Source organism: Phascolarctos cinereus, unplaced genomic scaffold (assembly GCF_003287225.1).
Source record: "Phascolarctos cinereus isolate Bilbo 61053 unplaced genomic scaffold, phaCin_HiC Scaffold_7;HRSCAF=346, whole genome shotgun sequence".
Classification (NCBI taxonomy): Eukaryota; Metazoa; Chordata; class Mammalia; order Diprotodontia; family Phascolarctidae; genus Phascolarctos; species Phascolarctos cinereus.
The window spans coordinates 92,521,996-92,636,948 of record NW_027556180.1 but is presented as its reverse complement, the minus strand read 5'-3'; the positions used below and the strand labels follow the sequence as shown (position 1 = coordinate 92,636,948).

The 114,953-nt window shown below is 35.6% G+C and overlaps 1 protein-coding gene across 1 annotated transcript; it reads left to right on the top strand.

Annotated features, from left to right (window-relative positions):
• Nucleotides 1-3,252: 3,252 nt before the first annotated feature.
• On the top strand, nucleotides 3,253-86,339 carry NAA16 (N-alpha-acetyltransferase 16, NatA auxiliary subunit). The gene is given in 21 exon segments (XM_020977026.2): nucleotides 3,253-3,546; nucleotides 13,310-13,394; nucleotides 15,445-15,549; nucleotides 19,325-19,482; nucleotides 23,141-23,257; nucleotides 23,259-23,276; nucleotides 25,628-25,781; nucleotides 28,255-28,374; nucleotides 31,234-31,329; nucleotides 37,752-37,858; nucleotides 57,382-57,454; nucleotides 57,596-57,765; nucleotides 58,118-58,270; nucleotides 62,473-62,601; nucleotides 67,124-67,337; nucleotides 67,954-68,147; nucleotides 72,360-72,468; nucleotides 77,420-77,518; nucleotides 78,181-78,324; nucleotides 78,757-78,854; nucleotides 84,663-86,339. Coding segments are annotated over 21 exon segments (2,598 nt in total). The 5' UTR covers nucleotides 3,253-3,492; the 3' UTR covers nucleotides 84,864-86,339.
• The last annotated feature ends 28,614 nt before the right edge of the window (nucleotides 86,340-114,953 follow it).

The following is a 114,953-nucleotide window of genomic DNA, read 5'->3' as shown; positions in this document are numbered from 1 at the left end:
TGTCAGGCTTCAACATCACCCTTCTCTTTTTACTCTCTCTCTTTTTTTTTTTGCAAGGCAATTGGGGTTAAGTGACTTGCCCAAAGTCATACAGCTAGTTAAGTATTATGTGTCTGAGACTGGATTTGAACTCAGGTTCTCCTGACTCCAGGGCCAGCGCTCTATGCACTTCACCACCTAGCTGCCCCATACTCCTCTCTTTTTACTATTAGGAAGAACCTTGTTTTCCAGAGCTAAGGCCCAGAAAGCAAGCTGTGCCCTGAGCTTGACTTAACAATAATCCTTTGCGCTCACCTTCCAGATGAATTCTTTTGTAACTAAATCACAGAACTGATGGTCCCTGAGCTCCGGCAAGCACCAACAGGCCCAGACATGAAGCCCTGCTATGGATGGACTTTTTGTCACTGGACAACCTTGCCTCACTGCTGCTGCTGTGTCTCACTACTGTTGCTACACTACACTGTTTGAGTCTTTGTCTAGGCACAAATATGTAATTCAAGGTTTAGCCCCACTGCCTTTGGTCTCCTACTAGAGAAGGCCCTAACACGTATCTAATTTCCCTCCCCCACTGGAATAAAGAAAGCTTTTTGTTTTAACCTGTGTGAGCTCTTTGGTATTATTGGAGTTAACAGTGGTTGCAAAACATCTGTGACTTTTTGGTCATTTGTTGCCAGAGCTGACACCACTATACCCACACATAGCCATTAAGGTATGACCTCTACTCTTTAATTGTAGGCTTTGTTTGGGTGTAGAAATGGCAATATAAGGCCCCAATTTCTTCCCTCCATGTAGTTCCTCACAAATGACACTGCCACTACCACAAGTGTGTGTTCATGTGTACTTAATTTGGGGGAAGGGAGCTCTCTCTGCTGTTAACAACCAGCAAGAAAGCACAGGAATACTGCTGCTAGGATTTGGTACCGAAAGGTGGCTAGGAGAGCTTTGCATGCACCCAGGTCAGGGAAGAGAATATACATATTTAATTTAGGTCAGTGCTGTAATAAAAAATTTTCGTACAGATGTCATCCTTGTCCATCTATTGTATGATTCACATACAGTCTGTAAGACACTGTTGAGGTGACAGATGTATAAAGAATAGATGGAAGGTAATATTTGAATGAAGGAAGATAGGGGGAAGGGGGTGGCTAGCCTCCCCTGAATAGGATTTGAACTGAATCTTGAAGGAAGACAGAAGAAGCCAGTAAGAGGAGGTGAGGAGGCATTCTAGGCATGGAGGACAACTACTGAAAAGCCAGAGAGTAGGGAGCTGGAGCTCAAAGTCTGCAAGAAGCCAATGATGCTAGATTGTAAAGTTAGCATATAATTAAATGATAATTTGTTTTTTATTATAAGTACTATAGAAACCCCAAAGCAGCAACAATCTTCCTCCTCCTGGAGAAGGCAAACATATTCTTTTGCCACATGGGACAATAAAAATAATTGTCTCATAGGACAAAACCACATTTACATGGTGGTTTAAGGTTTGCAAAGTACTTTACAAATATTATCTCATTTGATCCTTACAACAATGCTGGGAACTCAGTGCTATTATCCCCATTCTACAGATAAGGAAATTGAGTAAGACTGAGGTTAAGTTACTTGCCCAGAGTCACACAGCTAGTAAGTATCTAAAGACAAATGTGAACTCAGGCTTTCTGACTCCAGGCCCTGAACTCTCTATATAGTCACAGGCCACTTGGCTACTTAGACTGAACCTTAGATTATAAGAATCAAGGAATTTTAATAGCTAGTGGATAGGATGCTGGACATTGAGTCAAGAAGACCTCTGTTCAAATCCCCTTGTGACCTTTATGAAGTGTGACTATGAATAAGTCAACCATCCTTAGTAAGTCACAATTTCCCCATCTGTGAAATGGGGATAATAAGCATACTTCACAGAGTTGTGAGAGTGAAACGAGCTAATGTACTTGCATACTCTAACGTGCTATATATAAATTTCAGTTATTCTCATACATAGCATGGTGTAGTAGTTAGACCGTAGAGAAAATAGGACTTCCCCTCCCACCTCTGACATTATCTGTATGTATCAAGGCAAGTCACTTAACTTATCAGTACTGTAGGCTAGTGGTATCAAACTCAAATAGACATGTGGGCTATTAATCCATATAGAAGGATCTGGGCAGCATACTGACTTATGTTTTAAGCTATAGTGTCATCTGCGTTCTAATACATTTTTATTTTTTAATATTTCCCACTTACATTTGGTTCCAACAGGGCAGCAATCAGCAGGATGTTGCATGTTTGATACCTCTGCTCTAGTCAGCTCTGTAATTGCAGAGAAAGTGCTGATTTGCCTTGGTAGAAGGACTTTCCTCAGTAGGGAGTCCCCTAGTCTGATAGGTCTCAAACTTTGGTCTTAGGACCCCTTTACACACTTAAAAGTTATTGAAATTCCCTCCCTTTCGTCAAAGAGCTTTTGTTTATTTGGGTTATCAATGTTATATATCATCAGTATTATTATAACTGATACTTTTTATATACTTTACATACTTTTAATATACTTTTATAACCGATAAATTAAAAAAGCCAATTCATTAAAATAAATTAATGTGTTATTTGTAAAAATGAAAAAAAAATCACTATTTTCCAAAAAGAAAAATTAATGAAAAGAGTAGCATCATTTTACATATTTTTGCAACTCTCTTTAATATCTGATTTAACTTTGGCAGCTAGATCTGCCTCTCTACTTGGGCATTCAATCTGTCACAATATTTGTATACTTATATCTGTGTGCCTGTCCCATAGTAAGCGCTTATTATATGCTTGTTGACTGACTGAATGACTGACTGATATGTTGCTTTGGTTGGGAAGACGATCCAGCCTCACGGAGACACGTACCTGGAAAAGAGAGGAGGATGTTAATGGACTTTACAATCCATGTATTGTTGGACCATATTATCTATATATTCAACAATATTGTCTCAGTATTGTTATGAAACTAGTTTGGATCCCTGTCTGCACTTTTGAGAACCAATGAAATCCCCCGGGCAGTCGGGATCCCTATTCTTATTTAAGAAGCCCAAGCCTGGAGGGAGTAAATGGGGATCCTGCTCCAGAGCGCCCTCTTCCGGTCTTCTCTAGATCACCCGGCCCCTAGCCCAAGCCTCCGCGCGCAGGCGCACTCCGGAGAGTTTAGGAAGGGGGCGGGCAGCACCGGCTGCTTTCGTTGCCTCGCGAGGAGCATCCGCCCCGCCCCCAGCCCCGCCCGCGCCCCGCCCTCGTCTCCAGCTCCGCCCGCGCTAAGGGGAGCAGGTCCTGGAGAGTTCTTCGACCCCGACCGTCCTTCCTTTCCTCTTCTCCCGCCCCCGCGGCCTTGACCTTGTAGCCGCGTACACAGCCGGGGCTGATGAGCTGAGCCGGCGGGTGGGCGTCAGAGGAGAGCCCCCTTAGCCGCGGCGGCCGTTGAGGGCGTGAGCCCCCGAAGTCGGAGCCCGGGGGCTGCGCGGCCGCCTCCCTCTCTCAGGCCCCGCCATGCCGCCCGTGCAGCTGCCGCCCAAGGAGAGTAACCTCTTCAAACGCATCCTGGTGAGTGGCCGGGAGCCGCCCCGGAGAGCCGGGCACGGTCCGCGGCCACCCCGGCCTCGCCTCCGCTTCTCTGTGCCCGGAGCGCCGTGGGGGCGGGGGCGCTGCCCCTCGAGCCCAGGCCGGGCCGGGCCTCCCCTCCTCCCCGGGATCGGCCCGACCGGGGGCCCCCGGGCGCCCCGGGAGCATCCTCCACCCTGGCCGTCGCACGTCCTCGTCCGATCTCGCCCGGATCCTCAGGCTTCGGGGCTCTCGGGTCCGACTCCGCGTCTGCACGCTTTGGGACGGATGGTGGAGCCCACCCAGCAGAAGTGGCTCACCCAGTGGCCCCCTGCCCCCTAGAAAATACGTACCGAGGAGCACTTAAAGAAAAGTAGTCATAGTTGAGGCTTGCTGCTGCCCCCCTTTGGAAGACAACTCACCTTTTACCAACTCGCTCGGAAAAGGGATTTACTAGGTCCTCACTTTTCTGGAGACGTGGAGAGCCGCACAGATGCGCTCATGCTGCGGGGGTGCTGGTTTGGGGCAGAGGCTGGGGGAACCATCCTGTCAGGGATCAATAACACCTATTGTCGTGACAGGAAGGGAGTGAACATCGCATGTGTGCTAGCCTTCCTCAGCTTTCAAGTTTTATTACTGATACGGAAGGCAAGTGTAACAGTCTTAAATCTAGTTTTTTCACTGTTAAGACTCTCTTTAAGTCTCACATTTAGGACTACCAGCCGTCAGATTTTATCGAATGTTGAGAGCCAGTTGATAGGTCTAGCTCCTTTTTAAAAAAAATTCTTCCTTAAACTAGCCTTTCTGTTTTCAAGCTATTCACGGGCCGTCTAGGTTCCACCACCACCTCTCTCCTATAAAGTACTAATTTTAGAACTGTTAAAAGAATGACTCACAGGCAGTGAAAAATTCAGAGTTGTTGCTCCAGGTTTAAAACTAAGCTAGCCTTCACACTTTGTTTCCTGAATACTAAAAAATATACATAATATGATTTTTAAAGTGTCACCCATTATGCCACATTTTTCAGAATTAACAAATAAGGACAGATGTTTACTCTGTAAGGTAAAAGACATTTTAAAATCTTCAATACAAACATTGTGGCTCTCTTTCAGAAACAATAGTTTCATTAATGAAATGAGACAATATGTTCATTGTAGCATCATCCCATTTCAGGGGATGGAGTTGGGCAAACTTTTTTTTGGTTTTTTTCATTTTTGGCGAGAAAACATTAAAGCTGTTTTGTGAAATACTGTTTAAGTTGTTTAATTTAAGAGCGTTTGGCAATATGCCTTAAAAATGACTAAAAGCTTTTTTCTCATTATATTGCCTTTTTCTGGACAGAAAAAATTGGTATGATCAGCGTAAAGCCGGACATTACATGCATTCTTATTTTATGCAAGAAAGTGATACTTTTTGTTGAGGAGGTGTCACTGGATTCTCAAAAACTCATGCTAGAGAATTTAGAGCACTACAGGTCCTACCAATCTAAAAAAGGCTTTAGTGAGAGGGGTTTTTTTTGTTTGTTTGTTTTTGGTAGAAGACAATCCTAGCAAAGTTCATAGGGGGTTGGCTTGACAATTAGCTCATTTTTAGGTGGTTTCTGTGGTCCCTTCCAGTTCTAAGTCTGTGATTCTGTGACCATAGGAAACTCAGGGAGACTACACGGAGGTGTAAAGGACTTTCCCTCTGAGATTAGCTCCTGTTTATCTTGTATATTTTTTTTTGTACATAGTTCTTAGCATGTCCATGTGAACTCCTTGAGGGTTAGGACTGTTTTTGCCTTTCTTTGTATTTTCAGCACTTAGCACAGTGCTTGACACATAGTAGATGCTTAATAAAATATCTGTCATTTCTCTTTGCACCTGTGTTTGTGGAAGAAGTACCTACCCTGAAGTCACTGATCTTTGAAGTTTTGAAATTAGAGGTGATTAAATTTTATGATGTTTCCTTTATCTCCAAATTGATTTTGGGAAATGTTGATTGTTCCCTTCTCAGAGTACCTGTCATTGAGAATACAGAATACAGAAGAGATAATCAAGTTATCAGTCAGTAAACATTTATTAATTAGTTACCTTCTACATATATCCCCACAATAAGAGGATACAAAGACAAAAGTGAAACAGTTTGTGACCTGAAGGAGCTTATATTTTTAATGTAACAACATGTACATAAATAGGTGCACACAAAATAGATACAAGATGATTTGAGGAGGGGAGGGAAGGAGCAGCTGAGGGAATGAAAATCTAGGCTTGGTGAGAGGGTGAAGACTGAGCTGATTCTTGAAGGAAACTAGGGATTCCAAGAGGAGGTGAGCAGAAAGTGCATTCTAGGCATTGGAGACAACCAATGTAAAGCATGGAGATAGTGGATAGAAGGTGGAATAGCAGAAATAGCTGGAAACATAAAGAGAAGCAGTTGTGATAAAGTTGGACAGGTTGGGTGGGGCCAGAATGTATAGGACTTAAAATGCAAGACAGTTGTTGAGTTTAATATTTGATTATAGAGGCAGTAGGATGCCACTAGGGTTTGAGTAGGGGACTTGACATGATCAGAACTCTCATTTAGGAAATCACCCTAGTTCTATGGAAGATAGATGGGAATGGAGAGAGACTGGAGGCAGAGAGGCCTGCAAGGAGGCTGTTATAATGTTTCAGCCAAGAGGTGTGAGGCCCTCAGCTAGAGTTTTGGCTATATAAGTGGAGAAAAGAGAACTGATATAGGAAGAGATGTGGAAGTGAAAAGGACAAGATTTTGCAACGAAGAGTGTAGAGTGATCAGATTAACCTTATTTTCAACAAGAATTTACTGTTTACTATGTGTAGGTTATGGTACTAGGTACATGGCCTACAAAGAAAATTTTGGAAAGACCCTGTCTCAAGTAACTTAAATTTAGTTAGTAGTCTGTTGAATGCATTACGTCTTGTGTTTTAAAAAGGGTTTGATGATAGCATTGTGGACAGGGTGGAGATAGATGGAGGACAGGATGGTGGTTTAGTTAGGTGTATTTGAAATCAAAGGACTAGACCCAGACAGGAATGAGTAATTGATTCATATTAGCCAGGAAGGAAGAATCTAGTAGAGTACCTTGGGCATCTGATCTTGGCCCTGTTCTGGCTACTCTTTTTATTAGTGTTTTGGGTGAAGGTATAAAAGTCAAGCTTATTAAATTTGTGGGTGACACAAGTCAACAAGTATTCATTGAGTGTATATCACATGCCCACATGCCAAGCTTAGTGCCAAGCAAAAAACAAAACCAAAAAAGCCCTTGCTTTCAAAGGAGCTCCCAGACAACGTGCAAACAAAGCTGGAAGGGCTCTCATTAGATAACAGAATTGGGATGAATTGAAGCTAATTCTAAACCAAGGCCTAACTTGGGTTAAAAAAAAAGCAATGCTAGGAGTTTTGGATGGGGATGTCAGTAATTTATGTGGAAAAAAAAATTGACCATTTTAGAGGGCTGTAAATTCAATGAGTCAGTAGTATGTTGTGCTAGCCAAAAAACCTCATGTGGGCATAAACTGAGTAAATAGAAGTATGGTATACAGAACAAGAATGGTGCTGGTTTCACTCACTCTACCTTGGTCAAACTACACAAGAGTATGTTCTGTGCTTAATTCTGGGTACAAGATGGTAGAGCAATCAGTTACAGAGCAGTACAACTAGAATTCAAAAGGAGGATCTATTGAAGAAACTAGGGATATTTATTTAGCCTGAGGAAGAGATTTAGTGAAGGGAAAAGCAGTATGATAGCTGTTTCCAAGTGTATAGTTGAAGGACTGTCATGTGGCAGAGAAGTTAGCTTGGATGGACTTGAAAGATTGAACTTTGAACAGTGGGTAGAAGTTGGAGAGTCATAGTGAGAGCTCAGTGTAAGAAAAAACAGCCTAACAATTAGAGCTGTCCAAGAATGGAGTGGGCTTCTTAGCTGAGGAAGTAATGATTTTTCTCATTACTAGTAGTCTTTAATCAAAGGCTGAATGACCACTTGTAGAGGATGTTGCAGAATAGATTTTTGTCCAGTTACAGGTTGAACTAGGTAATCTCTTAGGTTCTATGATGCTGTCACAATAAAATAAAAGTGTGTGTTGTGAAAATGGAAAAAAAATTCATTGAAGGTCAAATTTTATTGGAGCAAATACCCCTGCAAATGAAAATCACTCCAATAAATTTTTTTTAAAAATCTGGCCAGTTGCCTAAGGTGTTTTGTTAATGGTTTTACAATAATGTTATCTATTAAATGTCAAGATGATGGGAAAAGAAAGACTTTACAATGATTTGCTCCAGCATATGACACTGTTTATTTATCCTTTTCCCTACTTAGCAAATCTTCCCTGTAACAAAGATTTGATTTTATTATTTTCTTTTTTTTAAATTTTATTATTTATTTTGATTTATCATCACTTCCATATGCTTTTGAGTTGAAAATTTTTCTCCCCCTTCCTCCCCCCCACCCTCCCCAAGATGGTACGCAATCTGATATAGGCTTTACATTTACGTGCCCATTAAACATATTTTCACATTAGTGAAGTTGTAAGTAAAAATTAAAACCAATAGGAGGAACCATCAGAAAGATGAAACAAAACTCAACAGAAGGTAAAGATAAGTGATAACGATTTGACTTCCATAGTTCTTTCTTTGGATGTGGACAGCATTTTCCATCCTGAGGCCTCTGGAGATGTCTTAGATCCTCGTAATGCTGAGAAGGGTTCAGTTTAACAATCTTAGTCATTGCGTAACGTGGCTGTTATTGTGTACAAAGTCCTCTTGGTTCTGCTCACTTCACTCAGCATCAGAACATATAAGTCTTTCCAGGTTTTGTAACAAAGATTTTAAAAGAAAAAGACTAGCAACAGCAAACAATATCATCGGCATTTGACATTTATTCCTTTTTCCATGAAGGGAACAAAGTACTTCTTCTTAACTTCTCTCAGAGGCCAAACTCCGTCATCATAATTACATATTGTTCAGTTCTATTTTATGGTTTCTGTTCACTCTGTTAAAGCCATAGTATAAAATATTTTCCTGGTTCCACTTCATGCTACATTACTTCATATAATACTTTCCCATGTTTCTCTGACTTCTTCATATTAACCATTTCTTATGGCATAGTTACAGTGTCATAATTGTGTAGCTAGTCCCCAGTTGCTTGGCACTTAGCAATCAACAAGTATTTTTTAAGTGCTGGGCACTGTGCTATGGATACATATATAAAGAATAAAGCAAAACCTACTTGCAATGAGCTTTTGTTTGAATGAGGGAGAAAATTAGCAGGTATAAAAGTGTATACAACAGAAATCTAAAGTTAATAAATAGAAATATATACAAAATAGTTAAACGCAAGGTAGTTTGGAAGGGAGGATGGACGCTAGAAGTAGGGATAAGGAAAGGCTTTATGCAGAAAATGATGTCTAAGCTGTATCTTAGAGGATGAAAGGATCTCTGTGAGGCAGAAATAGGGAGGGAAATTCATCCCATTTGGGATGGCCAGTGGAAGGGCCCATAGATGGGAGTTGGAGTGTTATGTGTAAGAAACAGAGAAAGCCAGCTTAGCATCATTCCAGAGTGTGAGATAGGGAATATTGTCTGATGAAGCTGGAAGGATAGGTTGGACACAAATTGTGAAGGGCTTTAAACTAAACAGAGGAGTTTATATTTTATTTTAGCAGCAATAGAAAGCCTTTGGAATTGGTTGAGTAGAGGAGTCACATGGTCCGATCTGTGTCTAAGGAAAATGACACTGGCAGCAGTGCAAATGATTGCCTGGAGTGGTGAGAGACCAGGTAGGAGGTTGTTGAAATAATTTAGGTGAGAGCTGAGGGCTGTTTTAACATGATAGCTGTGTGAATGTAGAGAAGGGGCAGATGCCAGAGATATTGTGAAGGTGGAAATGAGAGTATTTGGAATTGATTGGATATGTGGGGTGAAGGGAGTGTGAGAAGTCCAGGATAATATCATGATTACAAACTTAAGATGATGGAAAGATGGTGTTTTTGTCAGGAATCAGGAAGTTTACAAGTAGGGAGGTTTTAGGGAGAAAGATAATGGTTCAGTTTAGACATAGTGAATTTTGAGATGTCTTGGGGACATCCAGTCGAAATGCCAATAGGAAGATGGTGGTGATGGACTGAAACAGAAGTGAGAAACTGAGGCTGGATATATAGATCTTTGAGTGGTTTTTATAGAGATAGTAATTAAACCATGCGAACCAATGAGCTCTGTCAAGTGTACAGAGAAGAAAAGGGGACCCTGGATAGAGCCTAGGCTAATCCCACAGTTAGAGGGCATACACACACAGTTAGAGAAAGAGAACTAGAAAACAAGACTGAGGAGTGCCAGGTAGGAAGAAAACCAGCATATAACCATTCTGGAAATTAATTAAGTTATACAGAAAAAGTTGCTAAACAGTATATGTACTTTGACTCAGCTATACTACTGCTTGATCTATATCTAAAAGATATTGCAGAAAGAAGAAAAGGTCTTTTATGTACAAAAACATTTATAAGAGCTCTTTTTATGGTGATAAAAAACTTTAAACTAAGAGAATGTCTAACGATTGAGGAATGGCTGAATAATTATGGTATATGATATAATTATGAATGTGATGGAGTACTGTTGTGCTGTAAGAAATGAAGAAATAGAGAACTTCATCTTAAGAACTGAAGCAGAGTGAAGTGAGCAGAACCAAAAAACGTAATTTTTACTATAATATCAATGTTATAAAAATGAACAATTTTGAAGACTTTTGTAAGCTAATGGAGGATGAAATGAGCAGAACCAGAACAATTTATACAGTGACAACACTGTAAAAACGAACAACTTTGACAACCATAATAACTGTGATCAAAAGATTGGCTGCTCACGATTCCAGAAGACTGATGACGAAACATGCTTATCCATTATAGAGGTGATGAGTTTAGGATACAGAATGAGACGTAGATTTTTGTGTACAGGCATTGAGGGAATTTGTTTTGTTTGCCTATGCATATTTGTTGGAATAATTTTTTTTCTCTCTCTCCTTTTACCTTGTCCTCCTCAAGTGTTTTGTTTTTGACTGTTCCCTTCTCCAATCTGCCCTCCCTTCTATCACCCATCCTCTTCTTTTAGCAAACCCTTCCCTTCCTACTTTCTTGTAGGATAAGATAGATTTCTATACCCAATTGAATGTGTATGTTATTCCCTCTTTGAGCCAGTTCTCATGAAAGCAAGGTTCACTCACTCCTTCATACCTCTTCCCTCTTCCACTCCACTGTAAAAGCTTTTTCATGCCTCTTTTATGTGAGATAATTTACTCTATCCTACTTCTCCATTTCTCTCTCTCTCTGTACATTCCTCTCTCACCCCTTAATTTTATTTTTTTAGTTATCATCTCTTCATATTCAACTCACATCTGTGTCCACTATCCATATATATACTCCTTCTAACTGCCCTAATAATGAGAAAGTTCTTATGAGTTAATGGTATTATCTTTACATGTGGGAATGTAACAGTTTAACCTTATTAAGTCCCTTATGATTTCCCTTTCCTGTTTACCTTTTTATGCGTCTCTTGAATTTTATATTTGAAAGTCAAATTGCCGTTCAGCTCTGGTCTTTTCATCAGGAATGCTTGCACGTACTCTATTTCATTGAATATCCATATTTTCTCCTTAAGGATTATACTCAGTTTTGCTGAGTAGGTGATTCTTGGTTATAATCCTAGGTCCTTTGTAGCTCTTTGAGTATAAGGGTGGGGGGAGGGAGTGAAATTAGAAAAGACCTCATGTAGACTGTGGAGTTTGATCTGATTTGTGAAAGAAACAAAAGATCAATAATTTTGTTTAATAATATTTAATAATTATTTATAAATAATATTTAAATATTTAATAATAATAATTAATACAAATTAATAATTGGAGGTGAGGAGGTAGGGTATTCCAGGCATGGATAAGACAGACATTGCAAAGGCATGGAGACAGGAGATGGTGTGTCAACAAGTATGAGCAACAAGTAAGAAAGCCAGAAGGATTATAAAGTACATGAGGGGAATAATGTTTAAAAAAGCCAGAATGGTAGGTTGGGGGTTGGTTGTGAAGAGTTTTGAAGGCCAAACAGGTGATAAGGAGCTACTGGAGTTTCAGTAGGAGAGTGACATGGTTAGACCTATGAGAAGGTGGATATTGGAATAATCTAGGTTGGAGGAGATGAGGCCTTGACATAGGATGGGGACTAGGTGAGTGGAGAGAAGGGGATGGAAAAGAGATGTTACGGAGGTTGAAACAATAATTTAGCATCTGTTTGGACATATGAGGTCAGAGCCAATGAGAAGCAAAAAGAATGATACTAAGGTTATCCATATGACCGGAATGATACTAAGGTTATCCGTATGACCAGAATGATAGTGCTTTTGATAGTAATAGGGAAGGTTGGAGAACAGGTGAGTTTTTGGAGAAAGATGGTGAGGTGAGTTTGAGATGTTGAGTTTGAGATGTCTATTAGACAAGGGTGGTGTGGGACTGGAGATATACTAGGGCAGGTTATGTAGATATGGGAATCATCTGCATGGAGATAATTGAATCCTTGGCAGCTGATGATGTCACCAAGTGAAGGTGTAGAGTGAGAAAAAGAGATCTTAGGATAGAACCTTGGAGTATACCCACCATTAGGGGGCATCATATTAACAATAATCTAACAAAGATGATTGAAGAGATATTTGATAGGAGAGGCAGGAGGGTGGTCAACAGTGTCAAATACTGTAGGGGGATTATGAAGACTGTTAAGAAGCTATTATATTTGGTATTTAAGAAGTGGAAGAATTATGGGGTAATCTGCTGGAGAACATTGGATCATAAGGGATTGATATATATATATATATATATATATATATATATATATATATATATATATATATATATATATATATATATATATATATATATATATATATATACATTTGCCTTTGCAATCATTCTCCTTGGTTAAGGATATAGGCTAATTAATTTCATTAGAGAGCAGAGAAAGGGGGAGAAAATGGGAAGAATGATGTCAAGGAGTTGTGAGATACAGATAAGGTGGGGTGAATAGCCTGAAAATTTTTTCCTGTGTTATGTGTCATAATACTCTTTCAGTTCCAGTTCCTGTTAGGATTCTTTGTCTATTCTCATTTATTTTTTCCTCATATGATTGTAGTTTTTTTGCACTGCTCTTCTGGTTCTGCTCATTTTCTTCCACTTTGCATTTTTAATGGAGGTCTTTATGAATTTCTTTGTATTCTTCAAAATTGTCCATCTTAATTGTTTTGTAGTATTTCTTTGTATTAATGTACCCAAACTAACCATTCCTGTATTGTTGGTTAGATTATGTACTTTTTCTTCTTTTCTTTTTCTTTCTCTTGTTATTACATATAATGCTACTATGAGATCTTTTTTCATTTTAGAGAACATTGTGAGGGGCCCTAAAATTTGTTATTGCATATAATGCTATTATGAAATCTTTTTTCATTTTAGATTACATTGTTAAGGGTCCTAAAATGTAATCTAAAATGAAAAAAAGATCTCATAGTAGCATATATGTAATAACAAAAGAAAGCAAAAGAGAAAGAAAAGACGACTTTTTTCCATTCCATTTCTGTGATAACGCCTACTTCATAATGAGTAAATGGTCAAAAAATATGGATAGTATTGGAAAAAAAAGGAAATGCAAATTGCTAATTATTTGAAAAAAGCTTGACCTTGCTAATAATCATATTTATTTTGTAAAATAATCTTTTATGTGTTATTTTTTCTTGCCAGAAATGTTATGAACAGAAGCAGTACAAAAATGGTCTCAAATTCTGCAAGGTGATTCTGTCAAACCCAAAGTTTGCTGAACATGGAGGTATTGTATCATTTAAAAGATTAATTTGTTGTGGGAAAATAAAACTAATTTGAGAAGCACTGAAGCTGGGATATATTGCTGAATTTCAAGGAAGAACGCTTCCTAATATTCAGTGCCTTGGTTTCATTTTAAAAGCAAGACTGAAGCTCTTTAATATGAAAATTATTTAAGCTTATTCTAGATAATTTTTCTAATGTTAAGCTCGGGTTATGTTAGATTGATCTTGATTCACTTATAGTAGTGGGTTGGCTTATTGGAAAAGGCAGTAGGCTAGGAGCCATGATATGTGTCCAAATGTTGTCTTTCATACTCTTATGATGGTAGTTTTGACCAAGTTGTGCTCTGAGTTATTTTTTAAAGTAATATGATGTTTTTTGCTATTCATCTACAACCCATTATAACCAGTGACACTTATTTTTGAAATGGTGGGGATGAGGGTTGGGTTAAAGATAGTGGTTGGAGATGTACACCATAACAAATGTTCATGGACCTGCATAAGGATCAGAACTGTCTAGCTCTAGGGATACAATGGTCTATCTATAAAAGTGGAGATGCCATTTCAAGGAATTTTAGAGATAAAAAAGGATCTTAATCATATATCATACCTCATCCATACAATATGTGTAATGTTTTACAGAGCTGTTTTCAGGAGTGTTTTCTCATTTGATTTTCATAACACCTCTTTCTATGAAGAAAGTAGGGCATTTTATAATTAAAGAAACTGAAGTTTTATGGAACCGTTAAAAGATGGAAGAGACTGAAGACATAGTTGAATCCCTATATCTCACAGATAAGAGCCTAAATGACTTCAGCAAGCCTGGCAGAACTTAGATCTCTTGTTTCTTTATGTTGTCATTCTACTCCATCAAGAAGAGGTTTATAATCAGTTTATTTGCTTTTTGGATTTAGTAGATGAAAGATTTGAATCCTAAGCTTTCTTCCCCTTCATTTTTCAGCGTGCTGCCAGGTTACTTCTCTTCTTTTTCAGTGTCTGCCTTGGAATTATATCAACTTTTTGTTCATTTCCTAAATAGAAAATACCTGTTAGGGTGGACTTATGGAGGACAAAGCGGTCCATTCTAGTTCCAAATAAGTAATTTTGAAATATCGATATCTTTTTATACCAGTGGGTAATTGAGTTGACAATTTTATCTTATTTTAAAAATTGGAACCTACTTTCAGATGTCAGTATTTCTTGAGCTAATTTGCCTCAAGATCACTTTTGTGTTTGAAATATGCTCCTCTGTTAGCATGGAGTTACTTGCAGGATAAGGGAATGGTAGATACAGAAAGTTTGAAACAAATTAGAAAAAATTAACTCCTTTAACATTGAATTGTTTTATGTAATTTTTAATTTCATATTAACTAAGAAGAGAAAAATATCATTAGAATCAAAATATTCTTGCTAAACTCTTATTTACCTCATGTGGGACATAGGTTTAGGAAATGATAGGATTTTAGTTCATTACAGCTTAAGGTTTTAGGTGAAAAAATTTGGAAGCTCCTCAGTTAAATTCAATTCACAATAAGTATTTAATTTCTATTTTGAACTTGACCCAAAACATGAGGGTATGAAGTCTCTTAAAGGGATGAGGACATATTGGTGAGGAAGCCAATTACAGAAAAGAATCTAGACTGTTTTGATGTTTAGGAAACCCCCTGCATTAACAGTGCGGGGTAGAATTAGTCTACTGACTGTTTTGGAAAAGAAGTCCTTTTTGAACACTGGGCAAATCAAGGTCAGTAAAAGAAGGCTTTGGAATGTAAGCAAACTCCTTTGGTTATATCTGTTAGTTCTTAAGATACACTTTGTTACATACACTTTGCCCAGTATTGTATTATTAGTGTTTTGTTTAGCTAAAAAGTAAAAGATACTTGTCAGTTGTAAGAACTGATTTTTAGGCATTGCTGCAAGGTGCAGTTTCACCTGGAAGTGATTCCATGAAGATTGATTTGTAATCTTAAAAGATCCCAGGGTTGAATTGCAACTTAGGGAGGGATTTTTGGAACTCTTATGTATAAGTATATAGGTTTACCATTTTTTTTACAGAGACCTTGGCTATGAAAGGGTTGACATTGAACTGTTTAGGAAAGAAAGAAGAAGCATATGAATTTGTTCGTAAAGGACTTCGAAATGATGTCAAGAGCCATGTCTGTATCCTTTTGAAGTAGTTCAGTAGTTAAATTTTTTATTTCTTTTGTTGCATTTTATCATCATGTCAGAATAATGAAGTTAAGAACTGTTAGAGTATGGAAAAACAGATACTTCAATGAAATTGGTGCCCTTCCCACACTGGGGTGAATATTATAATTCAAACACTTATTAAGCATTTATGGGCAAAAAGTATCATGGTAGGTATTAATAGAATTATCACTATAAACAAGACAGGGTCATAGGCAGACAACGTAATAGATTTTGAATTGGAAGGGAACTGAGAAGTCTTATGGTACTATCTCTTATTTTACAAATGAAGACACTGGGTTTCATAGAGATTAAATGAACTGTCCAAGATCACACAGGTTATAAGTGGCAGAGGGAGAATTGAAGTCTGAGGCTTCTGGCTATAAATCCAGAACTATTTCCACTCTGACATGCGGGCACATCTGTGGCTTTCGTCTCATATTCTAAAGCCATCGTATAGCCTTGGAATAATTCACAGATGGGAATAGTTAGTGGTTGCACTGTATTTTCCCTTCTTCCTCCCTGTCTTCTGTTGTATTGATACCTTTTGTTTCTTATATGAGATGTTTGTTTATATCTATTTTTTACTTCTGTTTGGAGCCCTTCCTTATCTCAAAGAAAAACAGTTAAACAAAACCAGTCCATACACTACCTGCATCTCGTAACATAAATATTTGGAAACTATAGCCTCCTATTTTCCTTTGAAGACAAGGGAGATGTGTTTCTTCCACTTTCATTTGGAACCAGTATTGATCATTGCCTTTAATCTTAGTGCTCTTGCTTTTTTGGTTGCTTTTTGATTACATTCCAGTAGTTATTGCTTATATTGTTTTCCTGGTTCAGCTTTTTTCTCTTTGCATAATTTTATGCAGTCTTTCCATGTTTTTCTTGAGTTGCTAATTTGGTACAGTTTATTATATCCCACTCTATTCAAATACACCTATTTATTCATCTATTTCCCTATTGATAGGCCTTTATTCTCCAGTTTTTGACTATTTTTTACTGTGTTGAAATCCTTTTCCTTCAGGGCTCAACTTAGGTGTCCTTGGCCTAAAGGATCTTGTAGTATAGAGTGGAAAGGTACAATATACATAATATGTAACTACGATACAAGATGCACTATATTAAGTGCACATGTTGATCTTTGATTATTTAAGTGTATACTTAAATAGAATCTCCTGTACATTATAAGGCTAAAAAGTTTAGAGGAAAGCTTAATTAAATCAGATTTTAATTAATTAAACATTATTGATATAGATATTTCAACTTAATTTCTTTTTGGGTGGGGATGTGCTTTTAATAACCTGACTGGGGCCTTCTTTACAATTATATTTTTCTTTTGTAAATAATCTTTATTAAAATTAATTTGTATAACTTGATCAAGTCATCTCTCTGAGGACATCCTTCCCCCATGTCTTCCATTTATGCCTGGGCTGCCTAGAATGCACCTGGGCTACTTGACTGTTCATGTAGCTTAGATGAGATGAGAGTTTCCAACTCTTTTTCATCTGGTGAGATGGAGGAACAGTAGACCTTACCATCTGTCCTACCTCTCCCTCTTTCAGCTTTCTAGGATTGTCATTGGATGTCAGGGTCTTGCTACTTGCCCTGTTGTGGAATATTTAGGAATAATGGGCCTCTCTGTTTGCCTGTTACTAAACTTTCTTTGACGTATTGTCTTTCGTGATTGATAGTGGGGATGTCTTGATTTTTCTGTTATATCCCAGTACTTAGCACACTATTTGGCACATAGTAATCACTTAATAAATACTTTTTTTTGTTCATTCATTCATTCTGGGCCTCAGCTTTTCTCATCTATAAAGTTGAGGAGGAGTTATACCAGTTTAACTTTAAGGTCTAGCTCTATAAAATATTTTTCAGACTGGATAATATAATGTCAGCTTTCTCATACATGGACATTTATGAAATCTTTTTAAAAATTTCCCTTGTCTGAACTTTTTATATGGGCTTTGTATTCTTAAGAAAAAGCTTGTCTAAAAATCAAAAAAAAAACTCATCTGACCCTAATTTAATATGGTTAGGTTTAGCAGTATCTTTTAAAAAAAATTTTACTTCTTTTGTTTTCATGTCACCTTTATTTCCCAACGTATGTAACATTTCATATTCGTAGAATCACTATCTCCTCAAATAAGATAGGAAAATGCATTCTTATATCTCTTCTGAAGGACAAACTTGATCATTGTAATTACAAATTTGTTTTGAATGGGGTAGGGAAGGAATTGTTCTTTCCATTATATTGTCATCATCACATATAATGTTTTCTTAGTTCTGGTGACTTTAGTCTGTATCAGTTAATATGTCTTCTCAATAGGCATATTTTCAAATATTATCAAATGGGGCTCTCTGGTAACCATATATTTAAATTCTTCTTTAGTTAAGTGCTCTCTGCAGAATGAAGAGGGCATGTAAGTATTATGAATTTTTTGCTTGAAGATATGCTAAAATTTTAATTGGTCATAAATAAAAGAGACTTGGGGTCCTTACCCTAATATTGTGTACATGTTACCAGTCAGAGTAATTTAGTGAATGGAATATGCAAAGAGTTTTCTTGGTCAGATGAATTAATATAAAATTATTTTAAAAATTATTTAATATTATGAAAAAAATCTCTCAATCACTATTGATTAGAGAAATGCAAATTAAAACAGCTCTGAGGTGTCACTTCATACCCATCAGATTGACTAATATGACAAAAAAGGAAAATGATAGATGTTGGAGGTGATGTGGGAAAACTGGGACATTAATGAATTGTTGGTAGAATTGTGAACTGATCCAGCCATTCTAGAGAGCAATTTGGAACTATGCTGAAAGGGCATACCCTTTGATCCAGCAGTACCGGTACTAGGTCTGTGTCCCAAAGAAATTTAAAAAAAAAAGGAAAAGAACCTATTTGCACAAGAATATTTATAGCAGCTCTTTTTGTGGTGGCAAAAAATTGGAAATTGAGGGGATGTCCATCAATTGGGGAATGGCTGGACAAGTGTGGTATATGATTGTGATGGAATACTATTGTGTTATAAGAAATGGTGAGCAGAATGATTTCAGAAAATCCTGGAATGACTTACAAGAACTGTTATAGAATGAAGTGAGCAGAACCAGGAGAACATTGTACACAGCAACAGAAGTATTATATGATGAACAACTGTGTGACTTAGCTTTTCTCAGCAATACGGTGATTCAAGACACTCCCCAAGGACTCATGATGAAAAATGCTATCCATCTCCAGAGAAGAATTGATGTCTGAACATAGACTGAAGCATACTCCTTCCTTCCTTTTTTCCTTCCTTCCTTCCTTCTTTCTTTCTTTTCCTTCCTCTCTGTTTCTTTCTCTCTCTTTCTCTCATTCTTTCTTTTCTTTCTCAAGTTTTCTTCCATAAAATGACTAATAAAGAAATGTTTTACATGATTGCACATGTATAACCTATATCAGATTATGTCCTGGAGAGAGAGGAAGGATAGAAATTAGAACTTAAAACTTAAAAAAAGAATGTTAAAAATTGTTTTTACATGTAATTGGAGAAAAATAAAATATTAAAAAATAAAAAATCACTTAATATTATTGTCACTTTGAGACTTAGTTTTATACTTATGATGAAGAATAGATGCCTAGCACACTTTGATTTAAAAAGCCTTCTTTTTAAATAAAAAGCTTTCTGAAATATGTTAGAAGGAAAAGTACAGTATTGTGTCCTAGTGTCTGTGAATGCTGGTTTCTTTAACTTGTTAGGTTGGCATGTATATGGACTTTTGCAGCGTTCTGATAAGAAATATGATGAAGCTATAAAGTGTTATCGAAATGCCCTCAAATTAGATAAAGACAATCTACAAATCCTGAGAGACCTCTCTTTGTTACAAATCCAAATGAGGGACCTTGAAGGCTATCGTGTAAGTACTCTAGTGTTAAATATGTGTTTTAAAACAGATATAATATAAAAGATGAATTAATGCCCTAGGTAGTTTTATTTGAATATAAATTACAGAGAAATGCTAACTTGCATTGGTTGAAAGAGTTTTCTCACTTGAGAGTTCCCTAGTGGCAATTAAATCATGGCAATAGTCCATATTTCCAAATTATGAGTAAGGCTAGAGTGTTCATTCATTCCACAAATACTTATTCAGTATCTATTATATGATGGATAATATACCTCAAAGGTGAATAAAATAATTTCAAGAAGGTTTAAACAAGGAATGAATTAGTAGACAATACATCTTTAGCTTTTTTTTTTACCTTATCATTAGTTATCTTTGAAATTTAATCATTAGTTTTTTTTTTATTGGTGATTGGGGTTAAGTGACTTGCCCAGGGTCACATGGCTAGTAAGTGTCAAGTGTTTGGTCTGAGGCCAGATTTGAACTCAGGTCCTCCTGACTTCAGGACTGACTATCCACTGCACCACCTAGCAGCCCCCCAATCGTTAGTTTTTGAAACTGAAACTGGGGGAATAAAAAAAATCTATCGTTTGTTTGTACTTTGAGTTAATGACATAATATCCTTTAACCTAGGCTCAGTTTTGTATTTTACAAGTATATATGAATTAAATTTTGGGGGGAGTGGGCTGTGATTTCATTGGTACTCTTTACTAATAATACAAATTGACACCTATTCTTCAACTTTTGTATTTAGAGAGCTGCCTCAGATGTTGACTCTGAGTGACCTGTGTTAAAATTAATTATTTGAAATAAAAAGGAAAGTGAGGACAAAGTTACTGAGCCATCTATGGTTTAATTTACAAAGCTACCATTTGTATATCAGATTAGGTCACCTGACTCCTCAGAAATCAGACACCAGGAATGATTTATAGAAGTGATTTTCATAACAAAAAAGAGGAATTAAAAAAATGATTGAAACTTGTTTTGAACATAATTCAATTGGACAAGGCAAGTCACCTGACTAGTTAGCTTTTGTCAGGCTTTTTTAATCCTACCTAGAAGTCCTTTCCCTACAGGTGTTGTCTTTCGTAACTAGAAAGTATACTGGGAAAGAGGAACTTCTGGTCATAGTTAGCAGTCATTCTCCCTCCCCACCACCTCCATTTATCTTAGAAGATTTCATTTCTCAACTTAGACTCTAGATCAAGAAAAAAAAAGAGGGTTATTTACTAGGACTGGAAAAAGAAATTTAACCTTTACCTAACCTTTCTCCAGCTTCCAGAAAGGGGAAACTCACCTTTGTTCAACCTTCCTTTCTGCTAAAAACTAGAAAGGGGAATTTAGCCTTTAAGAAGAGTAATCCTATGGTTATTTTATTATGTCTTACTCTAAATTATCAACTACTAAATGATAGGTCTTCTCAATCTATTCGCTAAATCCATGGGTAACCTAGACTTAAGAGGGGACTATCTTTGTTAGTCTAATTTAGCTGTTAGGGCTAGCTTTTCCTAAAGAAAAGAGTTTAATCCTATAATCAAACTAGAAATAAATCAAAGTAATCAGTACTTTCCTTTTCCTTTTCTCTTGCCAGGGGGCACATACCCAGTATGTATGTGTCAGAGGCAAGTCTTGAACTCAGGTCATCCTTATTCTGAAATTGGATTTCTCTCTACTGTGCCATGCTGTCTCTCTAATTTAACATTTACAATTAAAGTATAAGAAGAAGAAAAATAATTTGATAATTTTTTTTTGGTGGTAGGTTGATGACTAAGATAATGCCATTGATTGTATTTTATCCTAACAGCAGTGAGTACTTGAAGCTTCTTGAGCAAATGGCAGGCAAGTGACATGGTCATGCTTGACCTTTTAGATAATTGAAGGGACTAGGAATGTTTACAGAAGAGAAGACTCTATTCTTAATTATTTGATGGACTTTCATGTGGAAGAAGAGTTAGGCTGGTTCTGTTTGCACCCAGAGGGCAGAACCAGGAACATTACGTGGAAGGTGTAAAGAGACAGATTTTCATATGGTATAAAGGAGGGAACTTCCTAACAGTTGAGGTTGTCCAGCAATTTAATGGGTTGCCTTGTGTGAGAAAGAGTACTCCTTTACTGAAGATCTTTAAGCAAAGTCTGGATGACTTCTTACTTGTTGGAGAAGGTATTCTTGTTCAGGTATCACTTAGATTAAATGGCTTCTGAGGTCTATTCCAACCTTGAGGTTCTTTGAGCTTACTTTCTGTGGATTTATGTATTCATAATACGGACAAGCATCTTTTGGTAGGCTGCTCTTGGAGTCAGGAAGATCTGGGGTGAAGTCTTGCCTTTGTCACATGCTAACTGGTGACCATGGACCAGTCAATTCTCTGAGACTGTAAATAAGGAATAAGCTATTTATGCACACACATAAAATTCATGTAATCACAGGTCCAGATCTCCAAAATTCTCATCTCCATACACTAGCTTATAGTGTTTTAGGGGAAGGCAGGAGGGTCACGACTGAATTTGTGATTTCATTAGAGGAGGGAATGTTTTGTAAAGAAACTCCCATAACAGATGTATATGGGCATTTGTTCAGCAGAATGGAAACTTAAGAGATTTATATTACTTGATTAAACTACTTAGCTAAGGTCGCATAGTCAGTGTACCAGATGTGAGATCCGAACTGAGTTCTTCATGGCTCAAAGGGTAGCTTTCCAGTGCATCTTTGCTAATGTTAGCTTCAAAAAATGAAAATCTGGGGGCAGCCAGGTGGCACAGTAGATAGAGCACTGGCCCTGGATTCATGGCTCAAAGGGTAGCTTTCCAGTGCATCTTTGCTAATGTTAGCTTCAAAAAATGAAAATCTGGGGGCAGTCAGGTGTCACAGTAGATAGAGTACTGGCCCTGGATTCAGAAGGACCTGAATTCAAATATAGCCTCAGACACATAACACTTACCACCTGTATGACCCTGGACAAGTCACTTAACCCCATTGCTTAGCCAACAAGAAACCCAACAACTTCAGGCCCATAGAAATTTGTCAGATTTTGATATTTTTGTAGTTTCCTGTGCCAGTAGTGGTGTATCTTACTAGTGTATTTTTAGTTTTTTTCTCTCATTTTTAACCATACCTCAATTTCTTTCAAGTCTAGAAATTATATTTATAGTTACATACATTTATGTGATCATGTTAACGTGGTTGAAAACTATTATTAAGCTGTGGAGTACTAGACTAACTAGCAACCAGAATTGTAGTATAATAGTGCGTGAAGAGAATTCAGTATAAGAAATCAGTATCAACACTAACAGTGAAAAGTGAGGGGAAAAATCTGAAAGTCTACTGAAAGTTTTGTGGGCCTAAGAACTTTATTTTAACATATAGGACAAATACCAGTGTTTTAGTTGAAGTATTAAAATGTCCTTATTAGAAAATAATTTTACTTAAAAAGGCATGGACTCCTAAGGTTTAGTAGAAATATAGGCTAAATGTAAAATTTAGTAATTTAAGAAATTATTATAATCATGAGGTCAGCTGTTTTATACTGAATTAAAAAAAGGTAGCGCAAATCATGTAACCCTATTTGTTCTCAGATTCCTTTTCTGTAAATTGAAGCCTCTCATGTCAAATATGACGGTTAAGGTTCCTTCCAGTTCTAAAATTCTGTCATTTCTCCCCCGCTCTGTATTAAAGGAGACAAGGTATCAACTTCTTCAGCTGCGCCCAACACAACGTGCTTCATGGATTGGATATGCAATAGCGTATCATTTGCTGAAAGATTACGATACGGCACTAAAACTATTGGAAGACGTTTAGAAAGACTCAGCAAGTAAGACTTATTTCAAGATTGCCCTTATAATGGTTTGAAAACAGTTGGGAGGAGGGGGGAAAATTAGATAGCTTTACTAAATAATAGGGCATGTTTTATCATAAGTCTGATAGTCTGTCAGTGTTTTTTATACTTTAATATCTTTGCTTAAAGATAGCCTTTCTTAATAATGGTTAATCCTATTCAGCAAATGATTAACTTTTTTGATTGAAATATTCCTATATAGGAGACATAGGGATAGCTTAAATATAATTTTGCTTTTTATGTGCAAAAGGTCTAGTTCTGTGATTTCCAGCTATTTCCAAGTGTATGCTCTATTTTTTAACTTGAAAAAAATTTTCAGACACATGGGAACATGAAGGCAATTCTGTACTATTGGTATCTGTCAGTCGAGGAAAATATGAGAACTAAAAGCTACTATGAATTTGTTTTTTATTCATCACGATAACATCTACATTCATTTGAAAAATATTATATGTGAGAGACACGTACAGTCTGCAGAGGGTATGTTCACTTATACTGAATACAGTGCAGTTGTTTTTGGAGTTAAATGAATGACAAAAGTTTGGTTATTCTTAGTGATACTTCTATAAAAGCTTTGTGGTCCTTCAGAGGTCCTTACCCACATGTAAACTTTCTTTTTGCCTCAAACTAAAGGAGGATTTTTCTTAGCTTTTTAATTCTTTTATTGGTAGAAGTAAATCAAATCAAATTTAACCATATTAACACTGTAGTCAGTGGACTGGCACATAACAGATACTTCATAAATGCTGGCTAACTCATTCAATTGCTGCTATTTGGCATTTAAGTTTAGCTTTCAGAAATTTTTTGGAGGAAGAGGCCTGTTTTTGAAGAATGAATTCTTATCCCTATTCTTAATTATATTTGTATTTGTACGTGACAGTGGATGTGATTAATTTTACAGTGTTTATGAAATGCCTACTGTCAGTATGCTTATTAACACAGAGGCTGCAAAGACAATTAAAACAGTCTTAGCCTACCCTCACAGAGCTGATTTTCTGTTTAACCATTGGCAGGTGTATTAGAGATTTGGGAAAAAAGAGTGTATTGTTACTAAAACTTCTTTGTAAAAGAACTATTCTAATGCGAAACCTACCAAAAACTGCATTGTATTGGCAGGTCTGACCCAACTGAGAAGGCTTTGAGTATGGACCAGTAGGGAACGGATTGGGTCTGGCTGAGGACTAGTTTAGTATGAAAAAGGTAGACATCAGGAGGTTGGTTACCAGGTGATTTTTTTTAAACTTTGGTAACCAATTAAATAGATGAAAAAAATCATAAATTCCCCTTAGTACTATACTATGCTTTTTCAGTTACCATAGCAGAAAAGGAGGCAGAAGGTGGTAAAACTCAATTTGTAGACTGTTTACAAACATTAATTTAACTATATTATTGAAAATGTGTGACTTTGGGTTAATCACAAACAAGTTGACTATTATTGAGGAACTCAAGCAATTTAATATTCTTGCTATAAATGAAATTAAGAGACCTAAAGAAATCTCAGACAAATTTAGGGATAGTTTTTAGTTTCACAGGGAGGTAAACAAAGGGGGGTTGTGTTGTTTTATTGTGTGCCTGAAGGCAGCAAAGGAAATATAGTTTGATGGGCTACGAAGAGCAGCTTGTAAATAAAATTCTTTGCAGAGAATAATGGAGTAGAGAAGTTGTAGGGAGAACTTAAGAAGATGCTCCAAATTAAGTCAATGTATATTTAGATTCTTAGAAATTTTCTTGTGAAAGAGGGCCCTGTGGAAATTTACATAAAATAAGGTTTTGGATCAAGCAAGGACTTCTGAGTAGTTTGTGAAGAAGCCCTATGCTTTTTAATTCATGAATATTCTCTTGAGAAAGACAAAAAGAGTCTTTAAGTGTTGGAAGTGTGGGAATAACTGAGTAACATAAAAAAAATCAATGATCATTTTTGGGGAATTTTTTAATTATAAGCATTTATTATATAACATTGCCAAAAAAAGGTAATCTACAATATAGATTTTGTAACATGTAAATTAGTAAAAGTATATAAAATAAGTTACAGAACATTAGGGAAATGCTTAATATTTAAAAAGTGAAACTAAACAAATGAACAAATGATAAGCATAAAATATGTTTGCTCTGTGCCCTTTCTTAAATCTTCAAACTCTGCTACCTTGGCTTCTTCACTTGGGAGGGTCTTGATGTGTGTTGGTGGTGAGAGTACTCACACTGATAAGAATCACAGTTCCATCATAAAACTGCTCCAATTAAATAAGGAAGGCAGAATTTTAGCTATTGGTAGGGTAACTTTTATTTTGTGTATTTGATTATTTTGTCCCTCTTCCCCTTTTTTCTAGATTCCACCTAATAAAATAGACTATGAATATAGTGAATTGATACTGTACCAGAACCAAGTGATGAGGGAAGCGGATCTATTTCAAGAATCTTTAGAACATATAGAAACATATGAAAATCAAATCTGTGATAAACATGTAGTAGAAGAAATTAAGGGTAAGTTACTCTGCTTTTTCTTTCTTTGAGAATCACCCATCAAAAGAATGGGTATGCCTCTAGAATTTATCCTGTGCCTTAGTAGTTGTTGCCAGATTATTTGAAGTAGTATACAATTATGAGAGTAAAGACACCAATTAACCAATTGTCTTTTGTCCTAATAATTAGTATCTTTGTTAGTTACGAACAGTTAGTTAGAAGGACAGTGATATGGTTTAAGTGACCAAAAAGAAGCTGATAATACTAATGTACTTTGAAAATAAGAAAGAATTGTCTCTGGCACAGTACTAATTATTCCTCCATATGTCATCCCTTGAAGTAAGATGGTTATCATGTCTTCAGAATCTTCTTTTCTCTAGGCTAAACATGTCTCATTCCTTTAACCAATCCTTATATGTCATGGACTGAAGATCTCTCGTTCTCCTGGTTGCTGTCCTCTTGACACACTTAAGCGGATCAAAATTCTTCTTAAACTATGGTGTGAAGAATTGAACACAACACCCCATATGAGTTCTGAAGAAAGAGTAGAGTTGTTAGTTCCTGGAAATTATGCAGCCCAGTATGGTATTAGCTTTTTTTGGCTTTCATATCATATTACTGCCTGATACTGAGCCTACAGTACACCATAAATCCTCAAGATCTTTTTCAGGTCAACTCCACTGGTGACCTGCCATGTTGATGTTAATGACCACTCTCTGAGTCCAGCCATTCAATATATACCAAATCCATTTTGTAGAATGATTGTCTAATTTGCTGATGTCAAACTCAAATAGAAGCCAGGGCCTCTAGTGCATAAGGATTGTTGTAGGCAGTATATTGACTCAGAAAATTAAGTATTACCATTATCTATATTCTATTGTATTTTTATTTATTTTGTTAAATATTTCCCAATTATGAGCCTATTGTTAGTACATATTTGACATCTCTGATCTAATCTATACCTTTTCATATTCTCCAAGAATAGTATGAGATAATTTATCAAAAGCTTTGCTAAAATCTCAGTAAGCTGTATTCATAGCATTTATCTTGTCTACTAGTTAAGTAGTTCTTTCAGAAAGAGTTTAACATTAACATCATGAGCTTCTAAAAATCTGTTAGCCCAACTGAAGTTATCCTCTTGCTGAATTAGTATGTTTCTATAATTGTATATGCTATTTTATCTCCCCAAGATATCTTCGGTCTTTTTGTAAGGAAGTAGCATATATCTCTCCTTTAGTGTAATAAACCAAAGTCTTCCTCAACAAAATAAGTAATTTGATCACAGATCTTCAAAACCCCACACATGCCATGCTGTCTAAGCTTTTCATGACTAGAGATTACAGTAACAAGACTCAGTGGTTGGTCATAATGTATGTTACTGTACTTGATAAGTTTTTGCAGTGAGATACTAGTTACTTGTTGTGGGATGTTGAATATGGTCCTTAGGAATATGGTTCCTATATCCAGGGAAAGAACTGATGGAGAGTCTGAATGCAGATCAGAGCATACTATTTTTACTTTTTTTGTTTTTTTTTCATGGTATTTTTCCTTTTGTCCTGTTTCTTCTTTCACAACATTACTAATGCGGAAATATGTTTTTAATGATTGCCCATGTATAATCTATATCAGATTGCTTGCTGTCTTGGGAAAGGGGAAGAGGAAAGAGGGAGGGTGAAAAATTTGGAACCCAAAATCTTTCAAAAAATGAATGTTGGAAATTGTCTTTACATGTAATTGGAAAAAAAAAAATACTAACTAAATAAAAATTGTGGCTCCTGTCAGCTCAAATTGAGGTAAAAATTCTCAGCATTTTGTTTTTGCCCTGGGCCAAAAATCTGCCTTACGTGAAACTTTCAATTTTTTTTTCGTGATTCTTTATGACTGCTTTTCTGGTATGTCACAAGAGAATTGAGTTTAAGATGTAGTTTGACCCCTAAAATCGTATCTCAAATCATAGAAAAAATATTTGTCTAGATTCCCAACCTTGGTTTTTCTTTTTTTTTAAGGAGTAACATTAAATTAAGTAATTTAATTTTAGTTTTAGTTTTAAAATAAATTTACTACAGGTTTTTTTAAAGTGAGGGGGCTCCCTCAGGAGGTATTAGGTTCTCCCCCACAACTCTGCTAGATGTCTTTAAGAACACTTTATGACCATTTGTTACGTACAGTAAGTATGTTGTAGAGGGAATTATTGTTCAGGTACATGTTGGCCTTTGAGGTTTCTTTTCCAACTCAGTTTTCTGTGAAATTATACAAAATGGTTATAGAAATTCTGGAACCTAAGCAATCATTTGATGAGCTATGTAAAAATGGAGTTTGATTTTTGGAAGCCAAACTGTGAATTGTTATGTCCTTTATAATAGAAACTGTTGTCTTCTATAAAATTCCCAGAAAGAAAACATACATGAATATCCTGCTCCCCTCCCCCATATATTGTCGTTGATAAGTAGTACAAATTGACTAGTTCACATAAAAATATCAAACTTAATTTTAGGAGAAATGCTGTTGAAATTGGGAAGATTGAAAGAAGCTGGTGAAATATTCAAAGACTTGATTGATCGAAATGCTGAAAACTGGAATTACTATGAAGGCTTAGAGAAAGCTCTGCAACCTTGTATGTAATAAATTTATTTTAACTGCTTTTAAAATGTTACTGTTTTGAAGAATCATCTGTAAAACTCCACTATTTGACCCTAGAGAACAACACATTTTAATGGTATTTTTAATATTGAGGCTTTTTTTCTATTTTGTAAATTCATGTTAATAAACATTTAAATATTCTTGAATTTTAAGGAAATATTTTAAATGTTAAATGCTTTAGAGAGAATTAACATTATATACATTAAAATGTTACTAATTGATGGTAAGGATATAACTTTTTCATGAAAAATCAGTGCAGGATGGTTATAAAGTATTGTAGTCACATGTGTTTCCGGTTCATAGAATAATAGCAAGAGCTGTCATTATTTATAGCACTTTCAATTTTACAAAGATCTGTTGATATAATAACCCTGGAATGGTTCTGTAAATATTATCCTTGTTTTAAAGCCAGAGAAGTTAGGATTTGCTCAAGGTTATACTCTGCTTATAATTAGTTGCCATAGAAATGGTCAGAGGTTATTAGGCTAAGTTCATTGCTTTAATGAATTTATACATTAAGCATACTGTTCAAATGTCAATGAATGTGACTTCTTAAGTTTGGTTCTTGAGGTAGTTTTATCTTATCCCTTCCCATCTTGTTTCTCTATTAACTTTCTCATCAAAGGCAGTTTTCTCAGCTTTGGTAGAGATAATTTGTTATCAGAATTTCTAAATTAGTAGCTAAAAACTAATGAGGTTTATTGTCTTTAGTCTTGTAGTTAATTTACTTAATTTTACTTATATTAAATTTACCACTAAAACAGAGTTAAGGACCTAGCAAACTTGGAGTATATTGTATTTTATAATAACAGTAATGATAAAATACCCTAACACTTATCTCTTTGAACCCTGTCAAATTGGACATTTTTTCCTCTATTTGTAGAGTGCAGAAGAAAAACATTTAGTGTAATTTATCATATAAACTTGATAAGCCTTATAGAGTTTCATGATTATCCTTCTTTAATTTCTTCAGTTAATACTTCTCAAATTAAATGCTTGCTGGAGTAAAGATATAAATTTCTAAAACAAAACTTATCACAGGTAAATGTGTAGGTATTGTGACAAAAATTGGTCCTGTCTATATAGTTCTCATATTTTGGAAATACAGCATGGGAAATAAGTCACAATTTTTGTAATATGAAAGATCTTACTGAAAAGTTATTTGCCCTAGTTAGTATGCTCTAAATTTAATATTTTTTTTTCAGTTAGCAGAGTTGGGTGTGTTCTTTTGACTACAGATTAGTGGTTTAACCATTTCTATTCCACTTCCAAAGTTATGCAATTCTCTTGAACAAAGTATTTACTGTGAGCAGAGACATCTGTCTGTAATATATCCTTTAACTCTTGTCCTTAATCAGATTATTGATGAATTTAGAACATTGATTTGATCTTGTCTTTTTTTTAACTTCAACAAATATGAACATTTGAATATACTGAGAACAAAAAAGAGGGATGTATATGAAAGTGAATTTCTTATGTAGTTTTTTTAAAAAAATGTCAAACTTAACAAATGATAACAAAACTGCTTGGTTGTGTCCCTGTTTTACCTCAGTGTTCTTCAGGATTCTAGATGTAGAATGGAAACAATCAAAGTGAGATAAAATATATGTCTGTAGCTATTTTAGGTTAGTTATTTTTACCTTTATTCCCTTGAATGTTTTTTAAACTGCTGAAATGTTAACATAAAGTCTTAGTTACTAATACAGTAATTAATAGTGAAGATAGTATTTTTTGTGGCTAATTAGAAAATGAAATGAATTAACTTATATATTAGGATCCTATATTACTTTAAATTCCATTAATTTACAAAAAATAACCATAGTACTTTATTTTTTGAGTGTCCTTAGGACTTTTTCTCTCTTGTGGTAAGTTCTGGAGCTCCAACTTGTGATATCAAATAGAGCACTGAAATGGTTTATTCCTGACAATATTCTAATTCTAAGTAAGTGACAAGACTTTTACTCTGGAACCAGTGGGTAAGCTTTTTTAGAATATAATCATAGCTGGGTGACATCAGAGAGATTTTTGCTATTTTATAAGACAAAGCATAGCTATATGAAGCACATTTTGTGCAATAACAATAACCTTCATGTAATTTTTAGAATTAGAGTACTTAATGTTTCAAAGTATCTCCAGATCTTTAATAATCTGAAAGTAATTATACTCATTTGAATAACTCAGTTTTAAAATCCAACCGCATTGGAGCTCCAGAACATATTCTTGGGGGAAGAAAGATGTCCTTCCATAGTTAGGATGTCAGAGGTAGGATAAACCCAGGGCTTTGTGGCACCCAGTGCAACTCTATGTCTAGTCTGTCACTTGTGCATCTTAGTATTTATGTTAGATGTACAAAAGTTCCAGTGGTCCACCTTTGAAATGAAATGTAAATACATTCATGACATTTAGGAATTTTGATGCTATAAAGCCATCCCATTAGCTTTCATTTATTTCCATTTAATTTTGTGGAAGTATGTATTATCCCTGTTACTTAATTATTATTTATATGTTATAATGGATCATTACTTTGCTGATAACGGAGGACCTATTAAAGAGCGAGGTAAAAACAGAATATATTATCTGTGTTTCAGATAAAATTGGCCTTGCTTTGTGCAGAGGCTGTTCTTCCTGGGCATAATGCTATAGGTTTTTAAAGTATTGTTTATTAAGCTATTTTGGTAGTATTCGAAATATCTTGGCACTACAAAATTTAAAAAGTCAGTCTTGCCATAATTTTAGAAGTTTTTTGTAATTAAGAAATATAAAACTGCTATTTATGTTTTATATGTGTATTTTTTTTTACCATACCTTTATGTGTTGTTTATTATAATAATAGGCACCTTAGAAGAGAGGCTTCATATTTATGAAGAAATAAGTAAGCGGCACCCCAGAGCACTTTTGCCCAGAAGATTACCTTTAAACTTTGTCCCAGGTAATATCTGAATATCTTTTAGATCACTATTGTCAATTTTCCAAATTGGCATAATTTAAAGGATTTAAGATTTTTTTTTCCAGCTGGGCAGAGCCAGGATGGAAGCATTTTTATACCCTATGTAAAGTTTGGAAATTGTATTTTCCCTGCCCCTATCAAGGAAAACATTAATTTTGTATCTTAAAATAGTTTTATTTTAATTTAGAGGTATAACAATAAAATTTCATGCCAGAGAGGTGGAATGTTACTCTCTAGGTGCTTGCCTACTGTGTATTGCGTTAAGATTTTTTTAAGATTGCGTTTAAGATTTTTTCCAGACTTAGATAGCTCCATAATTTTTTGGTCAGTCAATAAGCGTTTATTTGAGTACTTACTATGTGCCAGGCACTATGCAAGATTTGAGGTTACAAAGAAAGACAAAAACATGTTTTCTGTCCTCAAGGAGCTGACTCACATTGTAATGGGGTAAATACAAATTCTCTTGGGAAATTTCATTATTATATTTTTATAGCAAGTGTTATACATTCCACTTTAGAACTTCAGAAATATGCAGAAATTTGGTTCTTTGAGATTGGGATTCCAAGGTTGAAATTCTTTTAAAAAACTCTTCTTTATTTGTTTCTTTATTTACATCTCTCTCTGTCTCTCTGTAATTGAATTAAAAAAAACCAACTTCCTATTTAAGAGTGAAACAAGATATGCCTTATTTTATTCTTGGATTTGAGATTTTTAGATCATTTCATTTTCTCTGGAGGTTATAAAGATACCATAATTGCATATTATGTTCCCGGTTTTATGAGCTCCCAAGAACCTGTGTTCCTTTTTAAAATTGTGTATCCATACAGCCTAGAAATAGGAGGTGTAAGGGCAGCTAGGTGGTACAGTGGATAGAGCTCCAGCCTTGGAGTCAGGAGTACCTGAGGTCAATCCGTCCTCAGATACTTGGGCAAGTCACTTCACCCCGCTTGCCTCAGAAAAAAAAAAGTAGGTATTCATTATGATATGAAGAATGTTAATTGGCAGGAACTTCTTTTGTCAGCCATTTTTATTATCAATAAAGTCTGGTGACGTTGTGAGCTGTTGGCTCCAGTTTATACATTATTGAATGGTTGCCATTTCCTTTGATAACAATTTGGCAACAAATATAAAATTAACCACTTAGATCTTTCCATAGGGGTATGTTTCTGAATGAATCTATGTTGGCTTGACAGTTCTTTCCTTCATTTTAAAAATGTGAGCTTATAGTTTTTAGTTTTTCTATTAGGTAAGAAAAATAAAAACTCATTGCCCAACTGGGCTAATTTTTAACACAATGTAACTAAGATTTTCTTGGCTTGTCTACTGGATATAAATTTCTTTTTGGAAGCATCTGAGTTTTAGGGTTTTTTTTTTTTGTGAGGCAATTGGGGTTAAGTGACTTGCCCAGGGTCACACAGCTAGTAAGTGTCAAGTGTCTGGTCTGAGCCCAGATTTGAACTCAGGATACCCCTGACTCCAGCCTCAGTGCTGTATCCACTGTGCCAAGTTTTATTGTCAAATGTTTTTGTATCTTTACGGCTGGCAAGTATTTGGCCTTTTTTTTTTTTTAAACAAGAGCCATTCTCCCTCTCCCCACTACTTCCTCCCCCCACTTTTTTTCCTTTTGAGTATTTCTAGGACACCCAGATTTGTCCTATACTAAAATCTGGATACATTTGATATGGAGTTCTGAGGTTAGAACTTTAAAATACGTTGAAGTACCTTTTCTTTTGGCAAAGAAACATATTCTAATTAATTTTAGACCATTTTTAATCATCTGGATACCTCAGTGAAATTTGAAGTTCCAAATTGGTATAATCTAGGATTGGATCATTCTTCTATTTGGCATAACTATCTAACAAACCTGCTTTAAGAGGAACACTTGAGGCAGCCTTCCTGTGAAATGTAGTACGCACTGAAACTTCAGCATAATTACAACTGACATTTACATAAACACTTTAAAGTTTGCAGAACACTTTTTTTAAAAAAGCAATTGTGGTTAAGTGACTTGCACAGGGTAACCTAGCTAGTAAGTGTCAAGTGTTTGATCTGAGGTCAGATTTGAACTCAGGTCTTCCTGACTCCAGGGCCAGTGCTCTATCCACTGTGCCACCTAGCTGCCCCTCAGAACACTTTTCATGTATGTCTTAAATGTCAGAATGTATTACAGCTTTGTGAGATAAGTACTACAGTTACTAACTCCATTTTACAAATGAGGAAACGGAGTATCAGAGTGGCTGTGTCTTGCCCATGGTCTTCTGGACTCCTGGTCCAGCACTTTATCTGCTATGCCATGTGCCTCTTGCTATAACACTGTCTGCTGAGGCTGAAGTCAGTGTCAGGTGGGTCAGTTTTGGACCTTATTTGTAAGGTTTTCTCACTGAAGGAACATTTAAAGAAAAGTAGCTCTTAAAAAAAAAAAGAAAAATGTCAGATGTGAGAGGTGAAAAAGTCCAGTGGCTTGCATCTTAAAGTCAGCTTGGTGGTGGGGCTCTGGTGTATTTACAGATGTTCTAGAGAACATACCAGAATCTTTTTGGTAAAGTGGTGCTGTAGATAGGGCACTGAATCTGGAGGAAGGAAGAACTGAGTTCAAATCTGGTCTCAGACACATATCAGTTCTGAAATCCTGGGCAAGTCACTTCACCTCTCTTTGCCTCAGTTTCCTCATGTTTAAAGTGGGGATAATAATAGCACCTACCTGGTAGGTGGTTGTGAGGATCACATGAGATAATAATTATAGAGTGCTTAGCATAGTATGTGGCATGTAGTAAGTGCTATATGAATGTTAGCTATTATCTTCATTATTATTACATCTCTTAGATTTATCATATGTTATACCTGTGTGTAAAGCAATGAACTTTCCATATGCTTTTATCATTTTGCCATCATAGAACCACCAACGGTTCATTTAAAAACATTTATTACACATCCACTGCGTTCAAGGAAGGCACTATGAGGCATTGGGTATTTCAGAGACAAAAACGTGTACTCAGTCTTACATTCTGCTGCAGTATTAAAATATGTACGTAAACAAGTACAGAGTATTTTTAGAGTAATACAAAGTGGTTTCAAGAGAGCTAATTACCAGGAAGTTGAGGGAGAGATCAGGAAAAGACTTGTATAGGAAGTGGTAGTTGGACTGGACTTGGAAGGAAGCTGCATCTTCAGCTAAGCAGAGGTCAGAAGGAAATGCTTTCCGGAGGTGAGGACCACTTGTACAAGGGCATAGAAGTGGGAGAGGGAAGATTGTGTACAGGTAGTGGCCTGATAGTGGACCAATTTATGGGAGCTGAAGAAAGAAATACTCCCCTGTTCTTAAAACCTCAAAAAGGGAAAATGAATGAAAATTGTAGTAGAAATGTCTTATTTCATTTAACAAGATGGGGGAGGGTGTGTGAAGAAAGTTTTGAAGAAGGTCTTTCTCTAAGAATAAAGAGATTGCAGGTAGGATGTATTCAAGAAATTTGCACAGCAAAAGTCCTAGGAATCTTTTCCTTCCACATTTACATTATGTAGTATGAATAATCCTGAGCAAAAGAGTTTCAAAATGGAATCCTAATATGACTGTTAACTTTATGGGACAGAATTTTATGTGGATAAAAATCGTCTGATTTTTAAAAAAATTATTTGTCATCTTTTGGTATTTCTTTTAGAGAATAATTTCCTCAGTGAAATTTCCCAGTCTCTTGAGCAAAGTCCTGACGCTTTGAGTATACAATATTAAAGTGAACCATTGGTACAAAATACTATGTTTTGTGATACAAGGATTCCAAAGAAGCATGTAATGAATTCAGTGGACTTTATTACCTAAACAAAATAATATAAAAAACTCCAAAGTATTAGATGAAAAAAGACTGAAGGACATAGTTTGTCTTTCTAAAAAGTTTTTCTTTGTGGCATGCTTATAAGTATTAATTCAGTAACAAGTAAAACCCTGTTAATAGCTGTGAAATGAAATGCTTGACTACCGAGGTGAGGTTTATTTTCTGTCATTCTCATAGAAAGGCATTATTTAATAAGTTTATGCCTTGAGTAAATATAGATACCTTCTAATGTACTGATATGTGCAAATACACTTGAAACAATTGGGAGTATGACTGGTAATGAGGTTTAGATTAAATGGCAAAACAAGAATGTTTTTAGGGGATGGATTGGGTGGTGGTGAGTATATCCTCTTTGATTATAATTTTATAATGTAAAGAGGAGAGGTTATTTGGTTTCTTTCTCCAGTTTTACTATAGCTTATATCTTCATGCTCCATTTCATAATGTAGTGACCTATGTTTTCATCAAGGACATGTGAATCATTTTTATGGAAAAAAAGAAACTGACCTTAACCGATTAGTGGACTCTGACTGACTACAAATTTATGGCAGCAAACTCATAGTGTCTTTCATTTTAATTTATCAAATGTCATTACAAGTCTCTTTGTCATTATAATGTTGAGAATTAGTTTTATTTATTTAAGGTGAGAGAATACTTGCTTTTATTAGATATGCCATTTATATAAAAATAGAGATTAGACAATTAAACAAAGAATCTTTAAAGTGTCCAAACCAATGTTGGGGAAAGTATTTAGTCATCTTTTGATACAAAGTTTGATCAGCCAGGATCTTTGCCATTGCAGTTCCTCTCTTAACTGCATTTGGGCATTTAACCTCTTAGTGGTAAAAAGTGGTCAAGTAAATAAAAAGAGATATAGGGAGAAAAATATTATTTTAAGTTGTTAGTAAATATGATAAAATTTAGTTGCAGATGTTAAAATAACATTTTTATTTTTGTTCCTTGTTATTGTGAATAATTGAGAGTTGATTTAGGAATTCTAAGTAATATCTCATCAACCAAGCTTTATGATTTGAGTGAAGAGTCATGAAAAAACAACAAAGGAGGACTGGTCCAGTAAAAGGGTGAATGGTATATTAATTAATGGAGGAAAGCATTTATGGAAAGCAGAACCTTTAAGAAACTTAATAACTAGTCTTTTCCATTTTGACTGGAGAAATATAGATTCTTGATTTGGCTACTACACAATATTGTTGACTTTTGCTTTTGCACCTTATTATCATTTAGTTTAAGGAGGCATTTGTACATGGAGGTATTTGAGCATGGTAGCATTTGAGCTTTCAAGGAGGCAAGGTGAAAATTGAAATTCAGAGTGAAATTTTGGATAGTTAAAGTAAGTGCTTTTTGCATTCTGTTTAACAGACATTTTGGTTGTGAAAATTTATTCCAATCCCTACAATATTTAAGGTACTGTGCTAGGCCTTAGGATGCAATAACAAAAATAAAACTCTCACTGCCCTCTAGGAGCTTACATTCTACTGACAATGAGGAAGCATGACACAAGTACATGAATACATATAATTTGGGTTAATTTGAGAGGTGGAAGAGCACTAAGTATTGGGGAAATTGGGGAAGGCTTTGTGTTAACTAAAATTAGCATTGTTGGTTATATATGGGAGATTAACATTAAATGAATTTTAAAAAATATTTTATCTTCTGATATAGATGTAGATATGTTTATTTCATCAACTCTCCAAACTAGCTACTTTTTCCGTTCAGTTATTTGTGAAATTTAATGCATCTTCATTTTGAAGCTCTTCTTTCATAGGTAATGTTGCCAAAGGATTACCTCATTTCATAGATGTGGATAATAAGCCCTAGAAAATCAAAGGGATTTTGATAAGAATGTACAGGAACTACTAAGTAGCAGAGACAGAATTTGCATCTTTGCCCTTTGATGCCAAAACCAATGTCATTTCCACTAGACCATATTTTTTTTCTTAGAATTTCTTCATGTAGTCTTTAGGGTTCTATGTTTAGTAGATTTTTACAGTTACTGTTTAAAGTGAATCATACATTTTAATTTTGGATAGTGGTAATAAATACTGTTTAGTATAAAGGAGATTTTTTTTGATAATTACAGCTTTTCCTTATGCTTATGGAATATAGTTTTGATTATAGTTAACATTGAGTTATATGCTTTTTGGATTCTCTTCAATGACATAATACTATTTTCCCCCTTGTTTATAGGGTTCCTGAATTACAAATTGTAGGACATAGTTTATACTTAGTATTGTATTTATAGTCAGAAAGGGTTGTAGCTGAATTATGAGCCTTTCTTAAGTGAAAAAAAAATTTTTGAAGTACTGCTTGAAGATAAGTTGTTGATGTTTTGATGCAGGAAAAAAAATTAAAGATAGCTGATACTGATGATAAGTGAAAGAAACTGCCATTCTTTTTAATAGTAACAGATATGATCCTAAAATTCTTTTTTTCCCCCTTTTTCTTTTTTGTTGCAATTTTTGAGAATTTTATTTGCATTATTAAAACCTAAACACTGATCATTTTAAGAATTGTTCACAACAATCAAAGTTTAATGAAATACACTTTTGTTTCTAGGTGAAAAATTTAGAGAGTTAATGGATAAGTACCTGAGGGTTAACTTCAGTAAAGGCTGCCCACCCTTGTTTACCACTTTGAAATCTTTGTATTACAATACAGAAAAGGTAAAATTTGATATTTATTCGCTTTTTATACTAACTTAATTAAAATTATTATGGAAACTATTTCCTGGTAACTTATACAAATTTGTAGTGTAACAGTTTCCTCTTGTAATGTGTTGGTTCATCTAATTTTTATTCTTATGTATATATATATGTGTGTGTGTGTGTATATATAACATATATTATATATAATATAAATATTAGTATATTTAAAAAGGAAAGTAATTGTCAATCTCCTGTAAAATAAAGGGGCTTCTGAGGGTATGTAAGATTTAAAAAGCTATATCCTCTCTTGTATGTGCACACTAATTCTAGTGAGTTTATAGTTTGAGACATTATTAATATGATTTTGATTAAAATCTTTCAGCATTAATTTTTCCACTATTTTATTGTATTTTTAGTTCCAGCTTATGCCTCATTTATATTTGTTGTACATGCTGCTGGAATTATAATAGGGACATGTGGGTGAGTGAGAGAGAGAGGGGTTTAGTGAGAGAGAGAGAGAGAATGTGTGTTTGTGTGTGGTCACTTTGCCAACCAAGTATTACACTTGAATAGTGGATAGGTTTTATCAGTGCTAACATACATTGGCAGAAGAACTTTTCCTACATCAATTAAATGACAGGTTTAGATGAAAAAAATCCTAGAGGATTATTAAAAATTAAGTTAGATTTTTAGCTTGACCTTAATATCAAAGGTATATCATAGAATGATTTGCTTTTCTTTTTATGTGTGTGTGAAAAGGTAAATTGAATCTAAATTTTGTATTGGTAGAAAATTTATGTTCGCATTCTATTATTCTGTCTTCTATTTATTACCTTCCTCAAACTTGAATTCTTTCTGAAATGACAGCCTTTTAAAAAATATGTTAGTTGATGAGGCAGGTGTTATAATAGAACTGTCAAGGAAAAGTTAACTAACTTTTTCATCTTTTAATCTAGCATCTTTCCATCATAAGTATTTATAAGTTTGTATTTATTAGTATTTTGGAATTAGGCTTGCTTTTAGATTTGATTGATAAGTATAGGTTATTGTTTCTCCTTTGAACCTTAAAGAATTTATCCTACCACAGAAGTTATACAGGCAAAGTAAATGAAAAAATTTTTGTCTTTAAAAATGAAGCCTCTTAATTGTGGCGGTTTTTGTTTGAGTTCTTCAAATAAGATGATGAAATTCAATTTACCATGAAATTGACTAGTGAAAGTGGGTTATACGTATGTAGTTTATATTCCCTCTATTAAAACCATCATAGTACATATTTGGTTTGATCCTAATGTTTCAGCTACCATTTTATTGAGTTCAGTGAATAATGGTTCTACATATGTTGCTAAATTTCTACCAACGGTTTTTTTTCTCCAGGCAATTATATATTTGATTAAAATAATCCCCCCCCCTTTTTGTAAAACCAGGAGAAATTTTTAGAAATAATGGAGAATTACGTGTGTGTGTGTGTGTGTGTGTGTGTGTGTGTATACATGTATAGCTATTTTTTACATTAATACAATAATATATATTATCAGCAGAGAGTAAAATGGTAATTCTAGACTTTACTTATTTCAGATCTTTAAATGGGAGCAATTTATAACTTTTTGGTATAGTAGTTAAGAATCCTGGGCTTAAAGTCAGGAGAATTGGACCTAAAACCTACTTTAGAAGTTTCTTAGCTATGTGGTTGTAGGCAAGTCACAATTTTCTTCAGCTGTAAAATAGAGATAATAATTCTTGGATTGACTGGCTTCAGAAGTGGTATGAGAAAAGAGCTTTGCAAACACTGAAGATATTATATAAATGTGAGTTGTTAATAATAATTCCCTCTCCGTAAACATATACACATAATTTTACATTTGGCTGAAGATACATAGATCAGTAGTGTGTAAGTGCATGACCTGCCAGAGAATTTTTTTTTAATAAAAAGTAGGGCTTTTTATCATTCATGAAAAATTAGTGTGAATTGCAAAAAAATGAAGTATAACCTGTAGAAACTCAGTGCATTAGCAGATCAGAGATTTATTTCTGTGAAAAGGGGTAAAAATTGTTGAGAAACAAATTTGAAATAAAGTAAATGAAAGATTTAACAATTTCTTTTGCCTTTTAAAAAGAAAGAATATTACTATTGATCATATATATTTATATTATAATGAATAAGTGACTTTTAGCTCGTTATGGGATAGTTAAAAGAGGGATTGATCCTAAAACCAGGATTTGAAGACAGAAATGGGAAGGATAATTCAGCATTTCATCAAAGTCTGATAGTATAAAGATGGAAATAAGTAATTGAGGTGATGATAAAATGAGGTTATTAATGATACTAGGTTTGAAATGAGTTATAAATCTGTTTGAAAAATGTTCAGAATTTAAGTCATTTTGGTACATAAGGTGTGGATAGAGAAGTCAGTTGATTTTGAAGCTCATATCATTCTTCTCATACAGAATGAATCCAGTAGTGTTTTTGAGTAATGAGAAAGATTTAGATGTTTGTCAGATTTCAGTGTAAAATGATAGCAAAATTATATACATGTAGCTAGGTATAATTGTGATGTGATAGAAATTAATTTTTCTGTCATTATATAAGGATCTTCAGATAGATATTCATCAGTGAGTTCTTAGGAAATCTAAACTTTAAAAAAATAAAGCCCTGAGATTTAGGTATCTTTTGATCTGATTCCAGAATAAAGTAGTAATTGATCTGTAGTAATAGGACTAAGTAATAGTGAAGAAAATTGAAAAAGCATCATTTTGATTTAAAAGACAATCAGTTCAACAAATAATTATTAAATGCCCACTATGTGCCAAGATGCTATAAAGACAAAAACAATATTCCTTGCCCTCAAGGAGCTTACATAGCTGGCGGGGTAAATGTAAAGCTAAGTAATTTTTGGATCAAGAGATCTACTGGGGACATCAGTGAAGGCTTCACCTAGGAGGTGGCACCTGAATTAATCATTTTTTTAATCCAATTTTATTTTATTTTCAGTTTTGAATTCTCTTCTTCCCACTTTGCCCTCCTCCCATAGAGAAAGCAAGAAAAACAGAAGCTGTTAAAAATATGTACAAATTTGCATCAAAACAAATTCTTGCATTATCCATGTCCAAAAAAAGTGCCATAAGCATCACTTTGAGTCTATCATCTTTCTTATCTGGAAGTGGATAGAATGTTTGATCATGAGTCTTCAGGAATGGTGATTTTTCATTGTATTGATCAGATTTCCTTAATCTTTTAAAAGGTGTTTGTCTTTACAACATTGTTATTGTAGTATTTTTCCCTGGATTCTGCTCACTTCACTTTGCATCTGTTCATACAAGTCTTCCCAGATTTTTCATGACCTTCATCATTTCTCAATATAGTCTTCCGTCACATTCATATACCATAATTTGTTTATCCATTCCCAACTGATGAGTATCCCCTCAGTTTCTAATTCTTTGCCTCCATGAAATGTGCTGTTATAAATGTAGGTCCTTTTCCTCTTTCTTTCATCTCTTTGGGGTATAACTTAGGTATTAATGAGCATTCACAATTTAATAGCTCTTTGGGCGTAGCTCCAAATTGCTTTCCAGAACGGCTAGACTAGTTTATAATTCAATCAGTAACACATTAATGTGCTTGTTTTCCCACAGCCCCATCATTATTTGCCATTCCTTTTTTGTTAACTTTGATAGTCTGATGGATGTGAGGTGGTACTTCAGAGTACTTTAAAATTGTATTGCGCTATTAGTGAATTATGCGCTATTAGTGAATTAGATAATTTTTCATATGCTACTTTGAAATTTCTTCCTTTGAAACTGTTTCTTCCTTTGAAACTGTTTCTTCATATTCTTTGTCCATTTATCAATTGGGGAGTGACTGTTATTCTTATAAATATCAGACTGAGTTGAGTCTTGAAAGAGGTTGGAGGATTCTAAGAAGCAGAGATGAAGAAAGAATACATTGTAGGAATGTACTAGAACTTGCACAAAGGCATATGATGAGAGATGGCATGTCAAGTTTAGGGAACAATGAATAGGAAAGTTTGTGTTATTGTAATACTTCTACCAAAAATTTGTTTTCAGTAAAAAATTTGATCACTATTTTGTTATTTTGTTTAATATTTGCATTCTCTGACTATGCAATTTGGCTTTTTATGGTAAAGCAGTCTGAGAGTATGTTAGAATGCTATCTATGGATGTACCTGCCAACTTCTTTGGAAAAATATTTGTTTTTATTTATTGAGCTTCTTGTATGATTTTTAGAATTTTGAACATATTAATGGTATATATTAAACTATTAATATGTGATCTCAAAGAATAAAAGAGGGAAAAAATTTGATCCCATGTGTTGTTGCCACATAAATTTAGAAACTGCCATCCTGTAATATTTAGTTTAATAATTATATAAAGGTAAATAAAATACCATAGTTTATTAAATTTGTGATATTTTTGTAGCTGTTATTTGATTTTAAAATGTATAGCATATTTATAAAATAGCATAATTGAGAATTATGTATGAGTAACTAGATACAATTGTATCTAGCCACCTAAAATATAGTTAATGGATAATCCTCTTGATATATTAAAATAATGATGAACTATACATAGTCCATTTGGAAAAATGCAGGTGTACTTGTGACCAATAATCGTATTCAGGACTTAGTTATTCTTAGCAATGCAGTGATCTAAGACAATTCCAAAGGACTCATGCTGTCTAAGGAAAGGAAAGGAAAATGCTGTCTACCTCTAGAGAAAGAACTGGTAGAGTAAATGCAGATTGAAGCATACTATTTTTCACTTTTATTTATTTATTTTTTTTCTTTGGGTCTGTGCTTTCTTTTATGGAAGTATGTTTTGCTTGATTGCATGTGTATAACCTATATCAAATTGCTTATCATCTTAGGAAGAGGGGAGGGAGGGAGAAAATTAGGAACTCAAAAAATTTTTAAAATGTATATTAAAAATTATCTTTATGTGTAATTGGGGAAAAAATAAAATATTATTGTAAAAAAATGTCATTCAGATTTAGAACTCTTAATTTTCTAGGCCTAAATCTGTGTCTTAGTGTTTTTTTCCCCACTCCTTTGTTTCCTTTTGCCTTAAACTTTTTAGCCCTTTTAATGAGCTCTTAATTTTTAATTTTTTATAGTATTCTGTTCCCAATTTTGTCATAATAATATGTGGAAATTTATTGTCACAGTTTATAAATATTGGTAAAAATTTTTGGATACTTTGATACACACCTCTGCATGTTATAAATGGTAGAATTTTTAAGTATTAAAAATATATAACCTGTTTTGCTCACTGATTCTTTTCTAGTGAGTATTGTACTGTTTGTAACTTTGAGAATCATGTGATGAGTAATCCTCAGAATTTGAAGGCTTTGAGATTTATGCCTTCTTGTAATCATTTGTTCTAGAAGTCTGGATGCTTGCAGCCTTTCTTTTGATTTTAATTTGTTTTTCCATTTGTTATTTTTAATGTAAGTTTAAGGAATAATCCATTTTTTTGGGGGGGGAAGAAGCATTTTAAAAATGTAGATAGTGAGAGAAACAATTTTGGGCAATGCAAGTATGTTAGTTTTATGAAAATTGCCACTTATGAAATTAAGATCAGGTCATCCAATAGGTCTTTTCTAAATTTTGTGAAATAATTTTATGTAATTGACCATAATCATTTTAAGACATCAAAGAGGATTATATTTCAATCCTCTTAGTCTTTAACATACAATCCTCTGTCTTACTTTTAACTTATTAGAGGTTGAATTGTCTTTTTTTTCTGGAAAGGACCACACTTAAGTCATCAAAAACAGATTCTATCATACCATTCCTAGCATTATGTAACTTTCTTTTTGAGGTCTTAATAAAGCTTATCCCATGTTTAACCCTTTGGGAATAATTTAATAACTTTTCATTGTTTGTTGTAGTAAAATAAAATAGTCTTGTTAGAGTATTCTGCCCATGAAGCCAAATTTGTAGGCTTAACTTCTATATGGATTTTGCATGGGATCATAGTAAAAACCCATTATAACAATTCAAAGTATTGTATGTATATAGGGATAAGACCTGAAGTATTAGGAAAGCTTTGGGCTGTTGACTCTTCCTAACCCTCCAGAGCCGTATTTATTTATTATTTATTTTTGCTAGGCAGTGGGGTTAAGTGATTTGCCTAGGGTTGCACAGCTAGTCAAGTGTCTGAGGCTGTATTTGAACTCAGGTCCTCCTGACTCCAGGGCCAGTGCTCTATCTACTGCGCCACTTAGCTGCCCAACCCCTCCTCCCCCCCAGCCATCTTGAAAGTCTTAAGTTAGCTGGGTGATGAATGAGGAAGTAGATACATCAGTGTAATTCTGTTATCACTCATACTAAAAAAAGAAAGATCTCAAAAGGCAGGTTTTGCTGATGAGTGAGTTGCTGTCACCATTTTTGTGTGAGTGTGTAAAGTACAGAACATGAAACCATTTTCGTCATTTATATTCTATTTTTGTGTAACTGCAAGGATTAGTTTAAAGGGCTGCAAGTTTAAGTCTAAAAATAAGTTTGGCAGTAGGCAAGGAAAATTTGCATTGAAAATCAGTGATAGCCATTATTATAAGAGAGGCAGCAAGATACAGTGGAGAGAGAAGGGCTTGCTTTGGAGGCAGGATGATTTAGGAGTACATCTGATACATATTAGCTATGTGAATGATCCTGAGCAAAATACTTAATCTTTTAGTGCCCCAGCAACTCTCTGAGACCTTAAGTTATTGAATTGTTTATGGATCTTCTTTAATAGTAGTTACCTCACTGGGAACTCTCTGAACACTGATGAAACTACAGGTCCAGACAAATTATTACTAGTTGCAAGCACAGATGTTTTTTCCATTTTTTAAAAATTCTGAACTTAAACACAATAAAATGATCATTTCCATGTACATTGTAGAACAGGAGAGAATTGTACATGAAACTGTGGATCTCCCATCTAGAGCTTGCTTTCTTTTTAAGTATATAATACATTCATTGTGTAACTTTCAAAACTCCTTGATTATGATTCTTTTGTGTGTGATTGTGCCCCCTTCCCTTTCTCCAACCTGTGTCTTAATTTGAAAAGAAAGAAAGAAAAACAAAACACCCTTAACAAATGAGTATAGTCAAGCAAAACCAATTTTTCATTGGCTGTACTGAAAAAAAATGTATGTTTTATTCTGCATCTTTCGTCCATTACTTTTCTGTCAGGAGACAGATATCATGCTTCATCTGCGTTGATCAGTGTTCTTAAGTCTTTTCTAAGTTATTTGTCTTTATGATGTTGTTATTGTATGAATTTGTTTTCCTGGTTCTGCTCACTTTGCATCCTTTCATGCAAGCCTTTTCAGGTTTTCCTGACACTGTCCTTTTCCTCATTTCTTATGACTTAATACATTATTTTCCATTATATTAATAAGCCATAATTTGTTTAGCAATTCCTGTGTTGCTGAACATCCCCTTAGTTTCTAGTTCTTCACTACTGAAAAATGAGCTGCTATGTAAATATTTTTGTACATATGGGACCTTTTCTTATTTCTTTGATCTCTTTGGGGCATAGGTATAGGAATGGTACTAGCTGGGTTAAAGGGTATGCACATTGTATTGACTTTTATACGTGGATCCAAATTGCTTTTCTAAATGAAAAGACCAATTCACACCACCAGCAGTTCATTAATGTACTTTTTTTGTTGCAACCCTTTCAAAATTTATCCTTTTCCTTTTTTGTCATCTTTGCCAGTATAAAGGGTATGAGATGAAACCTCAGTGTTACTTTATTTGTGTTTTTAAATTACTAATGATTTGAAGCAATATTTTCACATGGCAAGTACAAATATTCCATAGATTATAGAATTAATTTATTTCTTAAAAATTGACTTCAATGTCCATTTCCCTAGATGATAAATCTTCTTGTTGATTTTTATTGTATAGTTAGATATGTAACTCAAAGATTTAGCATAAAGTCATGCTTAAAATACTGGAAATAGTTTTGAATCATGCATTAAAGGAAGAGTGATTTTCTAACAAACTTAAATGCTTTGTATTAATATAAATACTAAAACCTAAAATGTTTTTAATGTAAATTGTTCATGTATGGCAAAATGCATGATGGGTTCTTTAAATTTAATCTTTAGTTCTATATTGGCTGGAAAGGATTCTCTTTTAATATTTAACTTTTACCTATTTTAAATAAATTTACTTATAATTTACCTTAATTTTAAATTTAACCTTCTTGGTTAAGGTTTGCTTAGTGGCTTTGATTTTATCCTTTGTGAGTTTCTTATTTCTTCTAAATAGCAATATCAAATATAAAAGTAATTTCCATAATTTATAATTTATGCTAACTAGAATTTCTGCATAATATATTTTAATTGAATATTTTAAAAATCCTTTTTTTAAAATAAAAATTCCAAATTAAAGGTAATTCTTAATGCTTTCATGTATTTATTAAAGTCTAATTGAAAATAAGATGTTAAAAGTAGACTTTAATCTTGATTGTCTTTACAATGCTTCTGTAATACTATTGTACTTCTTTTGGGATATCAATTTTGTACAAGAGTAAAATCAGTTAGACTCCATACATAGCACCTGCTCTGTGCATTTCTCCCTTGCCTTTCTTGCACATTCCTAAATTCTTTCTATCTCCATGTTTAATGTCTGCTGACTTGATTGAGAAAGAGATTAGTGGATGATTGTTAAGGATAATGGCTTTGGGTTCTTTTGTAAGGCCAAAGTGTTAGTATTTACAGTGCATGATATCTAGTGAACTTATTCATTATTTTTGATTTCTTAAAGCTAGAAAATGTAATTTTTTCTTTAGTGTTAATACAGTAAGTTGAATTTTTTATAATTCTAAGAAAATATACAGTTAGTTTTAAATTTCAGTTTTTCACTTGTCATTGAAAGTACTCATTAGTTTTCCTGTTTTCTCTCACTTACGAGTGTGAGACTTGAGAGAAGTCAACATCAAGGTTTGCGTCGGTTGTGTTGCAGGTGCGTTGATTCCACTGAAGCTCGACATCAGCGCACATGTTCTTTGTATATAACTTAAAACAACATGGAAGCTCTGAGAATACATTGTCTGACTGGATGAAGTGTCAGATGTCTCGAAAGAAATGTGTAAGGCTGTCTACGCAGGAAGGTAGGCTGTTTCCTCTGAAGACCTTTGTTTATCATATTTTAGGAAGGATGAATTTCATTCTGTCCTTGACTGAAATATTTCAAGATTATTAGTCAGTTGGTATTGAACATTTATATCGAATACCCTTTAGACACTATGAACTAATCATAGAAAGCATTGAAAAAGTTACAGAAGTTTAACATCTTTCTACTCTTGTGTTTTTTTCTTTTCGCTGCAGAAATATGCAAACAGTGTGAATCATGTCAGAATATTTTAATGGAAAGAATTGAACTGCTTGACCATTGTAACAGAGGAAGTAGTTATAGGCTAGAGCATGAGAAGGAGGGGGCCTGTTTCTAATCTTGTATCCCCATTGTGTTGTATTTTGTGTAACTTGGAAACAGTTCCAATACTTTGGGGTATTTGTTTGTCTGCCGGAAATTCCTAGTAGATAGAGTGTTGGATCTAGAGACAGGAAGACCTGGGCTCATATCCTGTCACTGATACTTATTTGTCGGATGTTCTTGGGCAGATCACTTAATCTTTTTACCTCGTCTGTAAGATGAGAGGGCTGGACTAGGTCCCTCTCAGCTCTAGATCTGTGACCCAGTGAACTTCACGAGGAAAATTATGAGACTGGAACTTGGAAGAATGACAAAGGTTAAATAAATAGAGTATCATTACAATAGCTGCATGCTTTAATAGAATGGAAGTTTATGCTTCTCATTAAAAATACTTAAATTTCATATTCTTAAAAAAAACAGGGAAGTCCTAGAAGGTAATAGAAGGGAAATATTTCTCTAGAAAAAACAAAATTTTATTTAATTCATTACAATGAAAGAAGCATTTTCTCCTAGATAACCTGAGATAAAAAGAAAGGTAATCTTATAAATATTATTCAGATTAGTTTTATATATATATATATATACATATATATGTGTGTATATATATATATATATATATATATATATATATATATATATAATTACATATAAGAAGAAAGTGGTCTGAGGGTATTGGGTCTCTAGTCAGTATAAGAATGGCTCAGGAGTCTTGTATGTATCAGAAAAATATTTAAAAATTTTAAATACAGTGACCCATTGCAGTGCACAAAGGCTCTGGCAGATCTAAATGAAAACAGCCCTGCCTTTGTAGCTTATTGAATGAACTAAGTGCCCTTGCACAGTACTGCTGTAAGACTTATGAGAGCGTTTTTAAGGCTGTTGTATATTTTCTTGAAGCTTATATATTTATGATCCTCTTCTTTACAAAATAGCATTTTGTGTATTGGAAGATGATATTTAATTGAACTTTGGTATTGCTCATGCTGTTTCCAGCAGTATTTTTTCCCCATTGTGCTTGTTAGATTTATAAAATAATACCACTGTTTCATATAGTCACATGAAGAAATAATCGCTAGTTTTTGGTAGAATTGTTAATCTTTTCCTGAGGAATTATTAAGGATTGTTTCTATTGCCAAGAACCTTTGTAAAAAGAAAAAACCTTTTGATGAGACTAGATGCTTTGAGAAACAATGTATAAGTGCTTGTTTTGATTAGCAAAAATAGCCTTTCTTCAATTGTAAAATTAAAAAACCAAAATACAAGTATGTTAGAAGTACAGTTTTAATTGAGGAAAGTCTAATGGGACTTTCAAATATTTTGAAATGCTAAGAAAATGTGGTTTTATGATTTAAAGAACGAGCCATTAGTTCAGAGGCTTTAATCCAGACTCTCTCTTTTGTCCCTGTGATGTTAAGTAACTAACTTAAGTGAGTCATTTTTCTTGCTTTATTATAAATGTTCAGTAAATGGTTGCTGAATGCAGTGAATAGCCTACACTAACCTACTTGATGGGATTTTAAAGAATTAATAACATTTGTATTTTAGAAAACATACATAGTAGTTTATATGTTGTTAGAAATACTAAACAAACTATTGAATATACATGCTTAAGTTGATATAAATATTGGAATATCTTTCTTATATGTAGAAGAAGAATAATTTATTCACATTTGAGTTAGGAAAGATCCAGTAAGCAATTCAAATAATTCCTCAAATCTACCCCCTTCCCCCAATACAGCTGCCACTAAGACTAGAGGTTTGCTTTGTTTTATACTTGTATTTTTTACACTTAATTGGTTAGCAGATTTAGCATATTTAATTATTTCATTTCGAATAAATTTTCATTAATACCTTTTGTTTTTATTTTAAATATTTTATTAAATAATTCTTTATCAAATCTTTCATTTTGTCATGAAATTAGGAATTTTTTTTAAGTTGATCTTTTTTATTTCAATTTAATACATTTTTATTAAATAAAACAAAAGTAAAATTTAAAAAAGGGATTTCAGAAATTTAATTTGTAGTTAACATATAATGCTGACCTCAGTGAACATGAAATTTTTTAAAAACTAATTTTGAAAACAATTTATGGAATAAAACAAGCATTTCTGTAATATAGTACAACAAAAAAGATGATTACACATGAAACCGCAAATCCGGATGTATCTATAACACTTTTATATGTACTGCTATTCTATATTTTTGTGTGAGGAAAACATTAAAATCGCGCCCCTAAAAGTACTTTAAGCTTGAAACAACTCTGTCATCAACCTTTTGGAATTGCCCAGTAGATGGCAATATTGTTTCATGAAGGAAGACAGTGAAAATAATTTAATGTTAGTAGAGACATTAGCCCCACCTTATTTTATAGATGTGGAAACCAAAGCAAAATGCAATACAACACCCTCAAATTTCTATACTGATAAATAAAGATTTTATGAGTTTAAAATAATAATTAGGAATCATATGGAAGGAAATTTTTTTAAAAAAGCATTAGACTTTTCTTTTATCCTTACTCCTCAGATTTCCTTTTGAAAAACCAAAAAAAGCCCATTTATTTCAAGCTAACCATCTTACTCAGTTAGTTGGTTAGAACTATACCCCTGTTCGTTTTCACATTTTGCCTTTAAAGGTTATGTTTTCATAAAAGTTGTACTTTTCTCCTTTTCTGCAGATCTTTGAGTTGAAATTGAAGCCAAAGCCTTGAGAGCAGGGTCCTTTTATACCTTGTCTTTGCCTGTTTACACCACGTCAAATGACAAAAATATTTTAAGCATCAATTGCAGAGTAAAATCTAGATTTGTTAGTTATGCCAGGAATTCAGGGTAACAAAAATATCTGTGAGGTTGATAAAAATGGGTGGTGGTTGGAGAGTTATTGCTCTTCTGTTTTGGTGTCAGTCTGAAGGTTCTCAGATTGTCTTTTGAAGCATGTCTTGTGCATTTTTTAGGAGGGAAGAAGAGGGTCAGAGCTCTAACAAAGTACTTCATACTACTGCCATCTTTTGAAATGATTTGACCAACTTTGGGTGTAAAATTGCAACCCTCTAGTTGAGTCCAAACTCATTAAATCAATATTCAGAATTGCTTGGAATGAAATGAAGTGTATGTTGGTGGAGGTTCCCAAGACAGCCTGGGGAATTTTAGACTGCACTTCAATTAAGGGGTGCAGAAATCACCTTTTTTGTAATGAAAGATCTCTATTTAGTACTAGAACAATAATGAATTTATTTGTATTAGAATGTGAGAAAAGTCTTCATGTGGGACAGATAGAAGAGCTTTATTTTTCCTGAAAAGCAGCATATTTGAGTAGAAAGAACATTGAGCCTTGTTTCCATCTGGCACATAGTTGAGGAGAAATCACTGAACCTACTTGAGCCTAAGTTTCATTGTCTATATAGTAAGAATACTTAAGTGATCTGTCAGTGTTTTAGGTATTTTGGAGAGCTCCTTCCAAAAATAGTATAAAAAGCCATGTAACCATGAACTAATATGCAGTTATTTCAGGGTTGTTGTGAGGAGAACAAATAAACATGAATCAGCAACCTTTAAGAAGCTACATAAAGGTGAGTTGGAATTACTATAGAGTTGTTATAGAAAAGATGAAATAACACGTCTTAAACTGCTACATAAAAGTGAGATGATAAGGAATTATATCAATGCCTAAAAGATTTATGATTTCTTTAGTATAGGTTTCCCCTCGTTAATTTAAATTGCAACTCTTCTATAACTATTTAGAGAGAGTTTTTCAGACTTGACTATGAGGGAAAATATATAATACTAGTAATGAACCTTTTTTGTTTACACACACACACACACACACACACACACACCCTGCCAAAGCTCATACTTTGCTCATATAGATTTTTAGAACCCAGTATTACCTTCTTGCCATATTAAGCCATTAATTGGAGTTGTATTTAGTGGAGGAACAGGGAATTAGTATTTAAATTAATTAATGAATAATAAGCGTTTTCATTATGTTTTTCCTGATTTTCTACCACTACCTGGTCTTTTTTTTTCTTTTCTTGGCTAAGCATTTCTAGTTTCTTCAAATGATCCTTATATATTATGGCTTCAAGTCATCTTCATCATCCTGATTACCCTTTTCTGGAGACCCTTTAGTTCCAATGTCCTCTCTAAAATGTGGCACCCAAAAATGAACATAAAACTATGGAAGACTATAATGACACTATACATTTTTTAGTTCTGAGTACTGTGCATCTATTAATGTAGCTACATATTACATTAGTTTTTTTTGACTATTTCACAGTGTTGAATCAAATTGAGCCTTGTGTGCTCCCTTCCCCGCCCCCAACTCCTGTGGTCTTGTTTACCTGAATTTACATACATCCCTTGTGGTAAAGGACTTTAATATCTACTTGGATGTTCCCTTAAATTCTCTAACTTTCCTTTCCCTTTGCCCTCCTCCTTTACTCTACCCTAGGCAGGTGGGTGTGTTCACATGAATATTATATTTCCCTAATTAGAAACTGACATTCCCCTATCTGATCATAGCTCATCATTCCACCTCTTTCTGTGATTCACCCCTCTTAAACTTGGTTGTTGTCCTTTCCAACAGATTATTCCTTGGACATTCCTTCTCTCTTGAATCTTCAGTCCCTCCCTATAAACTGGTGCCTTCCCTGCTTCCTTCAAACAAGTTTAAGTCTTCCTTATTCTTTAAAAATCTTTGTCTAAGCCTCACCATCCTTTCAGGCTTTTGTCTTAGAACTTTCCTGCCTTTCTCACCCCAATTCCTTGTCTTTATGCACTGTCTGTACTTTATCTCACTCCTCAACTCCTTGTAATCTGGCTTCTGACATCACTACTCAGCTGAAATTGTTGTCTCCTAATAGCCAAATCTCATGAAATCTTTTCTCAGTCTTAATCCTTCTAGAAATGTTTGCTGCATTGGACAATATGGATAACCCTTTTCTGCTGGATACTCTCTCATACCTGAGTTTTTGTGACACCACAACTCCTTGTCCTTACCCCTGCAACTGTGGGTGTTCCCCGAGGATATGTCCTGGGCCTTCTTATCTTCTCTCTTTATATTATCTTGGTGACTTATCAGCTCCCATAGGCACAACTATGATCTCTATGCAGATAATTTTTAGATCTACATATCTAGCCCCAGCCTCTCCTGTAAGTTTCAGTCTTATACCACTAGTTGCTTTCTTCAACTTAACATGTCCAAACTTGAACTCATTATATTTCCCTTAAACTCTCTCTTCTACATTTGTATTTCTGTCAACAATACCACCATTCTTCCAGTCTTCCAGGTTTGTAACTTTGGAATTATCTTAAGAATTATCCTTTGTGCCACTTAACTAGTCAGTTGTCAAATCTTGCTTTTACCTTCACAGCCTGTTCTCCTTCACTGCCTTCCAGTAGCATCCTAATTAGTCTCCCTGCCTCAAGAGTTTCCAATCCATTCTCCACACTGCTGCCTGAATAATTTTCTTAGATGCAGATACGACTGTATGACTCCTCTACTCTAGCCCTACCAGCTTCTTATTACCTCTAGGTTAAATCCTAAATGCCTCTATTTAGCTTTTAAAGGCAATATAATCTGGCCCTAAATTATTTCATTGGACATTACTTCCCCTCTCACGCTCTGTGATTCAGCCAAACTGACCTTCTTCATGGTTCTACACACATGACACTCCATTTCCCATCTCCTTGCCTTTATTTTGGCTGTCCCACATGCCTGGAATAGATTTATTATCCACTTCATAGAATCCTTTTTTTCCTTTATTATTTAGCCCTGGCTCAATCTTTTGCTTGAAGACTTTCCTTACCCTTGGTTGCTAGTGTTATCCCTTCCAAACTACCTTGTATTTAGCTACTTTATATTAGTATTTATTAACTTTATATTCATGATGCTATATGTATTTTTACATACTTCTTTTCTCCCCATTAGAACATAAGTTTATTGTAGTAAGGTAAAGCCTTGTTTTATTTTTTGTACTTGTATCCCTAATACCTAGCACAGTGCCTGGCGGTATTAAGTTCTTAAGGAATACTTGTTTGATTGATTGATGCACTTGTTAATGAGACATTTCTTCCTTCAGCCTGTACTTGCGCAGTTGGTTTTTTGAATCTAAACATAAAGAATTTCACATCCATCTCTTTTTCAGATTTGTTTCTCTAGCAAACTGAGGATCAGATGGACTCTGGATAACCAGTGACAATAAGAAACAAGGATAGCAAAAATTATGAAATCTGAAGATAATCAGTCATCATTGTAATTGATGATGCCAACTTTTTAACAAATTAGCACTGCAAACAGCAACAAACAAAATTTTATTTTTTTTTCTCTTCCATTCTTTGGAAGTATTAGTATAATGACCCTCAAACTGAATTACCAGCCAGTGGAATAGAACTCGGTGTATTTTCTTTGGTTTATTGTTACACCCTGGAAATAAATGTTTAGAATACTAGCAATGACAGTGATTAACTTAATGATACTGCTTCATTTATAGCATATGATAAAAAAAATTGGAAGTTCTAATACCTAATGACATTTTTAGGGCTTTGTGAGGAAGTCCTGTTTGTTTCCTTGAAAATGCCTCCCTCCATAGTCTTGAATACCTCTGTAGACTAAAGGAGCTCCTTTTTGAAAAACATATTTAGAAAAACGTTGGTGTAGATGAAGGACATATTAAAAATCACTGAAAATACTTTGATCATTTCTTCCTTTCAGTGTCTCTTTCAGTGCATCTGTTTTCTCCTTTGGATGCTATTTCATTGTTTTTTTACTTGATGCATCCCCTGAAAGTGGTCGAAGTGTGGTGTCCTGATCTCATTCCCTTTGCCCAGACTGCACCCTCTAATGTCATGGAGAAGTTTACCTTATGGAATAATGGGAATTTTTATTATCATTTCCCTTTTCTTTGTTGTCTGACTCTTATCCTTCTCCTGTACTTCTCTTAAAATTTTCCCTTCTTTTAGAATCAATTTCTCTGAGTACATTCTGGGGCATGTTCTATAGTGTGTCCACTATAGGGACACACAGCCCTTCAGTGTTAGATTGTTAGAATGCTAGACTTTCAGTGAGCAGAAACAGAGGTTCAACTTCTGCCTCTGATAGTACTCATTTTTTGACTAGGGGCAAATCAATTAACCTCTTTGGACCTCAGTTTCTTATCTGTAAAATGGAGATAATAATACTTGTAGTACCTGCTTTACAAGGTTGTTGTGAAGTCCAAATTAGTTAATGTATATAAATTCCTTGTAAACCTTAAGTGCCATATGCATGTCAGCTATTTATTGTTGTTGGTTGTTTGTTTTGTGGTGTCTCTCAAAAGAGCACCATAGCAAGAAGGCTGGAGACTATAGCTGTGAAATGTTTGTTGATCGACTAATCAATGAGGTTACCCTTAGACAGATTTAAATAAGGAGGACTTTGCATGTGTAGAAAAGGTATAAATTGTTCAGCTTTAATTGTCTAATGATAATATATGGTAAGTACATAGGGTCACTTGTGCAGAACCAGTAAACAAAGTATGGAGCAAGGGTGCTAGCTGAAGAGTGACATAGCATTTGATAATACGTAGTTAGATCATGTGATCTTAATTTTCCTCATTTTTATAGACGATGAAACTGGGGGCTTAGAAGAGTTGTGAATTGCCTTTGGCCTTAGAGGTAATAAGTTTCAGTGGTAGAATCTGAAACTGAAACTCTCTTGACTCCACGTCCAATAGTCTCTTTACCATGTCGTGCTGACTTTCTTGAAGTTGTGTGAGAAATACAAGAGAGCTGGGGAACTTTACCTCATTTTAGAGTACCGGTATTATGGGGCCAAACAATGAGCAAAGTGAGATTGGCTTAGGTAGACTTTGTGTATGTGTCTAAATCATGCAATTTGACCATTAGAAATAGAAAGTTCCTCTATTTTTGAAAATAAGGTAATTTATTCTGAGGTTTTATTTAAAAAAAACTTATTGATACATTTGATTTTGTTACATTCTACTTAATATATCTCCCTTATACCTTATACCTAGTTAACCTTCCCTTAAAAAAAATTCGTTGTCAGCCAGTATGTTGACATCTGACAGTATATGCAATATACCATAGTCATAGTGCCCCACCTCTACAATGAAGGGAGTTTGTAGCATTTCTCAGCTCTGCTCAGTGGCAAAGCTGGGTTATTATAGTTATAGAATGTTCAGGTTTTTAAAAAAAAATTCTTTCCGTTTACATTGCTATAGTCATTGTGTATATTATTTTCCTGTTGCTGCTTACTTTGTTCTGTATCATTTCAAATAAGTCTTCCCATGTTTCCCTGAATTGTTACTGTTTTTTATGGCAAAGTGATGTTAAGATGTAGCTACATGGCATGGATGATAAGAGTGCTGATCTTCGAGTCAGGAAGGCCTGCATTTAAATTCTATTCTCAAATAATTAATAATTGTGTGACCCTGAGCAAGTCACTTCAAAGCTCTGAACTTCAGTTTCTTCATCTGTAAAAAGGGGATGTTAATACTAACAGCATGAACCTCCCAGGATTGTTGTAGGATCTAATGATAATATATGTAAAGAGTTTTGCAAATCTTGAAGTATTTGCAATTATTTTTCCATTATATTCTTTTTCCATAGCTTTGCCATTCCATAAGCAATAGGTACCTGCCTAATTTTTCTGTTCTTTGCCACTATAAAAAGTGCTGCAGTGAATATTTTGATAGCTATAGAATCTTACTTTTTTTTTTACCTTTGACATGCTTAATATGTATGAAATAGGATTTCTTGATCAAAGGACATGGGCATTTTAGTCCTGAAGTTAATTAAAGTGTAGACTAGCTTTGCAATAAGAATTGTCAATAAAGGTGATTTTTAAGAATTTAGATTACTAGGACTTAAAATGTCATATGACTTGAATTGTATATTCAGAGTCTAATGTTTCGTATCTTTTGCAGCCATAATTGATCTAATTACTTTGTTGTGTATGTCAACAATGACAACACCATTCTTGTCTTCTCAACATTAGCACTTTGAAATGATCTTTTGGTTTGGTTTTCTGTTTTAATTATGCTCTAGTATTGCAGTTCTTGGAATGTAAATTCATTGAGAATAGGCTTTGTTTTAAGTTTTGTCTTTGTATCTCCAGCACCTAGCATAGCACCTGGTAAATACTAGTTGCTTAATAAATGCTTTTTGATTGATTAGTTAAGTACTTGTTTTGTGTGTTTGTTAAAAAGGAATAAGACATTAAGTAGGCCATCTAATTCATTATTAACTACCTGGTTTAAAGTGGCTTTTATTGATGAACTTGGAGATGTTAACCCATAAAATTAGATCTATAAAAGTAAGCAGCAGAGAATCTCCTTGTCATAACTTGTCATTTTCATTGCCTCTTACCTTGTACTTTCAAAGACATTTTGTTGTAATTTAAAGACAGGCACTTTTCTTTGTTTCCTTGACCTGCAAAAGTCATTTGCAATGTTTAGATTTATCCTTGAATCTGATGTTATGTAGCTATGGTGATACTGGTGGTCCCCTAAAAGTACCATATTCTAATTAACTAGCTATTACCTCATTTTATCCTCCTAGTATGATTTATAACTTGCATTATTTCACTTAATCTGTTTGTCTGGTATTGGTTTTTTAATCTGAATATAGGTAGCCATATATGTCTGCCTCATGAATTCATTTACATATAATGGATTTTACAACCTAAAAAAATGGCAAATCTCCATAGTATGTGTATTGAAATAGTGCAGAATAATGTATACTTCAGTAGTGATTAGTGATAGTTTCTTTTATAAACTTTATAAAAAAAGATGTACTCCTTTTATGTTGAAATTTGTGAAATAAAAACTAGTTGAGGTTTTGTTTTTAAATATCCACAAAATCTTTTCTTTCCTCAATCTTCCCATTGAGATTTTTCTTCATGTATCAAGGATCAGGGAAAAGCCTAATATTCTTTTAATTTCTGCATGATTCTGAAAGGACATATGCAATGTTTTTCAAATTTAAAGTTTTTTTACATTGATCTTTAAAAAGTATATCCATTTTGAATATACATATTAGAAATATTATTAAGGACTTATTTTCAAGGGTTGAATTTTTTTTTTTACTGCTTCTTTAACAGGTTTCTATGATACAGGAACTTGTTACTAGTTATGAAGCTTCTCTAAAAACTTGTGACTTCTTTAGTCCATATGGTAAGTTTAAATTAGCTTGAATTTAATTTCTAAGTAGTTTGTAATCAATTCGATTTACTTCATCCTTTTATGAATGCTATAGTGTTAGTTGTTTTCAACCATGTTGGTTTTTGACTTTTTTGTATATCTTTTTTGTTGCAGAAAATGGAGAGAAGGAACCCCCAACAACACTACTCTGGGTTCGATATTTCCTGGCACAGCACTTTGACAGACTTGGCCAATGCTCGTTGGCTTTAGATTATATTAATGCTGCAATTGCAAGCACTCCAACTTTAATAGAACTGTTCTGTATAAAGGCAAAAATTTATAAGGTAAGTTTACTTGTGGCTGTATATATATATATATATATATGTATATATATATATATATACATATATATATATATACACACACACATAAATACGTATACACAGAAAGAGAAAAAGGTACATTATAGATAGGGATGTTAGAAATGTATTTTTTCAGTGCAAAATAATGTTATATTTTATAGCCAATAAATGTGGATTTTTATTGAAATGTTTAGGCAATACCAAAAACATTATTCTGTATAAATAAACTTTTATTTGGAAAGCACAGATGGAAGATTTAAAATTAAACTTCTCATATCCTGTGTTTTATGATATAATATTTGTCCTTTAGTGATGATCCCTTGGTCTCTTTTAGCACATAGGTAATTTAAAGGAAGCTGCTAAGTGGATGGATGAAGCACAGTCTTTGGACACAGCTGATAGATTCATAAACTCGAAATGTGCAAAATACATGCTACAAGCAAATATGGTGAAAGAGGCAGAGGATATGTGTTCCAAGTTCACAAGGGTAGGAAATATTAATATCCATTGGAACATTTGTGTTTTGGGTATGTGAAGTATAGTGAAACCTCACTAATTAGAACTAATCAAAAGAATGATCATTCTGAGTAAAAAATTTGAATTATGGAATTCAGTTGAATTCCATTAAAACATAACTTGTTATTATATGTGTTCAGATATGCCATAAATTGAATAGTATCCTACAAGTTAATACTTGTAGGACTCCTATACTTGTATACCTTTACATATAGTGAAAGTATGATAGAATGCAGTTGCCCTTTAAGAATGAGTGTTAAGCTAGGTTCTTGATATAAATTAACTTGCTTTATCTGTACAGTTTTAGTTTTCAGGCACATATTAAACAGTGAAGCTAAAGAACATTTCAGTGTGTTGAGTTATAGGCAGGAAGAAGTATGAAAAGGAAACTTTATTCAGACTATGTAAAAGATTAGACCTGGAAAAGTAGATATAAGGAAGGAGAAGCTGTTATTGAAAAAGCTGCTGTTCTGGAGAAGTTGAAGAGGAGGAGTGGGGAGAATATCAGATGAGTTTCTGCAAAGTTTAACAAGGTTTTTTTTTTTTACAAGTTTGGAGGTTGGGCTAAATAACTTCCACCTCTCCACCTCTGAAATTCTATAAAACTGAGACAAGTTTCTGAGCAAAGTACAGCAGCAGCAGTGGAATAATGAAATGACCAGGGTTTTAGTTTATGACCAGTGGGAGGTACTCTGAATAAAGTAGCAACAATAAGACTAAAAGCATATTTGTTATAATTAAAACAAATACTGTGAATGAGGTGCTCTTTAATGAGTAGACTGCTAATTCATGAGGTTTTATTAGATTACTAGATAAAATTTATATTGTGGGGATAAATTTTTCCATGGGAAAATTAAATTTATTCATAGCATTGAAGGTTTATTTTGTATTCTAATAATGTATTTTTTTTAGAACAAGAATAGTATCTAGAGATAATGGTTATTTTCAATAACAAAATACCCTTTTATGAATCTCTGCTATTTAGATATTAGATATTTAGACAACTGCTAACTTGTCATTATTTTTGGAAGAGCTTTTAATAAAAATTTGCATCTTTATTTTCATGTAGAATTCGGGGGAATAATGGCTCTGAGATATTAATGTGAAGTCTTTGAGGTACTGACTTGAGCTTGCCAAGTAGTATTACTTGGGGCCGTTGGGAAAGTTAAAGGTTTGAGCTTCTTCGGAGCAGGGACTACAGCTTATTTCTCTCCCTCAGAACTTTGTACATTCCATTATCCATTATAGGCTTTTAATAAGTGTTGAATGAATAAAGGAATTAGGGTGATGAATTTTGAAAGAAAAATGTAATCAAAGAAAAGTTGAGTATTTGTAAAGATTGTAAGAGAAAAGAGTATGTATGAAAAGTGCTCTAAATATTTGAAAACTCATAAAACGTGAAAGAAGATTTTAGGAGATTAGTGTGGTACAAGCCTCAGAGGGTCCTAGGCTAGCAGTTTAGAGCCTAAGTTCCAGACCTTGGGCAAGTCACAACCTCTTTGGGCCTCAGCTTTCCATCTGTAAAACGAGGGAATTGGTCTAGATCAGTGGTATCAAAACCCAAATACACGTGAGGCTACTAAACTATGCATAACGATCCCTGTGGGCATATTTACTTAGAAAACTTCATATTAACATTATCTGTGTTTTATTGTCTTTTTATTTATTTTGTTAAATGTTTCCCAAATACATTTTAATTCATTTCAGGCCACACGAAGGAGTATGGGCTGTCTGTTTGACACCTACCCTAGAGGTTCTTTAGAGTTTCTTCTACTCTAGTGTAAGGTCCTGTGATCCTTTTTATTCCCTGTTGCCTTGTTGTACAACCTTGGGAAAATCATGTAACTTCTCCTGGCTTTTTGATTTTGTTTCTCTCAACCCACATCACCCTAATAACTTTATTCAAACATTTATTAAGTGCATACTATGTACAATGTAACGTGCTAGATTCTGAGGAAAAGAAGACACAGCCCTTACCTTCAAGAAGCTAATTCTTCCCAATATTCCTAACCCAAAATAATTTCCTCATTAGAAGCTATACATTTTTTCAGCATTCTTTCAGCAAAGCACATTACTAGCAACCAGTTTTTAATACATACTTTATTGTGAACTTTTAATGAGTAAGAATTGTGAACATTGAAGTGAAAATTCAAAAGGAAAGGGAGGAAAGAGTTTTTTCAAAATGTGCTTTTGCCACTGTGCCTTTATAGCATGGAAAAATGCCAGACTTCAGACACCCAGAAGCCCTTTGTACATTTTCCCAACCACAAGGCAAACAAAAAAGACCTACTGAAATCCTATGCTGAAGTCCTCTGCCTTATACAATCCTGAATTACCTGTTTTTTAACCCATAGTAGTTTAGAAGCAGCAAAGTAGAAGAGAATTAGCTAACTACCATGCCAGAAAATAAAAGCTGACATGACGTCCAGGGAAAAAACAAGGGAAAAAAGGGCAGATACCAGAACTGTATGTCTATTCTCATAAAAAGGTGTTGTGCCAGGAAGTTGTGTGCTTCATTAGCAATCTTCCTAGATTTCCCTTAGAAATGTTAAAATGGAAGCTTTGGTACTTCGAAGTACAAACTGTATTTATTTGAAAAATATATACTGGTGAAACACTTAATTCCCCCCAGCTGCTGGATAATATTAGGACAGTGAATGAGAGTCTAAATTGTATGAGAAATTTTGAACTGGTTAGCTGCTACCTTTTGAAAAGATGTGAAGATCATTATTTATAGTAGGTTATATTATTTCTACTTATTTGAAATCTTGAACAGTTCAGAGTAGAATGAGTTACAGCTATGATTTTTATATTGAGAAATAGAAGAAAACAAATTCATTTTTTATAGTTTTTTAAATTTTATTAATTTATTTTGATTTATCAACAATCACTTCCATATGCTTTTGAGTTGAAAATTTTTCACCACTTCCCCCCCCAAGATGGCGCACAATCTGATATAGTCTTTACATTTACGTTCCTATTAAACATATTTTCACATTAGTGAAGTTGTCAGAAAAATTAAAACCAATAGGAGAAACCATCAGAAAGATGAAACAAAACTCAGCAGAAAGTAAAAATAAGTGATAGCGATTCGACTTCCATAGTTCTTTCTTTGGATGTGGACAGCATTTTCCATCCTGAGGCCTCTGGAGATGTGTTAGATCCTTGTAATGCTGAGAAGGGTTCAGTTTAACAATATTAGTCATCGCATAACGTGACTGTCATTGTGTACAAAGTCCTCTTGGTTCTGCTCATATCACTCAGCATCAGACCATATAAGTCTTTCCAGGTTTTTCTGAAGTCAGCCTGTTCATCATTTCTTATAGCACAGTAGTATTCCATTACATTCATATACCACAACTTGCTCAGCCATTCCCCAATTAATGGGCATCCTTTCAATTTCCAATTCTTTGCCACCACAAAAAGAGCTGCTATGAATATTTTTGTACATGTGGGTCCTTTTCCATTTGTTTGATCTCTTTGGAATATAGCCCTAGAAGTGCTATTGCTGGATCAAGGGGTATGTACATTTTTGTAGCCCTTTGGGCATAGTTCCAAATTTTCTCCAAAATGGTTGGATCATTTCACAACTCCAGCAACAATGTATTAGTGTTCCAATTTTCCCACATCTTCTCCAACATTTATCATTTTCCTGTTTTTTCATGTTGGCCAATCTGATAGGTGTGATGTGGTACCTCAGAGTTGTTTTGATTTGCATTTCTCTAATCAATAACGATTTAGAGCATTTTTTCATGTGACTATAGATGGCTTTAATTTCTTCATCTGAGAATTCATATCCTTTGACCATTTATCAATTGGGGAATGGCTTGTGTTCTTATAAATTTGTCTTAATTCTCTATATGTTTTAGAAATGAGGCCTTTATCAGAGAGACTGTAAAAATTATTTCCCAATTTTCTACCTTCCTTCTAATCTTAGTGCATTGGCTTTGTTTGTGCAAAACCTTTTCAATTTAATGTAATCAGAATTATCCATTTTGCTTTTCATAATGTTCTCTATCTCCTGTTTGGTCATGAATTCTAGAAGAAAACAAATTTAAATGAATAAAATTTAATTCTATTAATAGGATGGTAATCAGAACTTTATAAGAGAGAGTAAGATTTTTAGGACTTATATATGTATGTTCATGAAAGTTTTACATACTCTCACTTTAGGAAGGGACATCTGCCATGGAAAATCTAAATGAGATGCAATGTATGTGGTATCAGACAGAATGTGCTTCAGCTTATCAGAGACTGGGGAAATATGGTGAAGCCTTGAAAAAATGCTATGAAATAGAAAGGGTAAGTGGTTGAACATTTTGGCATCTTCTTTCTCCAAAGGTGGTCAGTCATAGATAGCAGGTTTATTTCAATGTGCCTGTCCATTCCAATTCCATTGGGAAATACATAGTGAAAAGAGATTTTGATATCAACAATCTAAACTTGCAGAGGTTGTGACTAGTTGTTTGTTCTTTTGGCACTTCAGGTTTTCATGATTTTCTTAGGTTTGTTGTATTTTTATCTCAAGGAAGGAAAAAAACCCAACTAGCTAGAATTATTTAATAATGATCATAACTTAATAGTTTCTGTCCTATAATTTGGCAGTTATTTAATTTTCCACTAATCTGGAGGGACCATTTAAATATATGGCGATCTATGGGCCCATTGAGTTTTTTTTTCCCTCATTACATCAGGGTCTAGACCCCACCAGTCTCTCTCCTTCTTGTCTTCCTGTCTTTCCAGAACATTCGTACTCATGTGCAATGCTTCTTACAACAACCTGTGTCCAGTTTGAAGGCTTTAAAAAACAAATTTTAGGGATGTGCACGCATGTGTGTGTGTGTATGTGAGATGTCTTACTGTTCCATACTATTAAAAGGTTTAGTGAGGAGACTATTCTTTTCCTTTGTGTGAATTTTGTTTTCCTATTCTTTGTCATCTCTGAAGCACTCTCCTTCCAAATGGACAACAGGAGGAAAAGAGCCGCAAATGCACCACTTGTGGCAGTCCTCAGAAGCCCTCAGTTGTGGGGTCATTCTGCACCACTCTTCCCATGCTGACGCAGTATAAACCCACAGGCATCATAGTCAGGTGAGCCTGATGTCTGCACCATGGCAGTAACTTTGGCCTTTTCTCTATATGAAGACGCTGAGCTGTTACCCAAAGTGAAGACATCTTAGTGGGGGACATTGAAGGGAATGACCAACTGGAATGAATTATATCCAAGCACTCCTAGGGACAATCCAGATTTTTTGCTCTTGAGCCGGTAGATGTGTTAATAGGTCTATGTAAGTGCCCAGTACCTATGGGGACATTTTTGTCTTCATCCTTTTCTTGTTCATCTGAAAGCCTATAAAGTCCCTGGCTGAAACAAGTGTTTAGTACCTGAGCATTTTAATTTAAATTAGTCTTTTTTATGGGAAAAGATGGGAATGGAAACAGTGAAAAAACCTTTTTAATTAAAGAAGAGAATGCACCTTTTTTTTTTTTGGCAATTGGGGTTAAGTGACTTGCCCAGGGTCACACAGCTAGGAAGTGTCAAGTGTTTGGTCTGAGGCCAGATTTGAACCCAGGTCCTCCTGACTTCAGGGCCAGCACTCTATCTTCTGCGCCACCTAGCTGCCCCTGAGAATGCAGCTTTTTGATGGCCAGTACTATACTCATGGGAAATTGGTCATCTCCTTAAATAAGTTACTGGACTGCCATTTATCTGCTAATGGCAATTTCCTATAGCTCTAAACTGTAGCAATAGGATAAAAAGCATTATACTGAATGTCTGGTATAACTGTGGTACTCTATAGAGAGGCTATATATTCTTTATCTTAGGTTCTATTCCCTCAATAGATTTAGCTATCATACAGAATATACTTTCATGTTTACCAGAATATAGTTAGTGATTTATTTAAACTAGATTTAGACTGTGCCAAAGAGGAGAGTATAAAATCCCTAAATTCTGTTTAAAAAATTGATTCATACTCATATAGAACAACCAGGGACAAAAATCACCCCCTCTGGGTGTATTTACCAATTGCTAATTCAATAAACTATTATCATAAGTCTTAAATTCAAAGTAGATATTGGTTGTGTTTGGAAAAATGAAGTGAATTGGAAGAATATAATGTAGAAAAGATTTCATTGTTAATATCAAGGCATCAATAAGCCAGTTTTTCCTGTGCAGTTAAAAATTTATATAAAAATAAACAAAATCTAATTCCTCTTTTCTTAGTAAAAAATGTCAGTTCAGTATCTAAATATTGAATTCTAAATAAAGTCACTATCTAAAAAGATAAAATTTGTTAAAAGTAATAAACTTTAGAAGAAACTCAGACTTAATTTTAACTAAAAATTAGAGAAACCGAATTACTATCTTTAAGGCGTCATTGCAATAGTTGCTGGTGAGCCTTATCAAAAAAAGTTTTTTTGAAGGACTCTCAAGTGTCTTCCATTTATACAAAATTTTACTCTCTTCTTGTTTGTCTTAGATCTCTAAAATATGCTATCTTCTCATTTTTCCTTGTATCTCTAAAGTAAGACTCAGAGGGTAAAGAGAAAACAATTCAAATCCATCTCTCTTTTCTTCGTTCTAACTTCATAGAAGTCTCACATGAAGGGCAATATTATTCTGAATGTTCTTTCAGTCTTTTTTGTACTGAATATGCCAGAGTTCTAGGATAATCCAGAAGTTCGTGCTTAGCATCTTTTTCCGGTATCTTTTGTGGAGAAAATAGCCACTTTTATTGAAGACAATGAAAATCTGTGCTTCAGGATCATAGGTTTTGTATATCTTGTATCTCTTAAGGAGTTGAGGTTTTAAAAAGTTGGTTTTTAATTTGTCTTATGCATTTGTAATTGGTACAACATATTCTTAAAAACTCTTTGCTTAGATCCAGAACCATAAGAAATTCATCACTTTACTTACATTCCACTGCTGCTTAGTCTTCTTTATCAATAGCAGGTACTTTATTAAGGAAATAAAGTGGGTAGCTACCTGGCATGACTAAATTGTCTAGTGACTATTGAATTGCTACTTCTTTAATCCTGAGGTCTTTTGTCACCTGTCTGCAGATAATTCAATATCGTCATAGTCTCATGATGGAAGTCTTAGCTATTACAGTGAGAAAGCTTAAGGAATGTTGAGAAAGAAAAGCAGATGACTTTTCTTGAGTCTATAATATCTTGTCAAAAATCTTGTTTTAACTCGAACCTGATTTTGACTCATTTAATCTGTTCTTCCTGGTGTCTTTCATAACTTACAAATGTAATTATAGAGCTTTGCTTCACTGCTTTGTGATATGTGGTAAATGTGGGGTTTTTTTTTTCTACAGTTTTCTGTAGTTAATTAATTTTCAGGCTTTTCAGTTGACTAGCTAATATACTACTAGACTTATTTGGGGCTTTATTTTAGAGTTATTAGCTTTATTTTCTTTGCTTTTAACTTGCCTAGCTTTTCTTAGTGTTATAAAATTTGAGAGCAAAAATCCTCCCAGGTTATTGTTTGTGTGGCATCTCAAAAAAGCAGAAATAACAAAATGGTGTAAGTTGCTTAAACCATCTGTATACTTTATTTTTCTGGTTCAAAGTGGTTTTAATGCTAAACTGGCCACTGTGTCAATCCTAAACTGTGTAACCCTGTAACTAAATGGAAGACAGGTGGAGACAGGCAGCCTGTGGGCTATTACTGATAAGGAGATGGTGTTGAAATTTCCAGATCTAAATGGTTCCTTCTATATTAGTGAACAGAAGCATGACTTGATGAGCTGGAGTTCATACGTATGTTTGTTCATATGTCTACTACATGATTTCTGAAAGATTTGCAAATTAATATGAGTTTATTAACTTTATCCTTTATGTAATTTGTTTATTTTCTTGTGTTGAACATATGTAGTTCTCAACTTTGAATTCCTTTGTTAGAACAGAGCTTTAAAGTTTAATAGAGCATAATGGACTTGGCACTGGCTTTGGGTGGTCAGAGACCTTGGGTCACATCTTATCTCTGATGCTTAATACTTATGTGGTCTTGGGCAAATCACTTAACTTACCTGAACCATCTGTAAAATGAGGGTGCTGAATTACATGACCTCCAAGGCTCCTTCCAACTCCATATCTTTAATCATTGTGTGGTTTGTATTTAGTTGAATGTGTCCCTATCTTTTCTAACTGGCTGAAATTGTCAATAGATTACATAGCTGGTTCTCCTGTTATTTTCTTCCTGCCTAAGAACTCTTCAATTTTCTCCTCTTATTTGACTCTAACAAAGTGGCATAAAAGTTAGGGGAACTATTGAGTAAGGAAAGTTAAGGTACACAGATTCTAAAGGAGCATTCTGTCTCCATTGATTCATATATGGGAAAGATAGATGAGAGGCCTTGACATATGAGGAAAATTTTTTTAAAATGAAGAAAAATATAAGTAAAAGCTTGAAAAATTCTTTATGTTAGGCCACTGATGTATAACTTGATAATTGTCTTAAAATGTATCAAATATTATGAAGAGAATACTGTTCTCTCTATTCAAAGAAGGTAGAGCTACAGGAAATAGGCATAGATTTCAACAAGAGAAATATAGGTTAAACAAAAGGGAAAATTTATCGTGTAAGGGTCATTTGGTACTGGAATAGGCTGCCAAGAGAAGTTGTGACTGTTTTAAATTCTGCTTTCAAATCCCAAATCTTTTTCTGTATAGAAATAAAAATAATTTTCCAGTTTTTAGTAATCAAATTGTAAAACATCAAAAAAGACAGGGACCTCAGAAGTTCACTTAGTCCAATTTATGTAAGAATGGGAGTCATGACCATGTGTAATAATTCTTTGGTTTTGTTTTTAAGCATTTTTTTGAGGTAACAAACGATCAATTTGACTTCCATACATACTGCATGAGAAAGATGACTCTTCGTGCCTACATTGACCTCTTGCGATTAGAGGATGTACTCAGGAAACATGCTTTCTATTTCAAGGCTGCTCGGTCTGCAGTTGAAATATACTTGAAATTGCATGATAATCCATTAACCAATGAAAGCAAAGAACAAAAAGTGAATTCAGGTAACTAATAAGAACTACATAAGACAAGGAAATAGAAGCTTCAAGGTAGCATTTATGCAAATTGCAAGTTACATGAGAAGATTTAATTCCAAATGGACTTGAGGTTGTGCTATAAATTTCATGAATTTTCTGTCCTTTGCAACAGTAGTGAGACTGTGTAGAGAATAATTTAACAGATATTCAGGTCATTATTTTACTTGACTTTGGAGAAGAATAATATGATTTAGGAAATTTAAGGAACTGAGTAGTATAAAAAGATTTTTTGAGTTAAAATGTCATTTGTAAAATAGGAAAAAGAAAAAGAAAACCATGGTTTGGCTATATGTAGGTTTTATTGGAGTATGATCTTGCATTAACTTCTTGATATATGAGGAATATTGAATGTTATATAGTCTTATACCTATTGGATTCTTGCATACCTGCCATGTAATTCCTCAGCATCAGAAACATGAAGTATTTTGTATCTGAGGAATCAGTATCTATAGTTTACAAAAACTCGATATAAAAAAATTAAGCCTGTGGTTTGCATGAGTTCAATTAACAATATTACAAAATAATATTGTTTCACTGTATGAAAATTTGAATAAGAATTTTTGGCTTATTTTGGTATTTGTAGAGAACCTTTCAGGCAAAGAATTAAAGAAAATGCTCAGCAAGCAGAGAAGAGCACAGAAAAAAGCTAAATTGGAAGAAGAGAGGAAGCATGCTGAGAGAGAACGGCAACAAAAAATCCAGAAGAAAAAACGAGATGAGGAAGAAGAAGAAACCAGTGGTTCCAAGGAAGAATTAGTACCTGAAAAACTTGAAAGGGTGAGACAGATATGTTAAAGCAATGATATTTCCATGTTCTGATACTTCTAGAGAATAGATTGTTCTAATAGTGACGTAATTTAGTCTTTGATTTAGAAGTCACTTCCTAGTTCTCACATCAGTAGTAATACTGGTAAAAATGAGTATCAGTTGATCATAAAAATTAATTGCATGAACAAGTATTTTGTAAACTTCAGGTATTTTCTGGCCTGTTTGTTTACGCCTTATACTTTAGAGATAACTTTATTTTCACAGTTGCACAAAGTTTTAATTATTTTAAGGGTGTAAATACTCTGTGAAAGTAGAAGCCAAAGGAAATTGTAGCTAAAAAGAAGATGGCACACAAATTCTCCCTAAAGAAGAATATGTAGGAGTTGGTTTTGTCATACATCCAAAGGCAATAAGAAACATCACGGGAAACATTTGATCATCTTTTATTTCAACACTCATGATAAGCATTTGCAAAAAGACCTTCATAAAGATACTTACAGATCATGCTCTGATATCTGTTGTAGTTGGTGGTAGAGAAATTTACATAATGATATTACAATAAGAACTTAATAAGAACCTCCAAAATAAGTTGTCATATAGTTTAATCTTTGGTAATTTCAATGCAAAGGTAGACGTAGGGGAGGAATGGTAGAAAGTATGGTTCCAGAAGTAAGAAATCAGGGAGACCAAAAGCTTGTAAACTATTTAGAAGCTTTTTGACTCTGTGACTGCTTTCTTCAAGAAGGGAATTGGTTCTTGCCATGGTGAATTCCAAGTAATTTCACAAAGAGTGCAACCGACTCTATTCTCATAGTGTCTTTGTTGTTCTCACACACAACCCTCCAATCCCATGACTCCCTGTATTTTTACGTAACTGCATGTCTTCTTTTCTTTTTTTTTTTTTTTTTTGGCTTCCATGACTTCCTTCACATCCCAGCTAAAATCCTACTTTCTGCAAGAAAACTTTCCTGATCCCCCTTAATGCTAATGCTTTTCCTCTAAGATTATATCCAGTTGATACTGTTTCTATCTTGTTTGTGCAGTTATTGTTTGAATGTTGTCTCTCCCGTTAATGAGACTAGGAGCTTCTTGAGAAAAGGGAATGGTTTTTACATTTCCCCAGCTCTTAGCATAGAATCCGGCATAGAGTAGGTGCTTAATAAATGTTTGTTTTATTGCTTTGTTGACTTCTAACAGGTAAGATTTGTTCAAGCTGGAGTGATTTCTTAGTTTGCTAACTATCTTGGCATATCACTGTTTTGTTAGAGCAAAGACAAAAATCAATACCAAATTGGAAGCAGAAAATAAAAGGAGCAGATACAGTTGCAATTTAGATAATTTTAGATTGGCTTATTTATTGAAGCTGTTAATATTTCAGAATTGGAAATTGATTTTAAAAAATAGACATTGAAAAAAGGTAAGCAAACAGTTGGTAAGGAAGCTTAACTGATGTAAAACAGTTCTCAGAATAAGGATTGTTAGGATTCAAATATGAAAGTTTCATCTCACAGTTCCCTAAGTGTTGCATGGGCAAGTAGAAATGGTACTGAAAAAGAAGAAGAGGATCAGGGTAGCTGGACTAAAACAAGTATATACAAGATGGGTCCATGCCAGAGGTGACACTATTTTGAGGGTACTGGGGAATTGATTCTCAAGGCATCCGAAAGGGAGGAATATCAAACACTTGGCAAAATCATGTACTTTGTTTGTTACTTAAAAAAAGCAGTTAGTGAAAATAATATCTATAGTTCATGGATTTATTTGATCCTATCTGCAACATTGTTGAGAATGATTTCTATGTCAATCAGCAAGCATTTAAGAGTAGATACATGGGAAAACATGTATTCAGTGTATCCTTGACTGAAGACAGTAGAAAGGAACAGATTTTTACAGAAGTCACATCACATCTTTTTAGTCATAATTGCCTGGAAGGTTCAGACAATGTAAGACTTTTCTCTTTGTGTATATTTATAAAAAAATTTTGATTCATTAGAGGAAAAAATTCCTTTAGAGGCACTCTATAACAAGATATTTTTTATGCATATGCTAAAATCATACAGGATGCCATGAAGTTTGTAAAAATGGAAATAACTTTATTCAATCCCCTAATTATTAATATCAAAGGAGACGTTGACATAATCTTAATGAAGGTATTTGCCACTATTGTGAAGCCTGTCCAGTGCATAGTCCAAATGGAAGAGGGATCTTATTTTTGTAGAGGCAGCTAAATGGCACCATGGCTGGAACACTGGACCTGGGAGTCAGGAAGACCAGATTTCAGATCCAGCCTCTGCCACTTACTAACTGTGTTGCCCATGGGCAGGTCATTTGACTTCTATCTACCTCAGTCTCCTCATCTGTAAAATGAAGATAACACTCTTAGCAGCTCTCTCTTAGGATTGTTGTAAGTATCAAATAAGATAATATTTACAAAAAAGTGTTTTGCAAACCCTGAAGTACTGTAAATGCTGTTTATTATTATTATTATTATTATTAATGATACTGCTGATTGCATTAAGATCTGGAACAGCACACAGCCTCCTAAGTGCTATTATCCAGTTGTTTTAATTATCCACGTAGGTAAAACTTTCCAGACCAATATACAGTTGGAGTCTCATACAGCTGTTTCATTAGTACTTATAGTTTAAACAGACATTACAGATCAATCATTCAATCACAAGCATTTAAAAAAACTCTTAAATGTATATGTGTGTATATATATATATATATATATATATATATATATGTGTATGTGTGTATATATGTATATATATATAAATATCACCAGAATTTCCTCCTCTCTCTCAGAGAGCCATCCCATATAACAAATACTAAAATTTTAAAGAAAAGTAAAAAGAAGGGGAAAAAAAGGGGGGATCGTCAACAAAACCAATCATACACATTGAGAATACACAGTGTTCTATAGCTGTGGACTTAACCATTTGTGCAAAGGAGTGGAGTTGGAGTATCTTTTCACATTTCTTTTTTGGAGCCATTTTCAACAGGCATTTGTTAAATGTGACCTGTGTGCCAGGTATTATGTTGAGGAAACAAAAGACAAAAATGACAGTCCTAGCTCTCAAGGAAGACAACATGGACACATGTACGTGAGTAAAGAAATAAAATAAATAGAAAGTAGTTTAGGAAGGGAAAGCACTAGCGTTTTAGGAGTGAGGAAGATCCAGAAAGGTTTTGTGTAGTAGAAGGCTGTGTTTGGAGACTGGAAGAATGGTGGTGCCTTCTATAGAAATAGGGAATTTCTACATAGGGGAAGTCTGGAGGGAATGCAAATGAGTTTTGGTTTGGGCATGTTGAATTTGAAATGTCTTTGAGATGTGCAGTAGAAATATCCAGCAGACAGGTAGATGGTCACTTCTCAGGAGAGAAGTTCAAGCTGTAAATAAATACTTGGGGGTCGTCTACATAGAGATGACAGTTAAATCTGTGGGAATTGATAAAATAATCAAGTGAGAAGGTGTAGAAAAGAGAAGAGGGTCCAAGACAAGGCCTTGTGGTATTCACGTAGTTATAGAACATGTTACAGATGACGAGCCAGCAAAGAAGAGTGAGGAGGAGCTGTCGGACAGGTAGAATACATGGAGAGAGTGGTGATTTGAAAACACAAAGAGACCCCAGGAGAAGAGGGAGGTCAACAACCCTTTGACCTAGCAATGTTACTGCTAGCCCAGAGCATTGAAAGAACAACTCCATGTATTACAAAATGTTTACAGAAGCACTTTGTGTGATCTCAAAAATCTAGAAACAAAAACGGTGCCTGTCAGTTGGGAAGAATCTGAATTGTGGCATATGAATGTAATAGAATGTTGTGCTGTAAGAAACAAAGAATGAGGAATTTAGAAATTTGTAGGCAGTGATGCAGAACAAAGAAAGCATAGCGAAGTGAACAATATACACAAGACTACAGTAGTATAGATAAGAACTTGTAAAATCATTTTAATTAGATTAATTGAATTGAAAAATCTTGGTTCAGGAGAACAGGATGAGACGTCTCCCTTTTCTTCAAAAAAAGACAGGGATCTCTGCATGGAGAAAGTTGTATGTGTTGTTAGTATGCCGCTGTATCAGTTGATTGAAAAGAAGGTTCAGAGGCGCAAAAGAGAGCACAAAGAAAAATGACTGATGTTAAAAAGGATAAAAGAGGACATAAGATCAGTTCTTAGTGCCATGTTTTAAATGACATTGACTTTCCTTTTAAAACAGGTAGAACATCCATTAGAAGAAGCTATCAAGTTCCTTATACCACTTAAGACTCTTGTTGCTGATAACATAGACATTCATCTTTTAGCTTTTGAAATATACTTTAGAAAAGGTAAGGTGACTTAAAGCTTTTTTTTTTTTAGTTCAAATCATTGATTATTTTAGGAACCATACATATTTACCATTTTTATCCATTTTTACATTTTAGTTTCATGGATTGCCATGGCCAAAGAATGAATTAATGAGTGTCCAGCCTGGTGATGAGGCTTTTTGTACTTATAGTTAGGTCATTCCTCAAAAACCAGACTTAATATATCAGAGCCATACTCAATGGTTTATAGCCTGCTGGGGCCTCCCAGAGCTTACACTTTGCTATTGCAGTCTTTGAGAACTCAGAGTCATCTTCATACTACAATGAGAGATTAGAATGAGACTGAAGAAAATGATTATCATGCAGAGAGCTATGGAGAAGTTCATGGTAGGTATGAGCAAGCTCCAACATATTATCAATCAGAAATTTCAGAGAACAACCCAAGTAAAAAATGCGGTCAGGGAAATGTATGATAGGAAGAGATGATGGTATGAACAGCCAGCATGTTCCACTGGTGCCTTAGAATTTCCAAGAAAAAAAAGGGAGACCTTCAGCACATTGGATAGACCTCCTGTGGTAAACTTATGAGAAAATATGGATAGGAGTCCTGTAGGATGAGTGTGCATGAATGAGTTGCTTGTTATCCGTGTTGCTAGAGAAACCATCCAGATCTGTGAGGTCCCAGATCCAACTGCATTTTTCACATTCATAGAGACCTTAGCCAGTGGCAATCGCTTTATCTAGCTCATTGCCTGTTACATGATTCCTTTTTACAACAAGAAGCCCAGAATGTTTATCCAGCCTGTACTTGAACACCCTCAGTGGGCATTCACTGTTTTGTGAGGCAGCACATCCTTCTTTTGGACATTTCTACTTAGGTTGAGCAGAAATCTACTTTCCTACCCATTGGTCCTAGTTCCACCCCTGGTACCATATAGTATGAGTCTCTTTCACTTGCCAGTCTTAAATATATGTGATGATAACTATTATGTCATCTCAAATCTTCTTTCCTTAGGGCTAAACATTACTAATTCTGTAACCATTCTCATTCATATGACCTGTCAGGATACTTAGTAGTCCCCTTCTCTGGATGAGTTCCAGTGGCTCTCCTAAACTGTAGAACCCAGCAGTAGTACTTCAGTTAACTTCTTCAGTTCTCTTTAATACATTGCTTGGGAATTTAGTTAGTTTTTTTTTTTTTTGCAAAAATTCTTTTAAGTGGGAAGAAGTGAGGGACAATGAAAGCCACCCAAAAACACTGTGGAGCAATAATTAAAAATGTCCATAGTTTAGCTTTTCAAGTGCATTAGCAAATGGGAATTATCTACAAACTCTATGTAATCAGATATTTTATCATAGAAAATGGTTATCACATGGACCTTGGAGTTGGCATAAGGATGCTTGCTTTGGATTATTTGATGTATCCAAATTAGCAGAGTCTGATTACCATGTCCTTTCTGTTGGAATGTTGAAATAGTATACTTATTCATAACTTTTGATTAAAATGGATGTCATAGTAATGGGGATAATTATTATTGAGTTCAGAACCAGGACTTTGGCCCGGTATTCCATTGTCACCTTTATGGACCTACGGATCTAGTTGTTGTGGTTTTTTTGCCATTATTCAGGTTAGCATCTATGTTCTCTACTGTGTTTATAACTTCCCTCATCCCAATTTGTCAAGGCCTAGGAAAGAAATTATTCTCAATGATTTTTTTTTCTCCAGTAACTTAAAAGAAAGTCCCCTGCTTTCCAACACGAATTACTCTCTCATCCTTACTCTTTTAATGGAATTAGCCAAGTCTTTTATTGATTCTCAGGAATATTCAGCTGCCACCCAACTCAGAATTTGTAGTCGCTCTACTCTCAAATGCTTCCCGCTCTTCCTTTCAGGTTAAGACGTTTTGCTCACTCTATGGCAGGGATACTTCAGACAACCATCAGAATTCATTTCATGTCGCTTAATCATCCAGAAAAAAGGGCTTGGTCCCTGTCTATACTACTACTACTTCCAAATTCTGCTTTGCAACAGAAATGCTTCCTGTTGATTAAGATCGTTTTAGGACATGTATGTGTTCAATTCTGTTGTTGTCTGTAGGAAATTATTGAAGTGTAGAATTCAAATATTAGGGAATATGGAGCACAGAAATCCTCTAAACCATCTTTGGGGTTTGTGCCCCAAATGTTATGTGACAGTCTTTTTTTCAGGGTCATTTGAGCTAACTTCACCTAGATTTGGCAGACTTTAAATTTGAACACTAACACTGGTTCACCTGTTCGGATATCAGATTATTGTTGTTCCTCACTGCTAATCTTTGGGGAAATTGGAAGACCGATTTACAAATTTATTATATTTTTGCAGTTGTCATTTGTTAAAAGTTTTAGACTGCATGTATACTACCATTAGGTCTTATGGTCCTGTGTTCAAAGACATGTATGTGATTAACAGTGCTGGGATATTAAGACTGTCTTTTGTTTTGTGGCTGTGGTTCTTAAACTCTCTTCCCAGCACATTTTGTTTAAGAAAAAAAAAAGATATCTTGATTGTTTTACATTAGGCTAGTTTATCTGCCGGGATGGTTTCATAGGAAATCATGTCTGTGCTGCATTATTTTAAACTATGTTTTAGGGTTGTCATTATGTAAATTGATTAAGCAGTTTATCACAAAACAGCTGCTTAATTAAAGTATTACGGTACTTCAGATGAGCACCCGCAATAGGATACATGTCAGAATTAGTGCTAATTGCTTTCTAGAGGGTGTTTGCCACTGTGATGGAGGATTTCCAGCATGAAGCACTTGCTGAGGGATTTCCTTTGTCCAGTAGTATCCTCTAGAAGTGCCATTTTGTGTGTGATACTGTTAATCTCATTAGGCATTGGAGTGTTACAGATCTGCCTGATTGAGACTCGTAATCTCAAATAAGTTTTTCCAAATTACACAGGAAAATCCAAGGGGGTGAAGAATATCTATTTCCATATTGATATATAGTTGGATGGGCAGCCCATTGAGCTTGTTCATAAGCATATGCACCTTAGACAGAAATTCTGTATGGACAGTGAGGCCCAGTATTGCATTAGAGGGGATCAAGCTGGATTGCCTTTGGAAAATTGTGCAGATTTTAAAAATTGAACCTAAGCTTTATTCTGTAACAAAGCCTGAAGTTAAAAATTACATGGTAGTCAGTGGAAGAGAGAATAGTCAGCTTGAGCATTACATTTTAAAACACATAACATGTATGTTATATATTTTAACGTTATAAACATTATATTACAGTAGGAGAAGTGGCAACAGATGCATCAGAGATACATCATTAGAAAAAGAAAGACAGATCGTGTAGCTAGAGTGAGAAATACCCAATGGCTAACCCAGGTGCTCTGTTGATTTCCACTCAGCGTTAGGAAACCTAGGCGGGTACACCCCAGATTTGAGATAATGCGTACAAAAGTTGCATAGGATGAGAAGACAGGAATGGATTGTGATCTGCGTTATTGAAAGCAGTGTCCCCAGTGATGAGATCATAGTTTCATTCAAAGATGTCAAAGTATGATTTTCAGTGAATAAAGCTCTTAGGTATTCCAGGGTTGGGCTTGATGTAGTCAAAACAGATCTGTGAGTAGAAACATTTGTAGGACTTAACAATCTATGCGAAGTCCCTTTTCTGTTTAGACTTTGCTGGACATCCTCCAAAGCAGTGGTGCAACCTTTGATGAACATGTGTTGCCTTTCTTCCTCACTTGATGTTTATATTTGAGGAGTCGTTGAGCAGGGTTGTCTCTTGTATCTTTCAAGGAATCTTCTATGATTTTAACATAATAATGGGAGACACCTTCTTGGAACAAAGCCTTTTAAAGGAAGCATCTTGGTCTCTGTCAAATGCTTTCTATAGTCAAATAGTTTTTTTTTGGGGGGGGTTAGGCAGTCGGGTTAGGTGACTTGCCCAGGGTCCCACAGCTAACAAGTATTATGTGTCTGAGGCCGGATTTGAACTTAGGGCCTTCTGAATCCAGGGCCGGTGCTCTATCCACTACGCCATCTAGCTGCCCCTTGTGTATTTTTTTTTTTTGCTCTTTGGTGAGGCAGTCGGGGTTAAGTGACTTGCCCAGGATCACACAGCTAGTAAGTGTTAAGTGTCTGAGGCTGGATCTGAACCCAGGTCCTCCTGACTCCAAGGCCAGAGCTCTATTCAATGTGCCACCTAGCTGCCCCTATCATGTAGTTTTTAAGAAAGATATCAATACCAATTACTTGAATAATCATCTCTTGATTATTATAAAGACTAGTAAAGATTATTTGACTAAAAATGTTTCAGTTGACTTTAGAGAGTATTAGACATGCAACAAATGCAGTATCACTGGGAACAGCTTAGGTGGGTGGGCTAAAGGAAGTTGATTATTTTGAAATTGTATTTGGACTGATAAATATAAATGGTTGTTTTGTCCCCATTTGAGTTACTAATATAACTAAAGAAAATATGTTCATGGATTTGCTTTTTTAGATGAAGAAGTTAAGGGCAGCTAGGTGGCACAGTGGATAGAGCACTGGCCCTGAAGTCAGGAGGACCTGAGTTCAAATCGGCCTCAGACCAAACACTTGATTGTACTAGCTGTGTGACTTTGGGCAAGTCACTTAACCCAAATTGCCTCACTAAAAGAAAAAAAAAAAGGAAAAAAATAGATTAAGAAGTTAAAAATAATGAACTTATTATTTTTAGTTGTTTTTCTAATACTTGCTCAGAATTGTTGAATATCATTTTAAAATAGTGCTGTTCAGAGTGAAGAATCAGGAAAACTCTTTTTCTGATTCAAAATTGCCTGTTTGTCCTCCATAGTTAGTTTTATTATATGCTTATAATAATAATGATAATAATAATAAAAATAAACAGTACTCTGGGAGGTGGGGAGGAAAGACTAATTAAAATGCAACAAAAAAAAGAAATATTCTGAATGATTTTCTTTAATTTTATGATACAGGAAAATTTCTGTTAATGTTGCAGTCAGTCAAAAGAGCTTTTGCTATTAACCGTAATAACCCATGGCTACATGAGTGTTTAATTAAATTCTCTAGATCTGGTAAGTATAATAAATATTATTCATACTTTGTTTGCTCCTAGATTTTTCTTTGAGTGAAATAGTTTGTGGCTAAATAAAAATACATCCACGAGACAAATACCAGAATATAGAAAATAGTGGTAGTGGCAGGTAGGGGACATAGATAGATCTGTGATTTCACTGATATGGGTAACTCCCAGTGACAGAACTCCCTCTCCTAGTGCAATTCAGCACCAGTGTTGCCAACTTATGGTTGGAGGAAGCTGCATGGGCTCCATGAGGTAAAGCAGTCTGTAGGGTCACACAGCCAGTATGTTTCAGAGATCTCTCTGACTCAGAGGCGGGCTCTCTATCCACAAGGACACACCACATACACTGCTGTTAGCTCAAAATTAAGTATCTTTAATACAAACTTATTAACTGAGAAATAGTTTTATTACTTATGTTACCCTTTGTGTTTCTTAAAAAATAGCAATAAATTCATAACATGTGTTTATTTATAAATATGCACACATATGTATATGTGGGTATGTGTATATTAATATATCCAGAAGCTGTGTGATTCTAAATCTAACATTGCTTTTGTTATCTTATTATACATCAGAGAGAGAGAGAGAGAAAGAGAGAGACGTTTGAGATAAATCTAAAGATATTTTAGTTAACGATAAGCTTTTTTTTTCCAGTGTCTAATCATAGTAATCTCCCAGAAATAGTGAACAAAGTCCTAACCCAAGAAATGCAGAAAATCTTTGTTAACAAAGATTTGGAAAGTTTTAATGAAGAATTTCTCAAACATAATGCTACCTCTATTCAGCATCTACTTTCAGGTAGGCTTGCCATAATTTTTTTAGTTTCAGAATCTAGTGAGCTAAATATCTCTTATAGATATAGTAACTTTAAAGTCATTGGGATACTACTTAGCAAATTATTGTTTTAGGCTATTAAATTGGTAGCCTGGTGGTCACAGAATCACTGAATTTTATATTTGGAAGGAACCTCAATGGACATCTAGTCCAACCCATACCTGAAAAAAAAAATCACCCTACAGCATACCTGACATGGTCTATATGAGTCCAAATAATGTAGATAGGGATTTAAAAAATTATTTCAGCCTGCTTAATGGAAACAACTTTGGAACTTGAACACCAAGATAGCCATAATTGACTACTGGTGATTTGGATAATATATTTATAAAAGAAATCAGAAAGATCATGTGTCTTGTACTTATCTTTAAATGTGTTTACATTTTGTGATTTTAGGTGCTAAAATGATGTATTTCCTAGATGAATCAAGACAAGAGAAAGCAATTGCTATTGCCACTAGATTGGATGAAACTGTAAAAGATAAAAATGTGAAGGTAAACTTTCGTGTTTATAAGTGATGCAAACTAAATGTCTTTGTGTTTCTTTCCATATATCTCTTGACCTGTTACTCTTTTACTCTATTTACTCTGTTTACTCCCTGAGACCTGCCTCCCTTTGGATGACCCTGCATCACTTGTCATCTTTCTGGTACTGGCTACACCCTCTGTTATACCATATGACCTACTTGCTCCCCATTGCCATTTGCATATTCTCCAGATTCTCCCTCTGTTGCCATCATTCAACAGTCTTTCTTCCATTGAGATTCGCATTATCAGAATTTATCATCCCATTCCAGATCCAGTGCTCAAGACATTGGCCCTCCTTTTTCTCTCCCATTAACAAAATTTTCTATTATGAATTCAAAGACTGCCCCCCCAAAAGAGCATTTCCCTATATACAGCAAAACTCTAAAAGAGGATTAAACATATGAAGCAATCTATTTCAAGCTGCTTGCTTTGAACAATATGTGTGTGTATAATAAATTCCACATTACTTTCAAAATTGTCCTGCTTTTCTGCATTTCCTTCTGAACTTCCTTTTGTTCTCTTCAGTGCATTAAGACTTTTTTTCAATGACCTTTTTTTTTGTATTACTATTACTGACCTCTCTTTCCCTGCCCCAACCTTCCCCTTTCAATTAAAAACTGAGATTAAAAAACAACAACAGCAACAACAACAAAAACCCACCCCAAAATAAAACCTGAGTAACAAATAAATGTAGTCAAGCAAAAAAATCCACACAGTAGTCATATCCAAAAATGTTTGTCTCTTTATGCTCCATGAGTCTTTCATGATTGTTAAGAGGTCAGTAAAACATGCTTTATCTTAAGTCCTCTATAAATATGGTTGGTCATTACATTGATTAAGTCAGTTAAAGTTGTTTTACTTTGCAATAGTTCTGTCCTTGTATAAATTGTTCTCCTTCTGCTCACTTCCCTCTCAGTCAATTCATACTTTCCAGAATTCTCTGCAATCTTCTTTTGTGTAATTTTTTTTACAGCTTAATAATATTCCATTACATTTAGAACTACAAATTATTTAGCCATTTCTCAAATTTTTTTTTTAAGGCAATTGGGGTTAAGTGACTTGCCCAGTCAAGTGTCAAGTGTTTGGTCTGAGGCCAGATTTGAACTCAGTTCCTCCTGACTTCAGGGCTGGTACTCTATCCACTGTGCCACTTAGCTGCCCCAGTTTCTCAGTTTTTAAAGGTGCTTCACTAGTTCTTTGCCTTCCTTCAGGATCAGGAAGTTTGATTTGGTTGGGACTGTTCCTTCCCTGGTATTATCTTCCCTCTTAGCCTGACTCCCCTAGCTTTGCTTGTTTCCCTCTTGAGTTTAATGTATTTCTACATTAATTGTGTGTGCATGTGTTTTCTCAGTTTTTTACCTGATAGATAAGAATGAGTTTCATATGATGCCTTCGTTCTCCTACTCTTTCCTTCCATCTCTGTATTCTCTCCTCACAAAACCCAACTTTCCAAATGTACCAACTATGAGAAATAGAAAGTTCTTTCTCTTTACTACATTTTTTCTTTTAACTTTTTCCTTCTTCTCCCCTCCTCAAACCCTTAGAACAAAATTAATTCACCCCTAGCCCTGTTTTTATTCGTTAATTCCCTTAGTACTCTTTGAAGATTTTAAGGTTCTGAAGGGACACTTGTTTCTTTTTCCCCATTAGAATATTAGTAATGCATCATCATATAGCACCATCCAGTTGCTTAAATATATTCACCTTTCTAAGATTTTCTGAACTCTTGTCTTTTTATTTCAAAGTTGCTATTCAGCTCAAGTCTTTTAATCAGAAATGCTTATAAGCTCTTTATTCCATTAAAGGTATGTTTTTTCCTTCTGTAGAATTATACTCAGTTTTGCAGGACAAGTTATTTTTTGTTGTAAGCCTACCTCTTTTGCCTTTGAAATATTGCATATGAGGAATGGTTTACCTGTCAGATTTATGCGGGACAGAAGAATTCATGACCAAACAAGAGGTAGAAAACATTATGAAATGCAAAATGCATAATTTTGATTACATTAAATTGAAAGGTTTTTGCACAAGCAAAGCCAATGCAACCAAGATTAAGAGGGAAATAGAAAACTGGGAAAGAATTTTTATAGCTGGTGTCTTTGATAAAGACCTCATTTCTAAAATATATAGAGAATTAAGTCAAATTTATAAGAATACAAGTCATTCCCCAATTGATAAATGGTCAAAAGATATGAACAGGCAATTCTCAGATGAAGAAATTAAAGCCATCTATAGTCATATGAAAAGATGCTCTAAATCACTGTTGATTAAAGAAATTCAAATCAAAACAACTCTGAGGTACTATCACACTTATCAGATTGGCCAACATGACAAAACATGAAAATGATAAATTTTGGAGAAGATGTGGGAAAATTGGAATACTAATGCATTGTTGGTGGAGTTGTGAAATGGTCCAATTTTGGAGAACAATTTGGAACTATGCCCAAAGGGCTATAAAAATGTGCATACCTTTTGACCCAGCAATAACACTTCTAGGACTGTATCCCAAAGAGATCATACAAATGGGAAATGTACAAAAATATTCATAGCAGCTCTTTTTTGTGGTGGCAAAGAATTGGAAATTGAAGGGATGCCCATCAGTTGGGGAATGGCTGAAGAAGTTGTGGTATATGAATGTAATGAGATACTGTTGTGTTATAAGAAATGATGAACAGGTGGACTTTAGAAAAACCTGGAAAGATTTGTATGGACTGATGCTGAATGGAATGAGCAGAACCAGGAGAATGTTGTACACGGTAACAGCTATATTATGGGATGAATAATTTTGATAGATCCTTGCATTGCTGAGAAGGGCTAAGTCTAAGATACCTCCAAAAGTCTCATGATGAAAAATGCTACCCACATCCAAAGAAAGAACTATGGAATTTGAATGCAGATCAGAGCATACTATTTGCTCTTTTTTTTTCTTCTGTTTTGTTTTGTTTCCTCTTTCTTGTGGTTCCTTCTATTGGTTCTAATTCTTCCTTACAACATGACTAATGTGAAAATATGTTTAATACGAATGTATATGTATAGCCTGTATCAGATTGTGTGCTGTCTTGGGGAGGAAAGGGGAGAAAAATTTAAAATTCAAAAGCTTATGGAAATGATTGTTGATAAATCAAAATTAATAAAAAATGAAATATTACATATGACAATATATTATTTATACAGAATAAATTGGAAGTAGTCCTGGAGGGGAAGCCCTAAGATTAATGAGGACTTGTAATTAAGGTACAAGCTCATTTCAAAACATTATGGGGAATTCAGAAAGTTACAAATAGTGTCACTTAACAGGACAGAAAAATATAGTTGAGAGAGGGGAAAAAACAGCCCAATAAACCCTTTTGCATAGTTGAGCAAAATAAATTCTGTCATTGGCCATGTCCAAAAACATATCATTTTGCACCTTTTTGTGAGGATTTGCATTGATTGCTTCACCATTGGTTCACTGGAATTATGATAGGTCACTGAATTTATCAGAGTTCTTTCAAAGTCTTTCAAAGTTGTTTGTCTTTACAATGTTATTGCAGGAATTGTTTTCCTGTTCCTGCTCATTTCACTGTGCATCACTTCATACGTGTCTTCCCAGATTTCTCTGAAATCACCTCTTTAATCATTTCTTTACAAGCACAATGTATTCCACTGCATTCATATTTCATAATTTCTTCAGCAGTTTCCCAATTGATGAGTGACTCCTTAATTTTCAGTTTTTTGCTGCCACAAAAAGAGCTTTTATAGTATTGTTGGACACATGAGTCTTTTTCCTCTTTCGTTGGTCTCTTCAGGGTATAGTTTTAGTAGTGGTATTGCTGGTGCAAGGTGCCATTTAGTGGATTTTTTGTGAATAGTTCCAAATTGCTTTTCAGAATAGCTGGACCAATTTACAGCATCACTAACAATGCATTAATCAATGTGCTTGTTTTCTCACAGCCCCTTCAACATTTGTTATTTTCTTCTTTTGTCATCTTTGCCAGTTTGATGGGTGTGAGATGGCACCTCAGCACTGTTTTATTTTGCATTTCTCTAATTAGTCCTTTGAAGCATTTTTTCATTTGGCTCTTGATAGGTTGAATTTCTTACTTTGAGAACTGTCTATTTATATCCCTTTACCATTTATCATTGGGGGATTGACTTTTTTCTTATAAATTTGATATTGTTCCATATATATCTTGAAAAGGTGACCTTTTTCAGAGAAACCTGTTGCAATTTCCTGTTCCCCTTATAATTTTAGCTGCATTTGTTTTGTTGGTATAAAACTTTTTAAATTTTGTATAATCACAATTGCCCATTTTATCTTCTGTGATCTTCTCTACCCATGTTTGTCTGTGACCTGTTCCTCTATTATCCAGATATCCCTACATCCCCTCTCCATGTAGCTTCCTTACTTATCTATTTTTTTTAATGATGTTGTCTTTTATGTTTAAATCATGTACTTGTTTGGAGCATATTTTGGTTTTGCACGTACAGTATGGTTTTTGCTGTCCTCAGGTGCCCACTTTTGTGTTGAATCTACCAACTATTAAAGTATGTGTTAGTAGGAGAATTTTCTCAATTTTTTTTTGTGGAATTCAGTTATTTTACCCTCCACCATGCGTATTGACACAAAATCTGCACTTTCATGGCAGTATTTTATTTGTACTTATCATGAGCCCTCTAAGCTTAGATGACCAAATATCACATGAAATGATGTTTCTTCTTGTCTTTAGGTGCCTTGGATCATTTAACTTCTTTATTCTCTGCTGAGAAGAGCATATAACTATAAATTCTTCCCCTCCCATTGTCTGTTATATTTATTTTTAAAACAATTTTGTATTTGTACCTTTTGACATTGTCTAAATTTCCCTCTGTAGCCTTTCTCCTTTCCTACTCCCATCTCCCAGAGAGCCATTCTTTATGTAATAAAAAATTTAGCTAGAGTTTCATTGTGTCTTTTGCTTTCCTTTATGAGAATTGACAGTACTGCTGTGTTTCAGTTTTAGTGTGTCCTCTCATTAGATACAGTTCTCACAGAGAGTATTTTCATTAATGTTTAACAATGTGTATTTCTCCTCATGTTCTTCCCCCCACCCCACCTCTCCATCCCCTTGCTCCTTGCCGCTCTGTTACTATTGTTGAAGAAGTAGGAAGAAGACCTTCTAAGACTGAGGCCATGTTATATTTTCTTTATTCCATGGATTACCATGGCCAGAGAATTCTTTACCTAGTGGCCAGCCTGCTGCTACGGAGCCCCTCCCTAGTTAGATTAATCCTTAGGCAGTAAGCATAATTTGTCTCTTAGTCAGTACTTAAAGCCTTCCTAGTGTGGTGTAAGACATGATAGAAGTTGTGTTTCTCTCTGATAGCCTTTGTATATTCAGGGAACAACAGAATATCACTTTTATGGGGGGGCGTTGCACTTAAAAGGTACAGAATTAATGTTTGTTGGCATGAACTTTCAAACTTGTGTTCATATTTATAGATACAAAACAATCTTCTAAGAGAGCTGTTTTAAGTATGCTTTTTTTTAGCACTTACATTTTTAGTTATTTGTATTTTATTTTTGTATTGTCTAAGGATACTTTTGGAATTGTGTTGCTTTTCTCATGCCTTACAATTTGATTCCTAAACAGTCTGTCAAAGGGAAAAATTTTCCTAAATAGAGGGACATAGTGCTTAATTGTATAATCTATAGAACTCATCTAGGTTTTCTCAGTGTACCAATTATAGGTTTGGTTAAACAGCTTGTTGGCAGAGGATGTTTAATTAATTTATATATTTTTAATCTTCTTTCTTTAGACGTTAACAAAAGTTTTTGAGGCATTGGTTGATGGCAGTTTTGGAATCTGTAATACCCAGTGTGAAGAATACCGGACAGCATGTCATAAACTGTTTCCCTTTTCACCTGCCTTTCTGCCTCCTACAAGTGAGGATGACAGTAGTCCAGCATCAGTAAACCGTACAACTATTAACCATGATTTGTTGGCGAATGAAATTTGAATATCATAAAAGAATTGATTTACAATCTCATGGCTGGATTCAGATCAGGGTTACTTTTCCAGGGTGCATTTTAATATCTCATAGGCATAAAGTGAAATATTTGGGTAGTAAAATTTAAAAATGGAGTATACCATTAGCTTTTTTTTTTTGGTTAGGCAATTGGGGTTAAGTGACTTGCCCAGGGTCACACAGCTAGTAAATGTCAAGTGTTTGGCCTCAGGCTGGATTTGAACTCAGGTCCTCCTGACTTTAGGGCTGGTGCTCTATCCACTGCAACACCTAGCTGCCCCAATACCATTAGCTTTTGTTCTTCTCTTGACCCCCAGCTGCTACGGTCTTATCTATAATCACCATTTGTCACGTTTATACTTGTACAGTTGTCTTATCTACAGAATTTCCAAATTATGAGCATTATAGTATATGAAGACTTTGCTTTCACATTAATGTTACAAAAATATGATCATTTCTTGCTGATTAAACTTAGACATTGGACAATTTTAACTAATTATGTTGGATATAATACCAATGTTCCCACTACATTTTATTTCAAGTTTTTAATTTTAATCTGTCCTGGTGGTTTTTTAAAAAGCTTATTATTATGAATATATTGGCTGTTTGCATGATTTTTAAAAATATGGACCACATTATGGGAGGTACAGAGGTGTCTTTTAAAAATTATAAGTTGGAATGGTTTCCTTATGTTTTTCATGTTTTGCCATTTTAAACACACATTATCAGTGAGAGCTATTGCTCAAATACCCATGCCCTTCTTTTGTTTTCAGAAATGCTAATTTAGCAATTTAAACAAGATAGTCCACTTTTTTGATTTAGTGATTAAAGATGTGGAGATTAGTTTCCCCCTCAATCATAGAAATTCACTGGTCAGTTTACATATTTCATACAAGTCATAGCCAAGAAATATAATGCTTTCTTCACTAAATGGCTTTCAGTACTACTAAGGAATTTATATTAAAAGAATGTTTTGTGTAGTTGTTCTTCAAGGAAGGTCAATAGGCTGACTTTAAATTATAACGAAACACTTTCTTACTCTGTGTGTGGGGTGCATTGACTGATGAGTGCATTCAGATGTAACACATAGCAAAATGAATGTTTAAAGTTTGATTAGCTTAGCTAATAAAATATGATCCTACTCAATAATATAGCTTTTTGGGGGAAAGGCAGTAGCTTTTCATTGTATAGGAATGACTCTCAATTCTTAAAGTGTATTGAAGCTTGTACAGAAAAATTGAAATCAGTCAGTGTTTTTTATTTCCCTGCTATGTAAATATTTCAGTAATATTAATTAGACCCTTTAAGGCAAAAATAAGGGGAGATTTTATTAAGACAAGTAAACTATTCTAATTGAAATGGTTTATTTTTTGCCTCGTGTATTTAAGTTCCAAATTTTTGGATAAAAAACTCACTGTAAAATTATGTCAACCAATGTAATGCTGAAATAAATTATTTTGTACACAATTGTCCTTTTGGATCTGGCTTTTTTGTTGCATAAGTTGCATAATCATAGCGCATTATTTGTTTTATACAATATTCATCTTACGCAGAGGTGGTAAAAACCTAGTCTTAAATCTTTTTAAGTGGCGGAGAGTCATTCTGTCCTAGGGATCAAACATACTTAAGTTTCTAGACTTTTTAGCAGTGTACTTTGTATTTTGCTCCTTATGTAGCTGTTGAATCATTTTATTTATGTTCACCATTAGTTTCTGTCTAACCCTTAAGAAAAACAATTCTAGTGTATGGTAAAGGACCATTTGCGAAAATGTGTCAACTTACTACCCAACCCATTGCCTCCTCCTAGATACCTAACCATGATATGGTTGATTGATCTCCACCTTTTGAAAGTTGAACTTCTATGGAGTAGTATTTAATTGAATTTTGAATTTGATAATGAGTTCTTCATAAATTATGATGATACAACTTGGTTGGTTGTATTTGAGTGGTTATTCGTCTGTTCGTAGTTTTAGAACAGGAAGAGACTTTAGAGATCACTGAATCCAGTCCTATCATTTTATCTCTCTTTACGAATGAAATGAATGAAACACTTTATTGGGAGAAATTAAGTACATTTAAGAAAAATGTGTCATGGGAAAACCTTATAGTTAAAAAGACTGACTCATCAAGTAGTGAACATTTCTTGCAATATAGAAATTAGTATTACATTACCCATGAATGGGTAGCTAGGTGGCTCAGTGAATAAAGCACCAGGCTTTGAGTCAGGAAAACCTTAGTTCAAATGCTGCCTCAGACACTAGCTGTGTGACCCTGGGCAAGTCATTTAACCCTGTTTGCCTCAGTTTCCTTTTCTGTAAAATGAGCTGGAGAGGGCAATGGCAAAACTGCTCTAGTATCTTTGCTAAGAAAACCCCAAATGGGGTTATGAAGAGTCATGAACTACATATTTAACTCAAAATGTGTTTGGTCCACAAGTATAACAATTTTATATGTACATGATATTAATTTGCATTTATTATCACTGTAGCTTAATTCTATATCAATTAATAAAAAAAAAGTAAGCTCTTCATACAAGTACAGATGATCGATGCCTGATGCTACAAAGATGATATTAAGATAAATACATAGATTGGTAATGGCTTTAAATATAGTACATCAGAGGCTTTTGTTTTACTCCCCAGGCTCAAGAGGGTAGATGTATTGGATCTAAAATTCTAATGAAAACATGATAGAATCCGCTTGGACTTCTAGAAAAGTTAAGGGATTAAAATTTATCAGCTTTGTTTAGTAGAATGAGTACTGGTTTTAGAAGTGGTAAGTAGCATGAAGGCTAATTATAAAATGCCACTTTTTATGTTTTAAGGTGCAGCTTTTTGCAATCATTTTCATTCTTATCATCTCCCTATCAGGTGTTTACTGGCTAAAATCTTTGGTAATGCATCTGTATGAAACTGAGCGATTTCTGACTCGGCAGTATTTGATAAATATTCTGCTTCCACGTTCATAGGACTGAGTGGCTGGATACTGAGCAAAGAGCTCATGGCCTTGGCCTTGAGCACCAGTGCTTCCTGGTTGATGCCATACGCCTAGGGAGAGATCTTCATGATCACCTCGATGCAGCCCAGGGGTGGGAGAGCAGCCCCTGCTTTTGCATTTCTCTTTACTCCTGAACCTGTTCACCGTCTTATCCAAATCCTCATCTTTTACAGATGAGGTAACTGAGGCCTTGAGGGTCATACATCTAGTCAGTGTCTGAGACAGGATTCAAACATGGGTCTTCTTGACTTCAAGCCTAGCACTGTACAATACCACATTGCCTCTCGTATACTTGAAGACATAATGCACTGAAGATAGAACAAGGAGTTAGTTTTGTAAATCTCTTTTGTGTGGCAACCTTATTTCCTAAATTAAAAAAAATGGCAAATGTGTTTTAATAAAGAAACTTAAAATTTTCAAAGCCTTATTAGATATATTTTAATTGAAATTGAGTGGCTCAGATGGTGCAGTGAGAGGGAAGATAGAATTGTGTTCAAGTCCCTGCTAAATCACTGTATGTCAGCTTAGGCCTCGGAGCCACTTGTAAAGTGACAACAGTTGCCTATTTCACAAGCCTTTTGTGAGGATAACACTTCAGGTTATCTGGGATGGTATTGCTGTGTTAGTGTACTCCAACCCATCACATATAAGGAGTCTTGAACACAACAGTTTAAGAGGTAAAGTCTGGTCTACCAACAAGTCATTGTTTATTGCTTAGATACAATGGAACTTGGTAAATCAGTTTACTACTTCTGTGTGCAGTGCTGTACTGGGCCTTAAGGATACAGAGATCAAAATGAAGCCATCTGCTAGGGTCAGATAATCCTGCACAAATCCTGGGCAATGGGACATTTAGGAGGAGGAAGGCTGCGGGAACTTGGAACATTTATGTTTGGCACCAGAAAAGGCAATGTTTTTTGCATAAGAAGGTAGTTTTTGGTTCTGGAGAACTTAAAGAGGGATCCAGAAACTAGAGACTGCCCTTTTCATCAGGGCTTTGCACGTGGAACTTAGATGTTTGTTGAATTGATTGGTATAACAGTTTATAACTTGGAGTTTTACATTTCTGTCATTGCTCTGAAGGAGAAGAGCATCTAGGGAACATTTCAGGTCGAATAGAGGCCTTAAGTTCTCCCCAACCTCCTAACACACTCCACACGCTTGCTCACAATCATAAAATCTCTGATTTCGGAGGCATCTCAGAGGCCATCTAATCCAACCTGAACCTGACCAGGAATTCCATTGTTATTTTGCTCATGCTGCCGCAGATAGAATCCTGATTTCATTCTCTTTATTGGTAGTTACTTTAAAAAGAAAGAAAAAGAGGGAGGTGGCTTGCAAGGCATTTTAAAAAAAGATGTTTTTGCCTTTTGTTTTTAATATCAGTCATTTCTGAATATATACTCTCCCACTGGAATGTATATTTTTGTGGTGTAGCTAGCTAGAAAGACCCAGCTTGAAGTCACGTTTCTGATAAATACAGGGTCTATGACCTGGGCACCTAAGACTATAAATTACAGAGAAAGTGCCAGTCTTCATTGCTGGAGGGATTTCTGTCATCCAGAAGCATATTAAGCCAGTGAAATTATAGGTCTAGTCCCTTTTCCTAATCACAGAATTATCTGCAGTGAGGAGTTTGGTTTTATTTGCCATACTAAAGTATTTTATGACTTCTTGTACCGCTTTAATGAGTGCAGGAATGAAGAGCATAGATACTCTTGCCTAGCCTAGTTGGATAGCTAGTAAGCATATTTTTGTTTGGAGTGAGGACAACTCATCTTCCTGAGTTCGAATCTGGCCTCAGACACTGACTAGCTGTGTGACCCTGGGCAAATCACTCAACCCTGTTTGCCTCAGTTTTCTTATCTGTAAAATGAGCTGGAGAAGGAAATGGCAAAGAAATTGCCAAGGAAACTCCAAATGGGGTCATGGGAAGTTAGATATGGCTGAACAAGTTTTTTTTTTTCCTTAAATTTCAGGGGCAGCGAAGTGGTGGGCCTGGAGTCAGGGGGACCTGAGTTCAAATCCAGCCTCAGACACTAGCTCTGTAACCCTGGGCAAGTCACTTAACCTCTGCCTCAGTTTCCTCAACTGTAAAGTGGGGACCCTTTAGAAGGAAATGGCAAAGCCACCCCAGTATCTTTGCCAAAAAAACCTGATAAATGGGGTTATGAAGAGTCAGGGAAGACTAAATGATGAAGGTTATATAGTCCCTACCTTTAAGTTGCTTACATTTTAATCACAGGGAATACCATGCGCTTCTATAATTATATACAAGGCACAGTTGTTTGGGTGGGAACGACACTGGCACCCTGAATCAGGAACACTCATTCAGATACTGCCTCAGATACTTACTAGCCATGTGGCCCTGGGCAACTAACTCACTTCATTTTTCTCAGCTTCAATTTCTTTATCTGTCAAATGGGCATGATAACAGACCTCCCCGCCCTGTCCCACCACCTCACAAGGGCATGGGGATCAAACACGATGTACGTAATGTGCTTTGAAAACCTGAAAGCGCTGAATTTTTATCATTTGGCACAGTGGGTAAAGAGTTGGGCCCAGGATGAGGAAAGCCTGGGTGCAAGTGTTGTCTCTGACATACACAGACTTTGTAATCCTGGACAAGTCGCTTAGTCTTAAGGGCTCCAGGCAAGTTTCTAACATAAATCACAAAGAATTTCCTCAGTAGAAAAATTTCCTACTAGGAGCTCACTATACTATAAAGCCACAGGTAGGTATTAATAAAAAACAAAAAAACCCCACAATTATTATTGTGCTGTAAACTAATTTTCAGCATACACAAATAAGGAACTTCTTTGAGGACAAGACACAACTAATATTTGCTGAACTGAAACACTTTCCCAAGAATTTTAGGCCATGTGCCCTTACAAATTATTTGGAGTGATAATTACTGTCCTGCTACTTTTAAGTACTGCCAATCCATCATTTCCCCACTAGAGGGCAAACTTGACAACTCAAAAGTACTTCAGTGACTATTTGACAAGGAATAAGTGGTTTGGTTTTTTTGTTTTGTTTTGTTTTGCTTTCTGGTGAGGCAATTGGGGTTAAGTGACTTGCCCAGGGTCACACGAGGAATAAGTTTTCTTAAAAAAAAACCAAACAAACCTTTGACTATTGGCCTCTGATACTTAGTGAATTATAAATGAATTGTAATTGTTCGGGGAAAACTGTTATTGTTGTTTTGCAACATGTTTCTCATCCCTTATGATTTCTGTATCCTGATCCATTTGTCATTTTCTGGTTCAGTGTGCACAGGAAATCAAGAAAAGATGATATTTCGTGTTAAAGCTACATATATCGCCATTCAGGCTGTGCTGTCCCTGTTTGTCTCTGGTTGTACTACTGGTATTGGGATGGATCCCATAATCCACACTATGAACATCTGTGAAGGTGTACCCTTCCCCATGCTACCACCACCTGATCTTGTGAGGATCTTGATCCAGGAGAGGTGACTGCTTCACTACCATAGAGAGAGAGAGATTGTGCATGACATCAAGGAGAATCCATGTAATGTTGCCATAGATTTTGAGCAGGAGATGGTCACTGGGTATAGCTCTTCTCAGACGCCCCGCATCTTTCTTCCAATTATCTTAGGTGTAGAATCCTTTGGTAAATAAAAAATTATCTTCAACTCAGTTATGAAATGTGACCAACTGGTAAAGATCTATATGACAATACCATGTTGTTTTGTAGTACCAGGCCTGGAGCCAGAAAGACTCTTCTTTATGAGTTCAAATCCAACCTCAGACACTTACTAGTTGTGTGGCCCTGGGTGAGTCACATAACTCTGTTTGCCTCAGTTTATCATCTGTAAAATGAGCTGGAGAAGGAAATGGAAAACCATTCCAGTGTCTCTGTCAAGAAAACCCCAAATGGGGTCATGAAGAGTCAGGCATGACTGAAAAACAATACAACAACAACAACAACAACAGAGATCACCCAAGTGCCAGAGCTAAAGAAATCTAGTGAGCTCCTTAGAGTAGAATCAAGCTAAGCTCAGAGACAGCAAAGAAAAGCTGTTGATTCAAGTTCAGCTTTCTTAGACCTGTGGGTAAGAGGGACCTTTTCCCCCAATCATGCTCCCATTGGAAAGAAAGGAAGAAGTGGTCTTGGCTCTTACTGATTTGGGGCCTTCTGAGGAAAAAATAATATTCAATAAAAAACTTTATCTACCTCTCAGAAACTATAGAAATCAGGAAAACTTTAGTTATTCTTCCATTTCTGAGATTTTTTTTGAAGTTCCAAATCTGTCATTCTCTTTTTTCAGATTATCCTGTTTTATGGAAATTTTCTTTCATAAGCGTGGGACACAAGAAGATATAGGTTTAAGACTTACATTGGCTTCAAGCCATATTGCCTGTGTGACGCTGGGCAAGTCACAACCTCTCAGTGTCTCCTGAAACTGTTTAAGATTAATTGGCAGAAGTTGTAAATTTGTATTGTCAGAGGGAATTTTCTTACCAAGAGTTCCCTATACCAATGAAGTCATGTCCAGCCTTAAAATAAAAGAAAAAAGAGGCTCTTATTTGCCTGTATCATTGTTTGTATTGTTAATTTCTTCTTTCTTTCCCCCTTCTTTGGTGAGGCAATTGGGGTTAAGCGACTTGCCCAGGGTCACGCCACTGCTCTTTCTTCTCGGGTTCCAACCATGAGGACTGGACCTCTTCCATGACTTGCTTGCCTTGAGTTTAGGGAGGAGGAGTCTGGCTGAAACTCACTTCATCTCATACAAGCTCCAGAGAAACATGAATACAGATAGATTTTATGCCATTCCTTCCCCTTTGGGAAGTATTTTCTGGTCTAGCTAGCTTCCTATAGCTAGGTCACTTCCTCTGCCCCAGTTATCCATTTTCTCCACTGTTGGGCTGGTTAATTTTTTTTTTTTAGGCAGTTGGGTTAAATGATTTGCCCAGGGTCACACAGCTAGTGTCAATTGTTTGGCCTGAGGCCAGATTTGAACTCAGGTCCTCCTGACTTCAGGGCCAGTGTTCTATCCACTGAGCCACCTAGCTGCCCCAGGCTGGTTAATTTCAAAGCTCTCCCTGTGTTAAGTAAGGTTTGTGTACGAATCATACTGGGTCATTGACAAGAGGTGACATGATAGAAGTCATCACAAAATATGAAGCTCAAGATTGTCGAGGTGGTTATGCCCAACCTGGGCCTCGTTAGGAAAAATAGGTCCTTTATGCATCCCTTTGCTGTTATTTCAAAAGATTTCTCCACCCCTTGGAGAGGAGTGTTTCTTCTTTTAATTACCTTGGTGTATTTCTCATTGTTCTGAGGTGGCATCAGGAATTTTGCTGAGCGACAAACACTCACTTTGATGCCTTCCTGGAACTCCAGGTTAGTTATTCTTCAGGGCAGTGAGATTAGAGGTGATTGGAGCGGGCAGTAACAAAGTGGTACGAAGAGAGAACAAGCAAATGAAGATACGAAAGAAGAGATGAAGGAGCCAGAATAGTGGGGAAAGCACTGATTTTGAGTCAGACGATCCAGATTTGAATCTTATTTCTGCTACTTACCATGAGTGTGACCTTGGGCACGTCACATCACGTCACATCACGTCACCTTGAGACTCATGTTCTTCATCTATTAAATGAGAGTCAGATTAGATGATGCGCAAGTCCCTTTTCAGTTTTAGAAATTAGGGCATCTTATGGCATGGCTTCCAATCCTTCTATTAATGCCGTTCCTGTTTTCTTCTGTTTTTCCTTTTTTTTTTTCCTGCAGCTTTGGCACTTTACCTCATCACCATCCACCATCCTCTCTGTCCCTCTAATTGGACAGTGGAGCTGTGAACTCCAAAACCTCACTTAAGAAGGGAGCTCAGCTCATCACATTTCCTTGTTTTTCACCTAGCTGCATTACTAGAAGAATCCTCTGACTTTTTCACCAGGTCCCAGGAAGCTCATTATTGGGAAACCTCATCATCCTACAAGCATTGCTGACTGCCTTTTCACCAGCAGAATACTATACATGGTAAAAGCTGCTATATTTGTTTATACAACTTATCTAAGTCACCTCTCTTCTAAGGCTCAAAGCATCTCAGTGGTAAGAGTTCTGGGTTCAAGAAAAGGGTGACTTGAACCTTTTAAAATAGCAGCACCATTTAGTCCAGCTGAGCTGCTATTTGTCTTGGCAACGGTGCATGTGTGAGTCTGGCTGTGGGAGTTCTGTGTCTGTTCTGTTGAATGTGGACAGTGTTTATCCTGTATGTATCTGCAGAGAGGGCTGCCTATTTACACACATTTGTTCTGCCATATGTTTCACTCTCCCATTTCAATCTGCAGACTTTTCAACAATATTTTTATGGTAACCACATTTAGAATTTTAAGATGATCCCCAATCTCCACTTGAAACACTAGAATCGAAGCTGAGATTGCATTAATAGAAGTGAAGTATTAATAGAAGTGAAGCAATAGTCCTTGCTATATTGTGCCCTAGTCAGCCCAGTTCCAGAATACTGGTTTCAGTTCTTGGAAGCATAGTTTATTATTTTTTGGCATCATATTTTTAGGGTTTTTTGTTTGTTTTTAGGCAATTGGGGTTAAGTGACTTGCCCAGGGTCACACAGCTAGTAAGTGTCAAGTGTTTGGTCTGAGGCTGGATTTGAACTCAGGTCCTCCTGACTTCAGAGCCGGTGCTCTATCCACTGCGCCACCTAGCTGCCCCCTTGGCATCATATTTTTAAAAGGATATTGAAAAACTGGAGTGTGTCTGAAAGAAAGTGACCTGGATGGAAGGAAACCATACCATATCAATCAACTATTTAAAAAAGTGCCCCTTAGAAAATATTCTAATAATCAAAAGAATCTGAAATCTCAGTGATTTAGGAGTTCTGTCCAAAAATGTGGACCACGTGCCCATCCATGTCTACCCATCCTTTAATTCTCCTCTCCCTCTCTCTCTGTCTCTTTGGTGTCTCCCTATCTACTGGTTGCTATTCTGCTGCCTACAAACATGCCAATGTCTCCCCCATCCTTAAAAAACCCTCCCTTGATTCAAACATCCCTGCTAGTTGCCGTTCTATATCTCCTCTCTTTTGTGGCTGTACTGGTGAAGACCATTTCCATCGGTTGCTTCCTGCTCCTAAATTCCTATCCATTTGCAATCTGGCTTCCAACCTCATCATTCTACTGAAACGGTTCTCTCCAAAATTACCAGTGATCTCTTAGTTGCCAAATCAAATGGCATTTTCTCAGTCCATATCTTTTTTGATCTCTCTGCAGTTGTTGATACCATTGATCATTCTCTCCTCTAGAGTACTCTCATCTCTCTAGGTTTTCATGACATTGCTCTCTCCAGCCTCTTACTTGTCTGATACCTCTATAGTAGTGATTCTTAAACTTTTTGGATTCAGGACCTTAAAATACACTCTTAAAATTATTGATGACCCTAAAGAGTTTTTGGTTATATGGTTATATCTATTAATATTTACCATATTAGAAAGTAAAATATTGTAGTATTATTATAAAAATAGTTTTGACCTCATGGACTTATGAAAAGGTCTTATGATCTTTTATGAAAGGGTCTTAGCATCCTCCAGGGGTCCCTAGACCACACTTTGAGAACCACTGTTCTATGCTGTCTCACTTGATGATCTCATTGGCAACCACGCATTTAATTATCATCTCTATGCAGATGATTTCCAAATCTATTGATGCAGTCCTAACCTCTCTCCTGACTTCCAGTCTCACATGACCAACTGCTTCTTGGACATCTCAGACTGGGTATCCTAAGGACATCTCAAATTCAACATGTCCAAAACAGACTCATTATCTTCCTTCTCCCCAAACCCTGTCCTCTTCCAACCTTCCTTAGAACTTCTGAGGATCCCACCAACCTACTAGTCACTCAAGCACACAACCTCAGTATTATCCACTTTTCACTTTCATTCACCCCAACTATGCAATTGATTGTGAAATCTTATCATTTCTACCTTTACAACATTTGTACCTTATTAATACAAAAAAAGTGCCTGGAATTTAATAGAGGAGGAGGAGAACAAATTTGATTACCTTTGGTTAGGCAGTTAACAAGCATTTATACAGTTCTTAGTATGTGCCAGGCACCATGCTAAGTGGTGGGGATACAAAGAAAGGCAAAAACATGTTCCGGGTTCAACTCATTGTTCATCTGTACTGTAGTTTCCGGATAGACATACTATTGGACAAACTGGATATCAGGCGTTCAAACCTGAGGTATGTGAAATTTAAAAAAACCCCACATATATTGATATATATGTATTTAATATAATTGGTTTTTGTTATAATCTCTGCATTTAATTAAATTATTTTAAAACATTATTCTGAGAAGGGGTCCATAGGCTTCATTAGACTGTCAGAGGGGTCCAAAACACAAAAATGGTTGAGAACCCCTTCTGTGATGTTCTTAACATTTTTTATGTCATAGACCCCTTTGGCAATGTGGTGAAGGCTATGGATCCCTTCTAAGAATAAAATTTTTATGTAAAGGAAAGAGTTTTTTTTTCATTTCCAAATTCTCTCCCTCCTCCTACCCCCTCCCCTACTCAATGAGAAGCCAAGAAAAACAAAACCTATTACTAATATTATAGGCATGCAAAACAAATTTCTGCATTAGCTATGTTCCAAAAAGGAAGAAAGAAAAAGAAAGAAAGAAGAAAGGAAGAAGAATGAAAGAGAAAAAATATGCTTCAATCTGTACTTTCAGTCATCAGCTTTCTATCTGAAGGTGGATAGCATATTTCATTATGAGTCCTTTGGAACTATGGTGGATCACTATGCTGATCAGAGTTACTAAGTCTTTCACAGTTGAGTATCTTTAAAATATTATTGCTACTATATAGATTGTTCTGGTTCTGCTCACTTCAAGTTGTACTAGTTCATGCAGATCATCTCAGATTTCTCTGAAACTATCCCTTTTATCATTTCTTATAGTACAATAATATTCCATCATAACCATACATCATAACTTATTCAGCCATTCCCCAATTGATGAGCATCCCCTCGGTTTCCAATTCTTTGCCACCGCAAGAAGAGCTGCTATAAATATTTTTTTTTGTACATGAGTCCTTTCCCTCTTTCTTGGATCTCCTTGGTGTATAGCTCTAGTTGTATAAACACTGGGTCAAAGGATATGCACAGGTTCCAAATTGCTTTCTAGAACGGTTGGACCAGTTCACAGCTGCACTAACAATGTATTAGTGTGCCTATTTTCCCATGTATCCTCAATCATTTGTCATTTTCTTTTTTTTTTGTCGTCTTAATCTAATGGGTATGAGGTGGCACATCAGAATTGTTTTATTTTGTATTTCTCTCATTATTAGTGACTTAGGGCATTTTTTTAATATGACTATTGATAACTTGGACTTCTTCCTCCTAAAACTGCCTATTCATATCATTTGACAATTTGTCAATTGGGGAGGATAATGCTTTAAAATACATAAGGTGAAATACAGATGTTCCAAAGGCTGTCCATCCAAATACATGTTGAAATCTGGGTGACAGATATTCTTTGTCTACTTGGTCTTTCTTACATAGCCAGACAAGCCAAACTCCTTTGATTCTAGATCCCTTCCCAGAGGCTCTGAAATATTCTGGAACTTGATGTACTCAGCATGACATCATCCACAAACAGGAACATTTGAACATCAATATTCAAACTACCCATAGTGAATCCCTTTTAGACCCTATGTTGGAGCTCCTCCATCACAACCGCTAACACTTTGGGTAAAGATTCATATGCTTGTTTTCTGCCTCTCCTGATATTTATGATCAGAGGATAATTGAAGAGGATCGGTTTTCTTGTTTTATCTTTCAAGGAACCTTGAGTGGTTTTTGTGTATGGATGAGAGACATATCATTAGAAAAGAACCTTTAAGAAAGCACTTTGTCCTATTGAATTAAATCCATCTTCATAATCAACAACAAAAAATAAGTATAATGGCAAAGATGTGATTTATTGTCAAGTATCTTTTTTGAAAGCCTGCTTGTTTCATACTAATATCATCATTAAGGATGTCCTTGATTCTAGTACAGATGGTTTGGACTAAATTTTGTATAGGCGGGAGACTAAGTTGGTAATTGATTTGTTACTTTTTTTGTATTAATAAGGTACAATATTTCCCCCCCATACCTTTAGTATCTTCTCTCCTTCAGACACCTTCATATTTGATCCCTCAGTTTCCCTCAGAAACAGAACAGATCCCACAGTTTTGTTTCCTCTAGCGTGGAGGATTGGTTCAATCAGGTAATTTCCCCCTAATCTCTGTTTTCTTTAATGCCATTTCGACTTCCTCTAGGAGAACATCTGGGATTGCAATGCTAGGGTTTGTGTGTTGTAGCTCCACTGTAATAGACAGTAAAAACAGCTCATTAAAATAGTCATCTCTTCCATTTTTCTTCTCTTTGCTGTATTCCTTCCATTTTTTTATACTGCTCATAATTCTTCTTAGTACATTTTACAAATGAGTTTGTGTTCTAAACTGGTGTGGCCTTTTGGTATCCACCTCTCTCCACTTGATAAATAAACCAAATATTTGCTGACCAAGGTGCTTCATGAGCTCTTTTGGTCATCTTGTGGCAATATATTTACATCAGTTAAACTTCTGTATAAAGTTGTTATAATAAGTGGCAATTTCATTTCTGATATCCATTTCACATTTTTCATTTCTGATTACTTATTGAAATATTTAGGATTGATTTTTTAGTGGTGTACATTTTTTCCTCATTCTTATTTCTTTCTTGCCTTTTATTAATTTTGATCTTTGCCCTGACAAACAAATGGTCTGATTATACATAGATAACTGATTCGAGGGAACCTCTGACTTAAATACTAAGTATTTTCCTTCCTGTTAAAATATAATCAATTTCATTTTTTGAATACCTAATACCAGTTCTTTTCTCAAAGGAAGCATTTCTGATAGAAAGTTGTGAGATTTCTGTACACTGTAGTCTATAAGTCTTTGGTCTCCTTTATTCCCTTTTCCTGAAACATGAGTTTCTAAATATTTCTTGCCATCCTTATCTTTCCCCTCTTTTGTATTTAAATCACCAAGTATTAAAGTATATACTGAAATGTGAAAATGCACCTCTTTCCCCTCTTTGTAGAGGTGGAGGACTATGAGTGTGGAACATTGCACATATACTGTAGGAATTCATTGATGCTATTGAGTTAGTTTTGCTGTTAGTTTTTTCCTCCTCTTTCTTTTGTATTCTTTGTTAAAAAGAATGGCTCAATCAATGAATAGGGGATGAGGGAAGGGATGGATTAAAAACTTTTTTTTAAAAGAAAGCACAGGACTTTTAGTGACAAGATTGTTTGTCCTTCATTCTTGAAGAAGATCATGACATTAGGAAGGTGATGCCATGACATGCAAATGAATTGGATTTAAGTGAGGGAGGGCTGTGCAAAGTCACCAGCATCACTTTCTCCTCTAGAGCCATTTGGGTCCAGTGGCAAATTATCCTGGTGACAAGATGGTGGAGTAAGAAAGGAACCTTCTGAAGACCTCCCAAATTCCCCTCCAAACAACTAGAGAACCACCTCAGAATTTATCAAGGAGCAAGGAAACAGCTTACCAGCATGGCAGGAAAGGTCTGTCTCACTGTGGTGGGAGGGGAGTGAGGTCCAAGAGCAGCAGCAGTAGCCTCACAACAAATGGTCAAAAGATGTGAACAGGCATTTTTCAGACAAAGAAATCAAAACTATAGTCATATGAAAAAATGTTCTAAATCACTATTGATTAGAGAAATGCAAATTAAAATAACTCTGATGTACCGCCTTCCACCTATCAGATTGGCTAACATGACAAAAAAAAAAGGAAAATATTGGATGTTGGAGGGGATGTGGAAAAACTGGGACATTAATGCACTGTTGGTGGAGTTGTGAACTGATCCAACCATTCTGGTGAACAATTTGGAACTATGCCCAAAGGGCTATAAACCTGTCCATACTCTTTGATCCAGCAATACCACTGCTGGGTCTATATTACAAAGATATTTAAAAAAAGGCAAAAGTTACCTCTTTGTATAAAAATGTTTATAGCAGCTCTTTTTGTGCTGGCTAAGAGTTGGAAATCAAAGGAATGCCCATAAATTGGGAAAGGACCAAACAAGTTGTGGTATATAGTTGTGATGCTATATGACAAGCAGGATGATTTCAGAAAAACATGGAAAGACTTACATGAACTGATGCATAGTGAAGTGAACAGAACCAGGTGAACACTGTACATAGTAAAAGCAATATTGTTCAAGGAAGAACCGTGAATCACTTAGGTATTCTCAGTAATACAATGCTCTAAGACAATTCCAAAGGAATTGATGAAACAAACAATCTGCCTCCAGAGAAAGAACTGATATTGTTTGAATACAGATTAGAGGATGCTATTTTTCACTTTCTTTCTTTCATTTTTTCTTTTATTCTAGTCTTCTTGTATAAAATGACTAATATGGAAATATTTTACATGATTACACATGTATAACCTATATCTTGTTGCTTACTGTCTCAGGGAGTGAGGAGGGAAGGGAGGAAGGGAAGGATAGAATTTGGAGCTCAAAACTTTAAATAGAAATGTCAAAAAAAGAGAGAAAGGACAAAAAGCAGGAAGTTATGGTCACCTGATGTGCAAGATGAAGTTAACATATATGGGATCAACCAACAGTACCATTTTTGTAAAAAATAAAGAGCTCATCAAGAAATCATGGGTGGCAAATTCAGTGGAAGCTATTTATTGAATAAAGAGCTGTTGGGAAAGTCACATGTGAAGGGTGCTAGACAATAGATGGAAAGTCCTGTTTACAGTACTGGGTACTATAGGTTAACTAAGAAACTTCAGTGAGATGAGGGAATGGTCTTGGTTTGGACAGAGATAGAAAAAAATAACCATAGCATCCTTGGTTCTAGTTTTCTCTAGATCTGTTTAGCCATTGCCTGCTATGGTTTTGAATGAATGAATAAATAGAAGATTCTTGAGGTCAATGACTATATTTTTATTGTTATACACTGAAGCACATAGCATGCACATTACATGAGCCCAAGAAAATTTTTAAAAATTTAATTCCTATTCTGCTTTGTTCAAGCCACTTATCCTCTCTGTACATAATTTTTCTTATTTGTAAAATGGAGATAATAATAGCTTTACAGCATCAGTTCATGTAAGTCTTTCTACAGTTCATGTAAGGTTTTTCTAAAATCTGCCAGATCATCATTTCTTACAGCACAACAGTGTCCCATTTCCCTCTCCAGCTCATTTTACAGATGAGAAAACGGAGGCAAACAGGGTGTCACAGCTAATAAGCGTCTGAGGCCACATTTGAACTTGGGAAGATGAGTCTTCCTGACTCCAGGCCCAGCACTCCATCCACTGAGCCACTTAGATGCTCCCAGACAAAAGATACAACCTATTTAATAAGCTTCTGATAATAAACACCAGATAATGCATAATCAATTAATCAATAAACATTTATTGAGCACCTATGTGCCAGGCATTGTGCTAAGTACTGGGAATACAAAAAGAGGTAAAAGACAGTCCTGACCTCAAAGAGCATACAATCTAAAAGGGGTACAACATGCAAACAATTATATACAAAGCAGGCTATATACATGATAAATTGGAAATAATTAACAGAGGAAAAGCTTTTTGAATTAAGAAGGTTGGGGAAGGCTTCCAGTAAAAGACAGAGTTTTAGTTGGGGCTTGACAGAAGCTAGGGAGATCAATAAGCACAGCATAGGAAGAAGAGCATTTCAGGCGTGGGGGCAGCCAGAGAAAAATGCTCACTAATAGTATTTACCACTATGACGGAGGAGATCCAGAGCAGAGTGTGGCCTGAGGAAGGCTTCCCTGAGGATGGTGAGATTGTCTAGATACCCACTTTTGTAGATGACATTATGTTAATTGCATCAAGTCCCAAGACATTGCAGAGCCTCCTGGGAGGGATCTGTAGTCTCTCACTTGTAAGGGGTCCATTCAGAGAAAATACCAAATGGATGAAAAATGTCTATTGCCCAGATCCAAACACGTATCTGAATGGACCCCCTATAGAATAGTATATCAAGTGTTGGGCAATATGCTGAACCCAAAGTTGAAAAGGAGAGAGGAAAGTGCAAAACATTTTTTTAAACTGGTCCCGAGCTTCCATTAATAGCTAAGGTCCATGTTTTCAATACAAATATTCAACCGGTGTTCTTCATGACAGCGAGACCTGGAAGCGGCACTGCCTCCAAAGAATTAAAGATATTATGTTCTTTTAGCAAATAGTAGATTGAGTATAGCTACTAGTAAAACAGGAGGGGAGTCTATCTTTAGATTAGGGTTGCGGAGGGCAGAAAATGCAACCCAAATGCTTCTGAGAGGCGTCCCCTCTCTCAGGCTGTAGATGGTGGTAGAGGGCAATGAGCCTCGGCAGCCCTTCAACCATTTCCTCCAATCAGATTGCCGCAGCCGCAGGGCTCTCCAATCAAACCCCACCTTGTGTAGCTGCAGCGCCTGCCTGTCAGTTCTTCTCCCCTCTTCTTCATTGTCTTTTTCCCGTCATTTCTTCTCCTGCATTCTGCCTTCATCTGGGCAGCTGTCTCTGGCTTCTAAGAGCTCAAATCTGGCCTTCTTCACCAGCAGCCACCCGTCTCAAACTTAGGTTAAGCTAAAAAAATAAAAGACAGTCCGCTTTCCTGTTGGGGAGGACTGGCCATCCCTCTCTAATCTCTCCGAGATTCCCAGGTGTTGACTTGATTTGTAATTTTCAGGGGTCACCTTCAAAACCCTGAGAAGAGCCATATGCAAATAAGCTGGCGAACGACGTTCTGTTCTCAAACAGGTCCTCCTGGTGCCTTTCTATGGGAGTGGTTTTCTGTCAGGTCGTCAGAACAGTCTGTGCCTCTCTCCTCATTCTTTTTTTTTTTTTTTTTGGCTAGGCAATGGGGTTAAGCGACGTTGCCCTCTAGCTGTAAGTGTTATGTGTCTGAGGCCGGATTTGAAGTCAGGTCCTCCCGAATCCAGGGCCGGTGCTCTATCCACTGCGCTACCTCGCTGCTCCGTCTCTCCCCGTTCTTGTCCAAGGGGCTTTTACTTCTCAAGCTGATCCGATCAATGTTCCTTTCACGAACGCTCTTCTAGTGTCCTTTTCAGCAACCAAAATGGCCACATAACAAGAGGACAGTACTTTATAGACATACATGTGCTGGCAAATGTTTAACAACTGGCACTCTGAAAAAGAATGTGCTTAACGTTCATCTTTACGTTGAATCTGCATTATTAATATTTCCCCCATCACTTTTTATAGTCTAGCCTGAATTCTGAGGTGTAATGTTCACAATGGAAATTGTTTGCACTGGAAATTTAACAGTTGGTTTTTGGGAGTTGGTAGGAGATGGTTCTAATACACCTCTGTCTTATATACAGCTCTTAAAATGCACTAAGACTTTTGGGACATCACATGTTAGGTTTAGATGTGTCAATACACGAATTTTTTGTATATACATATATTACACATATACACATATATTTGATATCCACTTCTCTTGTTAATAACTTGGAGCAATCTTTCAGGTGGTTGTTGATTTTTTAAAAAGGAAGATTCTATTCGACATTTTCTAAGCATTTCATCTCTTTAGGAGAGAAGTGGGTGTATGAGCAGTTAATAAGATTTGATTTCTTAAAATTGGAAATGAAATAGGATCAGATTCTCCTCTTACAGAATTTATTTGGGTAACTAAATGGTTGTATGATATAAGTGTATATGTATGTACACATATGCACATTCATATATTTGTACATGTACCTACATATATGTATATACCCCCACAATTATATCTAAGAGAGATCTGTGCTGTCACTTGCCACATGTGGTAGCTCCAAGTACCCAAAGGGTGCAGAATTGGGGCCCCTTTAGTGTAGAGGGAACCCACAGTGTGGTGGAATATAATGGTTTGTGCCATGACTTGTGAGGATGCACAATCCCCTTATATTCCTTATTCCTTTTACTAGATAAAAAGTAATTGATGAATCACTGCACAATAAAATAATAGCAATGCAAATTTAGAGGAAGTGACTGAAAATTGTGAAATGTTGTGGGTTGAATTTCACTTGTTTCAATGTAAGTGATAGCAGAAGCAAGTTTAATCGGTTGAACTGATATACAGTATTGTTTGTAATAAATCACTACTAAAAATGAGAGCAAAACATTAGTTGGATTATTAGTGGGACAAAAAAGGCAAGATACTCTGATGGAAGAAGCCAAGGAGGACTTGTCTAAATACATATTGGATTGATGGCAGAAAGAAGGGAGGGAAATCATATCATACGCAGCAGTTTACATTACTGTTCATATCCTAGGCATTTCCACCTGTAAACAAAAACTCATCTACCTGTCAGTCTGCATGGTGATAAGTACAGGTGCCAGGAGCTGGCAACAATTTCAGTACAGACAGACTTCTCTGAAAACTGGTGTGCTCGAAGAGCATTGACACAGCTGGAGCCAATATGTTTGTGAATGCGACATAACTCAAAACTTTTTTTTTTAAAGAAAGGTTATAGCATAAAATCAATGTTCTGGGCTTTTCTTAACAAGTTAACACAAAGCCTATAAAAAGAATATTGTCCTAATAGCTAAGTCAAGACTTAAATTTTACAATATGATATTCCCAGGTGTTGGTAACATTGAAAAAGTGTAATAATTATTAGAGAATTTATTAATGAGTTTGATAGGGGATCATCATCGTTATTAAAGAAATTTAACACGTGTCCTTTTGTGTATGACCTAGCATCAGGCAATTTAGACACTTATCATTTATTTTATACAAACATTTATGTTACCCAAATAGGACAGAGTCAGAAAGAAAGATCTTACCTATACCAAAATATTAACAGTAGCACTTTTCATGATAGCAAAGCCCTAGAAATAAAGTTAGTATTCTTCTACTGGCAAATGGTTGAACAAATTATGAAATATTAATATGCCAATAAGAGATGGCATCTATATTGAGTATGCTCTGGCACACTCTATTAGTGCTCTTCAAGGATCTAGGGGTAACCTGAGGGTTTGGAGATTGTCTCATCTCTGCTGCCATTGGCTCAGTCCCTCACCTGTTGTGTTTCCCCTACTCTTAGGGGCCAATGATTAGTACCTCACTTCCATTTAGCCATTTAACATCAAGTAGTTTTTTACAAAAGGATATTTACTTTGAAGATATAACGAGCAAAAGTACAAATAATCTCCACCCTCCCATCCCCCTGCCCAGTACCTCAGGGGGACACTCTCACTTACACCAGCTTAGTGTCTAGTGAGGGTGGGCGTAAACTTAGCTCAGTTCCTACATAGCATTGGTCCCAGCAAGTTTACTTCCAGAGGAGACATTGCTGTTTTTTTTTAACACTTCTGCAGCCAATCAAAGAACATCTTCCTCACCATGTGGTTAGCTGACCAGAACCAGTTTTTAAAAATCTATGCATGCTCTAATATATCTCCAAGGCACCACATGGGGATATGCCATCAGATTCCAGAGACTGGAAAATGCACAGAGTGCCTCTGATGGCATCTCTCTGTGTGGAGAAGCTAGGGATCTGCTTCCAGGAGAGTCATGCATATAGGTAACAAAATTGCCCTATTTCACAGTTGAGGAAACTGAGGCAGACAGAGGTTAAGCGACTTGCCCAGGGTCACACAGTAAGTTTCTAAAACTGGATTTGAACTTAGGTCCTCCTGCTTCCAGGCCCAGCACTCGATCTACTGTGCCACTTAGTTGCTACCAAAAAGAACCAAGTTGTGTAGAAACTTTGAAACCATAAGAGTCAAGAGAAACATAAACATGAGAAAACAACCATGCAAGACTAAACAAGGAGAGATGATACATGTGTCCACTCATAACCTATTATCATCAGGAGTAGAGAGAGACTTTAAGAAGACAGAAGGCCCGTGAGGAATTCTGTTATACTTTCATGATCTTAGAAACAAAATGGAAAGAGAAGGAAAAAGGTATGCACTAGAGGAGAAAGGGAAAAGAAGGGTGGGAGAACTCGTCTCCTATCACTGGGATGGACAAGTAGAAGATTATACAAAGAAGGAGGAAAGCATGAGTGAAATGAGCAACACTGGAACTTTACTCTCATCTGAACTGCTGAAAGGAAGAATATCCAAGCACAGTTGGGTATAGAAATACATTTCACTCAACAGGGAAACAGGAGAGAAAGGGGAAAAAAGAGAGGAAAGAATAAAAGGGAGGCAAGGTAAGGGAGGAATTAGTCTTAAGCAAAACAAATTCTAAGTGGGAAGTGAGAGAGAGAGAGAATTTGGAATTGAAAATAAAATACAATTTAATTAAAAAAATCTCCAAGGAGGGGCAGCTAGGTGGCACAGTGGATAGAGTGCCAGCCCTGAAGACAGGAGGGCCTGAGTTCAAATCCGGCCTCAGACCAAATACTTGACACTTACTAGCTGTGAGACCCTGGGCAAGTCACTTAACCCCAATTGCCTAAAAAAAAAATCCAAGCTCCTTTAAAAAAAATCTCCAAGGAAAATGAATCTCAAAGAGAGGTTGGTTTAAATGAAAAAAAGAAGAAAAGAAAGAAAGAAAGAAAAGAAGAAAGAAAGAAAAAGAAAGGTAAGAACCTGTGACTGGGCTCTGCAAAAGGGAAAAGGAAGGGGAGCAGAAGCAGATTGCACTAAACCTGGAGTGCTTGTGATAAGCATGCTCCTCTCTAACCATCCTCTTTTTCTTTAGAAAGGGGAGGCAGGCAACAAAAAAAAGTATAAGAAAATAAGATGAAGAAAATTGTTGTTTGTCCTTCATTCTTGAAGAACACCAATGACATCACAAGGGTGATGGCTTGACTTGCGCATAAATTGGATTTAAGTTAGGCAAAGTTGCACAAAATCATCAGCCTCACTCAATCCCTTATGAAAATATACAATTAATAATTATCATCTTAAGTGTGGATGGCATGAACTCACCCATAAAATGGAAGTGAATAGCAGAATGGATTAGAAAGCAGAATCTAACAGTATATTATGTGTAAGAAACTCACTTGAAACATAAAGATTCACACAATTAAAATAGGATAGAGCAAAATCTCTTATTTCAGCTGTAGTAGAGTTAAGAATTCTGACCAATACATATGACCAATCATGACTCCAGAGGACTAATGGTGAAGCATGCTACCCACCATACATACATTTTTAGATACTGATGATGTGAGAATTTGTTTTGTTTGACTATGCACAGATATCACAAGATTTTTGTTTTTCTTTTTTCTTTTTCCCAATGTGGGGAGATGGGAAGAAGAGAAAATGAATTTACAAAAAGTGAAATAAAATCATTAAAAATAGTACATTCTAGGATATTACCAGGAGTCAAAGTCAAGCTGACTGGTTTACAGTTTACAGACTCTATCTTCTAATTTTTTGAACATTTGGACAATAGTTGTCCTTTAATTCTGTGGTATCTACCTCTCTTATCCTCCATGATCATTCTTTTTTAAAAAAATTTCATGAACTCAACAAACATGAACATTTCCATACACAAAAGAAAAGAGGATTGCGTATGAAACTGTGAATTGCTGTCATGTATAGCTTGTTTTTTTTTTAAGGTATATTTTAAATTTAATGTGGTAATATCAATACTGCCCTGCTTGTCTGTGTCTCCTTCTGGATTTCCTTCTGTTGTCTTCTGTGTATTTTTAAATGTTTCATTAATGCTCTTTTCTCGTCTTCTTTTTAAAATCACTATCATTATCCACTCCCCATAGAACGTCCCTTCCCCCCAGTAAATAAAAGTTCTTCCTCATAATAAATAAATAAATATATGAAGCATGGATGTATCTAAAAATGTATGTACTATTCTGCACCTCTAGTCCATCACCTCTTTACCCAGAGGTGGGAATATGTTTTATTATAAGCCTTCTAGAATTATTATTTATTGCATTGATCAGAATTCTTAAGTCTTTCAAAGCTGTCTTCCTTTATCTTATTGTAGTCATTTCATAGATTATTTGCTTGGTTTTGCTCACTTTACCCTGCATAGGTTCACACAAGTCTTCCAGGGTGTTCACAAATTTCACAAATTTTTCTTTGTCATTTCTTATTGTACAGTATAGTATAGTCCATTATATTTATATATCATAAGTTGCTTAGTCATCCCCCAATTGATAGGCAATCACTTCATTTCCAATTCTTCGCTATAACAAAAAGTGCTGCTGTCAATATTTTTGTACCTATGGATCTTTTCCTTCTGTCACTGACCTCTTTAGGGTATATGCCTAGACAGGCCGCTTGAATTTAGAAATAGTCTCATAGGTGATACCTGTTGAAGGATTGAAGGTGATCTGAGACAGACAGAGAGACGGAGCTCTGTCACATGGGAGTATAGAGTCTCTGACTCTCATAAGAGAATACGCCATCATTAATTGTGATCCTCATTGTATTCAAGCAATCCTCTCTGCCTCAGTTTTCCAGGTATGACTGATAATACAAGGCACGGAGTAAAGGAGACAAAGTCATTCATTGTTTTCCACTCACTGGGCAAGAATTCCCATTTTTATTATGTGTATCTGTCAGAAGCGAAGCCCTCTAGGTTTGGTTCTTTATTTTGGCCGCTAGAAAAACTTTTCTCCTTATTCTGATGCATCTGTTTATATGTAGAATGTAAGTTCCTTGAGGACAGGAATCGTTCTTCATTTTGTCTTTGTATTCCCAGTCTCTAGGTTGTACTTTGCGTATAAGATTCCGTTAATATATACTTGTTAGACTGGAGAATGGATTCTTTGGTCAGCAGAATCCAGCAATTTTGAATACGCTAGTCATGAGCAGGTAGTATCAGGGGCTGCTCTGTGGATTCATTAGTCACCTCTGTTCATGTATCCCAACTTTTCCTTCGGGAAGTGAGTCCAGATCTCACCAATCTTTGTCAGGAATCAGAGTTTTAGAGTGATGATGACATGCCTCACGCCTCTAAGCCGAGAAGTGGTGAACTACAGGTGAGGAATGAGGCATACAATTTCAGATAGGGACGCTACATTGATAGTTTTGCTCAACTGTACTTATTGGCTTAAAAAACAGGGTTCAGAGGGATAGTAGAGTCAATAGAAGAGGGTAGTGATGTTTTTAAAAAAGGGCATCAATAAGACTTTTGTAAAAAAGGAATTAAACTTTTATCTTACAAACACATTCATATTCTCTCTGCCAACACAAATTACTGGGAAAAGTGACTAAAAAGAGTAGAAAAGGGAAGCAAAGTTAAATGTATTTTAAACCCGCTACTGACTTTCATTGTTTTTTCTTCTCACCCCAAAGTAAGCACCTAAATGTTTTTTTGGCATTGGACCGATTAACTACAATTTGGTTTCCCAGAGGCACCATTTCTTCCAGACTTTGAACAGATGGGCACATATTTTCATGGCATTATTGAATGGCATAATAAAACATGATCTTCCTTTCTCTGAACTTTATGCGCTGTCAGCAGGAATCTCTAAAGCAGATGGGAGAGTGTAAAACATCCATTCTAATGGAGTCATCAGGTTTACTCTAAAAGATCTGGCCTGGTTGAGCTAGGTAGATGCCTGGCCGCTATTGCTTAAAAGAAGGTTGTTAATCTGCATTGTTATAGCAACCCAGATTGTGGTGAAAGCCAAAGATCACTGAAGGATTCTAAGGAAAGATGTGACCTTTTGGATGTATTAGTCCTTAAATTGAATGAATGCTTTCTTCCTTAATCCTCACTGTGAAACACTTTCTACAGGGAAAGTTCTTCTTTCAACTACAATCACAGAATCCCATATTGGAAAAGTATCTCAGTTGTTAGCTAATACAGCTAGAACCTGAAAAAAAAAATCTTCCCCAGCCTACCTGACAGGTGGCACAGTGGGGAAAGTGCTGGATTTGGAGTTAAGAAGGTTTGATTTCAAATCCAGCCTCAGATACTTACTATCTGTATGACCCTGGGCAAGTCACTCAAAATTCTTTGTGCCTCAGTTTCCTCATCAGTAAAATGGGAAAATTGGATTTGATGGTGTTTAAAGTTCTTTCCAGCTCTATTTCTACAATCCTAAGTAGCCATGAAATCTTTGCTTCCAGACCATCAGTGAAGGGGAGCCCATATATCCACTTTTGGACAGCTCTAATTGGTAGGAAGGGTTGTCCTCACATCAAGCCTGATATTCCCTCTCTGTAACTTTTACCTGTTAATTCCAGTATTGGTTTGTGAGCCAAAGCAGAATAAATCTAACCTCACTTCTGTGTACTAACCCAGATTTTTAACGGCAGCTATCCTGACTCCGTATCCCAAACCTTTTCTATTTCAGGCTAAACAGTTCTCTTAACCCATGAGATATTAATCTTCATTGTGTTATGAACCCCTTTGACAGTCTGGTAAAGCCTATGGACCCTCTTCTCAGAATAATGTTTTAAATGCATAAAAGAAAATGCATGGGATTTCAAAGGAAACAATTAAAATGAAATATAGTTATCAAAAATTTAAAGCAACAAGTTTATGGACCCCAGGTTAGGAACTTAACCAACAATCAATTGGCATGAATGTGAAGTCCTTCACCTTCCTCGTTGCTATCCTCTGGATGCTTTCCAATTTACTGATGTCTTCATTTGGAAGGTGGCATTTCAGAGAGAAATACTTTGGCTTTGGGGAAATCATTAAGATAAAGGATTATATTTCCCCTACTAAGTCCCTCTCTATCATAGCAGATGGTTTTTGTGCCCATTCTATTCCAGTCCCCGTTGGTGGTGTGGAGATGTCCGTGGCTTCTCAAATAAGTTTTGATAGAGCCTACAAAATTAAAAGGGCTCTGAGAGCATAGGCCATGGAACAGATCCTATGTCTGTCATCCTTAGAGACAGCATAGTGCAATGTTTAGAAAGCTGGGTTGGAGCTAGAAAAACCTGGGTTCAAGCCCTACTTTTGAAACATTTTGGATGTATGATCCTAGGTAAGACACAACCTCCTAGTGCCCCAAGAGCCACCTTCTAAGACTATAAAGTGTAGAGATGGTGTTCAAGTATATTGGCAGAGAGAGTTACCTCTTCCATACCAATGAAATCACAGGGACTAGCATCTCTCCCATCCAAGTGCCAGTTATACTTGGTAAGAAGCCTAGGAGGATTTCCACTAGGGATGATTTTTTTTTTTTTGGCTGAGCAAGCCAGAAACAATGAGGAAAGGTTATTATCTATTTGGCTGGGGGGGGACTCAATGCTGAATTTACACATTGATGACATTATCATTTCAAGAATGAGTGGTATCATTTCTTCATGAGATCACTTGACATGATAACATTGTTCTGTTTCTACATAGTAAAATCTGTCTTAGCATCACAATTTAGAGGAGAAGGCACTGGACTTGGATTCAAATCCAGCAAGACTTAAATTCAAATCCCACCTCAGATATTTACCGTCTATATGATTCTTGGCAAGTCACTTAACCTCTCTGGGCTGCAGTTTCCTCATTTGTGAAATAATGGGCTTGATTTTGATGGCCTCTAAGATCCCCTATAGTTCTAAATCTTTGAATAGGAAGATTACTCTGTATCTTGTTTATAAACAAAACCTCTCTTCTATGTAACTGGGCATATGGAAATTCTTACCTCAAAGCAGAGCATCAGGAAAATACTTAATTCCTCAGTGTGGGGAACATGCCTGATTCCTCAGTCATACTGATGGTGACAATTCTATGACTTAGTAGAGTATCTTTATGAATTTCCACAGCTAGAAAAGCCATCACCATGTGGCCAATCTGATGATATTTTCCCAATTTAGCTAGGTTGGCACTCAGATCATAGGTTTACAATCCATGTATAAAGACTTGCTCAAAATTTTTCTAGCTTGGTAGGACCATCCAGAGCTTGTGTTCCACAGCATAGTCTTCAACAGCCTAGGCTTTCCTCCATGACATGATGGAGACATCAAAGGGGGACCTTACTGTAGTATTAGAAAGTTAGTCAATATCTAGAGATGAGGGTCCTGATAATTGGAGAGTACTAGGGTCTGGGTTTACTCACAAGACGTTGGTCTTGTTTGTAAGTGAAATGCTAGAAGAGTCTGATTACATTGGGCTATAGTTGAAAGATTAGTAGGGTCCTGCCTATGTTCTAGCTCTACTACTATCCATATGACCTAGAACAAGTCATTTAACTACTATTGGCCTCAGTTTCTTTACTTGGTAATGAGAAGAATGGACTAGATGTTTTCTAAAGAATCTTTACCTTCTGAAATCCTGTGACTTGTTCTGTGATTATGTCTAGAGCAGTAACTAGGGTGAGCCAGCTGGGGCTATGACTTAAGCACTGAGATCTGGGGGCAGGGTGCACTTCTTCCTCAGAAGGACCCAATTCCTACCTGATTCAGTCCAGAGAATAGTGTTTCCCCACAGTATTGGTGGGGAAAATGGTCCTCTTTTTAAGAGGATTTACTGGGAGTTTGGGGAAGGAGGGAAAATAGCTTGCTTCCCCTCTCTTGCATTGATATGCACTCCCCTCTTTCCTTCATTTGATTGGGAGGAAAGATGGCTTTGAAAGAGGGTGAGAGTGCTGTGTCGCTGGCTGAGGAGTTTGTGGGAGCAGGGAGAAGGGACATTCCTGGACAATGCTTCCTTTTTCACCCATTCATCTAATCACCCATCCATCTAATCATTTACCATAGGTATTGGGATTTCTAGTTAGAGCTCTAATCCTGTCCCTTAGATCTGGCACTTCCTTCCTCTGACATCTTGTGACCCTAACTCATCTAGGCCTCAGTTTCTTCATATGTAAAATGGAGATAGTAATATATGCATTATCCAACTCACAAGGTTGCTGTGAGGAAAGTAAACTAAAAGCTCTAAATAAACATTATAAACTCAAATAGATCTGTGATTGCATCAGTATGGATGTTTTATTCAATGATGCTGATCACAGTCTATCTATGACTGCTCGTCTTGTGTCATCCTTATCCATGTCTTCCCAAAATTTCACCAAAAAAGGGCCCCCTTAACGTGCTCAAGGCCCTTCTTGATTTTTCCTTTCATTGCAAGGGTACCAGTGAATACTCTGGCTGTCAACCTGTCCTGCCTTGATCTCTTGTCAGATGATCTAAAACTTCTTCTAGAGTTTTTGGTCATTAGACAAGGATCTTACATTTAGAGAAAAAAATAAGCAAATTCAAGTTAATGGATGGTATAAAAACAGTGTGATCCTTAGCATCCTTTGACTCTCCTTCCACTCTGTCTCCATCACTGCAGAAATAGAAGAGGTCCACATTGAATTGAAGGCCAGTTTTTATTTTTTTTTTGTTTTACAGTTTTCCATGGCCAACAATAACAACAACATTACCAAGGCTAATGACTCCCTCATATTGTTTAATCCAATGACTCTGGCCTCCTTGCTATTCCCTGAACAAGACACTCCATCTTCCAACTTTGGACATTTTTACTGTCTGTACCCATGCCTAAAATGTAGTTCCTCCTCATCTCCACTTCCTGGCTTCTCTGACTTCCTGCAAGTCGCAGCTAAAAATTGAACCCTATAGAAGCCTTTTCTGATCCCTCTTAGGGCTAGTGTCTTCCCTCTGTTGATTATCTCCAATTTTTCCTCTTTCTCTTTGTCTCTTTGTCTCTGTCTTTCTTTCACAATCCCTCATGTTTGTACAAAATTGTTTGTATATTGTCTCCCCCTTTAAACTGTAAACTCCTTCAGAGCAAGGACTATCTTTTGAAAAGTCAGCTGATTATTTCTCAGCAAATCTCAAGTTTTGCTCCATGAGGGCAAGTAGTCAGATTTCTATTCTGAACAACTCTACAGAGAGGAAAAATAATACAACTCAAAATCCTATAGCACTTTAAGGTTTACAAAACACTTTCCTTACACAACCTTGTGAGGCCTCCATTTTGCAGATGAAAAAACTGAGGTGCAGAGTTAAATGACCTGCCCATGTTCACTTGATTAGTAATCATTAAGTCTGGAATCCACATCTCCTTTACTACAAGCTCAGCAGTCTTTCTACTACACTGTGGCTGACACCATGCCAAGATTAGGTGGAAAATCTTTAAACTCTTGAAGATTTGGGGGTTATTTTTGAAAATTACAGCCCCCTGAACACTGCCTGACTTGTTGGCAATCCTACATGAGTAAATCTTGTTATAAGGGATACATGGGTAATATTGGTTAAGGACTTGCTTTTTATAATGTTTATCAGAGAAGAACTAGGGGGAATAGTTAACATTTGTGGACTTTTTAAAGATTACTAAATTTCTATGTGAAAGAAAGAAATTAACATCTGTTTTGGGCAACGATTTACATTTCAAAGCCTGTCATCAAACTCAGATGTGCCCATGCCAAGAACTATAGCTAAAAGTTTGGAGAGAACAAGAAGGGAAGTATCTTCACCAAAGATTTTTTTTTTAAGGGAGCGCCAGATTCAAATGAGAAAATGACTCATTGTATAATCTTGGGTAAGTAATTTATTTTCTCCATATTTCAGTTTCTCCACTAGCAAAATTTATTATTTCCCTCACAAGTCAACAATAGTTGACAAACATTTATTAAATGCTTACTACAAGTGATGGTGGTACAAAGAAAGGCAAACAAAGGAAAACAAAGAAGTTTCTTCTCTCAAGGAACTCATATTCTAGTATAGGATCTGTACAGTGTAAATGGGAGGTAATTTCTCTCCCCCCCTCTACTTAATAGTATTTTATTTTTTTCCAAATTCATGTAAAGATAGTTTTCAATATTCACTTTAATAAGATTTTGAATTCCAAAATTTTTTTCTCACTACATCTCCTCCCCTTTCCCCAAGATGGCATGCAATCTGATATAGGCCATACATGTACAATCCTATTAGACATTTCCACATTAGTCATGTTGTGAAGGAAGAATCAGAACAAAAGGGAAAAACCATGAGAAAGAAAAAAAAGGAGAAAATAGTATGCTTTGATCTGCATTCAGTCTCCATAGTTCTTTCTCTGGATGTGGGTAGCATTTTCCATCACGAGTCTCTTGGAATTGTCTTAGATCCTAGTATTGCTGAGAAGAGCTAAGTCTATCAAAGTTGATCATCATACAATGTTGCTGTTACTATGTACCGTATTTTCTTGGTTTTGCTCA